Source organism: Gymnoscopelus microlampas, assembly GCF_963454915.1.
Source record: "Gymnoscopelus microlampas genome assembly, chromosome: 14".
Taxonomy (NCBI): Eukaryota; Metazoa; Chordata; class Actinopteri; order Myctophiformes; family Myctophidae; genus Gymnoscopelus; species Gymnoscopelus microlampas.
In genome coordinates, this window is record NC_139951.1 from 46046388 (window position 1) to 46168283 (window position 121896).

General features: G+C 41.3%; 8 protein-coding genes across 9 annotated transcripts in view; all 8 read right to left on the reverse strand.

Annotated features, from left to right (window-relative positions):
* Nucleotides 1-7798, reverse strand: part of LOC311060496 (uncharacterized protein) — a 16931-nt gene extending 9133 nt beyond the window's left edge. Inside the window, exons 1-3 of the mRNA XM_084078691.1 lie at nucleotides 7707-7798; nucleotides 7194-7376; nucleotides 2138-2254 (exon numbers count right to left, since the gene is read on the reverse strand). Coding sequence (XP_083934817.1) covers nucleotides 2138-2252 — 115 coding nt within the window. The 5' untranslated portion in view covers nucleotides 2253-2254; nucleotides 7194-7376; nucleotides 7707-7798. The remainder of the gene's footprint in view (nucleotides 1-2137; nucleotides 2255-7193; nucleotides 7377-7706) is intronic.
* An 8680-nt stretch (nucleotides 7799-16478) lies between these two features.
* Nucleotides 16479-64867, reverse strand: LOC311060497 (GTPase IMAP family member 8-like). 2 transcript variants are annotated; one of them, XM_084078692.1, is made up of 6 exons: nucleotides 64757-64867; nucleotides 63178-63882; nucleotides 62594-62721; nucleotides 60301-60979; nucleotides 59320-59471; nucleotides 16479-16850 (listed from the first exon to the last, which is right to left on the reverse strand). In XM_084078692.1, exons 1-6 carry the CDS (start codon nucleotides 64830-64832, stop codon nucleotides 16677-16679), a joined length of 1914 nt encoding a protein of 637 aa, XP_083934818.1. In that variant the 5' UTR covers nucleotides 64833-64867; the 3' UTR covers nucleotides 16479-16676. The 2 variants fall into 2 exon arrangements, with proteins under 2 accessions (XP_083934818.1, XP_083934819.1); XM_084078693.1 differs by lacking the exon at nucleotides 16479-16850 and adding an exon at nucleotides 37141-37411.
* Nucleotides 17483-36472, reverse strand: LOC311059579 (GTPase IMAP family member 8-like; the record flags this gene model as incomplete). Its single annotated transcript, XM_084077586.1, has 7 exons — nucleotides 17483-17664; nucleotides 18530-19208; nucleotides 20806-20924; nucleotides 21363-22067; nucleotides 23818-24009; nucleotides 31616-31691; nucleotides 36281-36472. The coding sequence occupies 7 exons, from the start codon at nucleotides 36470-36472 to the stop codon at nucleotides 17483-17485; spliced, it is 2145 nt and encodes a 714-aa protein (XP_083933712.1).
* A 54-nt stretch (nucleotides 64868-64921) lies between the features above and the next one.
* Nucleotides 64922-87046, reverse strand: LOC311060259 (GTPase IMAP family member 2-like; the record flags this gene model as incomplete). Its single annotated transcript, XM_084078395.1, has 5 exons — nucleotides 86965-87046; nucleotides 85091-85213; nucleotides 65764-65961; nucleotides 65048-65461; nucleotides 64922-64941 (listed from the first exon to the last, which is right to left on the reverse strand). The coding sequence occupies exons 2-5, from the start codon at nucleotides 85191-85193 to the stop codon at nucleotides 64922-64924; spliced, it is 735 nt and encodes a 244-aa protein (XP_083934521.1). The 5' UTR covers nucleotides 85194-85213; nucleotides 86965-87046.
* Nucleotides 77030-80027, reverse strand: LOC311060500 (GTPase IMAP family member 6-like). The gene is made up of 4 exons (XM_084078696.1): nucleotides 79914-80027; nucleotides 78777-79443; nucleotides 77850-77998; nucleotides 77030-77219 (listed from the first exon to the last, which is right to left on the reverse strand). Exons 1-4 carry the CDS (start codon nucleotides 79998-80000, stop codon nucleotides 77151-77153), a joined length of 972 nt encoding a protein of 323 aa, XP_083934822.1. The 5' UTR covers nucleotides 80001-80027; the 3' UTR covers nucleotides 77030-77150.
* Nucleotides 80562-83770, reverse strand: LOC311059581 (GTPase IMAP family member 8-like; the record flags this gene model as incomplete). The annotated part of the gene is made up of 4 exons (XM_084077587.1): nucleotides 80562-80581; nucleotides 81242-81955; nucleotides 82608-83330; nucleotides 83653-83770. 4 exons carry the CDS (start codon nucleotides 83768-83770, stop codon nucleotides 80562-80564), a joined length of 1575 nt encoding a protein of 524 aa, XP_083933713.1.
* Nucleotides 87047-97101: 10055 nt separating the features above from the next.
* LOC311059647 (N-lysine methyltransferase SMYD2-A-like) lies at nucleotides 97102-108687 on the reverse strand. Its single transcript, XM_084077661.1, has 12 exons — nucleotides 108212-108687; nucleotides 105922-105985; nucleotides 104105-104215; nucleotides 103632-103692; nucleotides 101961-102076; nucleotides 101270-101340; nucleotides 100568-100670; nucleotides 99425-99535; nucleotides 99008-99134; nucleotides 98092-98266; nucleotides 97528-97636; nucleotides 97102-97392 (listed from the first exon to the last, which is right to left on the reverse strand). The coding sequence occupies exons 1-12, from the start codon at nucleotides 108379-108381 to the stop codon at nucleotides 97261-97263; spliced, it is 1350 nt and encodes a 449-aa protein (XP_083933787.1). The 5' UTR covers nucleotides 108382-108687; the 3' UTR covers nucleotides 97102-97260.
* A 4160-nt stretch (nucleotides 108688-112847) lies between these two features.
* Nucleotides 112848-121224, reverse strand: LOC311060260 (OX-2 membrane glycoprotein-like; the record flags this gene model as incomplete). Its single annotated transcript, XM_084078396.1, has 8 exons — nucleotides 112848-113055; nucleotides 113327-113402; nucleotides 113776-113826; nucleotides 114308-114395; nucleotides 115226-115273; nucleotides 117520-117813; nucleotides 118603-118944; nucleotides 121218-121224. The coding sequence occupies 7 exons, from the start codon at nucleotides 121222-121224 to the stop codon at nucleotides 113357-113359; spliced, it is 876 nt and encodes a 291-aa protein (XP_083934522.1). The 3' UTR covers nucleotides 112848-113055; nucleotides 113327-113356.
* Nucleotides 121225-121896: the final 672 nt, after the last annotated feature.

Sequence of the window (121896 nt, forward strand, 5' to 3'; positions counted from 1 at the left end):
CAATTCAACACCTTTTTGTTCACAAAATTAACATTAACCATGATGTCCCTGTTTTGGGCATGTCATTAAAAGAGTCATTTTTTCAAAATGTTCCAAAACTTTTCAAAAATGAAAGTAGCCAATCTAAGCTCACACCACCACAGCGACATGTTGTGAGCTTGTAGATCAGCTATTTTCCCATATGTCTGCCTGTGTCCCTTTTATACACATATGGAGATCTCTGTATCGGTCTGTCCATGTCTCTTTTATGCCCATATATGGAGAAGACATCCCTGATGATGTCATCATCAGTATATGCCCGTGTCCTCAATAGGTGGACTGGGATCCACCTATTGAAGACGTGGGCAAAGTATTATTATTATCACTAATATTTGAAGCCCCAAAAAATATAATGCCTTATATTTTATAGTCCTATAGTGGCGTAGCCTGACACTCAGCCTGAATTTTCATTTCGTTTCACTCCATTATTTAGTCTGAAAGCCCTCTCAATGCAGCCGATTTCTGAGATGGGGGCGTGGCCAAAGTGGGACTCTTTGGCGATTGGTTCATACTGGATTATCCCGATCCCGATTCGTCGTACAGATTTTCAACCGAGAAACACCCGCCTTCGACAGCGTCACCAGGCCCTGAATGCGAGGCAAACGATTCAGGGGGTGGAGCCAGGCTAATAGTGGCGCATTAAGGAGTGAAAATGACAGAGCGGTAATAACTGACACCTATCTGTGAGACTGAGAATGTGCTGTCGCAGCGCTATTTGCCATTTTCGCTGCACTGCCCACTGTCCAAACGAGAACATGCATCAAACCAGTACAGCGAAGTACCACAGCACACAACAGTCATAGACGGATTAAAGTGAACATGCGCACACGCGCGCGGGGCGTGTGCGCATGTGTCCCGGACCCGTTTTGGGGCGTTTTTTGGTTACTTTATTTTGGTGTTAGGGTATATATATATATTATATATATCTTTTTTTTAAAAAGCCTATTAAATCCAAGGCCCCCCATTGGCTCAGGGCCCTGTGCACGTGCACACTGTGCACAAGCCATAATCCGTCCCTGACAACACTGTGTGACTGACTCAGTATGTAAGGGGCGGGTGGTCCCCAGGTGAAAGAATCAATCTTGTGATCAATCAATACTTTACACTTTCAATCACTAGTTTAAAGGGTTTGGACTTAAAGCTCTAATACTTACCATTTATGTAGTGGTTGCTAAGGTATTCATTGTTGATTGCAGGAGTCCCGTGGTCAGAGTTCTGGTCCGGTTCTGATAGTAGTTCTGGTGATTTGGTGGGGCCACTCATTCAAAATAAATTAATTTAAAAAAAACTAGTGTGCCAGATTGCGAGAGAAATAAGCTGCTTAAGTTCATTGGTTAACAAGTCGCTTATAATAAGCAGACAGCAGGCAACACTGGCAGTGGACCTTGTTTTGAGAGTATGCTGCAGCAACACAGTGATTCTGGACACAAAAAATAGTACCATGTGACAGAGAGGTCAAAGTTGAACGAAAGCTGTGCTATATGGTAGAAATAGGTCAACAATACGAATGACGTTAGTTTTTTTGATTAATTTATTTTTAATGAGTCAACCAAATCACCGGAACTACTTAATATTCATCAGAACCGGACCAGAACTCTGACCACGGTTGCAATCAATTAATACCTTTGCAACCACTACATTAATGGTAAGTATTTCCTACAGCTTTATGTTAAAAAATCTGAACTAACCCTTTAAAGTCTTTCAGTTACCATTTTTGTAAATTATGGTCCCATTCATTTTAATAATTGATGATAAAGTGGGGTATACTTCTAGGGCTTCTGGTTCTACTGAGTGAAGACCCTCCCTCACAGCCCTTCCAGCCAATAGCCGTCATTTTCAGTTGCTTTTTGCGACTGGAAATTCCAAGATGGTGGGTTTAAATTAGCTGAAATAGTGGCTCCGAAACGCATCTGTAGAAACCAATGGGTCACGTGACGGGGCTCCCTATGTCCATATTCTTTTTTTTTTTTTTACAGTCTATGAACTGTAGTACTCATACTGTATCTCTAGGAATGCATCTGAGAAAATAAGCATGCTTTGCATTAAAATAGTAATGGAAATAGTTGATTGACATTTCTAGCCCTTCATAATGTGTTACCTGCTGGTGTGCTGGTGGTCTGGATCTCGCTCTGCAAAGTGTCGCTCTCCATGTATGCCTGCGTCAGCCCTCCTTCTCCCAGCCGTGGTCTCTTTCTGCTGGAATCAAACTCCATTTCTGTTCCACAAATAAACGTGGGGAAGCAGCATTTAGTTTTTATGCACCACATATCTGGAACAAACTCCCAGAGATGTTTTGTGTGAAGCACATTGAATTGCCTTGTTGTTGGCATGTGCTTTTACAAAGAAAATTCCCTTGCCTACCTTGCCATGCTGGAAACATCCAAATTATTAAAAAAAAAAACACATGCATTACATTTTGATCAATTTGTGAAGTTATCTCATAATAAGAAAAAAATATGACACTTTGTGTGGATCTAGGAAAAGATCATGATTTTGATATTTTTGCCATAGTTCGCGAATAGTTTGATGCTAAATTGTTAACTGTCCACAACAAACATGAGCTGTCATGACAAACTGTTCAGTGTAAAGTTTAAGTTGCTGCTCCCTTCAACACACTTCAATCTGTTACTGTAATAGAGTGGTCTTTGTTCGCCACCTTGTGGCTTTAATATGCAATTGCAGTTATGCTGTTACATTATGTTTGTCCAGTTAATCACTGAGTTACATGGCTATAGCATCACTGCAACATGTTCCATCTGTATCCTGCAGTCTCCCAGTGGTGGAAAAAGTACTACATTTTTTCACTTAAGTAAAAATATGAATACTACAATACAGGAATACTAAATAAAAGTCTTGCAATCAAAATGTACTTGAGTAAAGGTATTGTAATCAAAATGTACTTAAAGTATCAAACGTAAAAGTACTTGTTATGCAGAATGTCACAAGTTATCATATATCTAAAATATATAATAATCTTGTGAAAATAGAAGATCTACAAGCTCACGTGTCAGATAGCGACGCGTTGTGAGCTTGTAGATCTGCTATTTTCAAATAGCCAAAGTTCAAATGGGGCTGAAGACGTTAATGTATGTTTTGTAATAATCAAAATCTACAAAGTAGTAACTAAGTTTTCAAATAATTGTAGTTCAAACAGTGACAATGACAATTCTTTTATATTCCCAAAAAAATATAAAAATAAATGAAAAGAGTTATTGAAAAAACACGCCCCCCTCACGCATTAGGAAGATATAATTCACCAGAACCAAGTGTAACATGGTTAATCATGCCTCCACTTGCCCAGACATCAAATGTATTTTGTGATCTATAGTGTTCTGTCACTTTAAGAGAATTGGCGGCTGCCTGTAAGGGAATGACGTCACCTATCGTACTTAAGCAATATTACACGAGAGGGTGTGCTTTACCGTCATTATTGGCACGCCAGTGATGCGGTCAGGAACGAGGCGAAGCCGAGTTCCGCCAGCATCACTGAAGTGCCAATAATGTAAGGTAAAGCACACCCTCGAGTGTAATATTGCGATTATACAACAGTTACCAACAAAACACATCCAAATGTATTCATATTGTGGGGCAATTAATAATAAAAATGTTTCGCTATTGTCCGTTTCCCTGTAAAGAGAAGAGTTTTTGACTGAGAGACATTAAATAGTCCCTGTAGCAGTGCTTTGAGTTTGAGGCACCGTCTCATCAACACAGCTGAGCTATCAATGCTTGCGCAGTGGAATGAATTCCAGTAGGCTATATGCTCCGTCGTACGACCGTGTCACGCGGCCAAAATAACTGATCTACAAGCTGACAACGCGTCGCGATGGCGACGCTTGTGAACTTGTAGATCGGCTATTTTGGCCGCGTGACACGGTCGTACGACGAGCATATAGCCTACTGGACTGTTAACGAAATGGGAGTCATTTTACTTTACACAGGAGGATATTTATAACCTTCTAACCATTGATCAACCGTAAATCCACCAAATTAACAACATAGTCCATTTTGCATAGCTGTTTGTTCTCCGGTGGCGGCGGTGGGTCAGGCTACTGTCTGTTTGTTTTCCTACCGTGGGACAGAGTGACTTCACAGCACAGCTGTGCCATATAATGGTCTAATCAGGTGCGGACTGGACTGCACTGCGGAGTGATTTATTAATGTGATTAGGCCCGTGCTATGATGCTGGTTTGAAGCACGGCTAGAAAGCTATTTCAACCAATCAGATTGCTTGGTCGGAACTACCTGTTGTATAATTCCTAGTCTATGTCAAGGAAGATTTTGAAAGGAAAGGACAGAGTCCGTCCGTTCTCCAGATATATGACGTGACACTCACGGGTGGCAAAATCGCACTGGAAGTTCGATGAATAACATTGCAGTGGATGGAGCCAGCTGGAGCAGCTCATGAACAAACATTATTTCTGAATGATTGAGACCATTGTAAAATAATCGCTTCAGGAAAATAAAAGAAAACAGATCACTCATTTTTTTCTGCTCTGTTGTTTTTCCATGTACACTCTACATACATTTATTTAGGTATCCAAAGAGCAGAGAGAGTAAGATTCTCACTGGGCAGCCAGACTGATTGACAGTCACTGATTGACAGCTGTCTGCCAATCAATCAGTCAACACCTGTTGACAGCTCACACACGAAAATACCAAAAGTAAAAGTACTCATTATACAAAATGTCCCAATTCAAGTTTTCAGGGGGGCAGGGGGAGGGGGTTCCAGGGGGGAGGGGGTTGCAGGGGGAGGGGGGACGGGACGTGTGTGAGCTGTCAACAGGTGTTGACTGATTGTTTGGCAGACAGCTGTCAATCAGTGACTGTCAATCAGTCTGGCTGCCCAGTGAGAATCTTACTCTCTCTGCTCTTTGGATACCTAAATAAATGTATGTAGAGTGTACATGGAAAAACATAAGAGCAGAAAAAAATGTGTGATATGTTTTCTTTTATTTTCCTGAAGCTATTATTTTACAATGGTCTCAATCCTTCAGAAATAATGTTTGTTCATGAGCTGCTCCAGCCGGCTCCATCCACTGCAATGTTATTCACCAACTTCCGGTGCGAGTTTTGCCACCCGTCATATATCTAGAGAACGGAATTACTTTCTGTCCTTTCCTTTCAAAATCTTCCTTGGTCTATGTCTGCTATGAGAGCGCATTTGTCACTGTGGAAACACATATCCAGAGCAGATCAGTGATTGCCTTGTTTGTCTGTTTATCAGAATAAATCAACTGAACTGAGAATCCTGGTCTGTGGTGCTTTACAAAAATATCTAAATACTGAATCAAGCAACTTAAAAACTGTCTCAGGTGAAACACAAAAGCTTGAGCATACGGTAAAAACCCCAAACATGTTTGAAAGTGAAATATCTCTTTAAAAGCCATTCATTTTTTACTGAAATTCCTTAAAATGTAAAAGAAGGGAATTGTATAGCAGAAAATGTCAGATTAATAAATGCTATGTTCTCTCATCCTCTAGTATAGACACAAAACCCCCAGAGTTCAATGAGGGGGTCCCCAGCTAAATTACATACTGTTGTGAACCAAATGGACGCTTATGGCTCTGATCATTCCATTTGTACACAACAATCTCAGAGTTAAATTAACACTGAAGATTTTACAGTGTAGATTATGGGGTCCCAGAGATAATACATACATTATCTCTATCAACATTTGCTGGACAAAAACTTTGCAACTCAACTTGAGCTTGGTTAAATGTTATGACACATGCACAGTGGTGGAAAAAGTACTCACATTTCTTACTTAAAAGTATCAATACTGCAATGTAGAAATACTCTGTCACAAGTAAAAGTCCGGAATAAAAAAATGACTTGAGTAAAAGTACAAAAGTATAAAAGTATTGGCATCAAAATGTACTTAAAGTACCAAAAGTAAAAGTACTAATTATGTCCCATTTCACAAATTTTCAAATGTATAAAAATCTTTTGAAAATAGCAGATCTATAAGCTCACAATGCATCGCAAGGCATTGTGAGCTTATAGATCTGCTATTTTCAAATGGCCAAAATAAGGTTGAAGTGGTTAATGTATGTTTTGTAATAATAATCAAAATAAAATAAAATGTAACTAGTAACTTAAGTTTTCATAATAATAGCGGAGTACGAGTATTCCTCTGAGATGTAGTGGAGTATAAGTACATTTGAAAATACCCCAGTACCCCCAACACCTCAAAATTGTACTTAAATGCAGTACTTCAGTAAATGTTCTTAGTTACTTAGTTTACACCACTTCCCATGCAAGTATCTGACCATAATATACAGTAAAAACACACACACACACACACACACACACACACACACACACACACACACACACACACACACACACACACACACACACACACACACACACACACACACGTTTTAATTTCCAGACACGTTCTTTTCCACTAGACAACAAATATGTTTGAATGATAAAATATTACTCTTGGCTTACCTCGGATTGAGTTTTATTATTACTCTTAGCTAGCCATGGTTCACATGACACTCGTCTGTCACAAGCGTCATGGAACCACTTGTTCCTGGTTTGAGAATGTTTTACATTTACAACTCTTACATCTACATAAACGTTCAGATTTCAAATATAAAGTGCTGACCCCCATGCCACGGATGTAATAAGTTAAAGTGCACCGATTTAAGTACCCGTATCTTCCCTATTGTTCAATAAAAAGCTTTTTCAATCCGATCGCCAGCCATTTTCTCCGATGCTTTCAACAACGCAACCCTATCGGTTGGGAGGTGTATTGCACGCTGATACATTACAAAACAATGAAAAATAAAATGGCCACCGATCGGATTAAAATGCTTTTCATTTAACAATGCGGAAGATACAGATGTACTTAGACCAGTGCGCCTCAACTTGTTACATCCGTGGCTCGGGGGTCAGTAGGTACTTTATATTTGAAATGTGAACGTTTAAGTAGATGTGGCAGTTGTAAATGTAAAGAAATCGCAAACCAGGAACAAGTGGTTCCATGACTTCCATGACCATGTCACGTTTCAGGGCTAACTCTTAATAGCTATAACCTCGGATTGAGTTTTACATTACTCTTAGCATACCTTGGATTTAGTTTTATATTACTCTTAGCATAACTTTGCTTGGATTTAGTTTTATATTACTCTTATCTTACCTCGGATTGAGTTTTCCTCGATGGAAAAGTGTTCAATTATAGACTTTCTTCAGTTGCTTGTCAGAGTTGAGTCGCACGTTACGGTTACTTCTTCTCTCTTCCCGGGGAACTGACAGGATGGAACTGACTGGATGTCGTGAAACGTCTGTAGCTACATGATTGGATGGCTGATTTCCCTGCATTCTGGGAAATGTAGTGAAATGCAACATGAAATAAATTGTTAAAGTAGAGTGAAGCCGTGTCTTTAAGGGTCTTAAATACCGGTATCCCATTCCAATCACAATCATACATAAATGTTCCAATGTGATCTGTTGGTGGTTTATTAAGGTGTGTTATTAGACTTCAAGTGAACTTTGTCGTAAATTGTATGTCAATGTCAGATTTCTTATATTATTCTATGGTTCTATTTTGTTATTCAGTATGTTACAGATTATCTCAAAAGTTGTTAAGCATTCTGCCATGAACTCGATGTCGCCCGGCATCGCCCGAGAGTCGCCCGCTGTTAAAACGTACCGTTAGTTTCTACTAAATGTAGCCCGGAGACTATGTTTTCGCTTCTCTCCTGTTGACTTCTAGACTTGTTAATAAACACTCGTGGTTTAATCCAAGTAGCAGGTTTATTGACAACCATGAATCATAGGACGGGAGACATCTGTGTGTGGACAGCATCCGCTAAGCACATACACAATACTGAAATCACGTTCATGTCCAGGTAATCTCGCGGGGGGCACCGCAGCTACGGCAACACTTAATAACCAAAACAGTGTAACAATACAACTGTCTACATCCCCCTTTTTAAGCTCTGCTTATCAACCAACACTTTTACCAAATGTCAAAATAAAACTTCTTCCGGTATTCTATATGAAAATGAAAAACACAATATTATGTGAACACAATTATTACCAGAAACTTATTTCCAATGTGTTGTCCTCTGTTCTTTTTTTTTTTTTTTTTTTTTTTAACATGTACATGTACTGTGAAATCACAACATAGTTGAGGCTGAGCTGATACCAAACAAATGTAAAGTGGCCTCATGAATCAAAAGTCCATTACCATAACACAGTCACACTCTGTAACTAGACTCATAGTCCAACGAATAAATGCACATACAGAATGATTCTCAACTCAAAACAACATACATCTCAAACACAGGTCTATGTACGCATGCACTGTCTAATCAAGGTACTTCCTATTTGGCTTGGGGACCCTACCAAATCTGGTGCGGTACACTGGAGTGGATGGCTGAACCGGGCTTTTGTCCCATGTCTCTGTGCACTCCTGCAACACACTGTTGGGAGTCATTTCAGCATTTGTTTGTGGTTCACATTGTCCTGACAGTGAGTGTTCATCGTTATCAGGCTCTTTATTCATTTGTGTTCTGTTCATTTGTTGTATGGGAGTGCGTAGTGGCACTTCGGTTTCCTTTGCAATGATGGGCTCTGGAGGTTGTGGCTCCATCACTGGCAGAATGTGACGCCTGTTGCGTCTGTATTCCCTTCCTTCAGACTCCACCACGTATGAACGTGGCTCGACACATTGCCTCTTCACGATTCCTATTCTGTCATGTCCCTTCTGTGTTTGGAGTCGTATCACTTGGTTTGGTGACAGGGGAGCGAGGGCCTTGCTGGACTTATCATAGCAGCGTTTCTGAGCCTCGCGCTTTCTTGTGAGCTGGGCTTTAATGTCGGCCGTTGCTTTCGCTGTTGGTTTCAGTAACTGTTTGCAGATTGGCAGGCTTGTTCGAGTCCGTCTGGAAAACAGTCTTTGTGCAGGGGAACCCAGGATCTCGTCTCTGGGCATGTTGCGAATGTGTAACAAGTTCAGGTGAAAGTCTGTTCCATCTCTTTTTGTTGTTTCCAGCAGTTTTTTCGCACTCCTCACAGCCCTTTCACTGAGGCCGTTAGACTGCGGGTACTCAGGACTGCTTGTCACATGTACAAAGTCCCAAGATCTGGCAAAGTCACGAAACATCTGACTCATGTACTGGCTGCCACAGTCCGAGTACAATTTCTGTGGTGAGCCGTGAACTGAAAAGTGGCGTTTTAGCTTGTTAATCACAGTCAAGGACGTTATGTTACTGAGCTTGTCGATTTCAAACCATCCCGAGTACGAGTCCACGAGCACAAGATAGTGGTGGTTATCCCATTCGAGTATGTCTGTACCAACAACAGACCAGGGCAGGTCAGGGACTGCATGCAGTTTCAGTGGTTCTTTCTGTTGGTGTGTTTTCATGCTGTTACAGACACTGCATGCCTTGACGGCAGTCTCTACATCGTCGTTCAATGATGGCCAGAACACACTTTCTCTTGCCCTTCTCTTTGTAGATTCCATGCCTGGGTGGCCCTTGTGCAATAATGTCATATACTCAGAATGCAGGGAGGTGGGAATGATAGCTCTGTTTCCTCTCAAGATGACGTTGTCTTCAACAGTGAGTTCATCTCGGAAGCTGAAAAACGGTTTCACCTCCGCCGGCACACTGCATATGCGCCTTGGCCAGCCGTTCTGAATGAAGCAGGTGAGTGTCTGGAGAGTGGTGTCTGCAGCAGTATGCTCACGTAGTTCTCCAAGCCGCCGTGGAGATATCAGCTGGACTGCCATCACCTCGAACTCATTCTGTTCCTCTTCTTGGGGGCACACGTCACGCCTTGGTGCACGTGAGAGGGTGTCTGCCACATAGAGGTGTTTCCCCTTTTTGTAGGTCAGGGTCAAGTTGAATTTTTGTAGTCTCAACATCATACGCTGCAGGCGAGCTGGTATTGTGTGTAAAGGCTTGTTGTGGATTGTGACCAAAGGCTGGTGGTCAGTCTCGATCACAACGGCTTTGCCATAAATGTAGTCATAAAACCTATAACAGGCAAAAACGACCGCCAGCAATTCTTTTTCTATCTGTGCGTACCTGGTCTCTGTTTGGGTCAGAGTACGCGACGCATACGCCATCGGTTTTCCATCTTGGAGGCAGGCAGCTCCTAGACCATGTTGGGATGCATCACAGGTAAGCGTCACAGGTTTTGAGACATCATAATATTGAAGAACAGGTGGGTTGGTGACACACAATTTGAGTCTGTCAAAGGCATCCTGCTGATGCTGTGTCCAGTTCCAGACCACGTCCTTGTGCAACAGTTGCCGTAGTGGCGTTGACAGTTCACTAAGGTTCGGGACGTATTTGCCTAGATACGTGATCATGCCCAAGAATCGTTGGAGAGCTGTCTTGTCCTCCGGAGGAGGCATTTCGCTAATCGCTGTGGCTTTTTTCGGATCGGCTTTGAGTCCATTTTCTGTGAACACGTGTCCTACATAGCTCACCTCCTTGAGGCCAAACTTGCATTTGTTCTTTTTGAGTCTGAGTTTTACATATCTGGCCCGGTCTAGAATTTGTTTCAGGTTTTTTTCATGTTCCTCAGCATCCTTGCCTCCAATGATGATGTCGTCCACAATTATAGCGCATGGATATCCAGCAAATATTTGCTCCATGGCTCTTTGGAAAACCTCAGAGGCAGTATTGATGCCAAAGGGCATCCTCAGGAATTTAAACCTGCCAAAAGTAGTAGTGAATGTTGTGTAGAGAGATGAGGCGTCATCCAGTTTGATTTGCCAGAATGAGCTTTTTGCATCAAGGACAGAGAAGACAGTGGCACCTGACATCTGCGCTGCCACTTCCTCTACTGTGCGCATGGGATGGTGGGGGCGCATTAATGCCTTGTTTAGGCCTCTTGGATCTATGCAGATGCGAACATCATCAGTCTCTTTCTTGTGTGTGGCGACCATGTTGGAGACCCATTCTGTGGGCTCGTCCACAGGTTCAATGACTCCAAGAGCCTGCATTCGCTTGAGTTCCATCTTGACCTTTTTTTGCATTGCCGCAGGGACACGGCGTGGGGGGTTGACAACTGGTGTCACAGTTGGGTCCACTTTCATGGAATAAGTCACAGGCAAGTTACCTAATTCATCACTGAATAAGTCTGCATATTCCTGAAACATTCTCTGCGATAGAGTTTGATCCTGAATGGTGTCAATGTGGTGCACCTCCTTGCTAAAGGTGACCAGTTTCATCTTCAGGCTGTCACGTAGGCCTAGGATGGATTGTACATCTTCGCCCACAACCTGAAATGTCAGGTCATATGGCTGCTCACTGAGCTTGCAGTGCAGAGTTACTGTGCCAATTGATTCAATCACAGCTCCACCAAAAGCGACAAGTTTGACTAGTTTGTGTGACTTCTGTAATTTTTCAGTTTGCCTACTGGCTTTGTATGTATTTAGGGAAATGACGTTACATTTGGCCCCTGTGTCTACTTTTAACTCTAGGGTTTTGTCATTAACAGTTACAGTGCAACGTCCCTCCCCTTTATGACAGTCATCAGATTGTACAGAGTTCACATCATTGTTCTCCTGTAATGAAAGAGGGTCGATGGTGAAAGTTTCATCACTGTCTGAATCTGTCTCAGCTGTCAGTAGATGCACTTGTCTACCTGATTTGCTCATTTTTGCTGATCTGCATAGCTGCTTGAAGTGGTTATGCTTACCACAATTGTGACATTGTTGTCCGAAAGCTGGGCATTGCTCCCGTTTAGCTGGGTGATTGCCTCCACAGTTCCTGCAGCTTGAAATTGCTGGTGATGGATCTTCAGTTTTCACTCTGTATTTAAATTGACCCTTGGGTTTGCTGCGTTTTATCTGCATGGCATCAACATTGGCAGTTGTCATGTATTTTGGTGCAGAGAGGACTTTGCTATGCTGCTCAGTGAGTTCACTTATTTGACAGATGCGTATAGCTTTAGCCAGAGTGAGGTCAGTCTCCTTGAGTAGGGAACGTCTAACACCATCACTGCTGATTCCACACACAAGTCTGTCTCTAATGAGCTCATCCTTTAACTGACCAAAATTGCAGGTTTTAGCCTGGTTTCTTAATGTACTCACATATGCTTCAATTGTTTCACCAGGTTTTTGGTGTCTGGTATTGAAGTTGTGCCTCTCCATTATCACGTTGGGTTCTGGGTTGCATATTTCTCTGAATTTCCTTATTAGGCAGTCGGGATTTTCCCTTGATTCCGCTGGTGTTGTGACCACTCCATCCTCTGCTGTGACTTCAGGTGCATAGGTGAATGACTGCTCTCTCTCTATAGCCTCGGGTCCCGCAAGATTGAGGAGTATATAGGCTCTAGTTTTAGCAGGTTTATCACTGTGTGCTGCAGCAATGAATATTTCATATTCACGTGCAAACTTGCGCCAGTTCTCGGCCACATTTCCATCGAAGATAAGAGGGTCTGGACGTCTGAATCCATCAGCCATCCTTTTTTTTTTTTTTTTTTCACGTGCAGGCTGGTAGTTCGGTGCGGTAGTTTCTGTTGTTCTTACCGGTTCCAACGAGTTGTCCGAGAAACGTGGTCACATCGGCGGAGATCCCGCTTCTAACACCATGTTGACTTCTAGACTTGTTAATAAACACTCGTGGTTTAATCCAAGTAGCAGGTTTATTGACAACCATGAATCATAGGACGGGAGACATCTGTGTGTGGACAGCATCCGCTAAGCACATACACAATACTGAAATCACGTTCATGTCCAGGTAATCTCGCGGGGGGCACCGCAGCTACGGCAACACTTAATAACCAAAACAGTGTAACAATACAACTGTCTACATCTCCTTGTGTGTCCGTGTTAGCGTGTCCATATGTCTGTGAACAGCTAATCTCTGGCACCAAACAAATTTGGCCGATCGGCGAACAGCATGAAACTTTACACACACATTCCCATTAGGCCAAGGAAGAACCTCTGCCCCATTTTTTTTCAAATTGACCTCATGGTGGCGCTATAACAGTGTCCTTCACATTTTAACCGTAGGTCATACAATTAAACTCCCCCGACCCCCAGGATTCCTTGGATGATAACGCAACTCCCCATATAGGACAAGCCATTTAGAATTGTCTTCAAAACACATGTTTTGATGCTACTCGTATTTTGCCAGAATCCATTCAGATTGACTACGATTGGCTTTCAAAGTTTGTGGGAGGGGCCTGTTTTGCACAAAATACCACAATTCATGGAAGCAGCATTGGATTGCCATGACATTTTGCATGCCCCAATAGACCAAGGAGGAACCTCCACCCCAAAGTTTCTAAATCAACCTCATGGTGGCGCTCTAGCAGTCTATTTCACGTTTTGCCCTCTAACTGTTGACCCAAAGGTTGCACTTTCCCCCCCTGGATTCCTTGGATCATGATGCGACTCCCCATTTAGGCCCGACCATTTGTGCCTAGGCCTACTAGATTTTTCACCATTTTGCGTTTCTTTCTAAACATACTTTTTGCTACAACTCCTGCACAAATCAGTATACATTATCTCTGAAGTCATGTGATCAAGATATATCAAGACAGAAGACAAAGAAATGTAAAAGTTGAACTGAGACCAAGGCAGAACATAATACTGTATGTACAGTGTCTTCATGGTTGATTCCTGGATGTTAACATAATAATATGAGTCTCATTCTCTTCTTCTGTTTGTGTGTGAAAAAAATGAACAAAAGCTTTAGTTGAAGTCATCATGTAGCATACCATCAGTGAATACACATTAATGTCGGCTACTTTTCTAGATTTCAGTCAGACATGTGGATTAATTCATATATTATGTACATAATAGGCACATAAGTTCATGAAATCAAACCCATAATACACTGATACTTATACTTCATGTAATTTGCATAGAATGTTAAATGTGGGACATACACACAATAACTGAGGAGGCTCTTCTGAAGATGATTTGTACTTAAATATTTATGACCCCAGCATGTACATTTTCTTTTAATATCAAAGCATTTCTGTACTAAAATGTATACATTGTCCAAAAACATTCTAAGATTTTCCTGAAAAAATGACTAAAATAGTGAAAATAGCAGATGTAGCCCACAAGCTCACAACATGTTGCATTGTGAGCTTGTAGATCTTCTATTTTCACTATATTTTAAATAGGGCTTAAGTGGTTAATGTATAGCTACTCTTCCTAGAAATGTATTGGAGTGAAAGGGCCAAAAAATACAAACAGTAAAAACAGTAAAGTATATACTCAAACAATTTACTACTCAAGTCAACATTGTTACTGTCCACCACTGCATGACACAATGTGAGGACAAGAGAAAAGCACACATTAACATTCACACTAATTTAAATTAAAACAAAGTCAAACCTCAAACTACAAACATGAGCTGTCATGATGACAAACTGTAAAGTTGCTGCTCCCCTCAACACATTTCAATCTGTTAGGCTACTGTAAAAGAGTGGTCTTTAGTCGCCATCTTGTGGCTTTAATATGCAATTGCAGTTATGCTGTTATTTTATGTTGTCCAGTTAATCACTGAGTTGTGACAACAGACAGTACCTGGTCAGGTGCTCATGAAGTGCATAATGTGTTCATAAACATGACTATAGTGTACAAGTATCTGTAATATATGACAATCTACTTTTTATTAACTGTACAACTTGGTACATTATATTATTGTAATGGCCTATTTTAGTTCCTTCTTTTAACACACTGCTCTATAGACATTAGACAAGACAAGACACAAATAGGCCTAAAAGCAAATATACGGAAACGGTGTGTGTGTGTGTGTGTGTGTGTGTGTGTGTGTGTGTGTGTGTGTGTGTGTGTGTGTGTGTGTGTGTGTGTGTGTGTGTGTGTGTGTGTGTGTGTGTGTGTGTGTGTGTGTGTGTGTGTGTGTGTGTGTGTGTGTGTGTGTGTGTGTGTGTGTGTGCCTGAATGTGATTAATTTGTGCAACAGAGCCAGTAGGCGGCCGTGGGCTCTGGACCGGATCTGAGCACTGAGTACTAAATAGAAACCCTTCTCCCACAAACCACCATACGGTAGACATTTGTATTAGGTAATAGGTGGTATGTCAGCATTCTTGTATCATCTTCAAGGCCAGGCAACTCCAGCATGTATCACACAGCAATACTTTGCCCCAACTTCACTGCATTTGAATGGATGATTTTCAACCTTTTTTATTTATTGTCTAAGTTACATAAACGAACAGTCAAAACTGCTTGTAAACGCATTCTGTTGACCAAAATGATGTATTTGCTAGCGAACAGTGGACTGCTCCATTAGGTGAGGTGGTAAGTAAGATAGAGCTCTGGTATAATAAGTTAATTGTGTTAACTATGTTCTGTCACAGGCATATACTACTGCACCTTGCACCACATATTAACTGTTTTAATAGCTATAAAGGACATGGAAATTAATTTCACTGACAATTTCTGGTGTGACTAGACATTTAACATGTAGGCTGGAACCAGATTTGTCACTATAATCACTTATAATATATAATATTGTATAATATTGTGACTGGTTGGCATTGAAAAGGCTTGGAAACTTCTCTCATTTGAAAACATTATTTTATTGTAGTAACGGCACACATCATTTCTTAATTAAAAGCTCATGCCAACCAATGTCCTATACTACGCCTCTCTTCATTACAGGACTGGCTTTTGAAATGGTTCCAAAAAGAGGCTTTTCCAACCGACAGAAAAGGCTGAGGTTACGTGCTGACCACCCCTAACACCCAGGGTTTCTAACCAATTTTACACATAAATGGTACAACATAAATGGCAAAATGGGACATGAAACAACGATAAACTCATACGTCATTGCCTAACTCAAATAGCAATGCAACAACACAACAATAAACGTAAAGCTATAATATAATATCTGGAGGCAGGACAGAAAATCCCTGCCTACTCGTTTCAATGGAAGTTGCTCACCCAGCGCATACGTCCCTATTGGGACACCCTACCTCTGGGTATTTGTTGAGTCCCTAAGGTCATAACAGCATGCTCAGTATTGTCCTTTATGCGTCCATGTCCACCTCCATGCGCAAGGCCGTGAGTCGAGCCCATTGGTCGAGCCCTTTTCTCTCGTTCATGTATTGGACCCAAGCTGGTCTCCAGCATCTACCGGGTTCTATTCTATGCTGGCGATTTGCCACTCTATCCCAATGGAGGACTACCTTATGGCCATGGTTCAATCATGCCTGCTGCAGCCATCTCTCTGTGGATCAACACATCCAAGCCTTTGTGATTTTGGGGCATTGGTCCCGGGTTGAAACTGCGAGAGAGTCTCCCGTGTTGATGTTGGACAAGAACTACTACTCAAAGTGTCTAAGCAGAAATACAGTAAATACCGTCCAAGAAACATACTTTGAAGGCTGAACAGATCTGTTTACATTCCATGGGCATGAACAATGTGTCATGATTGGACAAAAAAAGACAGCTTCCTGGGTTAATAAATACAACGGCAATTTCAGCTGTAGTTCTTTACCAGGCTCTCCTTGTCATATGACGGAAAAGTCCGGGAATGAGGGAATAATGTGGGCTTGGCACCGAACGCCATTCAGGTCACAGTTCACGTAGCCTATAGCCCTTCAGCTTCAGTATGTGGTCAGTGGGAGGGTTAGGAAGGCTTGGCGGCAGTTGGCTCACCGTGTCGCTACTCGTAGTTTAATGATTGGGGAACCGAGGCTGTGCACGTTCGTGCCAGTTGTCCTGGTGCTGAGGGACAGCGGGAACTGAGGCTCGGCAGTTACGTTCAACATGTCCCCGTCGTCCACATCGAGAGCAGGTGCCCGTCCGGGTCTGCTGTCCCCTCCACTGTCCCATCGGTAGCTCTTGTGTCTGGAAAAGGAACAGATATTAGGCCTACTGTTTTTACAATGGTAGTTAATGTGATTTTATGAGACGTATGTCGGATGTGTTTTGTCTGACATGATTCGTAGTCTTTGTTTTGGGTACATTATTTTGTTGTAATGATAGTTCTTTTCTGTATGTTCTATTTCTTTTATTTTTCTCTAATTGTGTCTCCTCTCTTCTTTTGTCTATGGACAGCTTCTAAGAGACAGTTCTTTCAAGCTCCAACCAACTTAAATAATTACTACCACTGTTTCCCTTAAAGCGGCACTATGTAATCTTTTTTAATATAATTTTGTCCAATCTGTATGGTAATACAAAATAAATTATACACTTGGGGTGGTTGTATTTTGTCTCCCTGCTCTTTTATTGAGACATTTAGATCGTGTCAAAGGTCATGTCTTACCTAGACACAGGATCTGACACGTAATTTTGACCTGATGGTCAAGATTAAATTTATCCCCTGAGCAAGCATATGAAAGCTCTATTAGCTCAATGGTAAAAATGTCAGCATTTGCACAGGAAACCGGGTTCAAATCCGGGTTAGAAAAGGAAAGTTACATAGCGCAGCTTTAATGAAAGAAATGAAAAAATAAAAAAGATGTGTGATTGATGTCAAACTAAAGTGTCATATATGAAACATCTTCATCTCTCACATCAAAACCTCCTAGGCTGGGAGCTTCACTCATGGTGTCATATCCCGAAGAGGACGATATTGATCCACGCTGTCCCTTCAGCCAATCAAAAACCTTGGGTGAACGGAGGTATGAACTTCCTGTTTCAGATGGCGTTCCACCACTCACTGGAACAGAAGACAACAAAACATTTGCAATGATAATAATACAAGAAGAAAAAAACAACCAATTATATTATTATTTTTTCTTCTTTTCTCAGTTCACATACTCTATTACTGAAAGAGGAATCTTAAAGGACCACTTCACCCATTTTCAACATATCTTCATGAAATTGGTCCTCACTAATGCTCATATTGAGGTTAGGGGCAGCGGTGGCCTAAGGGTTAGAGGAGCGCATGTTGCCGAATGGTTCCCAGTTCGGTTCCCGGTTCGATTCCCCGGACCGAAAAATCTGGGTGGGGAAGCGAATGGCCACCACTCACCACTAGCTCAAGTGTCCTTGAGCAAGGCACTGAACCCCATACTGCTCCAGTGGAGCTGCTCAGTGACCAACAGTATAAGACTGTGGTTGTACTGGTCAGCTCCCAGGTTTTAATGTGTTGTCTATACAGTATGTGCAGGGCGTTGCTGGAAAAGAGAGTTTGTGCTCAGCCACTACCCTGGGTAAATAAAGAACAAAACAAAAGACAAAATAGCCGATCTACAAGCTCAGAACGGGTAATAATGCGCTTGTGAGCTTGTAGATCCCCCCCCCCCCCCCCATTGACAAAATCGTCCCGGGGGGGCACCAAACCAGGTCCCAGCACCGGGCACCACGAACGGTTAATCCGCCCCTGGGGGTCCCTGGCTCACAATATTGTCAGATGGTAGTTTGTGGTCAAAAATATGTCCAAGTTGGTTGAATGTAAACAGCACGGAAAACACAGTAAAACACTGTGTAGGCTGAAAGGATAACAAAAAAAAAGTCCTGGGGACTTGTTTCCATTGTGGTCCGAATCACTGTTGTTGCAGATCAATTATATCGATACTCACTACTTGGAGGATTGTGCAGCATGCTGTTCCTTCTCCTCCTGATAGCTGGTAGGGTTGGTTCTTCTGGCTCCTTCACCACAAACTTCAACATCCTGTCTATCAGCTCCTCCTCTCTCTTCTTCCATTCTTCTTCCAGGCTGTTCCGTTCTTCGTCTGTCAATTTGTCTTTCAGACTTTTGAGCGGTGTCATCTCTAAAGGTTCATAGTGTCCTCTGTTCCTCGTCACCATGTCTTCTATTTTCTCCATCAATTCTTTTATCTCTGAAATGTTCAACTTGTCGAAGTCTAGAACATGGTATCTGTAGCCACATTTCTCCAGGAGCCACCTCAGAGGTTCTCCTTCAGACACTATGTACTCCTCAACACGTTTCCCTCCCAGCCAATATCCGCATGTGAACAGAACCAGAGCGTGTCTCCAGACTCTGTCCCCCAGCAGCTCCATGTGTTCCTCCACTGATCTCCTGTCAGCTTCATAGAAACTGGACAGGACAGGAACATTCAACAGGACAGCGTGGGGTCCAGGAGAACACAGAGTCACACCGTGTAGAAGGATGTCTTTCATCTCCTGTGATGGAGGCGTAGTCGACCAGTCTGGACAGTTCACCACACTCACATTTCTTTCAGCAACTTGGCTCTGTTGTCTGACGCATTCTGTCAGTTTAGTCTGGGTTTTAAACTCCTGGAATATGAGTTTTACTAAATGTTAGTCATAATAATCAACACCTTCATTCTATTCTGTCCTCAGTGAAGAGTTCACTCTTAAAGGGATAGTTCACCCGCCCAAAAACATATTTTTTTCTATCGATTGGTCACCCCATGGAGACTTGAATTCATGGATATTTTTTGTTTTTTGTTGCTCAATAATATTTGATATTTATATATATATTTGTGTTGGGGTGAACTACAGTATCCCTTTAACCTTGACTATTCTCCTTGACTTTGTCTAACAGTGTCACAGAAACACTTCAAAATAAAAATAAATTAAAGTTGAACAAAACTATATTTCATTTCATATTGTAAAGAAAGTGTAAACAAAGTGACATTTTTTAAAACATTTTTTAATTGCAAGTGCAAGGGTGTATGACAATTTTTGACTGGCGGACACTCATCTCGCTGGTGCCCATTGTTCAGGAAAGGATAAAAACATGTGCTAGCATTGCTAACAAAATCCTCAGTTTCAATCCAAACATCACGAAATCGCGGTAAAATCCGCTATTTATACCCATCGTTTTGAAAGGTATCACTCAGTTGGCTTGTGTCTAATGAGAATGAGATGTATAAACAATCATATTTTGTTAAAACTGTTGTGAAAAGGTATCTTAGTTAAGTCCTCCTGGTCACTGGAACCAGCCGGTTCCAGCAGGAGGCAGTGGCAAACACTTGGTCTCAGAGAGCATAGGCCTACATAACAAAGAGAGCCTAACCCTAAACCATTAAACAAAGGATATGTAAATCCTGCTATGCATGATGGGAATGATAGCCCTGTTTACTATCTTTATATCTTTATATCAACTGGTCTTTTCTCTAGTGAAGAGTTTTAACTTGACTTCAGTTCTATAAGCTGTAGTTTCAAAACTATTCACTCAATCTTATTAACCAATATATCATTATTTTGCTATGATTCCCTGCTTTCATAACATGAAAAAAAATAAAATTAAAAAATGCAAGATGACTGTCTCCCAGTCAAATTTGGTCACATATGTGTATGAATATGTGTGATAGTGTATACTGTATGTCACAAAAAAATCAACACACATATTTGGAAAAAAAAGAAAAAGTTATGAACAACCTAAATATATCTGAAGATGGTTAATAATCACAACCATTATAGAGATATTTTTTTGTGGAAATAAATTAGACATTTTATTTCAGTTCATGTAAATGTAAATGTAATATACAATAGCGTATTCCATCTTATGTAATGACTCCTTGTTATTTTGAGAGGGAACGTGTGTGTATTGATCACTGACAGTTCAATGGTCACATGATGTCTTAAACACTTAAAACAGTATTTTATACTTCAGCTATTCAAAAATAGAAGGACAAGCTCACAACACGTCGCTATGTGACAGGTTGCGACCTTGTAGATATGCTATTTTAGAACAAGGACAAGGGGGAGGGGGGTGTGAACAATTTTGTGACACCATGGTAAATGAAAGTGGTAAATCATTAATGACAGCAGATACTTTCACATTATTATCAGAAATATTTCTATTTGATATCTTTATGGTTTACGTTGAGGTCATTCATTATAACATTATTCATATTTTAGTCACCTTGAATGGAGTTTCTGTAAACACAGTCTTCTGCAGTATGTGATTTCCAGCTTTGCTCCTCTGAAGCTCCTCTCCACCAGCCAACATCACCCTCACATCTGGAGGACTCTGATGTTCTCCTGACAGACACAAACTCTAAATTAGTTCACTTAACAATTATTTAAATATTTACAGCAGCCTTCATATTGTCACTGTCGGGAGGAAACCTTATATATCCAAAACTGTTACTTTTCAGGAAATAGAAAAAAAATAACCTGTGTTCCAATAGATCCAATGTAGTTATCATTTAGTAACAAGCGCTTGCTAATACTATTTATTGGTTAACCACTTATTTATAGACAAATAAAGAAAATATCTGAACTACAAGCTCGCTTGCAGTTCTCACACCAATTACATAGGTAGGTTGAAAACGGGTGAAGTTGTTCTTTTTCTCCCCAATTTAGTCGTTATGCCAGCTACTTTACCATTGCGTCACCCGAGCGCCCGTGAAGTTTTCCTTTAATAATTTACCAGCCAGTAACATAACAGACAGGCAGATAGATTTATATAAACATTACCTTCAAACAGAGCTTTCAGAGCTGCTCTTCGTCTGTGGGTCCTGGTCATGAATGTCTGGACACGTTCCTTTACGTTCCTCGGCCTCTCTGACACCTTCTCTGAAACATCTCCATCAACTTCATAGTGTCCACCTTTGTTTCCTGCCACCATCTCCTCTATCTTCTCCAGCAGCTCTGTGACCTGTGTGTCATCTATCTTCTTAGTGTTGAAGACATGATATCTGTTCCCACATTTGTCAACAAGCCAGCGGAGGTCTTCCCCTTCGGCCTCAATGTGCTGCTCAATGCTTGTGTCTCCCAGAAAGTCTCCCTTGGTGAACAGTACTACAGTGCGACTCCACACGCTCTGTGACAAAAGTGCCATGTGTTCCTCTACTGCTACTCTCTGTGCTTTGGTGAATGCTTGATTAAGAGGAACCATCAGAAGAACAGATTGTGGTCCAGGAGGGCAGAGACTCACACTGGTCTGGATCTCCAGTTTGTCCATCTCTGAGGTGTCCTTTAGTGGACTCTTGTAGAGCCAGCCTGGTGAGTCCACCACTGTCAGACGTCTCCCTGCTACTGCACTATGTTTTACCTCACACTGCACTGACTTCTGACCTCCGTGATTAACTTTAAAAGGACTGCCTCCCAGAATGAGGTTTCCCGCTGAACTCTTCCCAGACCACTCCCTTCCCAGCAACAGAATCCTGAGGTCAGTCAGTCCTGTCAGGGAAAAAAGTTTACTTTTAATTTGACACCTTATTGTTTAACCACATTTACATTTTCTTCTTCTTAAAAAAAAACATGAAATTACAAGTCATATTATAACAGGTTGCTTTTTTTTGCCCCGATGAAACGCAACCAGCTGCTTCTCTCTGTGACCGTGTGTGTGTGTGTGTGTGTGTGTGTGTGTGTGTGTGTGTGTGTGTGTGTGTGTGTGTGTGTGTGTGTGTGTGTGTGTGTGTGTGTGTGTGTGTGTGTAGCATACATTTGTTGTTAGCACTTATGATCCCATAGCATGGGAGGACAGCCGCCGTTCAGAGTATGGGGAAGTCTCGGGGAGGTCTCCCCATTGGCTTAAAAGAGTATGTTTGTAGTAGTGAAAATATCTTTCTAGACCAGGTCTTCAACCTGGTAAAAAGCCGATCTACAGCTTATAGATCTGCTATTTTCACAGTTTGTCACAAGACAAAGTTTAGGTTTAAAACATTCTAGCTATGTTCCTTAACCACTTCAACCCTAGACTTAGTTGACTGGAGTCCCCCAGGGGATTATACTAGACCTCCTCCTGTTTTCGCTTGGCACTAGATGTCTTTGCCCCAGATAGATGATCTACAAACTCACAACACAAAGGATTGCTTTTGTGAGCTTGCACATCAGCTATGTTTGACTAATGTTTGACCCACGAAAGGGATGCTAGGAATGTGGTTAAGCCCTATATACTCCATCATATGAGCAAAGCCTCATCTACAAGCTCACCAGCGTTGGTGTATTTAAAAAAGGAATCACCAGCAAATACAATCAAAACATATACAACCCTTTTTCATCTCCTCACATCAGAACATTACAATTTAGATTAGCAAAGCATCACTTTAACAAAGTAAAACAAAACATACGCATACGTTTTGGAAGTCCAGTTGTTTGTTTCTGAGCGTCTGCCCTCCTTTGTTCTGCTCTAGTTCCGATAGTTCTCTCCATCTCCTTCAGTTCCTCTGAGATGTGTTTTTCTGTCTCATAGTGAGAACCATTACTAGACACCATCTGCTCTATCTTCTCTAGCAGCTCTGTCACCTGACTTCCATCTTCTCTGTCAGTAATGTTAAGAACATGGAAGCGACCTTTACATTTCTCAGTCAGATATCTTAATTGATTGTCAGATCTAATGACATCAGGTGCCATCTGCAGAAGGTGCTTATTTGGATTAGTCACAGTGAACACCACAATAGTGTGTGTCCACACTCGATCACTGAAGAGAAATCTCAAATGCTCCTCTGCTGACATCCCTGTTCCTTCATATGGGGTGAAATCCAATCTCATCACTAGGACAAAGACATGGGGTCCTGGAGGACACAGATTCATACTCTGTTGGATTTCTAACTGAGTCAGTTTTGGGGTCAGATCTAGAGGTAATCTGGAAAGCGTTGACCACGGTGACCTGTCTCCCTGACACTACCGCTTGTCTCATGATGCTCGTAGATGTTACTAAACCTGTATCAGTTTTCTGGTTTCATTTGTTTAATATATATACACTATATTTGACATATAGGCTATTGTTACAGGTTCACATTATCTCTAGATTTCTCTAGATTTAAATATCATTTTACATTTTTATTCGTTAGGGTTAGGGCTTAACACAAGAGTTAGGGCTTAACGGTAAGAGTACAATTCATGCCACAAAATCCATATTGGAGCAAATGGTGTGTTGTAGCAGCAGGGGCGCAGAAGGGGGGAGGATTGGGGGGTTGTGACATACCAGTTCCATGGGGAGGGGGGGCCAGGGAGGCCCTGTCGTAGGCCTCATCCACGAGAGGGTCCGCCAGGTCCACGTCGTAGAGCGGGTCGACCGTCTCCATCTGACCAGCCCAACTCAAGGCCGGGGATGGTGCACAGAGCGAGAGCGGCCTCGCCGCGGCCTCCGTCCGATCACTGGAGCCTTCCCCCGGATCTGGGAAAAAATTTAAACTTCCAATGATGAGCAGAATCACAGCAGCCTTACACAGCAACACTGCTGTTATTTCCACACCAAAAGTAACTCATCTACAAACTCACATCGCTTTGCACTATTGTGTTGTGGGCTTGCAGATCTGCTACTTTCTTTGCTGCGTAACATAGGGTCTTAAAACATCTGTCTGACTCTGAGCCAAGGAAGGTAAATTAAGGAAAGGACACCGACGTAATTTTCTCTATCCAGCAATTCCAGCTGGCAGATTTGTCGCACTGCGTGGCAAACTGCAGCCGGGAGTTCGGTGGAATGCTTTGTAGTCAACGAGAGCCAGGTGGACCAGCTTATAAATAATCACTATTTCTTAAAGACTGGGACCTTTGTAAAATAGTCGGTCCAAGAAAATAAAAGAAGACATATCACACATTGTTTTCTGCTGTGTTGCTTTTCGATATGTAGCCTACACTGTATAATTCTATAGACGTATCTAAAGAGCACAAAATAAGTTTATGGGGGTCATGCCTATGTTCCCTCAGCCCTATGTTCCCTCAACCCTATGTTCCCTCAATCCCTAACAACAAAAATATCCAAATTAGGCCCTATGTTCCCTCGGCCCTATATTCCCTCAGCCCTATGTTCCCTCAACCCTATATTCCCTCAGCCCTACTGTATGTTCCCTCAGCATCACAGATGGCCCTGCCATAATTTGCTGTTGGTGTCACCTGTTGGGATCCCCTGAAGGAGGGGGGCTGCCCTAGTTCCACTCGGGGTGTCACCCCAAAGATCAGTCTGTATATGTGTCCCGGGCATACCTCGGGCACCGTCCGACCGAACAACCTCAAACTTTACGAGAAACACAAGTCTCTGTACCTTTGGCATAGTTCGGCTTCCCTGATTGGCCAACCCAACCCATCGGTTGTGGATCGTCAAAAACACTCAAAATAAGCTAAAACCGCTGGCAGCGGCGGATGAATTAATGAACTAATACCTGGCAATGAATGTGTTAATACCTTACAGCAAGCCCAAATACTTAAATGTTTAAAACGTGTCCCACTCACATCAACTATTAATGTTTTTAGTCAGAAATCCCGGCCGTCAGTGACACTTATAATCGGGGTTTCTACATATTTTCCATTTCAAATTTCCAGAATTCTCTATTGATTCTTCAGACCATATTTGACATACAAGTATAATGGCTACATGTAGATGCTTATTATGTAACAAAATAGTTTTAAAATCCAACTGTACTGTATGTTACATGCACGTATAGCCTACTATTATGTTGCCAAATAATTGCAAGATTGTAGCTAGGTACAATAGGCTCATACAATTCAATTAAGCACTGTTTTATTAGAACTACATGCAGTAAGTAGTATATTTTTTAATGTTTGCCTATAATGACATGACCAAAATAGGGACGCCAGTGGTTAACACTAAACCCAGGCAATGCTAAACCAGAGCAATGTTATTGATATTTTGTCATTTAAATTTGAGCTAACTATCAACCCCTACAGTAACAGAAGGGATGTTCATGTACAATTCACCAGTGAACTAGAAAGGAGAACTAAAGTCTATTGACTTTGCTTTATTGGCTGTTAGATTAGGTAAATCATATCAACACTGTATAATAAATGACACTCCTACACAGAATGTTTCTGTGTATCTAAGGCTAAAGGATACCTTCATAGCTTCCTTATCGTTTCCTTTATGGCTGTGATCGTTGTCATTTCAAAAGACACTGTGACACATGTGAATAGACTGTGCTGCACAGACACAGAGTTTTTTCCCCAATTAATTTTCGATTCTTTTCGATTCTTATTTATAAAAGAGACAAAAAATATGGAGGGTAAAATAACATATATATATATTTGTATCCAATAGATCATGGGACAATGAGTATACTGTAGGTAGCACTGCGCCGGTTAGTTTGCGTCCTCGTTGGCATAGATGTTTGACAGTGGAAACTCGTCAAACTTTCTGTGTAGGAGTGACTTTATTTATAGTCATTTATTATACAGTGTTGATAAAGCAATAAAGCAAAGTCAATTGACTTTAGTTCTCTGGTGAATTGTACATGAACATCCCTTCTGTTACTGTAGGGGTAATATAATAATAATAATAATAATAATAATAATAATAATAATAATAATAATAATAATAATAATAATAATAATAACTAGAAAAAGTGCTCCTCGGAGCACAACTCTCCGCCAGAAGACTTGTGTTGGGAATGTTGGGAATGTTCTATCTGTATAAGTGTCCTATCCGTCCTGTCTGTATAAGTGTCCTATCCCTCCTGTCTGTATAAGTGTCCTATCCGTCCTGTCTATGTAAGTGTCCTATCCGTCCTGTCTGTGTAAGTGTCCTATCCGTCCTGTCTGTGTAAGTGTCCTATCCAATTGTTACAGTATCCGCCATTTCTCAACCATTTCGTGATTGTTCCTGTCTTACCTCACTCTTACCAGACTTGTGTTGGGAATGTTGGGAATGTTCTAATTCTTATGTTCTAACTGTCCTATCCATCCTGTCTGTATAAGTGTCCGATCCGTCCTGTCTGTATAAGTGTCCTATCCGTCCTGTCTATGTAAGTGTCCTATCCGTCCTGTCTATGTAAGTGTCCTATCCGTCCTGTCTGTGTAAGTGTCCTATCCGTCCTGTCTATGTAAGTGTCCTATCCATCCTGTCTATGTAAGTGCCCTATCCGTCCTGTCTATGTAAGTGTCCTATCCGTCCTGTCTGTGTAAGTGTCCTATCCGTCCTGTCTGTATAAGTGTCCTATCCGTCCTGTCTATGTAAGTGTCCTATCTGTCCTGTCTGTGTAAGTGTTCTATCTGTCCTGTCTGTATAAGTGTCCTATCCGTCCTGTCTGTATAAGTGTCCTATCCGTCCTGTCTGTATACTGTAAGTGTCCTATCCGTCCTGTCTGTGTAAGTGTCATATCCCTCCTGTCTATACCAGTAAGACTCCCTAATCGGGAGATAAGCGACCGTAGGTCACATGTATACAGAAGAGGGCTGTAAAGGCGATTGGTTCCTAGTTGTGTGGGCAATGTATAGTTTTGTTTGGTGGTCTAAGAAATGTGGTGGCAGGCATGTTGATGACATGAGTGTACACATACTGTGTAGTGTGTAGCAATTTGCGTGTTTTTAGGGGCAAAACTGTAGGAGTAGTGGGCAAAAATGTGTTGTGAAAAGCGGCCTGAAGGTGGCGCTAGAAGAGGGCCATGTGAGAAATTAGGGGTGGGGTGTCCGCGTTGCCTTGGCGGACGAATAGGTACCGGCCGCGGCTCTCCCGGACGCTCCTAGCCCGAGTTACGGCATTTTATGTGAGCTGCAGTGGCAGGGGGTCCTCCACTGGGGGCGCCACCACTTTTGCATCCGTTCTGGAGCACCAGGAGTGGGTGGTCCCCGGGAATGCCCCGTGAGCAGCCCCGTTGGGGTGGTCATTTGGTAATTTGTCCACATGTGCTCATTTTTTACACTTGGGGGTCCCCGAGGCAGCTGGGGGTCCCTGGAGCTCCGGGGGTCCTTGGAGGGTGTAGTTTGGCAGGTAAGGAGTGTGTGTGCAAAATCTGGCATGGATCGGGGCAACGGGTGCGGAGATATGAGCAGGGCAAAAGTGTGACGGGACGTGTGTGACGGAGTGACGGGACGTGTGTGACGGAGGGACGGGGTGACGGACGGACACCTGGAGCAGGTTTCTATAGTAAATGCGACCTACGGTCGCAATAAGTGTCCTATCTGTCCTATCTGCCAATTATGTATCAGCCATGCAGCCATTTCGTGATGGTTCCTGTCTTACCTCACTTTGACAGTGGCACAGACACTGTCAAAGTGACGCCATGTATTTATAGGCCGCTATGCGTCACTAGCCAATCAGATCACAGTATTTTACCGTATTGTCACGTGTCACGTGAGGCTTGACCAATCGGTGTGTCATATTTAGAAAGTGAAAACAATACTCTCCTGGCGGAGAGTAAAGAGTAATAATAAGTGTAATAATAATACTAATACGGGTAATAATAATAATAATAAAAATAATAATAATAATATAAAGTGCTTACCGGGTAAGCACTTTATGTTATTTATGGAGATGTACGGGCCTTAAACACGGATCTCCAAACACTATTTGGGGAAGTGTCCAAGGAAGGCTGTCATAGATACTGAATTGTAATAATCAATTTCCAGATTCAAATTTCCAAAATTCTCTATTGATTCTTCAGACCATAATATTTGACATACACGTATAATGGCTACATATAGATGCTTATTATGTAACTAAATAGTTTTAAAATCCAACTGTACTGTATGTTACATGTATGAGCATGTATAGCCTACTATTATGTTGCCAAATAATTGCAAGATTGTAGCTAGGTACAATAGGCTCATACAATTCAATTAAGCACTGTTTTATTAGAACTACAGTAAGTAGTATTTTTTTTAAATGTTTGCCTATAATGACATAACCAAAATAGGGACGCCACACTGAAAGTGGTAAACACTAAACCCAGGCAATGCTAAACCAGAGCAACGTTATTGGGATTTTGTCATTTAAATTTGAACTAACTATATACCTTCAACCCCTACAGTAACAGAAGGGATGTTCATGTACAATTCACCAGTGAACTAGAAAGGAGAACTAAAGTCTATTGACTTTGCTTTATTGGCTGTTAGATTAGGTAAATCATATCAACACTGTATAATAAATGACACTCCTACACAGAATGTTTCTGTGTATCTAAGGCTAAAGGATACCTTCATAGCTTCCTTATCGTTTCCTTTATGGCTGTGATCGTTGTCATTTCAAAAGACACTGTGACACATGTGAATAGACTGTGCTGTACAGACACAGAGCTTTTTTCCCAATTAATTTTCGATTCTTATTTATAAAAGAGACAAAAAATATGGAGGGTAAAATAATATATATATTTATATTTGTATTCAATAGATCATGGGACAATGAGTATACTGTAGGTAGCACTGCGCCGGTTAGTTTGCGTCCTCGTTGGCATAGATGTTTGACAGTGGAAACTCGTCAAACTTTCTGTGTAGGAGTGCATGACTTTATTTATAGTCATTTATTATACAGTGTTGATAAAGCAATAAAGCAAAGTCAATAGACTTTAGTTCTCCTTTCTAGTTCTCTGGTGAATTGTACATGAACATCCCTTCTGTTCTCTTCACTTTATATAGAGCCATATGAAATCCGTGTTAACGGAATCGCGGACGGAATCGCGGAAATGACCAATAAAAATGGAATTGGAATAAAACACGGAATATTGCAGAATTTGAAAAAAAAAAAAAAATCGCGGTAAAATATTTTTTTTTACCGCGAATTTTTACAAATCCACGGGACACCACCATTTTGCATGGCCACATCCTACTTTATAAACAGTAAAATCCACGTAGAAATAGTCTTAGAAAGACGATAGAAACAATAATACATGCGCGACGCCATTTTGCGCATGCTCAGACCGAAGTCACCGAATTATTTTGGGAACATTTTTGCGTATAACACAACAAGGGCCATGTATGGACTGTTATATCTTGAACATTCATTCATTTCCACTTACCAGACACTTTTTTTTATGGTAAAAATGAGCATAAAAAGCAAAATACAGAATTACAAAAATAAAACGGAATTGGGAAAAAAATAAAACGGATTTCATATGGCTCTAACTTTATACCAGGTAGGTGCAAAAAAAAGGTTTCCTGTCATATCCATTTCCTGTTTTGGTAAATTTCCCCATAGCTTAATATGATTGGCTCGACTGCTATCAATCAAATATGAAATCAGTCAATCAAATGAAGCTATGGGAAAATTAACCGGAACAGGAAATAGGTATGCCACCTTCCAGAAACCCGGGACTGCAGTTATGCACAGAGACTATTAAAGGATTTATTAACCTTAATAAGGCATTGTTCACGCTTAAAACCTGGTAGATGCAAAACCTAAAGTTAACCTGTTAATAAGTGCATAGTTAACTGTTAATAAATGCATGATAAACTATGTTATAAAGTAACAACACAGCTTAATAAAGGTTGAACACTGACATGATAGGTAAGTTAAAGAGACTGAATAAATGTGTTTGTAAGGCTATTATAAACAACTTCAAGAGACTAAAGGCTTATATTTAAGTTGCTTGATTCAATATAGATATTTGATATTCATTTTTATCATAACATAAACCAATTGTAACTCCATTTCAACCATGTTAGACTCAATTAAAACATGATATTTCCTGCTAATGCATGAGGAGCCCTGTTTTTTTATTTATTATTATTTTTATCTATAATTTACATTTAGAAAGAGAGATATATATACGGAGAAAACATGTCCCTCTCACGCATCAGGACAATATCAGTCACCAGAACCAAGGACGTGTTTTCAATGAATTTAACAGGGTTAAAATGTATGCACACACTGCATCACACTTAGAGTACAAACTGCTCCTCCTCACCTATAAAGCTCTCCATGGCCTAGCCCCACGGTACCTGTCAGACCTCCTCCAGGATTACACCCCAGCGCAGAACAGAACCTGAGGTCTTCAGACTTACTGTAGGTCTCTCACCATACTGTATCCCTCACACCAATAAGGTACGCTTATTGGTGCTTATCTTCGATAGACCTTTCAGTGTCTCCCCGTCTCTCCAGCTCGTTATAGCAAACAGAAAATACATTTTCATGTTGAGATACCAATGTCATCGAATCATGAAAGAGAACTCATATAGGATACGTACAGGATAAACTTTGAGCAGGAAACTAATTGGAATCGGAAGTTCGGAACACTATAAAATTGAAGCTGATAAATGGGTTCTCTCTCCTGGTAGGGTGAAATTGGTAGTCCACCTGAACATGTATTTTCTTTTTATTTAAGAGCTGGAGAGATGGGGAGACCCCTGTTACTGGACAAACACCCTATAGCAATTATTGTCAGAAAATAGTGTTTTAACCTTTAACAAACAACATTTTGTTTTAGCAAAAAAATATAACTCAGAGCACCTTTGTGTATAAACCTGTCCATACATTTTTGAGATATCAAAAATGTAACCTTTTGTGACATGCCAAGTCTATTGTCACACTCCTTTTGTAGGATTTTAAACGGTTCCATTGCCCATGTAAAAAATAAGTCTATTATACAGTACTTTGTATTTTGCTAAAAATATCTCATGACAGACAGGAGCTAAAATGTTACCCCATTTTACCAATCTGAGGGAACATAGGGCTGAGGGAACATAAGGCTGAGGGAACATAGGGCTGAGGGAACATAGGGCTGAGGGAACATAGGGCTGAGGGAACATAGGGTCTAATTTGGGATGGGGGAACATAAGGCTGAGGGAACATACTGTAGGGCTGAGGGGGCATAGGGATTGAGTATGCTTCCTCTATGTATACCTGGTGTCCAAGTAAGGCGAGCTATAGTAGTAGTTTGGTTCCGTTTAATAATATCCTTTATCTGTTTAACTAGTTTGTTCTTTACTGTTTGTCTTTGTTGTTGTGGTTACGGGTCATGTTCATCAGCATCATCTTATACTATTATAATGTACAGTCATACAGTTCTATTGTGCAATGTAACACTATCAAACATGTGTTTACTGTAATTCCTCACCTGTCATGAATCCTGATGTCTGTCCAAGGTCCTTGTCTGTAGACACTGAGTTGTAATTGATGACTTTGTGGTTGATCTGTATCACACAGTGTTAGATACAAGATAAACCTGATTAATACAATGGTTTATTTTTCCTGGAAAGAGTTAAGCTGGGAGGAGAGACAGAGAGAGGTGTTGCCAAAATCCTTAGCCTACGCACATTCAGAACAACCAATCATGTCTCTATGATACACCAGCATTAGAAAGGACATGAGAACATGAAAACAACACTCACATCGGCATGCAAATTTCATTCCACATGTAATACTTCCTCCTATTTTATGCAGCCTATGTATGTCGTTTTATGTCCAGTCGGTCAGTGGTTCTCAACCTTTTCAGGCCTCGACCCCCCAAAATAATCATATTTGAACTGGGGACCCCCCAAAATATTCATATTTGAACTGGGGACCCCCCACCCTGACAAGCAATTGGAATTGTAGGAGTTGAGGCATTACATTTAGTTTGACTCGATTCCACAGATAAATATTGTGAAAATCAGATCTACAAGCTCACAACGCGTCGCATCGCGACGCGTTGTGAGCTTGTAGATCAGCTATTTTCAAATATGTTAGTGCTTTTACTTTTGGTACTTTAAGTACATTTTGATGCCAATACTTTTGTACTTTTACTCAAGTACATTTTGAATTCTGGACTTTTTCTTGTAACAGAGTATTTTTATATTGCAATATTGGTACTTTTACTTAAGTAAAGAATTTTAGTACTTTTTCCACCACTGCTGCGGACCACCCATCTGAAAATATTTTGAATCCATACAAGATTTGTGTGGCTAAAATGTTTCAAAAATACATTTCTAATTATTATATAAAAAGATGAGTAGCCTACCTTTTCTCTCATTCAGAGTGCATCCTTATCACCTGCCTGCAAGGTGGTTGAAGAAACCAGTCCAGCTTGCTCCTTCAGTGTCAACATGTTAACTGAACTGAGAAGTGATTATGACAATATATCTGTAATCATTAATAACCTGCTGTAAAAGTCCACAGCCATTTATGACATGACTCTGCCTCCTGCAGGCTTGCTCTGTGTGTGTGTGTGTGTGTGTGTGTGTGTGTGTGTGTGTGTGTGTGTGTGTGTGTGTGTGTGTGTGTGTGTGTGTGTGTGTGTGTGTGTGTGCGTGTGGGCTACAGACTGATGAGAGACAGGATACAGCTGACATGCCAGTTACATGCCAAAAACAATAATAAGAGTTCTGAAGTAAACTTCAATAAGAGTTAAAACAACTTCCATAATGTCAGCAGTGTTGATTTGTATTGTTACATTCTAACACACAACGTCAAAATTTGCATTACAAAATTATTCTGAAATCTGAACTGTTACACAAGATTCTAATGACAAACACACCATCATGTGTGGTGTTAATACAGAACACAATCAAGACATCGATGTGAGCTAATACTACTACTAATGTTGATATCCATGGTGGTGAATGGACATTATACAACAGGTAGTTCCGACCAAGCAATCTGATTGGTTGAAATAGCTTTCTAGCCGTGCTTCAAACCAGCATCATAGCACGGGCCTAATCACATTAATAAATCACTCCGCAGTGCAGTCCAGTCCGCACCTGATTAGACCATTATATGGCACAGCTGTGCTGTGAAGTCACTCTGTCCCACGGTAGGAAAACAAACAGACAGTAGCCTGACCCACCGCCGCCACCGGAGAACAAACAGCTATGCAAAATGGACTATGTTGTTAATTTGGTGGATTTACGGTTGATCAATGGTTAGAAGGTTATAAATATCCTCCTGTGTAAAGTAAAATGACTCCCATTTCGTTAACAGTCCAGTAGGCTATATGCTCCGTCGTACGACCGTGTCACGCGGCCAAAATAGCCGATCTACAAGTTCACAACGCGTCGCGTTGTCAGCTTGTAGATCAGTTATTTTGGCCGCGTGACACGGTCGTACGACGGAGCATATAGCCTACTGGAATTCATTCCACTGCGCAAGCATTGATAGCTCAGCTGTGTTGATGAGACGGTGCCTCAAACTCAAAGCACTGCTACAGGGACTATTTAATGTCTCTCAGTCAAAAACTCTTCTCTTTACAGGGAAACGGACAATAGCGAAACCTTTTTATTATTAATTGCCCCACAATATGAATACATTTGGATGTGTTTTGTTGGTAACTGTTGTATAATCGCAATATTACACTCGAGGGTGTGCTTTACCTTACATTATTGGCACTTCAGTGATGCTGGCGGAACTCGGCTTCGCCTCGTTCCTGACCGCATCACTGGCGTGCCAATAATGACGGTAAAGCACACCCTCTCGTGTAATATTGCTTAATTGTTGTGCATACTGTACCTAACCAGCTGTAAAAACATTACATCTCCTTTGGTCCAAATCACTGAGTCTACACACCTGTTTATGTCTCACTTGGTTATAAGATGTGACCCATCACGCCCCCTTGTGGCGTAGCTTACTAATACCCAGAAAACAAAGTTTGAAATCCAAATGCACAATCTGCAACTTGTAGATCTGCTATTTTCAGCAAAGAGGTTTGGTGTAGAGGGGGGAAGAGAGCAGACCAAGTACAGAGCCAAATATCAAGTTTGGTGTGAGTGGTTAAATGACACATGAATCCAACATATTAATAGAAAAGATTATGTGTAATGAAATTAAATCCATGCAAAAGTTGAATCTGTAATTTTATACAATATGTTAGTGGGGGTCTCTGCTTCATCTCTCTCTCAGCTAAGGGGTCATTGGCCTGAAAAACGTTGAAGACCCCTGACATACAGTATATACATCTTGACTATCAACATATGAACTGCTACAAACTGTACCAATTATCTAATTTAGTAAATAGGAGTGTTCCATGAATAAACATGCTGGTTTAGGAAAGTGTCTTTCAGTGGTCTCAAATGTAGGTGAGATGGTAAGTAATATATAGAGCTCTGGTAAGTTAATTGTGTTAACTTTGTTCTGTCACAAGCATACTACTGCTTTAACTAACTAACTGTTTTTAGTAGTTAAGGACACGGAAATACATTTCACTGACCATTTCTGGTGTGACTGACATTTAACATGTAGGCTGGAATCAATCTCTTCTCTTTATATAATGTTGTAATGACTGGCATTGAAAAGGCTTGGTAACTTCTCTCATTCGAAAACATGTTTTTATTGTAGTAACGGCACATATCATTTCTTAATTAAAACCTCATGCCAACCAATGTCCTATACTACACCTCTTCATTACAGGACTGGCTTTTCAAATGAAAGTGGTTCCAAAAAGAGGCTTTTCCAACCGAAAGGCTGAGCGTACCTACTGTCACCACCCCTAACACCCAGGGTTTGTAACCGATATTACACATAAATGGTACAAAATAAATGGCAAAATGGGAAATGAAACAACGATAAACTCATACATTATTGCCTCAACTCAAATAGCAATGCAACAACACAACAATAAACCATAAAGCTATATAATATCTGGAGGAAAGGACAGAAAATCCCCACCTACTCGTTTCAATGTAAGTTGCTCACCCAGCGCATACGTCTTTATAGGGACACCCCACTTCCGGGTATTTGCTGAGACACTGAAGTCATCATAACAGCATGCTCAGTATTGTCCTTTATGCCAGTGGTTCTCAACCCACCTGGGGGTCAGGACCCCCAGGTGGGTCCTCAAATTATGTTGGGGGGTCCCCAGATGATTAGCTTAATGTTCAACATAGTTTTCTCACTTAACAGTAAACAAACCCAACATACAGTATAAGTATCTTCACATTTCTAAAGTGATATGACAATTTAAGGCCTTTTAAGACATTTTTAATACCTCTATTAATCATCAAACTACGCTATAAAAACTAGTCGAACATTGATATGTTGATATGTCAAAACATATAAGAAAGAGGCAAAAACTGTGAAAATAGCCGATCTACAAGCTCACAACGCCTCGCTTTGTGCGTCGTTGTGAGTTTGTAGTTCGGCTATTTTCACAATATTTATCTGTGGAACCGAGTCAAACTAAATGTAATGTCTCAACTCCGCTTTCGATTTTTTGGGGGGTCCCCAGATGACAGTGAAGTGACAATTTAAGGACTTTTAAGACCTTTTTAATACCTATAAAAAAAGAAAGAAAAAAATACCATATACTGCATCAAAGGTAATCAACAAACTATACTATAAAAACTGGTCAAATTGTCCATTAATATGAGACAGAGGCAAAAATTGTGAAAATAGCCGATCTACAAGCTCACAACGCCTTGCAAATGTGAGGAGTTGAGAGCTTGTAGATCGGCTATTTTAACAATATTATATCTGTGGAACCGAGCGAAACTAAATGTAATGCCTCAACTTTTACAATTCCAGGTGCTTGTCAGGGTTGGGTGGTCCCCATTTCAAATTTGATCATTTTGGGGGGTCACGGCCTGAAAATGTAGAGAACCACTGCTTTATGCGTCCACGTCAAGAACTACCTCCATGCGCAAGCCCGTGGGTCGAGCCCATTGGTCGAGCCCTTTTCGTTATAGTTCATGTAGTGGACCCAAGCTGGAGATCTTTGCTTCAAAAAGGCCTCGGGGTCTTGCAGCAATAGACAATAACTGTAGTTTATACACTGAAGCATGCTGGGAAGTCTGTCTTCATCACATTGGCACACCCTGGCACTCAACACAGCCCCCACCTGAGGGGTTTCACTGTCCCCAGTACCCCACACACCTACAAATGTCCTGGAGGTGCTGAGGCACATGTCTCCTTCGCTTATCCAGCCTTGGAGGCCCCGGTGGTCTCGGAAGTTCGGGGGGCCCAGTGTGAAGGTCATTATGATGGGGAGGGGAGGGGTCTCCGGCATTTACCTGGTTCTATTCTATGCTGGCGAGTTGCCAGTCAATATGGAGGACTACCTTATGGCCATGGTTCAATCATGCCTGCTGCAGCCATCTCTCTGTGGATCAACATATCCAAGCCTTTGTGATTTTTGGGCATGGGTCCAGGGTTGGAACTGTCACTGTGAGAGAGCCTCCCGTGTTGATGGGGGCTTACGGTGGACAAGAACTACTACTCAAAGTGTCTAAAATACCGTCCAAGAAACGTACTTTGAAGGCTGTGCAGATCTGTTTACATTCCATGGGCATGAACATTGTGTCATGATTGGACGAAAAAGACTGGGGGAAGGGCTTCCTGGGGAAATACATACAAAGGAAGTCCCGCCCTAGGCAATTTCAGCTGTAGTCCTTTATCAGGCTTTACTCCTTGTCATATCTGGGAACGAGGTTAATGAGGGCGTGGCAACGAACACCATTCAGGTCACAGTTCAACACCATTCAGGTCACAGTTCAACACCATTCAGGTCACAGTTCAACGCCATTTAGGTCACAGTTCAACGCCATTCAGGTCACAGTTCAACACCATTCAGGTCACAGTTCAACGCCATTTAGGTCACAGTTCAACGCCATTCAGGTCACAGTTCAACACCATTCAGGTCACAGTTCAACGCCATTTAGGTCACAGTTCAACGCCATTCAGGTCACAGTTCAAGTATAGCCCTTCAGCTTCAGTAGGTGGTCAGTGGGAGGGTTAGGAAGGCTTGGCGGCAGTTGGCTCACCGTGTCACTACTCTGTATGTAGTTTAATGGTTGTGGAACTGAGGCTGGGCACGTACACGGCACGCCAGTTGTCCTGGTGCTGAGGGGCAGCGGGAACTGAGGCTTGGCAGTTATGTTCAATTGGTCCTGGTTGTCGATAGCAGGTGCCCGTCCGGGTCCGTGGTCCCCTCCGCTGTCTCTTGTATCTGGAAAAGGAACAGATATTAGGCCTACTGTTTTTACAATGGTGGTTAATGTGATGTTATGAGACGTATGTCGGTTGTGATTTGTCTGACATGATAGTCTTTTGTTATAGTTCTTTGCTGTATGTTCTATTTCTCAACATTTTCTCAATTGTGTCTCCTCTCTTCTTTTGTCTATGGACAGCTTCTAAGAGATAGTTCTTTCAAGCTCTAACCTACTTAAATAATTACTACCACTGTTTCCCTTTAAGCGGCACTATAAGTAACTTTGTCCAATCTGTATGGTAGAATATGTTAATATAATATAAAATATAAATTATACAATTGGGGTGGTTGTATTTTGTCTCCCTGCTCTTCTATTGAGACATTGACATCATTTCAAAGGTCATGTCTCACCTAGACACAGGATCTGACACAAATTTTGACCTGATGGTCAAGACTAAATTTATCCCCTGAGCAAGCAGGAAAGCTCTATTAGCTCAATGGTAAAAATGTCAGCATTTGCACAGGAAACCGGGTTCAAATCCGGGGTAGAAGAGGACAGTTACATAGCGCAGCTTTAATGAAATAAATAAAAATGTAAAGGTGTGTGATTGATGTCAAACTAAAGTTTCATCTATGAAACATCTTCATCTCTCACATCAGAGTCTGCCAGACTGGGAGCATATCCCGAAGAGGATCCTTCTCCAGCTTCATGTCCCTTCTCCAGCCAATAATAAACCTTTTCAGATGGCGTACCACCACTCACTGGAACAGAAGACAACAGACAACAAGACATTTACAATGATAATAAAACAAGAAAGAAAAAACTGCAAAAGAGGAATCTTAAAGGACCACTTCACCCATTTTCAACCTATCTTCATGAAATTGGCCCTCACTAATGCTCATAATAAGATTAGGGTGGCCTAAGGGTGTGTCTACTCTACAGTATGTGCAGGGTGTTGCTGGAAATGAGCATTTGTGCTCAGCTACTACCCTGGGTAAATAAAGAACAAAAAAAAAGACAAAATAGCTCACAGCGGGCCATAATGCGCTTGTGAGCTTGTAGATCTGCTATTTTTAAAACATTTAGAAAAATATTGTAAATTGTAATTGTTTTTTATAATTTTGAACATTTTGAACACTAATATTTTCATATGGGGGTCCATCCCTGGTACACAATATTGTCAGTTGGTAGTTTGTGGCCAAAACTATTTCCAAGTTGGTTGAATGTAAACAGCACGGAAAACACACTAAAACACAAGTTCTGGGGACTTGTTTCCATTGTGGTCCGAATCACTGTTGTTGCAGATCAATTATATTGATACTCACTACTTGGAGGAAGGTGCAGCAGGCTGCCCCTACTCCTCCTGAGAGCTGGTTCTTCTGGCTCCTTCACCATAAACTTCAACATCCTCTCTATCATCTCCTCCTCTTTCTTCTTAATTTCTTCTTCCAGGCAGTTCCGTTCTTCGTCTGTCAATTTGTCTTTCAGAGTTTTGAACGGTGTCATCTCTAAAGGTTCATAGTGTCCTCTGTTCCTCGTCACCATGTCTTCTATTTTCTCCATCAACTCTTCTATCTCTGGAACGACCAACTTTTCTTCTAGAACATGGTATCTGTAGCCACATTTGTTCAGGAGCCACCTCAGAGGTTCTCCTTCAGACTCTATGTACTCCTCAACACGTTTCCCTCCCAGCCAGTATGCCCATGTGAACAGAACCAGAGCGTGTCTCCAGACTCTGTCCCCCAGCAGCTCCATGTGTTCCTCCATTGATCTCCTGTCAGCTTCAGAGAAACTGGACAGGACAGGAACATTCAACAGGACAGCGTGGGGTCCAGGAGAACAAAGAGCCACACCGTGTAGAAGGATGTCTTTCATCTCTGGTGGAGGTGTAGTCGACCAGTCTGGACAGTTCACCACAGTCACATTTCTTTCAGCAACTTGACTCTGTTGTCTGACACATTCTGTCACTTTAGTCTGGGTTTTAACCTTCTGGAATATGAGGTTTACTATATGTTAGTCATAAATGATAATCATCACCTTCATTCTATTCTGTCCTCAGTGAAGAGTTCCCTCTTAACCTTGACTATTCTCCTTGACTTTGTCTAACAGTGTCACAGGAACACTTAAAAAAATAAATAATAATACATAAATAATAAAAAAGTAATGAACAACCTTAATATATCTGAAGATGGTTAATAATCACAACCATTATAGAGAAATGTAAAATACAATAAGTATTCCTATCTTATGTAATGACTCCTTTTTAATTTGAGAGGCAACGTGTGTATTGATCACTGACAGTTCAATGGTCATGAAGTCTTAAACACTTAAACGGTATTTTATACTTTGGCAATTAAAAAATAGAAGGACAAGCTCACAACACATCGCTATGTGACAGATATAGACATAGATCTGCTATTTTAGAACAAGGAAAAGGGGGGGGGGTTGTGAAAAATCATGAACAATGTTGTGACACCAGGGTGAATGGAAGTGGTAAATCATTAATGACAGCAGATACGTTCACATTATCACCAGAAATATTTCTATTTGATATCTTTATGGTTTACGTTGAGGTCATTCATTATAACATCACATTCATATATTACTCACATTGGATGGAGTTTCTGAAAACACAGCACTCTGCAGTATGTAATTTCCAGTTTTGCTCCTCTGAAGCTCCTCTCCACCAGCCAACATCACCCTCACATCTGGTAGACTCTGATGTTCTCCTTACAGACACAAACAAAAATATTTAGAACCTGAATTCAGAGATTGAGTTTTATAGCAGCCTTCATATTGTCACTGTCGGGAGGAAACTATAGGTTACTACCGTAACCCCGGTGCTATGAGGTACGAAGCGAGAGGTGGACCGGGTCTTCTGACTGGTCCCGGACGCCATGCTCTTAGCTCGGCCTCTGGGGCTTTGACTGAGGCTTGGGCGGGGAGTGAGATTAGCTCAGGGCCTGACTCACTCCTGACTGGGAAAACTCTGAGGAAGGCCTGCCAACCATCCCGTCGAGCTAGCTTTGATAGCTGGGGGGGCTAGCCGAGCAACAATGGTGAGCTAGCCTAAACAGCTACCCTGTGTTAGTCACTCGCTAAGCTGGAGTCAGCAAGCTAACAGTTAGCGATCAAAGCTAATCCGAATTAAAACGCTAGGAGCAAGCCCTGAGGCTACTAGCACAGGAAATATTACGGAAACCGTGTTTTAACGGTAGGAGAAAGTCAGAAATCACCTGGATTTGTTAGCGTCTCCCGGTCACAGAAGTCGGTCCTGGCCTGTTGAAACGTAGTTAAGCTAACAAACCTTAGGCAAAAACCGAGGAAATAAGCTCTGCGTTCAGACGAGAAGAGGGAATGAAGGAACGAGTGAAGATCCGGCCCCTGACTATATAGGCGGAGGGCGGGACCTTCAGTCAGGGGAGCGAATCAGAATCCAGCCAAATGGATTTTGTCTGGAAGTGTATCAAGAAAATGCTTCTGTGTTCGCGCCAGGGAGCGCTCTCCCATAGCGAGACCTAGAGCGGAGTACTGAAGTAGAACCTTATATCCAAAACTTTTCAGGAAATGGAAAAAAAGAACCATGTGTTCCAATAGCCTGGTTCGAGACCATAGACCCCGCCCACTCTCTGAGTGAGCTCCTCTTGGTCTGGTGTCATAATGCTTTTCACGGTCGAAGAAAAACCTGTCAAATCAGAGTCGGAGGTGGGGGGTGGTCTAACGACAAGCCAATCAGCGAATATCTGCTAAAACAAGTTGTGCGATGACGTCAGATGTAGACGGATCCGTGGATCTCTTGTGATTGGTTTAGGGCAATTTGAATCCCCTCCCCCTGGTATCGCGGACATTGCAGCCAATTTCAGACTGAAGCTCCACGCAGCTTCAGGCTGATAATCAGGCTAGTGTTTAAATGGATCCAATGTAGTTCATTTAGTAAGCTCTTGCTAATACTATTCATTGGTTCAATATAACCACAGACATATATATAGACACATAGAGAAAATATCTGATCAACAAGTTCACAACGCGTCACATAGCGACATGTTGTGAGCTACTACTTCTCACAACAAATACATAGATAGGTTGACATGAAGGTAGGTTGAAATTGGGTTGTCCTTTTTCTCCCCAATTTTGTCGTTATGCCAGCTACTTTACCACTTCGCCACCCGAGCGCCCGTGAAGTTTTCCTTTACTAATTTACCAGCCAGTTTCATAACAGACAGGCAGATAGATTTATATAAACATTACCTTCAAACAGAGCTTTCAGAGCTGTTCTTCGTCTGTGGTTTTCGGTCATGAATGTCTGGGCATGTTCCTCTACGTTCCTCTTCCTCTCTGACACCTTCTCTGAAACATCTCCATCAAATTCATAGTGTCCACCTATGTTTCCTGCCACCATCTCCTCTATCTTCTCGAGCAGCTCTGTGACCTGAGCGTCATCTCTCTTCGTAATGCTGAAGACATGATATCTGTTCCCACATTTATCAACAAGCCAACAGAGGTCTTCTCCTTCGGCCTCAATGTGCTGCTCAATGCTTCTGTCTCCAAGATTGTCTCCCTTGGTGAACAGTACTGTAGTGTGACTCCACACGCTCTTTGACAAAAGTTCCATGTGTTCCTCTACTGCTACTCTCCGTGCTTTGGTGAATGCTTTATCAAGAGGAACCGTCAGAAGGACAGAATGTGGTCCAGGAGGACAGAGACTCACACTCTTCTGGAACTCCAGTTTGTCCATTTCTGAGGTGTCCTGTAGTGGTCTGTCCTGTGGCCAGCCTGGTGATTCCACCACTGTCAGATGTCTCCCTGCTACTTTTACCTCACACTGTACTGATCTCTGACCTACCTGACTAACATTAAAAAGACTGTCTCCCAGAATGAGGTTTCCTGCTGAACTCTTCCCAGACCACTCCCTTCCCAGCAACAGAATCCTGAGGTCAGTCAGTCCTGTCAAAGAAAAGATTGTTTACGTTTACTTTCACTTTGACACCTTTTTGTTTAACCACATTTTTATTTTCTTCAACAATTCCCAAAAAGCCGATCTACAGGCAACACGTGAGCTTATAGATCTGCAATTATCACAGTTTGTTATAAGATAAAGTTTAGGTTTAAAATATTGCACTTAACCACTTCAACCCTATACTTAGTTGACTGGAGTCCCCCAGGGTATTATACTAGACCTCCTCCTGTTTTCGCTCGGCACTAGATATCTTCTATCAGCTATTTATGCCTAATGTTTGCCCCACGATAGGGATGTGGTTAACCCCTTTATACTCCATCATATGACAAATAGCAAAACTATCTACAAGCTCTCAACACGTCGTCATGCAACACATAAATCAGTTATTGTCACTATTTTCGGGAAGGATTTTTTTTTTTTTTTAGGGACACCAGCGTTGGTGTATTTAAAAACAAATTTCCAGCAAATACAATAAAAACCAGTATGATCTCCTCACATCATAACAATGCAATTTAGATAAGCAAAGAGTCCCTTTAACAAAGTAAAACCAAACATACCCATATGTTTTGGACGTCCAGTTGTTTGTTTCTGAGCGTCTGCCCTCCTTTGTTCTGCTCTTCTGCTGATAGTTCTCTCCATCTCCTTCAGTTCCTCTGGGACATGTTTTTCTGTCTCATAGTGACAACCATTACTAGTCACCATCTGCTCTATCTTCTCTAGCAGCTGTGTGACCTGACTTCTATCTCTTCTGTCAGTAATGTTAAGAACATGGAAGCGACCTTCACATTTATCGGTAAGATATCTTAATTGATCGTCAGATCTAATGACATCAGCCATCTGCAGAGGTGACTTATTGTTATTAGTTACAGTGAACACCACAATAGTGTGTGTCCACATTCGATCACCAAAGACAAATCTCACATGCTCCTCTGCTGACTTTGCTGTTCCTTCATATAGGGTGACGTCCAAACTCATCACTAGGACAAATACATGGGGTCCTGGATGACACAGATTCAAACTGTGTTGGATTTCTAACTTAGTCAGATTTGGGGTCAGATCTAGGGGAAATGAAAATCTCCATCCTGGAGTGTTGACCACAGTGACCTGTCTCCCTGACACTACCGCTTGTCTCATGACACCCTTGTTTGTTTGTGTGTTTGTTTGTGTGTTTGTGTCAAAAGCATCTCTTCCCAGGATGATGTTTCCTACTGGACTCTTTCCGCAGTGTGATCCTCTTCTTCCCCCGATCAGAACAATTCTCAGTTCTGTCGGGTCGCTGTTCTTTCCTGGTTGGAAAAATAAGTATAATATTCATAAAGACCACAGATGTGACTAAACCCGTATCAGTTTGCTGGTTTCATTTGTTTAATAGATATACGCTACATTTGATATATATTGTTACATCTTCACATTATCTCTAGATTTCTATAGATTTAAATATAATTTTACATTTTTATCCGTTAGGGTTAGGGCTTAACACAAGAGTTAGGGCTTAACGGTAAGAGTACAACTCATGGCAAAAATCTATACTCGAGCAAATGGTGTGTTGTATCTGTAGAAGCAGCAGGGGCGCAGGAGGGGGGAGGATTGGGGGGGTTGTGACGTACCAGTTCCATGGGGAGGGGGGGGCAGGGAGGCCGTGTCGTAGGAGAGGGGGAGAACATTGTCCTCATCGAAGACGTGATCCGCCAGGTCCACGTCGCGGAGCGGGTCGACCGTCTCCATCTGACCACGCCAACTCAAGGCCGGGGATGGTGCACGGAGCGGCCTCGCCGCGGCCTCCGTCCGATCGCTCGAGCCTTCCCCCGGATCTGGGAAAAAAATGTAACTTCCAATGATGAGCAGAATCACAGATATCTGTCTTGAGCGCAGCATGCCTTACGTAGCAACGCTGCTGTTATTTCCACACCAAAAATAACTCATCTACAAGCTCACATCAAAATTCTTCTATGAAAATAGTCCTACATGATTAATAAAATGATTATTGATTAATAACATGATTAACTAGAAAATATTGTTCCTATAAAGAAACAATGGGGTGTGGGGAGGTGTGAGGTCATGTTGACCAATACACACCATTAGTGTTAAATTGGAGCTTGAAATTTACAAAATTATTGCCATTAAAATTTCACCCATTTACACACCATGCAAGGCACCTGCTCATCGGGAGCAATTAGGGGTTCAGCGTCTTGCTCAAGGACACTTCGACACTAACTCTGGGGGAGCCCAGGATCGAACTGGGAACCTCGCAGTTGCCATCCGGCCGCTGCCACCCCCTGTACTCACACTTTCCAAAAACTGTTAAGGTTTTCCCAAAATAGCAGATCTACAAGCTCATAACGCGTCACATTGTAGATCGGCTGTGTGTGGTTACAGTACTGTAGGTTTTGTATTAATAATCGAAAATGTAATGTAACTAAAGCTGTCATATGCTGTAATGGTAGTGGAGTAGAGGTAACAAAAATGAGTAAAGTAAAAGTACCTCAAAATAGTATTGTGCATTGTAAGCACTTGCATAGTACTTGAGTAAATGTACAGTACTTAGTTACTTTGCTGCACCACTGAGCAGCCAATGAATGACAGGCTAGCTTTCACCAGGTGTAATGATTGAATGAGTGTGAAGAGACATGGGTTGATATTAATGGTCTTAACTCGAAATATATACATCACACTTAGCTTAGATCTTTGGATTACATCAGAGAGCAGACCTGAGCAAACTTGGTGATGTAAAATAAATATTTGTAGTGTAAAAAATGTGGCCACAGTGACACAGTGAGAACACGGGGCATATTCTCCTCTGTCCTTCTGTCTCCCCACTAGCAAACCCCATTGGAAATGCATTGGGTGCTTAAAGTTAATTATTTCAAAAACTACAAAAAAGAAAAGTACAAGCACACGTGTCCAGTTTGAATGGAGTTTCTAAGTGAAAGTATGTTGGAGTAGTTAGGTGCCATACTTTTGGGGGAGAATAAATAAATAGTGAAGATATCTATAGTGTAGATCGGCAATAACATTAATCATGTGCTTGATATTTCTATCATAATGTTTCACCTGCTGGCGTGCTGCTGGTAGTCTGAATCCCGATTTGTAAAGTGCCGCTCTGCGTTGCTGCCTCCATCAGCTCTCGCTCGATCTCTGCTGTCGTTTCCTCCATTTGGAATGCTTTGTAGCCTACTGGAAACGCCCCAAATTAACTTTAATACATTTCTGTCTCCCGTAGCCAGACAACTATACACAACCACTGAATGCTACATAGAGCAATGGTACTCAACCTTTTCAGGCCGTGACCCCCCCCCCCCCCCCAAAATAATCATATTTGAACTGGGGAGGACCCCCCCACCCTGACAAGCACTTGGAATTGTAAGAGTTGAGGCATTCAATTTTGTATCTACAAGCTCAGATCTACAAGCTCACAGCGCAAAGTGGTGTGAGCTTGTAGATCGTCTATTTTCCAAATTTTAGCTTCTTTCTACAATTTGACAATTCGGCCAATGTTTGACCAGTATAGTATAGTTTTGTTGATAACTTTTGATGCAGTAATGGTCTTCTTCATGTCTTTGTTTAGGAATTAAAAAGATCTTAAAAGTCCATAAATTGCCACTTCACTGTCCTCTGGGGACCCCCCCAAAATCATGTGGGGAACCCCCTGTGGGTCCCGAGTCCCGACCCATAGGTTGAGAACCACTGACATAGAGTCTGTAACTATACGTCCTGAAAGCTGATTCCTGAAGCTGTCATGCCTCTGCTCCCCGTTGATGCGTCCTTATGATGACCCTGAGTCAGGGGTCTTCAACGTTTTCAGGCCAAGGACCCCCTAGCTGAGAGAGAGATGAAGCAGGGACCCCCTCTATATTGTATAAAATTGTGTTTCAGATAGACTTTTGCTGCTCTTTTTTCCCTCTACACCTATAACTCTTTGCCAAAAATAGTAGCTCTGAGGACCCCCTAGGGGTCCCGGACCCCATGTTGAAGACCCCTGCCCTAAGGGATGTCAAACTCGCATTTTCGGGACCGTACGCGGGCCCTGAAAGGGATTCACTGCGGCCCCCAAAATGATTTTCCGGCGTAAAAATCATACTACCTATAAAATCATACTTGCTTTTATGCCATAAAAGGTAGTATGATTTCATTTTTCCGAAAATCAGGTTGGGGGCCGCAGTGGACCCCTTTCAGGGCCCGCATGCGGTACCGAAAATGTGTGTTTGACACCCCTTAGGGTCATCATAAGGATGCATCAACGTGGTGGCACGGGTCCCATGCCAGAGAGAGCCCTTGCTGGCCACTTCCATCCTGTCTTCCCTACCCTGCCTGGCCAAGGGTCTCTGCAATGCATCCCACCCCTGTTATTTTGAGGCCTGTCCTGGCCAGCCTGGATGGCCTATAACAGGGTTCTTCAAAAGGGGGTCTGGGACCCCTAGGGGGTCCTCAGAGCTACTACAGGGGGTCCGCCAAATCTTTGTGTGGTATTATTTTTTATTTTTTTTACATTAACCACTTGAACCCTAGCAGCCCTTTTCTGAGGAGAACTTAAGCCAAAAATAGCCGATCTACAAGCTTGTAGATCGGCTATTTTCGGCAAAGAGTTATAGGTGTAGAGGGAAAAAAGAGCAGCAAAAGTTTATCTGAAACACAATTTTATACAATACAGAGGGGGTCCCTGCTTCATCACTCTCGCAGCTAGGTGGTCCTTGGCCTGAAAAACGTTGAAGACCCCTGGCCTATAATATGTATATGTTACAGTGAATTTGAAGGGGTTAAAAAAATATATTCCACATGAGATTTAATCAGCAACGGAACACAAATCTTTCGAGAAAACAATAAATGGATATGTACATTTCCCACAGGCTAAACACAAGTTAAATGTGGCCTTCAGTGTTAAGGATACATTCATCTGCTAAACACTGCAGACTTAAAATATGAACAATTGAAACAGGTGATGATCTATTATTCCATCTACAATAGTCCAGGGGCCAAGGCAGATTTTGGTACCACCTAAGGTGGCCGTACATTTTTGGTATTTTTGTATTCCTACATGTCTCTAGTTTATATTTTGGTATGATACATCTTCCAATTCAGTAGCTTAATGACAGTAATCACTCTAAACCGGCTAATGTATCCGGTAGGAGACACAAAGTAGAATCTTTGTGTCTCCTACCGGAAATACACCCGGGCATCAAATTATTGCGACAAAAAACAAAATATATCCATGTATTCAAGGCTTCATGGGGTGTGCAATTGACAGAAAATAATCATTTTTTGGGTGAACTCCTCCTTTAAGTTTCCCAGGGGGACTCTCTACCTTTTCAGCTATGACGACCCTAGACCGAAGGAGGGTCAACTTTTACAAGCTTATGGAAAGCAGTCTTTTTGCAAACACCAAAAATCTGAGAAGTTATCAATTGCACACCCCATGAAGCCTTGAATACATGGATATATTTTGTTTTTTGTCGCAATAATTTGATGCCTGGGTGTATTTCCGGTAGGAGACACAAAGATTCTACTTTGTGTCTCCTACCGGATACATTAGCTGGTAGGTAGTGATAACTGCCATTAAGCTACTGAATTGGAAGATGTATCATACCAAAATACAAACTAGAGACATGTAGGAATACAAAAATACAAAAACTTTACGGCCACCTCAGGTGGTACCAATTTGTGAAAATATCAGTGTTGGCCCCTGGACTACAAGGGCTTACCTAATCAGACAGCATGCATGCGAGGCCCCTTGGGTTGTTCCACATGGTCTTCAATGCCTCACTGTTGGTGCGTCTGTCCTGTTTTACAGTGATGTAAAAGGTCAGGGATGTAAAACCATTCATTCAAACCCCCCAGCCCCCACATCAGAGCATTTTTGCTCTGCCCACTGCCCACTAGTGGGTGTCAGTGTGCTTGTTTGCTTTTTTTCCAAATTCAATTGGACATAAACATATACTGTAAGAGTTCATACAGTACATTCATACAGTAGAGTAGACCATGGGGTCTTCAACAGGGGGTCCGGGACCCCTAGGGGGTTCTCAGAGTTACTACAGGGGGGCCGCCAATCTTTGTGTGATAAGATTTTTTTTTACATTTTTCATTAACCACTTGAACCCTAGCATCTATATTCTGGGGGGAGCATTAACCAATAATAGCCGATCTACAAGCTGACTATTTTTGGCAAAGAGGTTTGGGGCAGGGGGGGGGGGGGGTATTGAGCAGACCTAGGACAGAGCCAAAGGTCAATTTGACTAAGTATTGAGGGTTGAAGTGGTTAAATATCTTCAAATACACATTAACATGAATCAAACAATAGAAAAGATAATGTCTAAACAAACAAAAAAAAATATGATGATGCAGTCAAACAAGTCTATGAAGCTATCTATGGAATCTATGAAATGTTTTAATCGAAAACACAATTTTATACAATATGTAGTTGGGGTCCCACTCCCTGCTTCATCTCTCGCCCAGCTAAGGGGTCCTTGGCCTGAAAAACGTTGAAGACCCCTGCACTGCAGTAGAATGCAGGCACGAGCACAGATGGTGCAGAAGGGACTATTATGTCCTCACACACATGCATGTCTGTGCAAAGACTAGACAGATAGCGTACAAACTCCCAATAATAAAGCAGTTTCTTCAGAAGAGTACAGTCTTTACACTGTACTACTTTGGGTTGACATCGTAAGACAAAAACATGGGTGTCAGCAAATGAGCTGCTACCGAGTAACAACTACTGAAAACATGCACACATTGATATGATTTCCAACAATACAATAATGTAATCACATAGACACCTGTAGCTCACATGGCACATGGAAATGAGTAGACCAACAAACACTACTAAAAGTTACAACAACAACATTGACTACACATCACAGTAAAACATTTACTTACACACCTTGACACAATAATATTCGAGTTTACTCACAGACATATCTACTCCAAAACACTAAACGTAAAGAGATGTGCAGAATACACTGCAGCATGCTTGCCTCTCAACATGCAATGAAGGAATGACATAGCAGCTTCTCTTAAAAGGCAATCAAGGAACTAACTTTTAGTTTCACTAAAATTAAACAGTACCATCTAAGAGGGAATTAAATACAATAGTAGGTTTCCTACTATTACTTTACAGTGCATATCTAGACCTACAGTGTATTTCAACCAGCTCCTGCAAAGGGAACAGATTCTGACAGGGATACAATGTTTGCAACATTCTGTTGTTGCAACATTCCATCATGTGTCACTAGAGGGCGCACATTAACCACCTCATATCAAGTTATATGAGTTGACTGACAGCTCAGATGTGTCAACACTGACTCTAAATGAGAGCTCCATGCAGGGTTGCCATGTCCGCTTATAAGCCACTTTGGGCTTGTTTTTCTGTAAAGTTGCTTGTAAATTTTGGTAGTTGCGGGTTGTGCTTATTTGGGCTTGTTTCTAAATGTTGTTTAAACCAGTGGTTCTCAAACATTTTCATGTCATGTCAGGTCAATTAATATGTAATCCCCCATCTGAAAATAATTTGTGCGAGGGACCCCTGTACCAGATGTGTGTTATTAAAAAATTCAAAAATATTCCACATTTGTCACTTTTTTTCAAGATTTTTGGGGAAATAGAAGATCTACAAGCTCACAACGTGTCGCATCGCGATGCATTGAGAACTTGTAGATCGGCTATTTTCAAATAGCCGATGTATGTATAGGGCTAAAGTGTTCATGTGGCCTGTAGTCGTCTCTCTTGGGCTTGTTTTCATAGACCTGGTTGCATATTTCTCTCGCAAATCGGGCAACACTGGCTCCATCATGTTGAAAACAATTCTATTTCATGGATATTATTTAGATTCATCCCAATGATCCCATCTGTCTATCAAATGGTTTGGACCAATAGTAATCAAGTTATTAGTCAGGTTAACAGTATCTTGAAGCCTCACAATGTAATTTTGTCCAATATGTATGGTAGATGTTAATACAATATAACTTATACAATTGGGGTGGTTGTATTGTGTCTCCCTGCTCTTCTATTGAGACATTTAGATCGTGTCAAAGGTCATGTCTCACCTAGACACAGGATCACAGAATTTTACCTGATGGTCTAGATTCAATTTATCCCCTGAGCAAGCAGGCAGGCTCTATTAGGTCAACGGTAAAAATGTCAGCACTTGCGCAGGAAACCGGGTTCAACCGGGTAGAAGAGGAAAAAGTTACGTTGTCAGGGACCCGGGTGTTTTTGGCAAACAGCAATACAATCAATGAACAAGCTCAGAGTGCAGTCACCGACAGTTTTAAATAGTCTCTGAGGCTCGTTAGCCAACTAGGCACGGCTGACACCCGCAGGTGAGTCCACTCAAGGGAATCAGAGACCAGAGAGGAGAGGGGAGGGGCTGGGGACAGACCCAGGACATGACAGCAATAGACCCCTTAACAGACGACGTCACGTTGGTTGCAAGCGTCATACTGCGCAAGTGTCAAACCCATTCTGTCAGGTCTCGCTAGGGCGCGCAGCACTAGCCAACACACAAGAGGGGGTTGGGGTGTGCTGAAACTAGCGCACCCCGAAACAACAGGCTGAGAATTGATTGCATGAAACAATCACCTGTGCATCCAGTCTCAATGTTGGTAAACAAATAATTGGTCTATAGTGCTGCTTTTTCACTGTCATATCTACGTCTTCATTTTATTTAATGTTGGATATATCAGTACTTGAACAAAGCCAACCATTTGCCTTAGAGCAGGGTTCCCCAATTAGATTTCCCCAAGGGCCAAATTATGTCTAGGGTACCAAGCTGAGGGCCAGGGGCACAATGCAAAGCGCGCGGGCGCCGAAATCATGTGTCATCATGAAAACATTTAATGTAGGTATACCTGATGCCCAAGTAAGCCGAGCTGTTATTTGCCTATCAACAAATCAGTCACTGGGAATCTGTGATTACAGCCAATCACCCTTTGAATGGTTTTACGGCTTTCCCTCAAACTCACTCCCTCTCCCCTTCCAATGCTGTAATAAGTATTATTAATTGGGGTTTCAAGTACTCCAGCATACAGACTCTTAAATAAGGTAACAGATTTATTGCCTTTTCTGTTTGTCTTTGTTGTTGTGATGCGTACGGTCGGTCATGTTTAGTGTATCATAATCCCCTAATGGCCCATTCTGAACCAAAACAAAAAATTATTACGTCTTCACAAACTGCATCCAATAAGCAACATTTGTATTTAATGTAGATATTTAAAAATATTTCATCAGCATCACCTTATACTATCATAATGTAAAGTCATACAGTTCTATTGTAGACTACACTGTAACACTATCAAACATGTGTTTAATTCCTCACCTGTTATTTATCCTGATGTCTGTCCAAGGTCCTTGTCTGTAGACACTGAGTTGTAATTGTTCACTTCGTAGTTGATCTGTATCACACAGTGTCAGATACAAGATAAACCTGATTAATACAATGGTTTCAATTTCCTGGAAAGAGTTAAGCTGGGCGGAGAGACAGAGAGAGAGGTTGCCAAAATCCTTAGCCTACGCACATTCAGAACAACCAATCATGTCTCTATGATACACCAGCATTTTTTTCTCCATACCTATTCAGCTAAACACTTATTAGTCTACGGCACACATGGGAAACATACTTTGACCATCTCAATCCGGCCTGCCAAGTCCTAAAAAAACAGAAAAATGACACCCCCCACAAAATCGACATTCTAAAAGGCTGCCATATGCTAATGATTTTGAGACAAATGTATTTAACTCGACTCCATTTAATAATAATTAATATTTACCATTTTACCTGCATTCTACCATCCGTATGTACTCAAATGTTTTATGTTTATAATGTAACAGTGAAACAGGGATTGAATCAATCCCTGAAGAACACTTTTCAGATCGAAACATTGGTATTCATTTAATAAATTATCCTGCATCATGGCTATGATGCTGCGTTCACACCGGCAGATGCAAAGATACAAAGATACACAGTATATTTGTCGCTTTGTATCTTTTGTAGCAGCTACAAACGGCGGATGTATCTTTGTATCTTCCTGTCTCTGGCTTCCATTGAATGGTAGCATGTATCTTTGTGTCTGCCCGTGTGAATGCAGCATTAGTCAGCATTAGTCTTTCCTCACTTTTAGACGTATTTACTAAGGTCAGCAGCACCTCATCAATACTGGTGTGCTGCCTTCTCCTGTTGGTTTGACTCCATATTTCTAACATAATGCAATGTGTTTTATCAGTGACCTATGGAGTGGTGCATATCAGATAAGATACTTAATACGTTTATAGGCTCATTTAAAGGTTGATATACGGCATTGACGTGGATTGTTTATTGTCCAGAGTACACCAAAGTGTTACAGTACAGTACAGCTGTAAAAAAAAGAAAAAAAAAAGAGGATCAACATTTTGTAACAGAAAATTCTTGCTGTGAAAGCAAGTACCTTATTGTAAAGATACAATAAGGTTGTAAAGATAGTCTGGCATGTCTACCAAATTCATGCAGTTTTAACATAATTCAGCACTATGTGTTCCAAGTTTCAATTCAATTGTACAATGTGTGGCCCCTCACTCACTTTATCGAAGTCAGTATGGCCCTCTGGAAACAAATGCAGCCCACCCCTGGTCTATACGGTCTATTCTCTACTACAGAGGTCCTTGAGGGGGTTCCAGGGCGTCCCCAGCTAAATGTGTTAATAAAGCAGCAAAATCACCACTTTGAAAATAGCAGATCTACAAGCTCACAACGCGGCGCAATGCGATTAGCGAGGTTTTTATATTTCATTAAAAAAATACATATGTTCAGTCCACTCACATCGGAATGCAAATGTCGTCCTGCACGTAATACTTCCTCCTATTTTATGCAGCCTATGTATGTCGTTTTATGTTCACCTCGGAGCCTGTAGTGGTTCTCAACCTTTTCAGGCCGCGACCCCCCAAAATAATCATATTTGAACAGGGGACCCCCCCAACATAATCATATTTGAACTGGGGACCCCCCACCATGACAAGCACTTGGAATTGTTGGAGTTGATCGGCATTACATTTAGTTTGACTCGGTTCCACAGATAAATATTGTGAAAATAGCATATCTACAAGCTCACAACGCCTCGCAATGCGAGGCGTCGGCTATTTTTTTTACTCTTTCTTATATTATTTGACAATTGTTTGACCAGTTTTTATAGAATAGTTTGTCGTTTACTTTTGATGCAGTAATGGTCTCTTTTTCATTTCATTTCATTCTGTTTTTGTTTTTGTTTTTTTTAAGTCTTAAAAGTCCTCAAATTGTCATTTTACTGTCATCTGGGGACCCCCCCAAAATCATGTGGGGACAGACCCCCCTGGGGGTCCCGACCCACAGATTGAGAACCACTAGCCTACATCTCACACAAAGTAAGCTAAAAATAGATGTTCGGGCATTCCAGCCCTCATAATGACAAATCTGGTTTTGTTCATATTTATGTCTTGAAATGTTTGTTGTATTTTAAAGATCAAGGCAGAGTCAGTCAAACGCCATGTGTCCATGATGCGACCTGTTGTGAGCTTGTAGGCTAGATCTGCTATTTTCAAATATGTTAGTACTTTAAGTGCATTTTGATGCCAATACTTTTGTACTTTTACTCAAGTACATTTTGAATTCTGGACTTTTACTTGTAACAGAGTATTTTTATATTGCAATATTGGTACTTTTACTTAAGTAAAGAATTTGAGTACTTTTCCCACCACTGCTGCGGCCCACCCATCTGAAAATATTTTGAATCCATACAAGATTTGTGCGGCTAAAATGTTTCAAAAATACATTTCTAATTATTATATAAAGAGATTCATACCTTTTCTCTCATTCAGAGTGCATCATTATCACCTGCCTGCAATGTGGTAGAAGAAACCAGTCCAGCTTGCTCCTCCAGTGTCAACATACATGTTACCTGAACTGCAACTGCACTGAGAAGTGATTATGGCAATATAACTGTAACCATTAATAACCTGCTGTAAGGAATGACTCTGGGTAAAAGTCCACAGCCATTTATGACATGACTCTGCAGAAGGATTGCCATGTGTAATTGTGTGCGTGTGTGCGCGAGTGAGCGAGTGAGTGTGGTGTGTGTGCATGCGGCCTACAGATGAGACTGATGAGCGACAGGATACAGCTGACATGCAGTTACATGCCAAAAACAATAATAAGAGTTCTGAAGTAAACTTCGATAAGAGTTAAAACAACTTCCATAATGTCAGCAGAGTTGATTTGTATTGTTACATTCTAACACACAACGTCAAAATCTTCATTACAAAATTATTCTGAAATCTGAACTTTTACTCAAGTAACATTTTGAATGCAGGACTTGTATGTGTAACAGTATTTCCACATTAAGGTATTCATACTTTTACTTAATATTAAGAAAATGTCAGAGTAGGTCTTCATCCAGGACCACTACAGATGAACAGCAATTATTTAACAAGATAGAAACCTTCTGAACCCCTGGAAACGACCTCTGTCAAGATTCTAATGACAAACACACCATCATGTGTGGTTTTAATACAGAACACAATCAACACAGTCGATGTGAGCTACAATACTACTACTAATGTTGATATCCATGGTGGTGAATGGACATTGTTGTGCATACTGTACCTAACCAGCTGCTTGATTCTTCTTGCTGTAGTTATTTGAAGAATGTATTTCTGAGCAGCAGTGTTGGTACTTGTGTTATCTAGAATTTACCCTTTTGTTTTGTGTGGCTTCTTAGTCTATGTTCTACTATTTTATGTGTAAAAACCATTACATCTCCTTTGGTCCAAATCACAGAGTCTACACACCTGTTTATGTCTCACTTGGTTATAAGATGTGACCCATCATGCCCCCTTGTGGCGTAGCTTACTAATACCCAGAAAACAAAGTTTGAAAAAAATACACCAAAAAACTCCAAATGCACAATCTACAACTTGTAGATCTGCTATTTTCAGCAAAGAGGTTTGGTGTTGAGGGGGGAAAAGAGCAGACCAAGTACAGAGCCAAATATCAAGTTTGGTGTAAGTGGTTAAGTGACACATGAATCCAACATATTCATAGAAAAGATTATGCGCAATTAAATGAAATCCATGCAAAAGTTTAATCTGCAACACAATTTTATACAATATGTTAGTGGGGGTCTCTGCTTCATCTCTCTCTCAGCTAAGGGGTCCTTGGCCTGAAAAACGTTAAAGACCCCTTACATACAGTATATACATCTTGACTATCAACATATGAACTGCTACAAACTGTACCAATTATCTAATTTAGTAAATAGGAGTGTTCCATGAATAAACATGCTGGTTTAGGAAAGTGTCTGTCAGTGGTCTCAAATGTAGGTGAGGTGGTAAGATATAGAGCTCTGGGGCCTGTTGCACCACCTCACACTAAGTTCCAACTTAGCCTAGTTATCGCTTAAACACATTCAATCCGGGAAAGTGTCTGTGTCATTTTAGATTTCTTTGGCTATTCAAAAATAGCAGATCATAGCGCGGCACAGAGTGCCGCGCTATGAGCTTGTAGATCTGCTATTTTTTGGAAAAATCGTGAAAATGTGTGCAAAAAGATTTGCACAAATGTAAATAAATAAATAAAAGAAATAGCAGATCTACAAGCTCATAGCGCGGCACTCGGTGCCGCTCTATGAGCTTGTATATCTGCTATTTTTGAATAGCCAAAGAAATCTAAAATGACACAGATACTTTCCCGGCTAAATGGGTTAAATGGCTTTGGTTAAAAGCCGTGATGCAAATGACCCCTGGTAAGTTAATTGTGTTGTGTTTGTTCTGTCTGTCACAAGCATACTACAGTACCTTGCACCACATATTAACTGTTTTTCTGTAGCCATGAAGGACACGGAAATACATTTCACTGACCATTTCTGGTGTGACATTTAACATGTAGGCTGGAACCAGAATTTTCAATCTCTTTATATAATATGGTAATGACTGGCATTAAAAAGGCGTGGCAACTTCTCTCATTTGAAAACATGCTTTTATTGTAGTAACGGCACACATCATTTCTTAATTAAAAGCTCATGCCAACCAATGCCCCATACACCTCTTCATTACAGGACTGGCTTTTGAAATGAAAGTGGTTCCAAAAATAAGCTTTTCCAACTGACAGAAAAGGCTGAGGGTACCTACTGTCACCACCCCTAACATGGTTTGTAACCAATATTACACATAAATGGTACAACATAAATGGCAAAATGGGACATGAAACAACGATAAACTCATACATCATTGCCTAACTCAAATAGCAATGCAACAACACAACAATAAACCATAAAACTATATAATATCTGGAGGAAAGAAAGGACAGAAAATCCCTGCAACTCGTTTCAATGGAAGTTGCTCACCCAGCGCATACGTCTCTATAGGGACACCCTACCTCTGGGTATTTGCTGAGACACTGAAGTCATAACAGCATGCTCAGTAGTGTCCTTTATGCCAGTGGTTCTCAACCTGGGGGTCAGGACCCCCAGGGGGGTCCCCACATTATTTTGGGGGTTCCCCAGATGATTAGCTTAATGTTCAACTTAGTTTTCTCACTTAACAGTAAACAAACCAACATAACAGTATAAGTATATAGGGTATCGTCACATTTCTAAAGTGACAATTTAAAGCCTTTTAAGACCTTTTTAATACCTCTATTAATCATCAAACTATGCTATAAAAACTGATCGAGCTTGTAGATTGGCTATTTTCACAATATTTATCTGTGGAACCGAGTCAAACTAAATGTAATGTCTGAACTCTGCTTTATGCCAATGGTTCTCAACCTGTGGGGGTCCCCACACGATTTGGGTGGGGGGGTTCCCAGATGACAGTGAAGTGACAATTTAAGGACTTTTAAGACCTTTTTAATACCTATAAAAAAAAAAAAAGAAAAAAAGACCATATACTGCATCAAAGGTAATCAATAAACTGCGCTATAAAAAACGGTCAAATTGTCAAATAACATAAGAAAGAGGCAAAAATTGTGAAAATAGCTGATCTACAAGCTCACAACACCTCGCAAACGTGAGGAGTTGAGAGCTTGTAGATCAGCTATTTTCACAATATCTATCGGTGGAACCGAGTCAAACTAAATGTAATGCCTCAACTTATAATTCCAGGTGCTTGTCAGGGTTGGGGGGTCCCCAGTTCAAATTAGATTATTTTGGGGGGTCACGGCCTGAAAATGTAGAGAACCACTGCTTTATGCGTCCACGTCAAGAACTACCTACATGTGCAAGCCCTTGGGTCGAGCCCATTGGTCGAGCCCTTTTCGTTCGTTCATGTAGTGGACCCAAGCTGGAGATCTTTTCTTCAAAAAGGTCTGGGGGTCTTGCAATAGACAATAACTGTAATTTATACCCTGAAGCATGCCGGGAAGTCTGTCTTCATCACATTGGCACACCCTGGGACTCTACAAGGCCCCCACCTGAGGAGTTTCACTGTCCCCATTATCCCACACACCTAAAAATGTCCTGGAGGTGCTGAGGCACATGTCTCCTTCGCTTATCCAGCCCTGGAGGCCCCGGTGGTCTCGGAGGTTTGGGGGTCCCAGTGTGAAGGTCATTATGATGGGGAGGGGGAGGTCCGCGGCATCTACCTGGTTCTATTCTATGTTGGCGAGTTGCCAGTCAATAAGGAGGACTACCTTATGACCATGGTTCAATCATGCCTGATGCAGCCATCTCTCTGTGGATCAACATATCCAAGCCTTTGTGCTTTTGGGACATGGGTCCCGGGTTGGAACTGTGAGAGAGCCTCCCGTGTTGATGAGGTCTTACGTTGGACAAGAACTACTACCGGTACTCAAAGTGTCTAAGCAGAAATACAGTAAATACCGTCCAAGAAACATACTTTGAGGCTGTGGAGATCTGTTTACATTCCATGGGCATGAACACTGTATCATGATTGGACGAAAAACGGAAGTCCTGCCCTACATATAGGCAATTTCAGCTGTAGTTCTTTACCAGGCTTTACTCCTTGTCATTTGAGGAAAAAGTCCAGGAACAAGGTTAGGTTAATGAGGGCTTGGCACCGAACGCCATTCAGGTCACAGTTCAAGTATAGCCCTTCAGCTTCAGTAGGTGGTCAGTGAGAGGGTTAGGAAGGCTTGGTGGCAGTTGGCTCACTGTGTTGCTACTCTGTACGTAGTTTAATGGTTAGGGAACCGAGGCTGGTCACGTACACGCCAGTTGTCCTGGTGCTGAGAGACAGCGGGAATTAAGGCTCGGCAGTTACGTTCAACATGTCCCGGTCGTCCACATAGAGAGCAGGTGCTCGTCCGGGTCCGCGGTCCCCTCCAGTGTCCCTCTTGTGTCTGGAAAAGGAACAGATATTAGGCCTACTGTTTTTACAATGGTGGTTAATGTGATGTTATGAGACATATGTCGGATGTGATTTGTCTGACATGATTCGTATTCTTTGTTTTGGGTAAATTATTTTGTTATAATGATAGTTCTTTGCTGTATTTTCTATTTATTTTTCTCTAATTGTGTCTCCTCTCTTCTTTTGTCTATGGACCGCTTCTAAGAGACAGTTCTTTCAAGCTCCAACCTACTTAAATAATTACTACAACTGTTTCCATTAAATTGGCACTATGTCACTTTTTTTTAATGAATAAAATATAACTTTGTCCAATCTGTATGGTAGAGTATGTTAATACATATAACTTATACAATTTGGGTCGTTGTATTTTGTCTCCCTGCTCTTCTATTGAGACATTTAGATTGTGTCAAAGGTCATGTCTCACCTAGACACAGGATCTGAAACAAATTTTGACCTGATGTTCAAGATTAAATTTATCCCCTGAGCAAGCAGGCAGGCTCTATTAGCTCAATGGTAAAAATGTCAGCATTTGCACAGGAAACCGGGTTCAAGTCCGGGTTAGAAAAGGAAAGTTACATAGCGCAGCTTTAATGAAACAAATAAAAAAATAAAAGATGTGTGATTGATGTCAAACTAAAGTGTCATCTATGAAACATCTTCATCTCTCACATCAGAGCCTGCCAGGCTGGGAGCTTCACTCGTGGTGTCATATCCCGAAGAGGACGGTATTGGTCCATGCTGTTCCTTCAGCCATTCAGAAACCTTGGCAGGTGAATGGTGGTATGAACTGCTTCCTGTTTCAGATGGCGTTCCACCACTCACTGGAACAGAAGACAACAGACAACAAAACATTTACAATGATAATAATACAAGAAGAAAAAACTGCAACTGATTATATTATTATTATTATTATTTTTCTCAGTTCACATACTCTATTGCCTAAAGAGGAATCTTAAAGGACCACTTCACCCATTTTCAACCTATCTTCATGAAATTGGTCCTCACTAATGCTCTTAATACGGTTAGGGGCAGCAGTGGCCTAAGAGTTAGAGGAGCACACTTGTTGCCAAAAGGTTCCCGGTTCGGTTCCCGGTTCAATTCCCCGGACCGACAGGACAGGCCACCACTCACCACTAGCTCAAGTGCCCTTGAGCAAGGCACTGAACCCCCAACTGATCCAGTGGAGCTGCTCAGTGACCAACAGTATAAGACTGTGGTTGTACTGGTCAGCTCCCAGGTTTTAATGTGTTGTCTAAACAGTATGTGCAGGGCGTTACTGGAAATGAGAGTTTGTGCTCAGCTACTACCCTGGGTAAATAAAGAACAAAACAAAAGACTAAATAACCGATCTATAAGCTCACAACGGGTAATAATGTGCGTGTGAGCTTGTAGATCTGCTATTTTTAAAGAATGTAGAAAAATATTGTAAATTGTAAAATATTTTGTTTTTATAATTGATATAACACTAATATTTTCCTATGGGGGTCCCTGGCACAAAATATTGTCAGATGGTATTTTGTGGGCAAATATATTTCCGTCACGGTACAGTAAAACACTTGGGCTAAAAGGATAACTCAAAAAAGTCCTGGGGATTTGTTTCCATTGTGGTCCGAACCACTGTTGTTGCAGATCAATTATATTGATACTCACTACTTGGAGGAAGTAGCTCTAGGCTGTCCCTTCTCCTCCTGGCAGCTGGCAGGGTTGGTTCTTCTGGCTCCTTCACCATAAACTTCAACATCCTCTCTATCAGCTCCTCCTCTCTCTTCTTCCATTCTTCTTCCAGGCTGTTCCGTTCTTCGTCTGTCAATTTTTCTTTCAGACTTTTGAACGGTGTCATCTCTAAAGGTTCATAGTGTCCTCTGTTCCTCGTCACCATGTCTTCTATTTTCTCCATCAACTCTTTTATCTCTGAATTGTTAAACTTGTCGAAGTCTAGAACATGGTATCTGTAGCCACATTTCTCCAGGAGCCACCTCAGAGGTTCTCCTTCAAACTCTATGTACTCCTCAACATGTTTCCCTCCCAGCCAGTATCCGCATGTGAACAGAACCAGAGTGTTTCTCCAGACTCTGTCCCCCAGCAGCTCCATGTGTTCCTCCACTGATCTCCTGTCAGCTTCAGAGAAACTGCACTGGACAGGAACAGACAACAGGACAGCGTGGGGTCCAGGAGAACACAGACTCACACCGTGTAGAAGGACATCTTTCATCTCCTGTGATGGAGGCGTAGTCGACCAGTCTGGACAGTTCACCACACTCACATTTCTTTCAGCAACTCGGCTCTGTTGTCTGACGCATTCTGTCAGTTTAGTCTGGGTTTTAAACTCCTGGAATATGAGTTTTACTAAATGTTAGTCATAATAATCAACACCTTCATTCTATTCTGTCCTCAGTGAAGAGTTCACTCTTATAAAGGGATAGTTCACCCGCCCAAAAACATATTTTTTTCTATCGATTGGTCACCCCATGGAGACTTGAATTCATGGATATTTTTTGTTTTTTGTTGCTCAATAATATTTGATATTTATATATATATTTTTGTTGGGGTGAACTACTGTATCCCTTTAACCTTGACTATTCTCCTTGACTTTGTCTAACAGTGTCACAGAAACACTTCAAAATAAAAATAAATTAAAGTTATGAACAAAACTATATTTCATTTCATATTGTAAAGAAAGTGTAAACAAAGTGACATTTTTTTTATTTTGTTTTTAATTGCATGTGTAAGGGTGTATATGTGACAATTTTTGACTGGAGGACAGTCATCTCGCTGGTGCCCATTGTTCAGGAAAGGAGAAAAACATGTGCTAGCATTGCTAACAAAATCCTCAGTTTCCATCCAAACATCGCGAAATCGCGGTAAAATCCGCTATTTCTACACGATCGTTTTGAAAGGTATCACTAGTCAGTTGGCTTGTGTCTAATGAGAATGAGATGTATAAACAATCATATTTTGTTAAAACTGTTGTGAAAAGGTATCTTAGTTAAGTCCTCCTGGTCACTGGAACCAGCCGGTTCCAGCAGGAAGCAGTGGCAAACACTTGGTCTCAGAGAGCATACCTACATAACAAAGAGAGCCTAACCCTAAACCATTAAACAAAGGATATGTAAATCCTGCTATGTATGATGGGATTGATAGCCCTGTTTACTATCTTTATATGAGATCCGTTCAACTGGTCTTTTCTCTACTGAAGAGTTTTAACTTGACTTCAGTTCTATAAGCTGTAGTTTCAAAACTATTCACTCAATCTTATTAACCAATATATCACTATTTTGCAATGATTCACTGCTTTCATATGACATGAAAAATTTTAAATGAAAAAAATGCAAGATGACTGTCTCACAGTCAAATTTGGTCACATATGTGTATGAATATGTGTGATAGTGTATGTCCTGTATGTCACAAAAAAATCAACACACATATTTGGAAAAAAAAGAAAAAGTTATGAACAACCTAAATATATCTGAAGATGGTTAATAATCACAACCATTATAGAGATATTTTTTGGGGGAAATAAATCAGACATTTTATTTCAGTTCATGTAAATGTAAATGTAATATACAATAGCGTATTCCATCTTATGTAATGACTCCTTGTTATTTTGAGAGGGAACGTGTGTGTATTGATCACTGACAGTTCAATGGTCACATGATGTCTTAAACACTTAAAACAGTATTTTATACTTCAGCTATTCAAAAATAGAAGGACAAGCTCACAACACGTCACTATGTGACAGGTTGCGACCTTGTAGATCTGCTATTTTAGAACAAGGAAAAGGGGGAGGGGGGTGTGAACAATTTTGTGACACCATGGTAAATGAAAGTGGTAAATCATTAATGACAGGAGATACTTTCACATTATTATCAAAAATATTTCTATTTGATATCTTTATGGTTTACGTTGAGGTCATTCATTATAACATTATTCATATTTTAGTCACCTTGAATGGAGTTTCTGTAAACACAGTCTTCACAGTCTTCTGCAGTATGTGATTTCCAGCTTTGCTCCTCTGAAGCTCCTCTCCACCAGCCAACATCACCCTCACATCTGGTAGACTCTGATGTTCTCCTGACAGACACAAACTCTAAATTAGTTCACTTAACAATTATTCAAATATTTACAGCAGCCTTCATATTGTCACTGTCGGGAGGAAACCTTATATATCCAAAACGGTTACTTTTCAGGAAATAGAAAAAAAATAACCTGTGTTCCAATAGATCCAATGTAGTTGTCATTTAGTAACAAGATCTTGCTAATACTATTTATTGGTTAACCACTTATTCATAGACAAATAAAGAAAATATCTGAACTACAAGCTCACAACACGTGTTGTGAGCTTGCAGTTCTCACAACAATGACATGAAGGTAGGTTGAAAACGGGTGAAGTTGTCCTTTTTCTCCCCAATTTAGTCGTTATGCCAGCTACTTTACCACTGCGTCACCCGAGCGCCTGTGAAGTTTTCCTTTAATAATTTACCAGCCAGTAACATAACAGACAGGCAGATAGATGTATATAAAGATTACCTTCAAACAGAGCTTTCAGAGCTGTTCTTCGTCTGTGGGTCCTGGTCATGAATGTCTGGACACGTTCCTCTACGTTCCTCTTCCTCTCTGACACCTTCTCTGAAACAGCTCCATCAACTTCATAGTGTCCACCTTTGTTTCCTGCCACCATCTCCTCTATCTTCTCCAGCAGCTCTGTGACCTGTGTGTCATCTCTCTTCTTAGTGTTGAAGACATGATATCTGTTCCCACATTTGTCAACAAGCCAGCGGAGGTCTTCCCCTTCGGCCTCAATGTGCTGCTCAATGCTTGTGTCTCCCAGAAAGTCTCCCTTGGTGAACAGTACTACAGTGCGACTCCACACGCTCTGTGACAAAAGTGCCATGTGTTCCTCTACTGCTACTCTCTGTGCTTTGGTGAATGCTTTATTAAGAGGAACCATCAGAAGAACAGAATGTGGTCCAGGAGGGCAGAGACTCACACTGGTCTGGATCTCAAGTTTGTCCATCTCTGAGGTGTCCTTTAGTGGACTGTTGTAGAGCCAGCCTGGTGAGTCCACCACTGTCAGACGTCTCCCTGCTACTGCACTATGTTTTACCTCACACTGCACTGACTTCTGACCTCCGTGATTAACTTTAAAAGGACTGCCTCCCAGAATGAGGTTTCCCGCTGAACTCTTCCCAGACCACTCCCTTCCCAGCAACAGAATCCTGAGGTCAGTCAGTCCTGTCAGGGAAAACATTGTTTACTTTTAGTTTGACACCTTATTGTTTAACCACATTTACATTTTCTTCTTCTTAAAAAAAACATGAAATTACAAGTCATATTATAACAGGTTGCTTTTTTTTGCCCAGATGAAACACAACCAGCTGCTTCTCTCTGTGACTGTGTGTGTGTGTGTGTGTGTGTGTGTGTGTGTGTGTGTGTGTGTGTGTGTGTGTGTGTGTGTGTGTGTGTGTTAGCATACATTTGTTGTTAGCACTTATGATCCCATAGCATGGGAGGACAGCCGCCGTTCAGAGTATGGGGAAGTCTCGGGGAGGTCTCCCCATTGGCTTAAAAGAGTATGTTTGTAGTAGTGAAAATATCTTTCTAGACCAGGTCTTCAACCTGGTAAAAAGCCGATCTACAGCTTATAGATCTGCTATTTTCACAGTTTGTCACAAGACAAAGTTTAGGTTTAAAACATTCTAGCTATGTTCCTTCACCACTTCAACCCTAGACTTAGTTGACTGGAGTCCCACAGGGGATTATACTAGACCTCCTCCTGTTTTCGCTCGGCACTATATCTTTGCCCCAGATAGATGATCTACAAACTCACAACACAAAGCATTGCTTTTGTGAGCTTGCAGATCAGCTATGTTTGACTAATGTTTGACCCACGAAAGGGATGCTAGGGATGTGGTTAAGCCCTATATACTCCATCATATGAGCAAAACCTCATCTACAAGCTCACCAGCGTTGGTGTATTTAAAAAACGAATCACCAGCAAATACAATCAAAACATATACAACCCTTTTTTTATCTCCTCACATCAGAACAATGCAATTTAGATTAGCAAAGCATCACTTTAACAAAGTAAAACAAAACATACGCATACGTTTTGGAAGTCCAGTTGTTTGTTTCTGAGCGTCTGCCCTCCTTTGTTCTGCTCTAGTTCCGATAGTTCTCTCCATCTCCTTCAGTTCCTCTGAGATGTGTTTTTCTGTCTCATAGTGAGAACCATTACTAGACACCATCTGCTCTATCTTCTCTAGCAGCTCTGTCACCTGACTTCCATCTTCTCTGTCAGTAATGTTAAGAACATGGAAGCGACCTTTACATTTCTCAGTCAGATATCTTAATTGATTGTCAGATCTAATGACATCAGGTGCCATCTGCTTATTTGGACTAGTTACAGTGAACACCACAATAGTGTGTGTCCACACTCGATCACCGAAGAGAAATCTCAAATGCTCATCTGCTGACATCCCTGTTCCTTCATATGGGGTGAAATCCAATCTCATCACTAGGACAAAGACATGGGGTCCTGGAGGACACAGATTCATACTCTGTTGGATTTCTAACTGAGTCAGTTTTGGGGTCAGATCTAGGGGTAATCTGGAAAGCCATCCTGGAGTGTTGATCACGGTGACCTGTCTCCCTGACACTACCGCTTGTCTCATGATGCTCGTTTTTGTTTGTGTGTATGTGTCAAAAAAAAATCTTCCCAGGATGATGTTTCCTACTGCACTCTTTCCGCAGCGTGCTCCTCCTCTTCCCCCGATCAGAACGATTCTCAGTTCTGTCGGGTCGCTGTTCTTTCCTGGTTGGAAAAATAAGTATAATATTCATTAAGATCACAGATGTTACTAAACCTGTATCAGTTTTATGGTTTCATTTGTTTAATAGATATACGCTATATTTGACATATATTGTTACAGGTTCACATTATCTCTAGATTTCTATAGATTTGAATATCATTTTACATTTTTATAGGGCTTAACACAAGAGTTAGGGCTTAACGGTAAGAGTACAATTCATGCCACAAAATCCATATTCGAGCAAATGGTGTGTTGTAGCAGCAGGGGCGCAGAAGGGGGGAGGATTGGGGGGGTTGTGACATACCAGTTCCATGGGGAGGGGGGGGCAGGGAGGCCCTTTCGTAGGCCTCATCCACGAGAGGGTCGAAGACGTGATCCGCCAGGTCCATGTCGTAGAGCGGGTCGACCGTCTCCATCTGACCAGCCCAACTCAAGGCCGGGGATGGTGCACAGAGCGGCCTCGCCGCGGCCTCCGTCCGATCACTGGAGCCTTCCCCCGGATCTGGGAAAAAATGTAAACTTCCAATGATGAGCAGAATCACAGCAGCCTTACACAGCAACACTGCTGTTATTTCCACACCAAAAGTAACTCATCTAGATCCGTTCTCTCCTGGCTCCACTCATATCTCACCAACAGGCAACAGTTTGTCTCCATAAACGGATCCAATTCCCACCCAGTCCCAGTTAACCATGGTGTGCCACAGGGTTCTGTACTTGGTCCCATCCTTTTCACCATTTACATGCTCCCGCTTGGTCAGATCATCCGCCACCATGGTCTACATTTCCATTGCTACGCTGATGACACCCAGTTGTATCTCAGCACCACACCAACCACTCTGCTACCTCCACAATCCATTGTCAACTGCCTCCATGAAATAAATACCTGGATGACCACCAACCTTCTCAAACTCAACAGCAAGAAAACAGAGCTCATGGTCATAGGTCCCAAGGCGCAGCTTCAGAAGATTGGCGATTTCCTCCTCCATGTGGATGACGGCTCCATCTCTCCATCCGCTGAGGTTCGCAACCTGGGTGTTATCTTGGACTCTACCCTTTCCTATCAATCCCACATCAAATCCGTCACCAAATCCGCCTTCTTCCACCTCAAAAACATTTCCAGACTCCGGCCGTCACTCTCAGACTCTACTGCTGAGACCCTCATCCACTCTTTCATCTCCTACCGCCTGGATTACTGTAATGGTGTCCTGTTCGGGCTCCCCAATAAAACCCTGGACAGATTGCAGTATGTGCAAAATTCAGCTGCCAGAGTGCTCACCCGCACCAAATGCTGGCAGCACATCACTCCTACCCTCAAACACCTCCACTGGCTTCCGGTCAAGTTCCGCATCACTTACAAACTACTCCTCCTCACCTATAAAGCTCGCCATGCCCTAGCCCCAGGGTACCTCTCGGACCTCCTGGACGATTACATCCCAGAGCGGGACCTGAGGTCTTCCGACTTGGGGCTTCTCACCACCCCTCGTAGCAACATGCGGACCCTTGGTGACAGAGCTTTCAGCGTGGCAGCCCCTGACCTCTGGAACTCTCTCCCAATGGAGATCCGCCAGAGGCCAACACTGGACTCCTTCAAGTCTGCACTGAAGAGACACTTATTTACTCAAGCTTTTGGCAATTAATTTGTTTATTGTATGTACTGTAAAGCGCCTTGGGTTTCTGAAAGGCGCTATATAAATCCAAGTTATTATTATTATTATTATCTACAAACTCACATCGCTTTGCACTATTGTGTTGTGGGCTTGCAGATCTGCTACTTTCTTTGCTGCGTAACACAAGGTCTTAAAACATCTGTCTGACTCTGAGCCAAGGAAGGTAAATTAAGGAAAGGACACCGACGTCATTTTCTCTATCCAGCAATTCCAGCTGGCAGATTTGTCGCACTGCGTGGCAAACTGCAGCCGGGAGTTCGGTGGAATGCTTTGTAGTCAACGAGAGCCAGGTGGACCAGCTTATAAATAATCACTATTTCTTAAAGACTGAGACCTTTGTAAAATAGTCAGTCCAAGAAAATAAAAGAAGACATATCACACATTGTTTTCTGCTGTGTTGCTTTTCGATATGTACACTGTATAATTCTATAGACGTATCTAAAGAGCACAAAGTAAGCTTATGGGGGTCATGCCTATGTTCCCTCAGCCCTATGTTCCCTCAACCCTATGTTCCCTCAATCCCTAACAAAAAAAATATCCAAATTAGGCCCTATGTTCCCTCGGCCCTATATTCCCTCAGCCCTATGTTCCCTCAACCCTATATTCCCTCAGCCCTACTGTATGTTCCCTCAGCATCACAGATGGCCCTGCCATAATTTGCTGTTGGTGTCACCTGTTGGGATCCCCTGAAGGAGGGGGGGCTGCCCTAGTTCCACTCGGGGTGTCACCCAAAAGATCAGTCTGTATATGTGTCCCGGGCATACCTCGGGCACCGTCCAACCGAACAACCTCAAACTTTACGAGAAACACAAGTCTCTGTACGTTTGGCATACTGTAGTTCGGCTTCCCTGATTGGCCAACCCAACCATCGGTTGTGGATCGTCAAAAACACTCAAAATAAGCTAAAACCGCTGGCAGCGCGGGTGAATTAATTAATTAATACCTGGCAATGAATGTGTTAATACCTTACAGCAAGCCCAAATACTTAAATGTTTAAAACGTGTCCCACTCACATCAACTATTAATGTTTTTAGTCAGAAATCCCGGCCGTCAGTGACACTTATAATCGGGGTTTCTACACATTTTCCATTTCAAATTTCCAGAATTCTCTATTGATTCTTCAGACCATATTTGACATACAAGTATAATGGCTACATGTAGATGCTTATTATGTAACAAAATAGTTTTAAAATCCAACTGTACTGTATGTTATGCACGTATAGCCTACTATTATGTTGCCAAATAATTGCAAGACTGTAGCTAGGTACAATAGGCTCATACAATTCAATTAAGCACTGTTTCATTAGAACTACAGTAAGTAGTATTTTTTTTAAATGTTTGCCTATAATGACATAACCAAAATAGGGACGCCACACTGAAAGTGGTTAACACTAAACCCAGGCAATGCTAAACCAGAGCAACGTTATTGGGATTTTGTCATTTAAATTTGAACTAACTATCAACCCCTACAGTAACAGAAGGGATATTCATGTACAATTCACCAGTGAACTAGAAAGGAGAACTAAAGTCTATTGACTTTGCTTTATTGGCTGTTAGATTAGGTAAATCATATCAACACTGTATAATAAATGACACTCCTACACAGAAAGTTTCTATGTATCTAAGGCTAAAGGATACCTTCATAGCTTCCTTATCGTTTCCTTTATGGCTGTGATCGTTGTCATTTCAATAGACACTGTGACACATGTGAATAGACTGTGCTGCACAGACACAGAGTTTTTTTCCCAATTAATCTTCGATTCTTATTTATAAAAGAGACAAAAAAGGTAAAATAGAGGGTAAAATAACATATATATATATTTGTATCCAATAGATCATGGGACAATGAGTATACTGTAGGTAGCACTGCGCCGGTTAGTTTGCGTCCTCGTTGGCATAGATGTTTGACAGTGGAAACTCGTCAAACTTTCTGTGTAGGAGTGACTTTATTTATAGTCATTTATTATACAGTGTTGATAAAGCAATAAAGCAAAGTCAATAGACTTTAGTTCTCCTTTCTAGTTCTCTGGTGAATTGTACATGAACATCCCTTCTGTTACTGTAGGGGTAATATAATAATAATAATAATAATAATAATAATAAGGGTAATAATAATAAGTGTAATAATAATACTAATACGTGTAATAATAATAATAATAATAATAATAATAATAATAATAATAATAATAATAATAATAATAATAATAATATAAAGTGCTTACCGGGTAAGCACTTTATGTTATTTATGGAGATGTACGGGCCTTAAACACGGATCTCCAAACACTATTTGGGGAAGTGTCCAAGGATGGCTGTCATAGATACTGAATTGTCATAATCAATTTCCAGATTCAAATTTCCAAAATTCTCTATTGATTCTTCAGACCATATTTGACATACACGTATAATGGCTACATGTAGATGCTTATTATGTAACAAAATAGTTTTAAAATCCAACTGTATTGTATGTTACATGTATGAGCATGTATAGCCTACTATTATGTTGCCAAATAATTGCAAGATTGTAGCTAGGTACAATAGGCTCATACAATTCAATTAAGCAATGTTTTATTAGAACTACAGTAAGTAGTATTTTTTTTTAAATGTTTGCCTATAATGACATAACCAAAATAGGGACGCCACACTGAAAGTGGTTAACACTAAACCCAGGCAATGCTAAACCAGAGCAACGTTATTGGGATTTTGTCATTTAAATTTGAACTAACTATCAACCCCTACAGTAACAGAAGGGATGTTCATGTACAATTCACCAGTGAACTAGAAAGGAGAACTAAAGTCTATTGACTTTGCTTTATTGGCTGTTAGATTAGGTACATCATATCAACACTGTATAATAAATGACACTCCTACACAGAATGTTTCTGTGTATCTAAGGCTAAAGGATACCTTCATAGCTTCCTTATAGTTTCCTTTATGGCTGTGATCGTTGTCATTTCAATAGACACTGCGACACATGTGAATAGACTGTGCTGCACAGACACAGAGCTTTTTTCCCAATTAATTTTCGATTCTTATTTATAAAAGAGACAAAAAATATGGAGGGTACAATAATATATATATTTATATTTGTATTCAATAGATCATGGGACAATGAGTATACTGTAGGTAGCACTGCGCCGGTTAGTTTGCGTCCTCGTTGGCATAGATGTTTGACAGTGGAAACTCGTCAAACTTTCTGTGTAGGAGTGCATGACTTTATTTATAGTCATTTATTATACAGTGTTGATAAAGCAATAAAGCAAAGTCAATAGACTTTAGTTCTCCTTTCTAGTTCTCTGGTGAATTGTACATGAACATCCCTTCTGTTCTCTTCACTTTATACCAGGTAGGTGCAAAAAAAGCTTTCCTGTCATATCCATTTCCTGTTTTGGTCAATTTCCCCATAGCTTAATATGATTGGCTCGACTGCTATCAATCAAATATGAAATCAGTCAATCAAATGAAGCTATGGGAAAATTAACCGGAACAGGAAATAGGTATGCCACCTTCCAGAAACCCGGGACTGCAGTTATGCACAGAGACTATTAAAGGATTTAATAACCTTAATAAGGCATTGTTCCCGCTTAAAACCTGGTGGATGCAAAACCTAAAGTTAACCTGTTAATAAGTGCATAGTTTACTGTTAATAAATGCATGATAAACTATGTTATAAAGTAACAACACAGCTTAATAAAGGTTGAACACTGACATGATAGGTAAGTTAAAGAGACTGAATAAATGTGTTTGTAAGGCTATTATAAACAACTTCAAGAGACTAAAGGCTTATATTTAAGTTGCTTGATTCAATATAGATATTTGATATTCATTTTTATCATAACATAAACCAATTGTAACTCCATTTCAACCATGTTAGACTCAATTAAAACATGATATTTCCTGCTAATGCGTGAGGAGCCCTGTTTTTTTATTTATTATTATTTTTATCTATAATTTACATTTAGAAAGAGAGATATATATACGGAGAAAACATGTCCCTCTCACGCATCAGGATAATATCAGTCACCAGAACCAAGGACGTGTTTTCAATGAATTTAACAGGGTTAAAATGTATGCACACACTGCATCACACTTAGAGTACAAACTGCTCCTCCTCACCTATAAAGCTCTCCATGGCCTAGCCCCACGGTACCTGTCAGACCTCCTCCAGGATTACACCCCAGCGCAGAACAGAACCTGAGGTCTTCAGACTTACTGTAGGTCTCTCACCATACTGTATCCCTCACACCAATAAGGTACGCTTATTGGTGCTTATCTTCGATAGAGCTTTCAGTGTCTCCCCGTCTCTCCAGCTCGTTATAGCAAACAGAAAATACATTTTCATGTTGAGATACCAATGTCATCGAATCATGAAAGAGAACTCCTATAGGATACGTACAGGATAAACTTTGAGCAGGAAACTAATTGGAATCGGAAGTTCGGAACACTATAAAATTGAAGCTGATAAATGGGTTCTCTCTCCTGGTAGGGTGAAATTGGTAGTCCACCTGAACATGTATTTTCTGTTTATTTAAGAGCTGGAGAGATGGGGAGAACCCTGTTACTGAACAAACACTCTATAGCAATTATTGTCAGAAAATAGTGTTTTAACCTTTAACAAACAACATTTTGTTTTAGCAAAAAAATATAACTCAGAGCACCTTTGTGTATAAACCTGTCCATACATTTTTGAGATCAAAAATGTAACTTTTTGTGACATGCCAAGTCTATTGTCACACTCCTTTTGTAGGATTTTAAACGGTTCCATTGCCCATGTAAAAAATAAGTCTATTATACAGTACTTTGTATTTTGCTAAAAATATATCATGACAGACAGGAGCTAAAATGTTACCCCATTTTACCAATCTGAGGGAACATAGGGCTGAGGGAACATAAGGCTGAGGGAACATAGGGCTGAGGGAACATAGGGCTGAGGGAACATAGGGCTGAGGGAACATAGGGTCTAATTTGGGATGGGGGAACATAAGGCTGAGGGAACATACTGTAGGGCTGAGGGGGCATAGGGATTGAGTATGCTTCCTCTATGTATACCTGGTGTCCAAGTAAGGCGAGCTATAGTAGTAGTTTGGTTCCGTTTAATAATATCCTTTATCTGTTTAACTAGTTTGTTCTTTACTGTTTGTCTTTGTTGTTGTGGTTACGGGTCATGTTCATCAGCATCATCTTATACTATTATAATGTACAGTCATACAGTTCTATTGTACAATGTAACACTATCAAACATGTGTTTACTGTAATTCCTCACCTGTCATGAATCCTGATGTCTGTCCAAGGTCCTTGTCTGTAGACACTGAGTTGTAATTGATGACTTTGTGGTTGATCTGTATCACACAGTGTTAGATACAAGATAAACCTGATTAATACAATGGTTTATTTTTCCTGGAAAGAGTTAAGCTGGGAGGAGAGACAGAGAGAGGTGTTGCCAAAATCCTTAGCCTACGCACATTCAGAACAACCAATCATGTCTCTATGATACACCAGCATTAGAAAGGACATGAGAACATGAAAACAACACTCACATCGGCATGCAAATTTCATTCCACATGTAATACTTCCTCCTATTTTATGCAGCCTATGTATGTCGTTTTATGTCCAGTCGGTCAGTGGTTCTCAACCTTTTCAGGCCTCGACCCCCCAAAATAATCATATTTGAACTGGGGACCCCCCAAAATATTCATATTTGAACTGGGGACCCCCCACCCTGACAAGCAATTGGAATTGTAGGAGTTGAGGCATTACATTTAGTTTGACTCGATTCCACAGATAAATATTGTGAAAATCAGATCTACAAGCTCACAACGCGTCGCATCGCGACGCGTTGTGAGCTTGTAGATCAGCTATTTTCAAATATGTTAGTGCTTTTACTTTTGGTACTTTAAGTACATTTTGATGCCAATACTTTTGTACTTTTACTCAAGTACATTTTGAATTCTGGACTTTTTCTTGTAACAGAGTATTTTTATATTGCAATATTGGTACTTTTACTTAAGTAAAGAATTTTAGTACTTTTTCCACCACTGCTGCGGACCACCCATCTGAAAATATTTTGAATCCATACAAGATTTGTGTGGCTAAAATGTTTCAAAAATAAATTTCTAATTATTATATAAAAAGATGAGTAGCCTACCTTTTCTCTCATTCAGAGTGCATCCTTATCACCTGCCTGCAAGGTGGTTGAAGAAACCAGTCCAGCTTGCTCCTCCAGTGTCAACATGTTAACTGAACTGAGAAGTGATTATGACAATATATCTGTAATCATTAATAACCTGCTGTAAAAGTCCACAGCCATTTATGACATGACTCTGCCTCCTGCAGGCTTGCTCTGTGTGTGTGTGTGTGTGTGTGTGTGTGTGTGTGTGTGTGTGTGTGTGTGTGTGTGTGTGTGTGTGTGTGGGTGGGTGCGTGTGGGCTACAGACTGATGAGAGACAGGATACAGCTGACATGCCAGTTACATATGCCAAAAACAATAATAAGAGTTCTGAAGTAAACTTCAATAAGAGTTAAAACAACTTCCATAATGTCAGCAGTGTTGATTTGTATTGTTACATTCTAACACACAACGTCAAAATTTGCATTACAAAATTATTCTGAAATCTGAACTTTTACACAAGATTCTAATGACAAACACACCATCATGTGTGGTGTTAATACAGAACACAATCAAGACATCGATGTGAGCTACAATACTACTACTAATGTTGATATCCATGGTGGTGAATGGACATTGTTGTGCATACTGTACCTACAGTACCTAACCAGCTGTAAAAACCATTACATCTCCTTTGGTCCAAATCACCGAGTCTACACAGCTGTTTATGTCTCACTTGGTTATAAGATGTGACCCATCACGCCCCCTTGTGGCGTAGCTTACTAATACCCAGAAAACAAAGTTTGAAATCCAAATGCACAATCTGCAAATTGTAGATCTGCTATTTTCAGCAAAGAGGTTTGGTGTAGAGGGGGGAAAAGAGCAGACCAAGTACAGAGCCAAATATCAAGTTTGGTGTGAGTGGTTAAATGACACATGAATCCAACATATTCATAGAAAAGATTATGTGTAATGAAATTAAATCCATGCAAAAGTTGAATCTGCAATTTTATACAATATGTTAGTGGGGGTCTCTGCTTCATCTCTCTCTCAGCTAAGGGGTCCTTGGCCTGAAAAACGTTGAAGACCCCTGACATACAGTATATACATCTTGACTATCAACATATGAACTGCTACAAACTGTACCAATTATCTAATTTAGTAAATAGGAGTGTTCCATGAATAAACATGCTGGTTTAGGAAAGTGTCTTTCAGTGGTCTCAAATGTAGGTGAGATGGTAAGTAATATATAGAGCTCTGGTAAGTTAATTGTGTTAACTTTGTTCTGTCACAAGCATACTACTGCTTTAACTAACTAACTGTTTTTAGTAGTTAAGGACACGGAAATACATTTCACTGACCATTTCTGGTGTGACTGACATTTAACATGTAGGCTGGAATAAATCTCTTCTCTTTATATAATGTTGTAATGACTGGCATTGAAAAGGCTTGGTAACTTCTCTCATTCGAAAACATGTTTTTATTGTAGTAACGGCACATATCATTTCTTAATTAAAACCTCATGCCAACCAATGTCCTATACTACACCTCTTCATTACAGGACTGGCTTTTCAAATGAAAGTGGTTCCAAAAAGAGGCTTTTCCAACCGAAAGGCTGAGCGTACCTACTGTCACCACCCCTAACACCCAGGGTTTGTAACCGATATTACACATAAATGGTACAAAATAAATGGCAAAATGGGACATGAAATAACGATAAACTCATACATTATTGCCTCAACTCAAATAGCAATGCAACAACACAACAATAAACCATAAAGCTATATAATATCTGGAGGAAAGGACAGAAAATCCCCACCTACTCGTTTCAATGTAAGTTGCTCACCCAGCGCATACGTCTCTATAGGGACACCCCACTTCCGGGTATTTGCTGAGACACTAAAGTCATAACAGCATGCTCAGTATTGTCCTTTATGCCAGTGGTTCTCAACCTGGGGGTCAGGACCCCCAGGTGGGTCCCCAAATTATGTTGGGGGGTCCCCAGATGATCAGCTTAATGTTCAACATAGTTTTCTCACTTAACAGTAAACAAACCCAACATACAGTATAAGTATCTTCACATTTCTAAAGTGATATGACAATTTAAGGCCTTTTAAGACATTTTTAATACCTCTATTAATCATCAAACTACGCTATAAAAACTAGTCGAACATTGATATGTTGATATGTCAAAACATAAGAAAGAGGCAAAAACTGTGAAAATAGCCGATCTACAAGCTCACAACGCCTCGCTTTGCAGTTCGCGTTGTGAGTTTGCAGTTCGGCTATTTTCACAATATTTATCTGTGGAACTGAGTCAAACTAAATGTAATGTCTCAACTCCGCTTTCGATTTTTTGGGGGGTCCCCAGATGACAGTGAAGTGACAATTTAAGGACTTTTAAGACCTTTTTAATACCTATAAAAAAAGAAAGAAAAAAATACCATATACTGCATCAAAGGTAATCAACAAACTATACTATAAAAACTGGTCAAATTGTCCATTAATATGAGACAGAGGCAAAAATTGTGAAAATAGCCGATCTACAAGCTCACAACGCCTTGCAAATGTGAGGAGTTGAGAGCTTGTAGATCGGTTATTTTAACAATATTATATCTGTGGAACCGAGCGAAACTAAATGTAATGCCTCAACTTTTACAATTCCAGGTGCTTGTCAGGGTTGGGGGGTCCCCATTTCAAATTTGATCATTTTGGGGGGTCACGGCCTGAAAATGTAGAGAACCACTGCTTTATGGGTCCACGTCAAGAACTACCTCCATGCGCAAGCCCGTGGGTCGAGCCCATTGGTCGAGCCCTTTTCGTTCGTTCATGTAGTGGACCCAAGCTGGAGATCTTTGCTTCAAAAAGGCCTCGGGGTCTTGCAATAGACAATAACTGTAGTTTATACGCTGAAGCATGCTGGGAAGTCTGTCTTCATCACATTGGCACACCCTGGCACTCAACACAGCCCCCACCTGAGAGGTTTCACTGTCCCCAGTACCCCACACACCTACAAATCCTGGAGGTGCTGAGGCACATGTCTCCTTCGCTTATCCAGCCTTGGAGGCCCCGGTGGTCTCGGAAGTTCGGGGGGCCCAGTGTGAAAGTCATTATGATGGGGAGGGGAGGGGTCTCCGGCATTTACCTGGTTCTATTCTATGCTGGCGAGTTGCCAGTCAATATGGAGGACTACCTTATGGCCATGGTTCAATCATGCCTGCTGCAGCCATCTCTCTGTGGATCAACATATCCAAGCCTTTGTGATTTTGGGGCATGGGTCCCGGGTTGGAACTGTCACTGTGAGAGAGCCTCCCGTGTTGATGGGGGCTTACGGTGGACACGAACTACTACTCAAAGTGTCTAAAATACCGTCCAAGAAACGTACTTTGAAGGCTGTGCAGATCTGTTTACATTCCATGGGCATGAACATTGTGTCATGATTGGACGGAAAAGACTGGGGGAAGGGCTTCCTGGGGAAATACATACAAAGGAAGTCCCGCCCTAGGCAATTTCAGCTGTAGTTCTTTATCAGGCTTTACTCCTTGTCATATCTGGGAACGAGGTTAATGAGGGCGTGGCAACGAACACCATTCAGGTCACAGTTCAACACCATTCAGGTCACAGTTCAACATTCAGGTCACAGTTCAACGCCATTTAGGTCACAGTTCAACGCCATTCAGGTCACAGTTCAACACCATTCAGGTCACAGTTCAACGACATTCAGGTCACAGTTCAAGTATAGCCCTTCAGCTTCAGTAGGTGGTCAGTGGGAGGGTTAGGAAGGCTTGGCGGCAGTTGGCTCACCGTGTCACTAATCTGTATGTAGTTTAATGGTTGTGGAACTGAGGCTGGGCACGTACACGGCACGCCAGTTGTCCTGGTGCTGAGGGACAGCGGGAACTGAGGCTTGGCAGTTATGTTCAATTTGTCCTGGTTGTCGATAGCAGGTGCCCGTCCGGGTCCGTGGTCCCCTCCGCTGTCTCTTGTGTCTGGAAAAGGAACAGATATTAGGCCTACTGTTTTTACAATGGTGGTTAATGTGATGTTATGAGACGTATGTCGGTTGTGATTTGTCTGACATGATAGTCTTTTGTTATAGTTCTTTGCTGTATGTTCTATTTCTCAAACCTTTCTCAATTGTGTCTCCTCTCTTCTTTTGTCTATGGACAGCTTCTAAGAGATAGTTCTTTCAAGCTCTAACCTACTTAAATAATTACTACCACTGTTTCCCTGTAAGCGGCACTATATGTAACTTTGTCCAATCTGTATGGTAGAATATGTTAATATAATATAAATTATACAATTGGGGTGGTTGTATTTTGTCTCCCTGCTCTTCTATTGAGACATTGACATCATTTCAAAGGTCATGTCTCACCTAGACACAGGATCTGACACAAATTTTGACCTGATGGTCAAGACTAAATTTATCCCCTGAGCAAGCAGGAAGGCTCTATTAGCTCAATGGTAAAAATGTCAGCATTTGCACAGGAAACCGGGTTCAAATCCGGGGTAGAAGAGGACAGTTACATAGCGCAGCTTTAATGAAAGAAATTAAAACTAAAAGGTGTGTGATTGATGTCAAACTAAAGTTTCATCTATGAAACATCTTCATCTCTCACATCAGAGTCTGCCAGACTGGGAGCATATCCCGAAGAGCACGGTATTGATCCTTCTCCAGCTTCATGTCCCTTCTCCAGCCAATCATAAACCTTGGCAGGTGAACGGTGGTATGAACTGCTTCCTGTTTCAGATGGCGTACCACCACTCACTGGAACAGAAGACAACAGACAACAAGACATTTACAATGATAATAAAACAAGAAAGAAAAAAACTGCAAAAGAGGAATCTTAAAGGACCACTTCACCCATTTTCAACCTATCTTCATGAAATTGGCCTTCACTAATGCTCAAAATAAGATTAGGGTGGCCTAAGGGTTAGAGGGGCACACTTGTTGCCGAAAGGTTCCCGGTTCGGTTTCCGGTTCGATTCCGCGGACCGCCAGGAAAAATCTGGGTGGGGAAGTGAATGGCCACCACTCACCACTAGCTCAAGTGCCCTTGAGCAAGGCACTGAACCCCCAACTGCTCCAGTGGAGCTGCTCAGTGACCAACAGTATAAGTTGTACTGGTCAGCTCCCAAGTTTTAATGTGTGTGTCTACTCTACAGTATGTGCAGGGTGTTGCTGGAAATGAGCATTTGTGCTCAGCTACTACCCTGGGTAAATAAAGAACAAAAGAAAAGACAAAATAGCTCACAGCGGGCCATAATGCGCTTGTGAGCTTGTAGCTATTTTTAAAACATTTAGAAAAATATTGTAAATTGTAATTGTTTTTTATAATTTTGAACATTTTGAACACTAATATTTTCATATGGGGTCCATCCCTGGTACACAATATTGTCAGTTGGTAGTTTGTGGCCAAAACTATTTCCAAGTTGGTTGAATGTAAACAGCACAGAAAACACACTAAAACACTTCAAGTTCTGGGGACTTGTTTCCATTGTGGTCCGAATCACTGTTGTTGCAGATCAATTATATTGATACTCACTACTTGGAGGAAGGTGCAGCAGGCTGCCCCTACTCCTCCTGAGAGCTGGTTCTTCTGGCTCCTTCACCATAACCTTCAACATCCTCTCTCTCATCTCCTCCTCTCTCTTCTTCCATTCTTCTTCCAGGCAGTTCTGTTCTTCGTCTGTCAATTTGTCTTTCAGACTTTTGAACGGTGTCATCTCTAAAGGTTCATAGTGTCCTCTGTTCATCGTCACCATGTCTTCTATTTTCTCCATCAACTCTTTTATCTCTGGATTGACCAACTTGAAGTCTAGAACATGGTATCTGTAGCCACATTTCTCCAGGAGCCACCTCAGAGGTTCTCCTTCAGACTCTATGTACTCCTCAACATGTTTCCCTCCCAGCCAGTATCCCCATGTGAACAGAACCAGAGCGTGTCTCCAGACTCTGTGCCCCAGCAGCTCCATGTGTTCCTCCACTGATCTCCTGTCATCTTCAGAGAAACTGGACAGGACAGGAACATTCAACAGGACAGCGTGGGGTCCAGGAGAACAAAGAGCCACACCGTGTAGAAGGACGTCTTTGATCTTCTGTGATGGAGGTGTAGTCGACCAGTCTGGACAGTTCACCACAGTCACATTTATTTCAGCAAATCGTCCCTGCTGTCTGACACATTCTGTCAGTTTAGTCTGGGTTTTAACCTCCTGGAATATGAGGTTTACTATATGTTAGTCACAATAATCAAAACCTTCATTATATTCTGTCCTCTGTGAAGAGTTCCCTCTTAACCTTGACTATCTTATGTAATGACTCCTTGTTAATTTGAGAGGGAACGTGTGTATTGATCACTGACAGTTCAATGGTCATGAAGTCTTAAACACTTAAACGGTATTTTATACTTTGGCAATTAAAAAATAGAAGGACAAGCTCACAACACATCGCTATGTGACAGGTTGTTGTGACCTTGTAGATCTGCTATTTTAGAACAAGGAAAAAAAGGGGGGGGGGGGGGTTGTGAAAAATCGTGAACAATGTCGTGACACCAGGGTGAATGGAAGTGGTAAATCATTAATGACAGCAGATACTTTCACATTATCATCAGATTTTTTTCTATTTGATATCTTTATGGTTTACGTTGAGGTCATTCATTATAACATTACATTCATATAATCACCTTGAAAGGAGTTTCTGGAAACACAGTCTTCTGCAGTATGTAATTTCCAGCTCTGCTCCTCTGAAGCTCCTCTCCACCAGCCAACATCACCCTCACATCTGGTAGACTCTGATATTCTCCTGACAGACACAAACACAAATATTTAGGACCTGGAGATTGAGTTTTACAGCAGCCATCTATTGTCACTGTCGGAGGAAACTATAGGTTACTACCGTAACCCCGGTGCCATGAAGTACGAAGCGAGAGGTGGACCGGGTCTTCTGCCTGGTCCCGGACGCCATGCTCTTAGCTCGGCCTCTGGGGCTTTGACTGAGGCTTGGGCGGGGAGTGAGATTAGCTCAGGGCCTGACTCACTCCTGACTGGGAAAACTCTGAGGAAGGCCTGCCAACCACAAGTTTCCCATTGAGCTAGCTTTGATAGCCGGGGGGGCTAGCCGAGCAACAGTGGTGAGCTAGCCTAAAGAGCTACCGCACGTTAGTCACTCGCTAAGCTGGAGTTAGCAAGCTAACAGTTAGCGATTGAAGCTAACCTGTATTAAAACGCTAGGAGCCAGCCCTGAGGCTACTAGCTCAGGAAATATCACGGAAAACCGTGTTTTAACGGTAGGAAAAAGTCAGAAATCACCTGGATTTGTTAGCGCCTCCCGGTCACAGAAGTCGGTCCTGGCCTGTTGAAACGTAGTTAAGCTAACAAACCTTAGGCAAAAACGGAGGCAATAAGCTCTGCTTTCAGACAAGAAGAGGGAATGAAGGAACGAGTGAAGATCCGGCCCCTGACTATATAGGCGGAGGGCGGGACCTTCAGTCAGGGGAGCGAATCAGAAGCCAGCCAAATGGATTTTGTCTGGAAGTGAATCAAGAAAATGCTTCTGTGTTCGCGCCAGGGAGCGCTCTCCCATAGCGAGACCTAGAGTGGAGTACTGAAGTAGAACCTTATATCCAAAACTTTTCAGGAAATGGAAAAAAAGAACCTGTGTTCCAATGGATCCAATGTTCATTTAGTAACAAGCTTTTGCTAATACTATTCATTGGTTCAATATAACCACAGACAGACTTATATATAGACACATAGAGAAAATATCTGATCTACAAGCTCACAACGCGTCACATAGCGACGTGTTGTGAGCTACTACTTCTCACAACAATTACATAGATAGGTTGACATGAAGGTAGGTTGAAACTGGGTGAAGTTGTCCTTTTTCTCCCCAATTTAGTCATTATGCCAGCTACTTTACCACTGCGCCACCCGAGCGCCCCTGAAGTTTTCCTTTACTAATTTACCAGCCAGTTTCATAACAGACAGGCAGATAGATTTATATAAACATTACCTTCAGGGTTAGGGTAGAGAGCTTTCAGAGCTGTTCTTCGTCTGTGGATCCTGGTCATGAATGTCTGGACATGTTCCTCTACGTTCCTCTCCCTCTCTGACACCTTCTCTGAAACATCTCCATCAACTTTATAGTGTCCACCTTTGTTTCCTGCCACCATCTCCTCTATCTTCTCCAGCAGCTCTGTCACCTGAGCGTCATCTCTCTTCGTAGTGTTGAAGACATGATATCTGTTCCCACATTTGTCAACAAGCCAACGGAGGTCTTCCCCTTCGGCCTCAATGTGCTGCTCAATGCTTCTGTCTCCAAGATTGTCTCCCTTGGTGAACAGTACTGTAGTGTGACTCCACACGCTCTGTGACAAAAGTTCCATGTGTTCCTCTACTGCTACTCTCCGTGCTTTGGTGAATGCTTTATCAAGAGGAACCGTCAGAAGGACAGAATGTGGTCCAGGAGGACAGAGACTCACACTCTTCTGGATCTCCAGTTTGTCCATCTCTGAGGTGTCCTGTAGTGGTCTATCCTGTGGCCAGCCTGGTGATTCCACCACTGTCAGATGTCTCCCTGCTACTACACAATCTCTTACCTCACACTGCACTGATCTCTGACCTCCCTGACTAACTGCAAAAGGACTGCCTCCCAGAATGAGGTTTCCTGCTGAACTCTTCCCAGACCACTCCCTTCCCAGCAACAGAATCCTGAGGTCAGTCAGTCCTGTCAAAGAAAAGATTGTTTACTTTCACTTTGATACCTTTTTGTTTAACCACATTTTTATTTTCTTCAAAAAATCCCAAAAAGCCGATCTACAGGCAACACGTGAGCGTATAGATCTGCAAGGGTGCAATACCGCACCCTAACCCTAACCGCACGCGGATGCCACATAGTCGGAGAAAAGGTCTGTCGGATTAACGCATGCCTCCCGATCTGCAATTACCACAGTTTGTTTTAAGATAAAGTTTAGGTTTAAAATATTGCACTTAACCACTTCAACCCTATACTTAGTTGACTGGAGTCCCCTAGGGGATTATAGACCTCCTCCTGTTTTCGCTCGGCACTAGATATCTTCTATCAGCTATTTATGCCTAATGTTTGCCCCACGATAGGGATGTGGTTAACCCCTTTATACTCCATCATATGACAAATAGCAAAACTATCTACAAGCTCTCAACACGTCGTCATGCAACACATAAATCAGTTAGGTCACTATTTTCGGGAAGGATTTTCTTTTTTTTTAGGGACACCAGCGTTGGTGTATTTAAAAACAAATTTCCAGCAAATACAATAAAAACAGTATGATCTCCTCACATCATAACAATGCAATTTAGATAAGCAAAGAGTCACTTTAACAAAGTAAAACCAAACATACCCATAAGTTTTGGACGTCCAGTTGTTTGTTTCTGAGCGTCTGCCCTCCTTTGTTCTGCTCTTCTGCTGATAGTTCTCTCCATCTCCTTCAGTTCCTCTGGAACATGTTTTTCTGTCTCATAGTGACAACCATTACTAGTCACCATCTGATCTATCTTCTCTAGCAACTGTGTGACCTGACTTCTATCTCTTCTGTCAGCAATGTTAAGAACATGGAAGCGACCTTCACATTTCTCGGTAAGATATCTTAATTGATGGTCAGATCTAATGACATCAGCCATCTGCAGAAGTGACAGAAGTGCAGAAGTGAACACCACAATAGTGTGTGTCCACACTCGATCACCGAAGACAAATCTCACATGCTCCTCTGCTGACTTTGCTGTTCCTTCATATAGGGTGACGTCCAAACTCATCACTAGAACAAATACATGGGGTCCTGGATGACACAGATTCAAACTCTGTTGGATTTCTAACTTAGTCAGATTTGGGGTCAGATCTAAGGGAAATGAAAATCTCCATCCTGGAGTGTTGACCACGGTGACCTGTCTCCCTGACACTACCGCTTGTCTCTTGACACCCTTGTTTGTTTGTGTGTTTGTTTGTGTGTTTGTGTCAAAAGCATCTCTTCCCAGGATGATGTTTCCTACTGGACTCTTTCCGCAGTGTGATCCTCTTCTTCCCCCGATCAGAACAATTCTTAGTTCTGTCGGGTCGCTGTTCTTTCCTGGTTGGAAAAATAAGTGTAATATTCATAAAGACCACAGATGTGACTAAACCCGTATCAGTTTGCTGGTTTCATTTGTTTAATAGATATACGCTATATTTGATATATATTGTTACAGGTTCACATTATCTCTAGATTTCTATAGATTTAAATATAATTTTACATTTTTATTCGTTAGGGTTAGGGCTTAACACAAGAGTTAGGGCTTAACGGTAAGAGTACAACTCATGGCAAAAATCTATACTCGAGCAAATGGTGTGTTGTATCTGTAGAAGCAGCAGGGGCGCAGCAGGGGGGAGGATTGGGGGGGGTTGTGACATACCAGTTCCATGGGGAGGGGGGGGCAGGGAGGCCGTGTCGTAGGAGAGGGGGAGAACATTGTCCTCATCGAAGACGTGATCCGCCAGGTCCACGTCGCGGAGCGGGTCAACCGTCTCCATCTGACCACGCCAACTCAAGGCCGGGGATGGTGCACGGAGTGGCCTCGCCGCGGCCTCCGTCCGATCGCTCGAGCCTTCCCCCGGATCTGGGAAAAAAATTTAACTTCCAATGATGAGCAGAATCACAGATATCTGTCTTGAGCGCAGCAGCCTTACGTAGCAACGCTGCTGTTATTTCCACACCAAAAATAACTCATCTACAAGCTCACATCAAAATGCTTCTATGAAAATAGTCCTACATGATTAATAAAATGATTATTGATTAATAACATGATTAACTAGAAAATATTGTTCCTATAAAGAAACAATGGGGTGTGGGGAGGTGTGAGGTCATGTTGACCAATACACACCATTAGTGTTAAATTGGAGCTTGAAATTTACAAAATTATTGCCATTAAAATTTCACCCATTTACACACCATGCAAGGCACCTACTCATCGGGAGCAATTTGGGGTTCAGCGTCTTGCTCAAGGACACTTCGACACTAACTCTGGGGGAGCCCAGGATCGAACTGGGAACCTCGCAGTTGCCATCCGGCCGCTGCCACCCCCTGTACTCACACATTCCAAAAACTGTTAAGGTTTTCCCGAAATAGCAGATCTACAAGCTCATAACGCGTCACATTGTAGATCGGCTGTGTGTGGTTACAGTAGGTTTTGTATTAATAATCAAAAATGTAATGTAACTAAAGCTGTCATATGCTGTAATGGTAGTGGAGTAGAGGTAACAAAAATGAGTAAAGTAAAAGTACCTCAAAATAGTATTGTGCATTGTAAGCACTTGCATAGTACTTGAGTAAATGTACAGTACTTAGTTACTTTGCTGCACCACTGAGCAGCCAATGAATGACAGGCTAGCTTTCACCAGGTGTAATGATTGAATGAGTGTGAAGAGACATGGGTTGATATTAATGGTCTTAACTCGAAATATATACATCACACTTAGCTTAGATCTTTGGATTACATCAGAGAGCAGACCTGAGCAAACTTGGTGATGTAAAATAAATAGTTGTAGTGTAAAAAATGTGGCCACAGTGACACAGTGAGAACACGGGGCATATTCTCCTCTGTCCTTCTCTCTCCCCACTAGCAAAACCCATTGGAAATGCATTGGGTGCTTAAAGTTAATTATTTCAAAAACTACAAAAAAGAAAAGTACAAGCACACGTGTCCAGTTTGAATGGAGTTTCTAAGTGAAAGTATGTTGGAGTAGTTAGGTGCCATACTTTTGGGGGAGAATAAATAAATAGTGAAGATATCTATAGTGTAGATCGGCAATAACATTAATCATGTGCTTGATATTTCTATCATAATGTTTCACCTGCTGGCGTGCTGCTGGTAGTCTGAATCCCGATTTGCAAAGTGCCGCTCTGCGTTGCTGCCTCCATCAGCTCTCGCTCGACCTCTGCTGTCGTTTCCTCCATTTGGAATGCTTTGTAGCCTACTGGAAACGCCCCAAATTAACTTCAATACATTTCTGTCTCCTGTAGCCAGACAACTATACACAACCACTGAATGCTACATAGAGCAATGGTACTCAACCTTTTCAGGCCGTGACCCCCCCAAAATAATCATATTTGAACTGGGGAGGACCCCCCCACCCTGACAAGCACTTGGAATTGTAAGAGTTGAGGCATTCAATTTTGTATCTACAAGCTCAGATCTACAAGCTCACAGCGCCTCACAACGCAAAGTGGTGTGAGCTTGTAGATCGTCTATTTTCCAAATTTTAGCTTCTTTCTACAATTTGACAATTCGGCCAATGTTTGACCAGTATAGTATAGTTTTGTTGATAACTTTTGATGCAGTAATGGTCTTCTTCATTTTTTTGTTTAGGAATTAAAAAGATCTTAAAAGTCCATAAATTGCCACTTCACTGTCCTCTGGGGACCCCCCCAAAATCATGTGGGGAACCCCCTGTGGGTCCCGACCCATAGGTTGAGAACCACTGACATAGAGTCTGGAACTATACGTCCTGAAAGCTGATTCCTGAAGCTGTCATGCCTCTGCTCCCCGTTGATGCGTCCTTATGATGACCCTGAGTCAGGGGTCTTCAACGTTTTCAGGCCAAGGACCCCCTAGCTGAGAGAGATGAAGCAGGGACCCCCTGTATATTGTATAAAATTGTGTTTCAGATAGACTTTTGCTGCTCTTTTTCCCCTCTACACCTATAACTCTTTGCCAAAAATAGTAGCTCTGAGGACCCCCTAGGGGTCCCGGACCCCATGTTGAAGACCCCTGCCCTAAGGGGTGTCAAACTCGCATTTTCGGGACCGTATGCGGGCCCTGAAAGGGATCCACTGCGGCCCCCAACATGATTTTCCGGCGTAAAAATCATACTACCTATAAAATCATACTTGCTTTTATGCCATAAAAGGTAGTATGATTTTATTTTTCGGAAAATCAGGTTGGGGGCCGCAGTGGACCCTTTCAGGGCCCGCATGCGGTACCGAAAATGCGAGTTTGACACCCCTTAGGGTCATCATAAGGATGCATCAACGTGGTGGCACGGGTCCCATGCCAGAGAGAGCCCTTGCTGGCCACTTCCATCCTGTCTTCCCTACCCTGCCTGGCCAAGGGTCTCTGCAATGCATCCCACCCCTGTTATTTTGAGGCCTGTCCTGGCCAGCCTGGATGGCCTATAACAGGGGTCTTCAAAAGGGGGTCTGGGACCCCTAGGGGGTCCTCAGAGCTACTACAGGGGGTCCGCCAAATCTTTGTGTGGTATTCATTTCTTTTTTTTTTACATTAACAACTTGAACCCTAGCAGCCCTTTTCTGAGGAGAACTTAAGCCAAAAATAGCAGATCTACAAGCCAAAAACACAATTTTATACAATACAGAGGGGGTCCCTGCTTCATCTCTTTCTCAGCTAGGGGGTCCTTGGCCTGAAAACGTTGAAGACCCCAGGCCTATAATACGTATATGTTACAGTGAATTTGAAGGGGGTAAAAAAACGGTAGTTTGCAAACGGAATTTGTGAGATAATTGTTTTTCTCCCCACATGACATTTAATCAGGAACAGAACACAGATCTTTCGACAAAACAATAAATGGATATGTACATTTCCCACAGGCTAAACACAAGTTAAATGTGGTCTTCAGTGTTAATACATTTATCAGCCAAACACTGCAGACTTAAAATATGAACAATTGAAACAGGTGATGATCTATTATTCCATCTACAAAGGGCTTACCTAATCAGACAGCATGCATGTGAGGCCCCTTGGGTTGTTCCACGTGGTCTTCAATGCCTCACTGTTGGTGCGTCTGTCCTGTTTTACAGTGATGTAAAAGGTTAGGGCTGTAAAACCATTTATTCAAACCCCGCAGCCCCCACATCAGTGCATTTCTGCTCTGCCCACTGCCCACTAGTGGGTGTCAGTGTGCTTGTTTTCTTTTTTCCCAATTGAATTGGACATAAACATATACTGTAAGAGTTCATACAGTACATTCATAAAGTAGACCATGGGGTCTTCAACAGGGGGTCCGGGACCCCTAGGGCAGTGGTTCTCAAACTTTTTCATGTCAAGGACCCCCAAATTGACAGTTATTAGCCCGCGCACCCCCATTTCAAAAGATATGCCAGGGACCCCCACAAGAGAATATTTTTTACGGCTCTAGCAGTGATTCTCAACCATTCTAATTTCAAGGACCCCCAGTTTTACATGCATTAGGGCTACAGACCCCCATTTAATGGCATTTCTATCACTTCGACCGCAATTTATATTGTAGAATCTATGTCAATTTAACTCTGAGAGTGTACAAATGGAACCAAATGGACCCGTTAGGGTCCTAGCATCTCTATTCTGGGGGGAGCATTCACCAAAAATAGCCGATCTACAAGCTGACTATTTTCATCAAAGAGGTTTGGGGCAGAGGGGGGGGGGGGGGGGGGGGGGGGATTGGTCAATTTTACTAAGTATTGAGGGTATTGATTTGAAGTGGTTAAATATCTTCAAATACACATTAACATGAATCAAACAATAGAGAGGATAATGTCTCTAAACAAACAAGAAATGATGATACATGCAGTCAAACAAGTCTATGAAGCTATTTATGGAATCTATGAAAACGTTTAATCGGAAACACAATTTTATACAATATGTATTGGGGGTCCCACTCCCTGCTTCATCTCTCTCCCAGCTAAGGGGTCCTTGGCCTGACAAACGTTGAAGACCCCTGCAGTAGAATGCAGGCACGTGCACAGATGGTGCAGAAGGGACTATTATGTCCTCACACACATGCATGCCTGTGCAAAGACTAGACCAGGGGTCTTCAACGTTTTCAGCTCAAGGACCCCCTAGCTGAGAGAGAGATAAAGCAGGGACCCCCTCTATATTGTATAAAATTGTGTTTTGGATTCAACTTTTTTTGTTTACGTTTACTGTTCTTTTTCCCCTCTACACCTATACCTCTTTGCCAAAAATAGCCGATCTACAAGCTCAGGCGTTGTGAGCTTGTAGATCTGCTATTTTTGGCCAGAGTTCTCCTCAGAAAAGGGATGCTAGGGTTCAAGTGGTTAATGTAAAACAAAAAAATCATATCACCCAAGGATTTGGCGGATTTTGTAGTAACTGTGAGGACCCCCTAGGGGTCCCGGACCCCCTGTTGAAGACCCCTGGACTAGACAGATAGCGTACAAACTCCCAATAATAAAGCAGTTTCTTCAGAAGAGTACGGTCTTTATACTCATACTGTACTACTTTGGGTAGACATCGTAAGACAAAGATATGAGTGTCAGCAAATAAGCTGCTACCGAGTGACTACTACTGAAAACATGCACACATTGATATGATTTCCAACAATACAATAATGTAATCACATACAGTAGACACCTGTAGCTCACATGGCACATGGAAATGAGTAGACCAACAAACACTACTAAAAAGTTAACAACAACATTGACTACACATCACAGTAAAACATTTTCTTACACACCTTGACACAATAATATTTGAGTTTACTCACAGACATATCTACTCCAAGACATTAAAACGTAAAGAGCTGTGCAGAACACACTGCAGCATGCTTGCCTCTCAACATGCAATGAAGGAATGACATAGTAGCATCTTCTTAAAAGGCAATAAAGGAACTAACTTTCAGTTTCACTAAAATTAAACTGAAATATACAGGTACCATCTAAGAGCGAATTAAATACAATAGTAGGTTTCCTACTATTATGGTTGTACTTTACAGTGCACATCTAGACCTACAGTGTATTTCAACCAGCTCCTGCAAAGGGAACAGATTCTGACAGGGACACAAAGTTTGCAACATTCTGTTGTTGCAACATTCCATCATGTGTCACTAGAGGGCGCACATTAACCACCTCATATCAAGTCATAAGAGTGAGTTGACTGGCAGCTCAGATGTGTCAACACTGACTCTAAATGAGAGCTCAATGCAGGGTTGCCATGTCCGCTTATAAGCCACTTTGGGCTTGTTTTTCTGTAAAGTTGCTTGTAAATATTGGTAGTTGCGGGTTGTGCTTATTTGGGCTTGTTTCTAAATGTTGTTTAAACCAGTGGTTCTCAGACATTTTCATGTCAAGGACCCCCAAATTAATAGGTAATCCCCCATCTGAAAATAATTTGTGCGAGGGACCCCTGTACCAGATTTGTGTTATTAACAAATTCAAAAATATTCCACATTTGTCACTTTTTTTCAAGATTTTTTGGGGAAATAGAAGATCTACAAGCTCACAACGACTCGCATCGCGATGCATTGGGAGCTTGTAGATCGGCTATTTTCAAATAGCTGATGTATGTATAGGGCTAAAGTGTCATGTGGCCTGTAGTCGTGCCTTTTGGGCTTGTTTTCATAGACCTGGTTAGGTATTTCTCTCACAAATCTGGCAACACTGGCTCCAAGTAGTGTTTTCACTAGACACATGTTGAAGGTTCCTTTTTTTTCATAAATACAATGCAATCTTGTCCAATATGTATGGTAGAGTATGTTAATACAATATAACTTATACAATCTGTATGATAGAGTATGTTAATACAATATAACATATAATTGGGGTGGTTATATTTTGTCTCCCTGCTCTTCTATTGAGACATTTAGATTGTGTCAAAGGTCATGTCTCACCTAGACACAGGATCTGACACAAATCTTGACCTGATTGTCACGATTCAATTTATCCCCTGAACAAGCAGGCAGGCTCTATTAGCTCAATGGTAAAAATGTCAGCACTTGCGCAGGAAACCGGGTTCAAATCCAGGGTAGAAGAGGAAAAAGAGGTGTTTTTGGCAAACAACAATAAAATCAATGAACAAGCTCAGAGTACAGTCAGACAGTCTTAAATAGTCTCTGAGGCTCATTAGGCAACTAGGCACGGCTGACACCCGCAGGTGAGTCCACTCAAAGGAATCAGAGAGGAGAGGGGAGGGGAGGGGAGGGGAGGGGAGGGGCTGGGGACAGACCCAGGACATGACAATAGTGCTGCTTTCAACATTTTACTGTCATATCTACGTGTTCATTTTATGAAATGTTGGATATTTCAGTACTTGAACAAAGCCAACCATTTGCCTTAGAGTGTTGGTTGCACAATGACACCATCCCCATCAGTATTGGTTACTCTACTCCCCAGAAAGTGCTCCCAATTCAGAAAGCCAATGGCCTGTCTGTCTATGTCATAGACTGTAAAAAAGAATGGACAAAGCCACTCCCCTGCTTTCTACAGAACGAAAATGAAGCCGATAGTTCAGGAACATGCATTCCTCCATCGTTAATATATACAGTTGGCCACGCCGGAACTCAAACGCTATTGGTTGAGACCAGACACGTGACCAGCGAACCGGAAAACACCCCCAAAAATGCTATTGGTTGGGTAGCTTGTCAATCAAGAGCGGGGGCGGGGAATGAATGCTATTGGTTGTGTAGGTTGTCAATCAAATCATCCCGCCCCTCCTGGAGCATAGCCTACTTTATCGTCAATTTTAGAATAAATGGGACCATAATTTAGCAAAACGCATATCATGATGATTGAAAGGAGACTTTAAACTAGCGACTGGAAGCATATAGAATTTATGACAATTTTTATTACGGTAAGAAAATCTAGTCTAAAGTTTGTCAAAAACCCATTCACTTGCGCTAAAATAAATTCTTTCTGACACTTCAGGTCGGCGCAGGGTAAAACAGCGCCACTCTGGCCATTCATAAGCTTCCGTGTTGGCCTCATCGTAAATATCCAAGCCTTGCCCCTTGGTCTATGTAGGTATACCGACGCTGCCGGCGGGAATCGAATCCAGGACCTTCTAGCTGTGAGCCGACCAGCGCTACCGATTGCGTCACCGTGCCCCCGTTATGTTGGCACATAATACCTGATGCCCAAGTGAGCCGAGCTGTTATTTTCCTATCAACAAATCAGTCACTGGGAATCTGGGATTACAGCCAATCACCCTTTGAATGGTTTTACGGCTTTCCCTCAAACTCACTCCCTCTCCCCTTCCAATGCTGTAATAAGTATTTTTAAGCCGTTTTGTTTATTGGGGTTTCAAGTACTCCAGCATACAGACTCTTAAATACAAGTAAAATAAGGTAACAGACATATTGTCTTTTCTGTTGGTCTTTGTTGTTGTATGCGTACGGGTCATGTTTAGCCTACTACATGTATGCGTATCGTCATCCCCTAATGGCCCGTTCTGAACCAAAACAAACACTGATATTAATTGACTTCACAAACTGCTTCCAATATTAAAGCAACATTTGTATTTAAGATATTTACAAATATTTAATCAGCATCATCTTATACTATTATAATGTACAGTCATACAGTTCTATTGTACATTGTAACACTATCAAACATGTGTTTACTGTAATTCCTCACCTGTCATTAATCCTGATGTCTGTCCAAGGTCCTTGTCTGTAGACACTGAGTTGTAATTGATGACTTCGTAGTTGATCTGTATCACACAGTGTTAGATACAAGATAAACCTGATTAATACAATGGTTTATTTTTCCTGGAAAGAGTTGAGCTGGGCGGAGAGACAGAGAGAGAGGTTCAACCAATCATGTCGAGACATGATACACCAGCATTAGAAAGGACATGAGAACATGAAAACAAGCCAAATGAGAGCGTTCCACAGAATTGAGCTTTTTTTTCATATCTATTTATCTAAACACATATTAGTCAACGGCACACATGCACAAACATGCAAACATAAGGCCCGGGGGCCGGGGCCGGCCCTTGAAAATGAATGGTAGCATGTATCTTTGCGTCTGCCTGTGTGAACGCAGCATCAGAGTGCGGCCTTTTCTTCACTTTTAGACGTTTTTACCAAGGTCAGCAGCACCTCATCAATACTGGTGTGCGGCCTTCTCCTGTTTGTTTGAGTCCATATTTATTACATAATGCAATGTGTTTAATCAGTGACCTATGAGTGGTGCATATCAGATAAGATACTTAATACATTTATAGGCTCATTTAGAGGTTGATACGGCATTGACGTGGATTGTTTTATGTAGAGTCCAGAGTACATCAGAGTGGTACAGTACAGTACAGCTGTAAAAAAAAAAAAAAAAAAAAAAGAGATCAACATTTTGCGACAGAAAATTATTTTCTGTTGCAAAATGTTGATCTCTTTTTTTTATTTTTTATGTAATAATAAAAATGTATCGAAGTCAGTATGGCCCCCTGGAAATAAATGCTGCCCACCCCTGGTCCATACGGCCTATTCTCTACTACAGAGGTTCTTAAAGTGGGGTCCAGGGACCCCCAGGGGTCCTTGAGGACGTTCCAGGGCGTCCCCAGCAACATGTGTTATAGCAGCAAAATCACCACTTTGAAAATAGCAGATCTACAAGCTCACAACACGGCACAATACGATGAGCGAGGTTTTTATTTTTCATTAAAAAAAAAATGTTCAATTCATTGTAAGTCCACTCACATTGGCATGCAAATGTTGTCCTGCACGTAATACTTCCTCCTATTTTATGCAGCCTATGTATGTCGTTTTATCACCTCAGAGCCTGTAGCCTACGTCAATGGTTCTCAGCCTTTTCAGACCACGACCCCCCAAAATAATCATATTTGAACTGGGGATCCGCCACCATGACAAGCACTTGGAATTATAGAAGTTGAGGCATTACATTTAGTTTGACTCGGTTACACAGATAAATATTGTGAAAATAGCAGATCTACAAGCTCACAACGCCTCGCAATGCGAGGCGTTGTGAGCTTGTAGATCTGCTATTTTCACAATTTGTGTCTCTTTCTTATATTATTTGAGAGTTCAAAGGGAGAGTCCTTAAACTCTCCTCTCCTCATGTCTATGATAAATTAAACCGCTGGTTCTCAAACTTTTTCATGTCAGGGGACCCCCAAATTAATTATGTATTTGGCTGCGGTCCGCCATCTGAAAATATTTTGAATCCATACAAGATTTGTGTGGTTAAAATGTTTCAAAAATACATTCTAATTATTATATAAAAAGATTAGTACCTTTTCTCTCATTCAGAGTGCTTCCTTATCACCTGCCTGCAAGGTGGTTGAAGAAACCAGTCCAGCTTGCTCCTCCAGTGTCAACATGTTACCTGAACTGAGAAGTGATTATGGCGATATATATAACTGTATGTAACCTGCTGTAAGGAATGACTCTGGGTAAAAGTCCACAGCCATTTATGACGTGGCTCTGCAGGAGGCTTGCCGTGTGTGTGTGTGTGTGTGTGTGTGTGTGTGTGTGTGTGTGTGTGTGTGTGTGTGTGTGTGTGTGTGTGTGTGTGTGTGTGTGTGTGTGTGTGTGTGTGTGCGCTACAGATAGACTGATGAAAGACAGGATACAGCTGACATGCCAGTTACATGCCAAACACAGTAATAGAGTTCTGAAGTAAACTTCAATAAGAGTTATAACGACTTTCATAATAACAGCAGTGTTGCAGTTTTTATTTTCACATTCGAACACACAACGTTAAAATTTGCATTACAAAATTATTCTGAAATCTGAACATTTTGAATGCTGGACTTGTATGTGTAACAGTATTCCACATTAAGGTATTCATGCTTTTACTTAATATTAAGAAAATGTCAGAGTAGAGTTCATCCAGGACCACTACCGATGAACAGCAATTAGCATGATAGCAACCCTTCTGAACCCTTGGAAACGACCTCTGTCAAGATGAGATGACAGACATACATATTTCTGAAAAGCGGTCTACAAGCTCACAACAAAACACATTTTGTGACGTGAGTGCTAATTCAAGAAGGTTAGAACAGAAGGGCCCCATCTGTGCCCCAACAGTTTCATTGTGGGCATGAGATCTATCTAGCCTTTTCATCTTATTCTTACAGGACAGTCCCCTGGGACCGAATGCCTGTATCCCAGCTTGGCAAGAGGCCTGCAGGACCACTGTTTGACATCAAATGCCCTCAGAGGTCTGTGTGTCGGTTACACTTTCCACATTGTGAGATCCTCTCCATGGGTGGCGGCAAATCCTTATCTGTTTTCCGTGTGATGGATGATGATGGCATTGAAATGATCTGCCCTGATGTGATCACAGAAACTCATGTTATCATAAATGTAACTGGATTTTCAAAATTTGGTCTTAGCCTTGGTGACAACAGCTGCAATCATTCAACTTCAACCTCAGGTTTATTCACACGTTTGGTGAAATGGGTGAAATCATTTTTCGTACAAATCAACCCTGAATGCATTGCTGCTGCCTAAGAATGTTGTGCTGAGGGAAGTGCTGAATGAAAGGAGGAGCAGACATGGAGAATAGATTTTCATTGAAATCCCTGCCTGTGAACTAATCCCAAAGAAAGAATACACCCTCTCCACTTCACCTCAAGATGGTTCCATCATAATTCAACCAAGTAGGGCAAGATTTGTCGTGTCATACTATCACAACTACATGCCAACATTTGACATGACTTTAGAGCGAAGGTTTACAGATTTTAAGCTGCTTCTAAAAGACAGTAGCACCTCCGACTGTGCATGGGAACGCTATGTAGACCTTTCAGTTCCGGATCTAAAAAAACAACAAGTTCAGCGCACACTGAGTCATGAAGCGAAAGAGAGACTGTTTTTGGTGCGGAGCAGCTTCATCAACCGTGTTTCAGTTAGCACTCTCAAAAATCTCCTGGACAAACTTTTAGAGAAGAGGGTGATAAATGATGCTGATCAGGGTGAGGCCAACGCGATGCAGGTGACAAATGACAAGGCTTGTTTTGTCATCGATACAGTGAGGAACAAAGGAAGTGCTCAAGTTCAATCATGATATTCTTTCTCTGTGATATTGACCCATTTCTCTCTGAAGATCTTGGGTTGATGTAAAACTGTACGATCCAGAGCAGGCTCCCATGCCACCTGCTGTGGTACCGCAGGTTTCACCTACAGAACTATCATTCTCAGAACCAGGTCTGGGAGAGCCACGTATAGACTTGTCCTATGAACTGAGAGAAACTACAAAAATCAATACAAAAAAGACAAAAAATGCAAATGTGAGGGAAAAAAAACACAACTGCAAATGTAAAAACAGAACAAATATTATTGATCTGTGAAAATAAAAGCTGTTTATTGTTATGCACTGTTATATTGAAACCTGAAGTGACCTACAGTGACTATAGTCAAATTGTTGACCACTAAGTACTGCTAAGGATAAGTATTTAAAGGTTTAACTAAATAATTACTCAAGTGCTGGTGTTAATATTACAGGGTTTAGACAGGGACAGGCAGAATAATCCTCTGAGGTCTGCTGAGACAAAGGCAGGCTACCCTTTGGTCTCGAGAAAGGGGAGATATGTGATGATATCGTATTTTGTGGTAACTATTGCAACCAGGATGTGTTATAGGAGCAGGCAGGATGTGACGTCACTAACTATGTGTTCCCGTTTGTGCGAGTAAATAAAGCTAACAGAACAGTACTTTAGGAAACACGACATTATTGACATTATCATTATATGGTGAATATGCTAGCAGTGTTTTACCAAATTGGGCGTAAATCAAGTTAAACAGTCTCATTAGTCATTACAGAAATGAATGATTTATTGTTTTAGTGTTAGAGAAAATGCTTGGGTTTTGGCTCCTCTTCATTGGATTGAAACCTTTTTATATATTAACCCTAACCCTATAGCTAATAATTTGGGGAAGCCCCTGACTGTTGAGGCCCCAGGCTGTCACCATACCTTGCCTAATAGGTAAGTTCACCTCTGCACTGTTCTATTCTGTATTCAGTAGTGAGTGGATGGAGTCGATTTTCATATTGGTGTTATAAGGGAGTATCTCTATGCCAAAAGTCAAGGCATTATGTTTTCAAGGTTGTCTGACTGTCCATCCGTCCGTCCCAACTTCGTGAGCACCATATCTTAGGAATGCCTTGAGGGAATTTCATGACATTTTTTAAAGTTCAATAAGAAGGTCCCTGGTTCAATACTCAGCTCAAGTGCCTCTGAGCAAGACACTTGACCCCTAACTACCCCTCCCCCCCATCCATCTTGAATCGATACAAGAGTTGTGAGGCTAAAATGTTTCAAAATCAAATCTATTTATATATATATAAACATGAGTACATTTTCTCTCATTCAGAGTGCTTCCTTATCACCTGCCTACAAGGTGTGTGGTTGAAGAAACCAGTCCAGCTTGCTCCTCCAGTGTCAACACGTTACCTGAACTAAGAAGTGATTCCTCTAAATGAATATACTGTATACTGTAATCATTAATAACCTGCTGTAAGGAATGACTCTGGGTGTGTGTGTGTGTGTGTGTGTGTGTGTGTGTGTGTGTGTGTGTGTGTGTGTGTGTGTGTGTGTGTGTGTACACACGTGCGCTACAGACTGATGAAAGACAGGATACAGCTGACATGCCAAACACAACAATAGAGTTCTGAAGTAAACTTCAATAAGAGTTCAAACCACTTCCATAATGTCAGCAGTGTTGATTTTTATTTTCACATTCAAACACACAATGTTAAAATCTGCATTACAAAATGATTCTGAAATCTGAACGCAGCATAATACTGTCATAATACGTACAAAAAGGTGAAACTGTCATTCATTTGTAAACATTACTTCAGTACCTAAGAAGTAAGACATAGCCCATACTGTTCTGTAACTCTCCAATACAGGAGTCTATGCAGTTCATATGGGTATAGCTATGTTACTTTAAACAAGTGAATAGGCTAAAGCAGCGGTTCTCAACCTTTTCAGGCCGTGACCCCCAAAAATAATCATATTTGAACTGGGGACCCCCCACCCTGACAAGCACTTGGAATTGTAGTTTGAGTCATTACATTTTATTTGACTCAGATAAATAATGAGAAAATAGCCGATCTACAAGCTCACAACGGCGTTGTGAGCTTGTAGATCGGCTATTTTCTTTCTTACGTTATTTGACAAATTGGTGAATGTTTGACCAGTTTTTATAGTATAGTTTGTTCATTACAAATGAAGGTCTTAAATTGTCACTTAAATGTCATCTGGGGACCACCCCACGAACCTGTGCTCCCAAAAGGTATTGATTTTAGCTTGAAGCCCTCCGTAGTTTATGACTTATCTTATAAGTGAATAGATTGGGTGTAAACTGGATGTTTTTAGCAGTGCCCCAGGCTTTGCCATCTCTTTCTGTAGCTCTGCCAGGTACGGATGATCCTTCCCATACGCCACCTCCATGATGGATATTGCCTGTAAATACACAGATACACACACACACAATTTGTGGCTTGTAAGTTGATATGTAGCAACTGTATTGTATATAGGCTAGTAACTGAAGCACTGTATTTTTAAATGCTCAGCAACCCACTGTGTGCTAAACATTACCTTCTTGAGATAACTCATGCCCATGAGTGGTTTTTCCATGCCCACGTAGAGTCTAGCCAACCTCATGCAGATGGAGGACACGTTCAGAGAGTATGGTGGATACAGCTCACTGCACAGGACAAGGAGGATTTGCACAGCCATTATATATTTATGTAACGGTATGACACACTCGGCGATATGGCTATGAAATCAATATCCTGATTATTTCTCGATTACGATTAATGAACAATTATAAAAAAGATGAAAATACTGAAAATAGCAGATCTACAAGCATGTGATCTTGTAGATCGGCTATTTTCTCTCTTCTATACGCCACCATTGTACACTGAAGTATACTACATGGTCAAGTGGTTAATCACGCAATCGCTTTCTGTCGATAATAAAAAATTGAATCAAATCATTGATATAATAAAACATATATGTTTTTTTTTTAAAGGTTCTAGATTATTCAGTTAACCTGTATATCGATTTTGATATATTTTTGGTTAAATTCTGGCCCTATGACTCGCTCCCTCCAGTTTTGGAGATTTGAGGCCATTCCTGACAGTCGTAGTAGTAGGCTACCTTAAAGGTTGTGCGATCTTCTCGCCGTAGTGGATCGCACCGTTCCAATCGTCCGTGTAGAGACACACCCCCATGGCCTGGTTCATCACGAGGAGCATGTACACGTTGGAGTCGTCGAACACGGTTCCCATCTTGTCCAGGGACAGCTCACACATATCCATTAACTCGCTAGGGGGTGCAAGAGAGTCAAGGATGCAATGGCACAGGCTGAACCTGAAAAGCTATTGTTAAAGGTGGATGCCAACCTCCTGGACTTCCCCAAAGCAAATTAATAAACGCACCTGGGGTGACAACAGGGCCTTTTCAGTTGTAGCCCCCCCCCCCCCCCCCCCCCCCCCCTTTGGAACCCACTCCCACCTCACATCAAAGCCGCCCCCACTCTTGCCGTGTTCAAAGCCTCCCTCAAAACCCACCTTTTCAGACTTGCTCTCCCCACCTAACTCAAACCAAATCTCCCTTTCTGCTTCTTAGTCTTAGCTTAATGTTTTTAGCCTTTTAACCTTTCTGCTCCTAATGAAGTTTTTTTTTAAAATTCGTTTTGTAATGCGACTTTGGGTACTAAGAAAAGCCTATATAAGTCGGATGTATTATAAATATTATATTCATATTTATGTTGGTTTTGAGCACATTTTCAGAGCAAAGAGGCTATTGCAGAACAAGTATAGGTTGTCTCAGTGCATGTGCATACAGTTTGTTCAGTACACAGTATATTGTTTGTTCAAGTCCTCTTACTCTTAACTTAAAACTAGGTTTTGAAAGTCAATGCGAAAGAGGAACACTATAGGCTTTTGAAGAACAGGTACAGCATGTCTCCGCTCTCCAAGCACTATTTATCCAATCAATAACAGAAGGAGGCGCATGGTCTAAAACGCAGGCCGTTGTGGGTGTGAAAACCCTCATCTTTACGTAAGGATATTTTTCTCGTTGCTCTCGTTGGCTGTTCGGAACCGTCCAATGGCCTTCCTAGCGAAGCTGACCATGTTACTGACGACGTCTGGCTTAATGGGATCACTCCGCTCACGCACTTTGAGCTTGGCCTCGTCCTGAGACCAAGGAGAGAAGATGACATGTTAGAGTCAATTTTCTGATAAATAGGGCTTAAGTACGGAGCCCCTAAAGTGACATAGTGATTAATAATAATAATGTATTTTTGCACATTTGGGTCCCGTGCAGAAATTTCTCTTTTGGGTCTCGAGTTGAAAAGGTTAGGGAATCCCAGGTTTGCTCTAATGTTTTTAACTCTGTGTTTGCACTTCCAAATTCCGTCACTGGACACTAAAACTTCTGAACTGAACTGTATGTCACTCATATGTCTTGCTTTTTCATGACTTACTTTGGACTTAGTTTGACATTCCTGGCAGTCACAGGTGAAGTTGTAACAGTCTCTTAACCGGTCGTTTCTGTCTTCTGTCGTGTATATGAGGTCTATGTAGCTGATCAGCATCTTTGGAAGGCACAGGAACACACACAGACATGTGAATAGTACTTCAGGTTTCTCTTCCTAATCTAATTCTGGGGCCAAGGAGTTGTTTTTTTATCTGGAGTGTCTAAAAAGACTGACGCTCAGCCCGCACGGGCTTACAAGACACTCACAAAAGATATGCAATTCTTTTGCCATTTTAGAAAATGTTGTACAGTACATCTTTGGAAACTTTCACCTATATGCCCAAAATAGGGATGCCAGGTTTAAAGTGGTTAAGACCAGCTGGTTCAAATGGTGCATGGGTCTAAAAATAACCCTGGCAGCCTCTTTAATCAGCTGTTATGTTGCGTCTAACTTTTACAATTCTGGGGGAACACCCTTCTGGTCTTGTTTGGGACAGGGAGTTGTGGGGGGTGGGGGTTCATTTTATCAAATCTACAACGCTTGCTTACTTATTTACTTTACTTATTTAAATCTACAAGGAAATCTGGTTCAACACATATTCATGGCAAATGTGTCCCATCATCCTCTACCCCAGTGGTTCTAAGCCAGTGGTCCGGGGACCACCAGTGGTCCTTGAGGGGGTTCCAGGTGGTCCCCAGCGAAATGATGGAGGGTTGGTGACCAAATGGACCCTTATAGGTCTTTAACTCTTGAGAGCGTAAAATGAAACCAAATGGACCCTTACGGGTCCATTTGGTTTCATTTTACGCTCTCAAGAGTTCAATTATTGTTAAACATCTTCATTACTTAATTTGCAAGAAGTCTAACAATTAAGAGAATGTAGAAAAGAAAACGTTTGCCTCCTATGGTACCAACATCAATACAGCATGGAATTGAGGACAAAATTGTATCCAACGATAACAAAATATTGAAAGTTTTGGGTCTGAGTTTAAATCTCATCAAATGGTGGGTCCGTGGCTCAAATGCCGAATAAATAATGGACCTTGATATGAAAAAGGTTGAAAACCACTGCCCTACCCCAGCTTGTAACACATGCATTGTCCCCCATCCACACAAATACATCCCTGTGCAGCTGTCTCCTCTCCTCACCTCATCACCAGGCTTCATATCCTGTGTCGCCCGTATTTCTGCTGCCGTTCCCTTGTACGTGACAACCACGCTGGGTAGACAGCTGTGGTTCATGAGGGAAACACTGAGGGGAGAGAGGGTAAACAGGAAGAGAGAAAGAGAAGAGCGATAGAGAGAGAAAGAGAGAGAGAGAGAGAGTGTTACTGTATGTTACTGACTTCATTCATGCCTCTCTCTTCCATGTTTGAAAAACAACAACAACATTGTATTTGCAACTCTTATTTGTTTGCATGTGTTTTTATGTGGACCCCAGGTAGACTAGCTGGTTGCTATGGCACTATAGCTAATGGGGATCCGTAATAAAATAAAATCTTTACTGTATAAACAACCTATTCTAGGGCAGAGGTTCTCACATGGGTGTGGAGAGGCACACTGGTGTGCCATGAGACAAGTCCAGGTGTAGCTTAATGGCATTTTGTGACAACCACACATTATCACAATACTGTAGTGTAGCGTGGCATTTTTTAATGTTTCTTACATTGGACGACATAGTGTAGCATGGCATTGTTTTTATGTTTTTTACATTGAAAGACATAGTGTAGCATGGCTTTTTTGAATGGTTTACTGACATGCTAAGTATATAGGGTTTGGTTACATTGATGAGGGTTTAACTGTGCGTGTGCGTGTGTGTGTGCGTGTGTGTGTGCGTGTGCGTGTTCTTACTCTGGGTAAACTACAGGACCCTTATTATGGTTCAGTTCCTCATCCTCCACATTGAAGCAATTACAGCCAACCTGTAGCACAGAGAGAGAAATCATTACTAATCCTACTAATGTATTCACACCTGTGGGATAACAATTTGGTCGTTATTTTCGTCTTCTTCTTATTTGTAATGATCTGCAGTGAGTTAGTTGTGAAACTGTTGGCAGATGGTTAGCGTTTCAGAATCAATGAGTGCTAGACAGTGGTGGAAGAAGTACTCAGATATTTTACTTAAGTAAAAGTAACGATACCACAATATAAAAATACTCTGTCACAAGTAAAAGGCCTGTGTTCAAAATGTTACTTGAGTAAAAGTACAAAAGAATTGGCTTCAAAATATACTTAAAGTACCAAAACTAAATGTACTAAAATGTTTGAAAATAGCCGATCTACAAGCTCACAGCGCGTCGCGATACGACGCGTTGTGAGCTTGTAGATCGGCTATTTTCAAATAGCCTAGGTATAAAATAGGGCTGAAGAGGTTAATGTGTGTTTTATAATGTAATAATTTATATCTGCAAAGCAACTTGTAAATAAAGTTTTCAAATAATTGTAGTGGAGTAAAAGTACAATATTTGCCTCTCTGAGATGTAGTGGAGTAGAAGTAAAAGTATTGAACATTGGAAATACTCCAGTAAAGTAAAAGTACTACCTGGGAGAAGATTGAAAGCAGGTCATGGTGATCAGGGAAGTCCAAGTGTTTGGAATAAAAGTGATGCAGACTGGCGATGTCAGCCTCGTAAATAGATTTCCTGTCGTTTTCCACGTCTGGTTTGTAAAATACACAGTAAAATACACAGTGTTAATTAACTGAAGGTGTAAAAATTGTGTGCAAAGAATATAAATACAGAATAGGCCGGTTACACTAATACACTGCTCCACTGTATTAACCACTTTAACACCGGAGTGCCCCATGTGTCTATACTACAGGGGTCTTTTGACATTCAGGGCCGCATGTAGCCCTGTTCTCGGAGGTGGGAAGCCTCTCAGCACCCCCACCTTCTCTGTAAAATACACTTTTTGGCCAGAAAAGAAAATATTTCACTGGAAGAAAAAAATCTGGTCAATAGAAAAAATCCATTGACCAGATCTGTACATGGCACTGTGGAGCAACCAAAAAGTGTTTTTCCATACGGTGAAATATTTTATTTTCTGGCCAAAATGTGTATTTTACAGAGGAGGTGGGGTGCTGAGAGGCTTCCCACCTCCGAGAACAGACTTTCAACATCACAAAACAGCCTTTGTTTAGGTGTGTAGCGAAATGGTTTTGTTTATTTTCACTATACTGTTGGAGCCCTCACAGGGCAGTGGAATTCCTTGTACAAACGCAGAGCCCAGCGCCTGGCAGGGCATTAGAGAGAACTCACTAACGCTCTGGACCAGGGCTAGGCCGCATGCAGCCCTGAAAGGGTTCCACTGTGGCCCCCAACATGATTTTCAGAAAAATAACTACAGTACCTCTTACGCCGCCACCCCCCTCCCCCAACTCCCTCTCGCTGCTTGTTGCAGGCCACTCGGCACCACTTTCTCCCTCTCTCTCACCGCTGAGCTGACTGTAGCCTACCTGTGTAAAGTCTGTGGCTGCGAGAGAACAATATAGCCAGCCGTCGCCTTGCTACTCGCAGTTAACATACTAGTTCAGCATGAATGAATGACACTTGCGTCGTCATTCACAGCATGGATACAGTGCTCGGGTAGGCAAAGTATCACTTCACCTGTAAACTGAAGTCGAAGAAGAGACGCTGCTAATTCTGGGGCCCTTGCCATGAAAACATTACCACTGTGCTGCTCCTCATAGTGCACACCAGGGGTGGGAAACAACCACTTCTGTTTATCTTGTGATTAGACTGGGCTAAAGGAGATCAATTGATCCAAAACAACTATTATGTTTGGATGTGCATAAAACGTTTTGCCCAGATAGTCAGAATTTATTCACCTTATTATTCATATTATATTATTGACTCGTTCTTTGTTAGGTTTAATTATTAAATGATTGACTTATTCTATTCTTGTATTATTCTAATTGGCAGCTTAGCAAGACGTAAAAACAATGGTGGTTTTCACTGTCTGACACTGAATGATCACAGCAGCCTTGGAAAACAGCTTTCACGTGCCCGAAAATGTTGCCCACCCCTCCTGTACGCGGTAAAATCCAGGGTGTGTCTGTTAATTCAACTCTGAGAGTGTAAATGGAACTGAATGGACTAGTAAGGGTCCATTTGGATACATTTTTCCTCTCTCTTAGTTACAAATGGATTACATTAACACAGATTGTACGCCGAATGTGCGTGTGTTTGTGTGTTTCTGTTGAGTGATCCCTTACGTGATTGCATCTCTCCCATCAGTATAAGCTTCTCAGATGCAGATCTTTCTTTCTGTGCCTTCTGTAGATAGAAGCATTTGCAAAAAATTAAACATTGGCAAAAATTCTACACTTCTTAATATCTTTATTAAAAAAAAGAATGCACAAAGGTTACTTCTATATACATCAGTTAGTACAAATCAATTAAATGATGGCATATATATAGTTCATCAGTTTTAAGTTACCTGTACTTATACCCATCACATATCAAGAAGAAGAATTGTCAAATAACTGATTTCAAAATGCTACTGGTTTATAGAGCACCGAATGGTTTAAGGCCAAAATACTTCTCTGACCTTGTGCTTCATATTATTACAAATTCAGATTTGCGCGACTGTAAAGACAAAACGGAAGCGGGGGAGCTTCTGTGCTCCAGACTGTATGACGGAAGCATTCGAAAATTCAAAAGAAAGACCCCCCCCCCCCCCACTCACCTTTGTGGCAAGGATCCTGGCCACCAGGCGGACTGGCTCTGCTGGACACCATTTCGGACCGTACGCAATCATTGCTGAGCACTCCAGCTTGTGCATATTCCAGTCCCCTTTCTAACACACACACACACACACACACACACACACACCACACACACACACACACACACACACACACACACACACACACACACACACACACACACACACACACACACACACACACACACACACACACACACACACACACACACACACACACACACACACACACACACACACACACACACACACAATTATTTTTCAAGTCACATGATGCTTGAGACATACACTGACCCTTTTCACAGCAGCCATTTTGAGGTACTGTAAACCACATAGTAGATCGGGTGTGTAAACACAGCTGAAGTCGGTTATAACATTAATTGTGGATGTCTTTCTTTCATTTATGTACAGTATTTTTGTGTACAAGCATGAAAGTAACCGTACAAGCATGTTGCTTGGCACTCACCCATGATTGCTTAAGAGCGGTAACGCATCCGTGTCGTTTTAAGATTAATTTGGCTATTTAAAAAACAAAATTGTTAAAAAACTAAATAAATCGCTTTAAAAAAATATGTATGCCGCGCTATGAGCTTGTAGATCTGCTATTTTTGAATATAGCCAAAGAAATCTAAAATGACAGATGCGTTCTGGGATTGAATGCGTTAACAGTTGGTCTATAGGGCGTCTAAGCTATGCTATGTACAGTACAGTGCTATGCCAGTAATGCCACTCAACACAATGCTAAGCTTTCAACACTGGCCCTGTCCTTGACTGTCCCGTGTCCCTCCTTACCCTCTTCTCATACTGCATCTTCATGTCTGTTATGACCTAGGGTCATGTATGTATTTTCATGTGTGTTGTTGCCCTGTGTATGTCTCCCCCCCCCCCCCTGTGTGTTTGTGAATGAGTGGTGAGGAGTGACTGATTGAGTACCAGCTGGTGTGAATGGTGGCTGAGTGTTATTGGCTAAATACTAGGTGGAACTAGCTGGTGATTGGCCCCTGTCGACTATAAAGATGTCCACAGCTGTCTCTCTACCTCCTAGCCAGCCTCAAAACAACACCAGTCCTCTGTGTTTGCCACTTTGCCAATTGTTTAAAAATGTGTAGTGTTTTTATAGTTTGTTTTAACAACTAGTTTTAACATGGGTTAGTTAACATTACAGCCTTTGGTATTGTAAGGGTGGGTGGCCTTTCTTTTGTTTTGTTATCCATTTGTTTGTGTTTTTTTTTACCTACAATATGTCTTTCTGTTTGGCACACACAAAGCTATTTTTAATTAACCCACTGAATCTCTTCTCCACCTGAATCAGATCTTTGCATGTCTACTGTGGGCATAGCCACGTAGAGTGGTTAAATAAAATGACATTCAGTTCATGTGTGTAGATTGACTTGTTTCCTTGTTAGTTGTATAATTCAAATTAATTGTTCCATTAATTTTACTCAATCTTATCAAAAAGTTATTTTTCTTTATTTACATCTATTTGTTGACTTATAAGTAAAATGTTCTCAAATATGAACTTTTATCAAATAAGTTTTTCAAATTGATTAGAAAAATAAAATCGTTGGTCTAGGACGCTCGGAAATTAAGATCAGGACCCAAGAAATCTGGGTTTTGTTTCTCATTGATCCACAGTGAAACCAAAGGTGAACTTCAATGTGTGATCAATCACATTCCATTCTATGTTTCTGTTTTACACTCAATCAGAAGTGTTCTGTATCAGACATGAAACAAAGCCAAACCCCCTTCTTCCACCTCCTCATCCACTCGTTTCCTACCTGGCAGTTGACATTGCAATAGAAGGCTTTCTTGCACTTTCCACATTTTGCCAAGCGCTTTTTCCTATGAATAAACAAACATAAGGTTTTAATGAGCAGCATGTTACAACATATGTGTTTATTGTACATATATATGCTCTTGGATGGTTACATTGAACACACACACACACACACACACACACACACACACACACACACACACACACACACACACACACACACACACACACACACACACACACACACACACACACACACACACACACACACACACACACACACACACACACACACACACTACTTAGAGCTGTCCTTATGGTAGACCAGCTGTCTGCTCCACCAAACACAACAGCCCTACATCATTTCAATCATCCCAAACAGTGCATAGCAGCAGCAATGTATAGGCAGTGGTGTGAAGTAACTAAGTACATGTACTCAAGTACTGTACTTAAGTATAATGTCGAGGTACTCTTACTTTTCTGGAGTATTTCCAATTTTCAATACTTTTACTTCTACTCCACTACATCTCAGAGGCAAATATTGTACTTTTACTCCACTGCAATTATTTGAAAACTTTAGTTACTTTGTAGATTTAGATTATTATTACAAAACATACAGTAACCACTTCAGCCCTATAGGCCTATACATTTCGGCCATTTGAAAATAGCCGATGTACAAGCTCACAATGATGTGAGCTTGTGCGATGTGACGCATTGGGAAGGTGCATAAAAGAAGGTGAATGTTTTTGTCCCCATACATCCAAACACAGTGACATTGTTATACTTTGTGAAAGCTTTTTTACAGGATTCAATTTTATAAACACAATCACCAAATAATGTATGCAGTCATTTGTCAAGTCTTTGTTGCATTAATGACTATCACATTATCACACTAGTTATCTTACAAAGCCATTTGTTTAAATTACATTTATATTAAACAGACCCTTAAGGGTAAATATGTATACTTTCAGAGTTAAATTATAGCACTCAGAATGTTACTGTATGGCCTATAGGTGTGATCTGTGTGGATATACAGTGTGAGGAAGGCTTGACGCCGTAATGCGCCCGTGTATGCTGTCTGTGCATCCATGAATTAAAATGCCCAGAAGGACTTTTATTTTGTTATTGTGCATCTCTGTGAGCCTGTGCACCCGGCAAACTGCATTATACAGACTAGTGTGTGCTCGTTTTGGTTTTCTACTGTGATCAATATAACGTGTTCTCAGGAGAAATCATGCACCTGCACTTACGAAGCAGGACCTTAACAAAAGATTACTCCAGAAACACAATATGCACTTACTGTACAGTAAATGGTGTGTGTGTTTGCAACAAAGCCTGTTCAATCATGCTGGAGTCAGATAGCCTATTCCAAAAGTTGAGGCCTATTGTGATCACGTTTTGAATGCACAATTCTTTTCTGAAAGTATCATACTAGCCCTGACAAAATCATTTCATTTTGTATTAAAAAAAAAAGAAAATGGACACCAGAGAGCAATAAGATATTTACTATTCAGATGAATATTGTTTGTTCAATAACAGGGGCCCCTCGTCTTTCCAGTTCTTTAATAAAAATAATATTTTCAGGTGGGTTGAAAATTTCAAAAGAAAAGGGTACTCAGAGTTACAGTTTCATTTTTTTCTGCTCATCACTTCCAAGTTTACTTGTTCATCCTGCCCTATGTGTTCTCTCTCCTGATTGGATACAATTGGGTGGTATACCAACCTGAAAATGCATTTTCTGTTTACTAAAGTATATAGAGCTATTTAACACTGTGTTTGACAAAATAAATAAATTGTACTTTATAGACAAAACATGTAAGGGCCTTTTTATGTAGACCTATATACCATTCATGTCATTGCTAGACTGAGTGTTGGAGTCAACCACCTACTGTATGCACTGCACATCAGTGACACAGCGAAGGATGAGCCACATCTCCTAAATATAGATTACGCATGACATTTTAGTTTGTGGAATGCAGTATGGGGTTTCTACTAGTCTATATTAAGAATCTCTCACTCTCACAAATGAACTGGCTTGACAGGGAAGCAGTGAGTGTGGTCTGTGTTGAATGCTATTCATGTTTGTTGAACATGTGCTATCTGGACTGTCAGGAACTACAGTACAATAAACTGTAGGGTAGTAGTGGTCTAATTATTGATGTTCCAATTACGCATGTGTACGAACTGCACAAATCATTCGGATGTGTAGCCTACAACATACAAGGCCTGTTAATGCACATAGAAAGGAAATAGCAAGTTAGAATATGCATGCATGCCACATAAATACATACTTAGCAAAGCAGCAATCGCAGTAGTTTCCCCTCTCTTCGACGGCAAGGACACAAGAGTACGCCGGGGAGGTGAAGATAAGTTCTCCAACTTTGAATGGCTTGGTCACCCGAAGACCTCGTCCTTTAGTAGGACTGTCGAACATCTCGATTCCCTCGATTTGTTCCTTCATCGTTGCTTCCAAGGTCTTCCCCGAGTGCCTTGTCGAAGCGGCTTTATTCCACAAGGTATAAGCGAAGATAGATTGTTGGTGGTGTCCCCTCCGTCACGTCACCAAGGGTCCAAGTTACAGTTCACAGCATCTGCATGTGTGACAAACGACGTGCCCCGTCGCTACGATCACCAAGGATGTCAGTAAGGGGGTGCCAGGGTCCGCCCTGTCAGTAGATCATATTATCCAATGTGCTTTTGACAGGGAGGTTTGCAACTCCTTACGTAACCATGTGCAATAGCAGAGCAATGTAAGGGGTGGCCTACTGGCCTAGTGCTGGCCCTGGGCTTAAATTAGGTCATCTCTCTAGCCTGTTCCCCCGCCCCATTTGCTTTTTTTTTTACACAATGGGTGTGTCACAGGGCAACAGGTGCCCTATAGACACTAAGGACTCCACAGTGTAAAACTGGACATTTACAAGCACACACTGCACAGCTGCTGCTGATAATTGACTGTCATCAAGCTGTCTTGGAGGTGTGTATGTTCAGCACCCAGTGTTGCAGGCTATATATTACATATATTTTCTGTATCATCTAATTTTATGGTCATTGTTTTGTTTTTTTTATGGTCAAGAATTGCACGCACAACATCCAAACATTTCGACGGATGCTGGATCAAAATAGATAAACTGTGAACAAAAGGAGTCTTGATGCTCCCAAAATAATTTAATAATAGAGCGGTCAGAAAAAATAACAACAATGTTTCGGCCTCTGTGGCCTTTGTCAGGTATACTTTTTGAGTACATTGATTCAGCAGGACAGAAGTGAACACGAACAGGACTCCACTTGTGCTGCTGTGCAAATTGTAGAAAAAGTGTGTTTTCCTGCACAAGTTAAAAAACTACATTGCAGAGTGGTTCTCTACCTCAGCTACCTGTAGACCAAAAGCATACCTACCCAGCAAATGGGTAAGCAATACCTACCCAGGTCAAAGGGGGAAATTCCCTCTTGGGCTAGTGGTAAAAAAGATGTTTGACTTCAGTATCCCTTCCCTGGCAGGAGACCTGGGTTCAAATCCCAGGGTCTGACATTAGTGCAACAACTACCACCAGCTGCCAGTACTTAATGCATGACTGGCTACGCCCAAGCAGTGCTATTCATAGTTACACTGAGTTGGCGGTGCCAGGGATCAAACCCTAGCTCCCTTCTGGAACCCTGTATACCTTTTTTTTGTATTTCCCCCAAAAAAGGTATCTGACTAACTAGATCAAACCTGTCACTGTGGCCTAAAGGCGAGTGCTCTATCACTTGAGCTACTCGGAGACAACCTGTGTTATCCTGTGTTATACCTGTACACGTACAGGTCAACTAACGTAATATATCGGCCCAGGATTTTATCTGCCTTTAGACCTGGAACGCATCTGTGTCACTTTAGATTTCTTTGGCTATTCAAAAATAACAGATCTACAAGCTCAAGCTCAGATCTACAAGCTCAGATCTACGAGCTTGTAGATCTGCTATTTTTGAAAAATTGTGAAAATACATTTTTAATATTTTTTTCCGAAATAAAAGTTAGGATTTAAAAAATGTTTAGAAGCGGCCTCAGGTCTTAATGGGTTAAAATGTCATGTCATACTGTACATGTCATCAAAGTCAGGATTTAGGTTGGTAAATATTCATACTACTCCAGAATATCAACTGGACAAAATCTAAATCAGCTGATCTTCCACAGTTAACTTTTCACTTGAGACACTAAATGACAGAGGGGCAGGTTGGTTCACCATCTCTGCTGCCAACATCATCTGTGGGAATATGTTCATTTCCACCCAGAACGCCAGGTTAAAAGTTGTTACAGTTGTCAGTTTCCCTCAGCAGAACAGTTATGCAATTGCATTTTCATTGTAGATTTATTCTACATTCCTACACAATATGTGTAGGAATTAATGCTTATTAATTATCTTTTAATTGTAATTTTCAATCAACCTTAGTCGAGCCTATCTGGTACATTAGTCTGCCATAAAGATATTTTACATTACACCACAATTGCATGTGCTCACACAGTCATACAGTACATGCACTAATTTTGTGTCTATACTGTACGAACGCTTGAGGTTAACAAAAGTGTTCATGCTGTGCAGCTACAGTATGTGTTGCTATCTGGTGGGGAAGGCCCATAATGCACAAGAGGAAACTATCCAGCCATCTGAGTAGAGCAGTATGTATTAACAGAAGGACATAGTTTATGCGCAATTCTTTTATACATAAAGTATCTTTATTATTAATGCAGAAAATTGGTCATTGATCATCACAGAAAATACATATATCATATTTTGTAGTTTCAGTGAACTGTGTGAAAAAACACCCAAATCACCCAAAATCGTATCTATTCCAATATAAGTCTTGTCAAAATGAATAATGCTTCCTTCCCAGATATTCTCCTAAATTAATTAATTGACTCAATTTTGGGACATTTCCATGATTGGGAATTAAGGCCTCATTTCAAATGTTCACCACCATAAATTAAAAAAAATCTGTATTGAGAGATCAATTGTACTCCAGATGTGCCCTCTAGTGACTATTGCAGGGAGCAGTCTTGCCAACGGGTGTCGGCTTATATTTCAAGAACGGTATCCACAAGTTTCCTAGGCTGTGTGGGCATCACTTCCTGTCGATTTCATTGGATATCATTGGATTTCATTGGATCAAATCGACAGGAAGTGATGCCCACACAGCCTAGGAAACTTGTGGATAGGTCACACAAACACGCACGCACGCACACACGCACACACACACACACACACTGAACAGTACTATACTATTTTTACTATTTCACAGTTTCCACTCTCCCCTTTCCTCCTTCTCAGGGAGCCAGGCCAACTTGTAGAGGCGGGCAGACCTCAGAGTGCATGCTGAGGACACTGTGCGGGAAATGTAAGGGCAATTTCAGTTTTATTTTGCAAACACAAGAGCCCACGCAACACTTTTATCATTACAAAAACACGGGTCATTCCCCCTGTGGCCTTCTCTCTCCTCTCTACCGAACGCCATTTGTGTGTATTGGAAAAGCTGAAAAGACTGTGAGATCCACATGTGCTTGTACTTCAAAAGTATAAAAGTGATCAAAAAGTTAAACACAACAAAATGGAAGTCATAATGTACCTCAACCTTTTAAAGTTCAAATGGAGTCTGTAAGTTACAGCATGCTGAAGTAACATGATTGCAAACAAGTGAAAGAAAAAGGAGTTTTCAGTTGAAATAACATTGACTTTCCCCTAGACTTGTTTGGGTGTTTAACCCATTAAAACCGGGAAAGCATTGATTGATTGATTGATTGAATACTTTATTAGAAGTTTGCAAAAAAAAAAGAACAGGAAAGTACAGTTCAATACAAGGTCAGCTAAGAGGATTTTAAACCCAAGAAAGCCTATGGCTTGTTTCCATTGGCGTCATTGTCTCCGCCAGGAGACTATGTTTTCACTTTCCGCCCCCCCCCCCCCCCCCTTCGGCCAAGCTAACATTGGTCAAGCCTCACGTGACACGTGACAATACGTTGAAAGAGTATGCTCTGATTGGCTAGTGAGACGCATGACGTATAGCGGCCTATAAATAGATGTAAGTGAGGTAAGACAGGAATAATCACGAAATGGCTGAGAAATGGCGGAGCAATACATTACGTAGACACACTGGTGTCATCACAATACGTAATATAAATAGCTTAGACAGGATTAATCAAGAACAGTACTTTCCAGTCACAGTTGATGACACAGTGCAACTAACTCTTATTATGCAAACTGAAGAAGCTAATCATTGTCTGCAAACTGATGAAGAAACAAAGGCGCAACGCCTATCATCAAAGTTCCAATCTTGGAATAAATTCCAATATCTGCTGGCGGAGACTTGTGCTCCGAGGAGCACATTTTCTAGTTTGTACTCAATTCATCGAAACATTTAATGACAGACAAATATAAAATACTATGCAAAACATCATCCAAACAGTTCGAAATCAAAAACAAAAATATATACAGTAAACAGCATTGGTGGAAAAGATACCAGTACTCAAATGTTTTAAGTAAAAGTATCAATACTGCAATGTAGAAGTACTCGGAAGTAAAAGTCTGGTGCTCAAAATGTACTTGAGTAAAAGTACAAAAGTATAGGTATCAAAATGTACTTAAAGTACCAAAAGTAAAAGTACTCAAATGTTTGAAAATATCAGATCGGCTGTTTTCAAATAGCCTATGTATAAAATAGGACTAAAGTGGTTAATGTATGTTTCACAATGTAATAATTAATATCTGTAAAGTAACTAGTAACTAAAGTTCTCAAATAATTGTAGTGGAGTAAAAGTACAATATTTGCCTCTGAGATGTAAATGGAGTAGAAGTAAAAGTGTTGGAAATTGGAAATACTCAAGTACAAATACCTCAAAATTGTACTTAAGTACAGTACTTGAGTACATGTACTAAGTTACTTTCCACCACTGGTAAACAGTTTTGGGGAAAAGGGGGGGGGGGGCAGGCCACTTGCAGCCAGCTGTAAGCCACCTGTAGAGCACTGACATGGGGTGGAAGCTCGTTCCACAGTTTGGGCGCTACGGCGGAAAATGTTCCTCGTCCTTGGCGGTGTGGAGAGATGAGCAACAGTTTCCTTCCATGGACGTGTCTCTCGGGTCCAGAATAACACATAGAAAAAGTCCCTTGGAAGAAAGAGAGAACAAGTCGATAACAGTAATTTAATGTCAAACACAGACGCAGAGAGAAAGAGAGAAGACAGATGAACTGACAGAGACAGTAGACAGAACAAACTGCCTTCATCTGAATGAGGTATTACTTTCATATTGAATTTAGAAATCATACATAACATAACCACAAACAATAGGAAACCATTTGATCATAATATGTTTCAATTCAGTCTCAATCTACTTCCAATTCAAAGTCTGACATATAACTACATTCATATTCCCCTACCTGTTAAATATCATGGGGTTGGGGGTGTGGTCATCTGTCAATGTTGTGAGAGACTAAAGGCTTATTTGTCCTAGAACTAGGAGAAAGAAAAAAGAAACAGCCTGAGCACATCATTATGCTAAATGGAGTATGGAGTATTACAACGAGTATTTTGACGTGTTGTAAACGTGTAGATCTTGTAGCTTGTAGATCAGCTATTTCCGCTATTTTTATTTTTTGGGGGGAAATTATAAAAAGATTAAATGTGTCAGTAATGTCTTTGTATATTTAAGTTATTTGTCATATCTGCCCTGTGCAATTTTGTAATTATGAAGCCTAAAATGTAAACAGAAATTTAAATTGTAAGTTCCAATGGTCAATGCCAAAAACACAATTAAATCGTTAATAGCAATTATCTGTGTGAAACTCAATCATCAACTCAAATGTGTGATTGTGACAGCCCTGCTTACTCTTGGATCATTGTTTGGGCCGTCTGTGTCATTTCACCATCATTGTTTCGTCTACAGGAGAGGTTAAAACACAACAGTCAGTATACTGTCACCCATCTATGTTCTTAAGTAAAAGTATCATATTGCAATTTAGAAATACTCTGATACAAGTAAAAATCCGGAATTTAAAATTCACTTGAGTAAAAGTACACAAGTATTGGCATCAAAATATACTTAAAGTACCAAAAGTAAATGTACTCGTTAGGCAGAATGTCCCATTTCACAATTTTTCAAATGTATACAATTTCATAAAAATCCTTTGAAAACAGCCGATCTACAAGTTCACAATGCGTCGCGATGCGACGCATTGTGAGCTTGTAGATCTGCTGTTTTCAAATGGCTGAAATGTATATAGGGCTGAAGTGGTTATATGTTTTGTAATAATAATCTAAATCTATAAAGTAACTACTAACTGGAGTTGTCAAATAGTACTGAACATTGGAAATACTCCAGTAAAGTAAAGATTCCTCAAAACCTATTAAAGGATGTTTACCTTGTTTCTGTTTTTCTACGTCTGAAGACTGCGATGACTAAAACAACACCGATGATTAAACCAACACCAATGACAGCAGCAGTGATAACTGTGAGGAAAGAAATAGTCATGTATACAGTATGTATGTTCTACAATGATACACTCAGGATCAAACAGGCCCATTGATAAACTAGAAAAAGTGCTCCTCGGAGCACAGGTCTCCGCCAGGTCAGGTACGTTATTCTGGCCTCCTGGTGGCGCTATAATAGGCCAATGTGAAAAGGGTGCCATTTATTCTTAGGTCTTTCACGGCAATCAGACACTGCATTCATGATTTGAGGCATTTTGTTCCAAAAATGTGTTTTGCTAAATTAGACCTGCTGGTGGCGCTATAACAGGCCAATGTGAAAAGGGTGGCATTTCTTCCTTGGCCTAGTGGGAATGTGCGTGTGAAATTTCACGGAAATCGCAAGCTGCGTGCATAGTTTGAGGCTTTTTGTTCAAAACGGACCAATCCTGCAAACTTTGGAAGCCAACCATAGGCAATGAGGATGGAATATGGGAAATCGGACAGATCCATGTTGATCACATGACTATAGAGATACTGTGTACCGATTTGCATGACGTTTGGATAAAATCTGTAGGAGTAATGTAAAAAACATTGTTTTGCACAAATCGGCCTCCTGGTGGCGCTATAACAGGCCCATGTGAAAAAATTGGGGCAGAGGTTCTGAATTGGCATCCAGGGAGTGTGTGTGCAAAGTTTCGGAGCGAACGGGCCAACGGTGCCGGAGATTAGCTGGTAACACACAGACAGGACGGACACACGGACACACAGACACACACACGGACACACACACGGACGGACGGACGGAGGGTAAAACATACTCTCTCGCCATGCCTTCGGCCTGGCGGAGACAATAAATACAAATAACTTACTGCAACCACTCAGACATGAGACAGGTGCTTCATATGTTTCACACACATCTGGGAAACAAAAGAATCATACTGTATATTAGTTAATTAGTAACATCATCTAAGCTATCTATCATTCAAATACATATCAATGAAGGTCAATGAATTAAATAGACTAATTGAAATAGACTAATTGGAAAACAACAGTTGAGTACAGCAGTGGTTCACAAACCTTTTCATGTCCCATCTCAAACATATTTTGTGCCAGGGATTTTTCAAAAATAGCAGATCTACAAGCTCAGATCTACCCTGGCACAAAACATTTTCAGATGGGGGGGAGGGTAATTTTGCACAATCTGTATGGTAGTATGGTAGGTGGTATTTGGTCTCCCTGCTCTTCTATTGAGACATTTAGATTGTGTCAAACGTCGTGTCTCACCTCGACACAGGATCTGACACGTATTTTGACCAGATGGTGTCATGGTCCCCTCCTCGGGCCTTGGACTTAGCCCTTGGACTTTGACTGTATAACTCAGCCCTTGGACTTTGACTGTATAACTCAGCCCTTGGACCTTGACTGCCCTTATAAGGTCTTGGACTTATTAGGACTATTCTGTTGTATCGTTCCAATTGTATTTATGTTATTCTGTTGCTGCCTTTTGCCTTGGTGTTAGAACTGTATCTTATTCTGTAGTATGTTCTCTGCCTTCCTGTCCACCCCTGTAGTTCTGTACCTGCCTTGTCTTACCAGTCTTGTGATTTGTCAGTGTTTCCACCTGTGTCCTCTTAGTCCCCCAGCCTATCCCAGTGTTGATTGTCAGTTGAGTTCACCTGTGTCCTGTTATCCCTGTGTCTATTTGATCCCTGTGTTTGTTGAGATTCTCGCCGGTTCGTAGTTCCTTGTAGAGTGAGTGAGTCTGTCCTGTGAGTGCATTTGAGAGTAAGGCCTTTGTTTTGCCCATATTTGGAATATCCTCTGTTTTAGTTAATAAACACTTTTTTGGGTCATCCTCCGTACTCGTTCCTGACAGATGGTCAAGGTTAAATGTATCCCCTGAGCCAGCAGGCAGGCAATGGTAAAACATTTCTAGCCTGGTAAACCACCCCGATCTGTGTGAATTCACATCATCATGTAATTTGAATTCACGCGACCGGGACGGTTTTACCAGGAACATTTCAGCACTTGTGCAGGAAACCGGGTTGAAATGCGTGGTAGAAGAGGAAAGTTACAGAGTGCATGCAGCTTTAAGTGCTGTGCTGTCTTTGGTGTAATTTTAAATCCATCTCTCACCCTTAGTAGGTCTTTATCCAGCTGGCCACAAGATGAGGCGTAGCAAACAAATATTTATAGTTCTATGTTTACAACAAGCTAAAAGGACTATTGCTTGATCGTGGAAAAAGATAAGACAAACCAAGCATCGCTCAGTGGTTTAAGGAGTTAGCTGTGAGCCTTCCTTTGGAAAAAAAAATATTTAGACTCTAAAAGTTAAGCAAGAGTTGGAGTTGTTTAGAGAAATATGGGGAGGATCTATTCAGTATGTCAAGGACACTGATCTATCTCATCTAACGGATGAGTCTGGAGCTGGATAATTGTACTCTCTGCCAGTGGTGTAAAGTAACTAAGGTCATTTACTCAAGTACTGTACTTAAGCAACATTTTGAGGTACTTTTACTTTACTGGAGTACTTCCAATTCTCACTACTTTTACTTCTACTCCACTACATCTCAGAGGCAAATATTGTACTCCACTACAATTATTTGAAAACTTTAGTTACTAGGTACTTTGCAGATTACATTTTTTTTTTTCATTACGAAACATACATTAACAACTTCAGCCCTATATGCATTAGGCTATTTGAAAATAGCCGATCTACAAGCTCACAACGCGTCGCATCGCATAGCGAGCTTGTAGATCAGCTATTTTCAAAGCATTTTCATACATTTGGAAACTTGTGAAATGGGACATTCTGCAAAATGAGTACTTACTGTATACTTTCAGTACTTAAGTATATTTTAATGCGAATACTGTTGTACTTTTGTACTTTTACTCAAGTACATTTTGAATACCGGACCTTTACTTGTAACAGAGTATTTCTACATTGCAGTGTTGATACTTTACATAAGTACAAAATGTGAGTACTTTTTCCACCACTGCTTTCTGCAGATGTTTGGTCTTGTGGCCATGATCGAGGTGATACCAGATTAAGTGCCCTTCTTTTATGTATGTGTATTGTATTGTATGTCTTTTGTTTTGTTTGTTTGTTTTTTTTGTCATATTTGAGTGATTGTATTGGATCTTGATAAAATCCATTTCTCACCTTGTTTGTCAGAATAAATGACACTGGACACGTCCTTCACAAGCCCAGAGGAGAGAGTCACCACACAGTGGATCTGTGTGCCGTTGTTACAGAACCTCTGCAGTGTGACAGTGCTGGTCACTGTGATGGTACCGTCAGTGTTGACTGAATGGACGGTGCTGTAGTTTGAAGAGCCTAAATGTGTGGGAACCTCCAGAGTTACTGTCAGAGCAGGACGGGACACAGCTGAGCAGGACACAACCATCAACTCTGTGCCAGTGGGTTGTGTGACGTGTAATATGGGCTCTGGTTGATCTGAGAAAAAAAAACAATAATTTAATCAATAATGTAATCAATCGCGGATAAGCGGCCGAAATGAGTGTCGCCCTCAGGTGGGTGGCTGGTATCTTCCCTATAGGGACAGGGTAAGAAGCTCCGTCACCCGGGAGAGAGACTTGGAGTAGAGTCGCTGCTCCTTTAGGTGGAAAGGAGCCAGCTAAGGTGGTCCGGGCAATTAATACGGATGCTTCCTGGGCGTCCCTGTTTTTCCTCGTACAGTTCAAGTTCCAGTTCCTGCCCCCTGTCACAGTAGCAGCACTAACCATCCCTAACGCATGAACAAGAAACAGAAAGTGTTTGCACACCCTGTGGAAATGAATTACTTGCATGGGTGGATGGACGGACGGATGCCCCCCTGCCCTCTCAACTTGTTGCTGGTAATCTTCGATTGGAAAGCACTCTGACATGACTTGACTCGACCAACTTGATCATTTTGACAGCTTGTCTTATACTTGTGACGACATTGCATGACTAGGCCTAAATTCCTTCACCAACCTCCAACCATAACATCTTAAAGCAATAAAGCCTTACAGCGTGGCAAATATACAGTGTTTTGTATTCAGGGCATTAATATAGAATCTATTGTCAGAGAGGTTGAAAAACTAAGCCACACACGTGCAAACACACACCACACACACACACACACACACACACACACACACACACACACACACACACACACACACACACACACACACACACACACACACACACACACACACACACTCACACTCACACTCACTCACACACAGGACAACTTCTTACCATCCACTATGAGGCAGGTTTTCGTATAGATGGCTCCTTCAGGATAAGCATTAAATAAACATCTAAGACAGCCCTGGTCTGCTTTGGTCACATTCCTGACCACTATGGTGCTGTTCTGCAGTCCTGTGTCTTCAAACTCCACTTTCCCCTCAAAGGGAGGGTTGATCTTGGTGCCAAAGCGTTTGTTGTAGCTGGCAACGTCCTCTGTTCCTCCTTTTCCTAATACCTTCTGCCAAGTAACTTGAAGGACGTTCTTGGGTTGTGTGAGCTGGCAGGTGAAACGGGCGTCCTCTCCCACCGTGGTCCTCACAGGATCCTGTGTTTGGATCAACTCTGATAGACCTGTAGGTGGAGGAGATGACAGTTATTAGTACATAACATTGACTGTATGAAATATGAACACGCGCAAATTGTATACAAATAACGTATTCTCTATGTTGGTAGCCAGTGTAGTAATGCAGTTTCTAGGAGAAAGCGTGAAGGAGGAGATTGGGCGCAGGCATTGGGGGAGAATAAGCTACAGTATATTATTGTGCAACATTGATTATTTATACAAATGTTTTTTTGAGCTGAAAAAGCATACAAATCCTGTCTGTCTGTCTGTCTGTCTGTCTGTCTGTCTGTGTCAATTTTTATTTTCTGTTTCTGTTTCTATTTTTCCCTGATCAAATGACTCACTGGTGGTCACTCACTAGTTTCGGTCACTTCCCTATGTATTGTATCACCCTAGTGTTAAGTAGAGATTAGCTGTCCATAGACGGAAGGACACGCACACACACACACACACACACACACACACACACACACACACACACACACACACACACACACACTCTGACGGACGGACAGGGTGCAAAACATAGTCTCGGCCATGCCTTTCGGCCTGGCGGAGACAATAAGGATCTGAAAAGATAACAATGGATCTATCCTTTTCTTTGTTGTGGATGAAGGAGTCTACACCTGCATCTTCACTCTCTCTGTTGCTGGCTTGTACTACTACAAGCATAATGGAGCTTTAGCCTGGAGATAATAAATTATGTTTTAGAGGCCAATTTCTGGGTTGATGAGGACATGCAGTGCCTTACTAAAGTGTTCAACCTCATAAATCACCAATTTCATTGGATAACAACTAATAAACTTCAACTTTTCTATAATGATAAATTAAAACAATAATACTTTAAACAAATTAACAAGTTTTACACCACAAACTGTATTGTTTAAGAAAACAGAACATGCTTATTACGAAAGTATCGATTCGAACCCCTTGAACTTTGATTTGCTTGTTTCAACTTGTCCTTTTAATCTGTGCCATGGCATGACATTATAATTACATTTTACTGGCAGACAAACGTTAAAGGTGCATGTCACCACCTACTTTACTGGAGTGTATAAAATCATGACTTTATAAAGAATACTGGATATTAAACCTGTTTAAATAAAGCCCCTTGAACCTGAAATTGTGTCCCCCTCCTGTCCATACAAACATCAAAACAAAACAAAACATCTGTTCTATTTCTGCCCCCAAATAGTAGGCTGCCCATGTTCTTTAAAAAAACAAAAAAAAACATGACCAGTTCATCCATCCCCAAAACAAGCTTAACTGATTACTATAGAAGCAATTTAATTAACCTACCTTCTGAAAAGTCCACCAGTATGAAAACCAAAAGTGTGTGAGTGAGATAAACCATTTCTGTTTAACGAAGAAGAATAAGCAAAAACTAATTCATATGTCTACCAGGGACAGCAGAAAACTTCAGTGATCACCTCACCGCAGTGTGTGTGTAAGACCTCAATGTTACACACACACTGCCCCCCACACACTCACTCTCTCTCTCTCTCTCTCTCTCTCTCTCTCTCTGAAATATCCCTTTAATATAAAGCTGGTTGACGTCACTAATGGTAGCAAAAACACAAGCGTGTGAGGAAAATGAGCCATTTCTGTTCTGTACAACACAGCAGTACAGAGGAGGGAATTTACCAGACCCTGCTTTATGGCCCCATTCCTTGTGGAAGTTTAACTATTTCCTTGGTCAGTGGTCAGTATACTCAGGACATTTACGTGGTGTAAATGTCCTGATTCACTCTGGCGTAAGCATTCTGATGCACTTGGTGCCATGGCCATGTAAGTACTAAGTAGCCTTGGGAACCGACAACGATTCCTGAACAATGTGGCCACAATACGTCTCCTGTTTTTGTAGCATACAGCTTGAAGTACAAGTACATGTATATCAGTGCGACGCGTTTTGAGCTTGTAGATCTGCTATTTATTTTTTTAATTCATTGGAATCCTGAATTATTTTTAGCTATATTTTAATTGGAATCCTGAAAAGTAACATTTTTATTTCATTTCCATCTCCACTTATTTCATAAGTTATACTTATGTTAACTTTATGAACTTAAATACAAATACATTGGACATAAAAAAGACAATAGAATTTGAATACAGACTGAAGTAATTAAAGCGGGTCATGTTTGCATGTTTGTAATTGTAAACAGCTGAAATCATCAATTACATATCAGTATTCCGTTATTAACCTGCGGGCCGCATTAAGTGTAGGTGGGGGCAGCATGTGGCCCCCGGGCCGTCAGTTGCCCATGTATGATGTACATCCTACCGGACATAATGCTAGTACAGTAATGTCACAGGGACTTACCCCCCAATCCAACCCTTGATGCTGAGTGCCAAGACATTGGGTCTCATTGTTTTATAGTCTTTGGTATGACCCGGCCAGGGAATTGAACCCCCGCCTCTCAATCTCCCGGGGCGGACACTCTAACCCAGTGGCTCCCAAGACCCAATAGAGAAATTGGATGTTTGCCCCGGGACCCAAACTACTGAAAAAAGCAGATCTACAAGCTCACAATGCGGCCAGTGGTGTAAAGTAGCTAAGTATATTTACTCAAGTACTGTACTTAAGTACAATTTTGAGGTACTTTTACTTTACTGGAGTATTTTCAATTGTCTATACTTCAGATATAGATTATGATATAAGGAAACATACACTAACCACTTTAGTCCTATTTTATACCTAGGCTATTTGAAAATAGCCGATCTACAAGCTCACAACGCGACACATCGCGACACGTTGTGAGCTTGTAGATCTGCTATTTTCAAATATTTAATACTTTTACTTTTGGTACTTTAAGTATATTTTGATGCCAATACTTTTGTACTTTTATTTTTTTTAATAGTAATTGCTCATGCATCAAAGAATTTAAGTACTTTTTCCACCACTGTCTGTGACCAGTGCTCTAACCACAAGGCCACTGAGTTGGTCGCTATGGCTATATGGC

What these genes read in the sequence shown, in the direction of transcription:
- LOC311060497 (XM_084078692.1), bottom strand. Translation starts at nt 64,832, where the DNA reads ATGGAGAGAACTATCGGAACTAGAGCAGAACAAAGGAGGGCAGACGCT. An exon ending in AACAACTGGACTTCCAAAAC is followed by an intron (nt 63,883 to 64,756) that starts GTATGCGTATGT and finishes TTTCCCTGACAG; the next exon opens with GACTGACTGACCTCAGGATT. An exon ending in TCTGAAAGCTCTGTTTGAAG is followed by an intron (nt 62,722 to 63,177) that starts GTAATCTTTATA and finishes TGTGTCTGTCAG; the next exon opens with GAGAACATCAGAGTCTACCA.
- LOC311060500 (XM_084078696.1), bottom strand. Translation starts at nt 80,000, where the DNA reads ATGTTGGCTGGTGGAGAGGAGCTTCAGAGGAGCAGAGCTGGAAATTAC. An exon ending in TTCCAGAAACTCCTTTCAAG is followed by an intron (nt 79,444 to 79,913) that starts GTGATTATATGA and finishes CTCATATTCCAG; the next exon opens with GAGGTTAAAACCCAGACTAA. An exon ending in CCAGTCTGGCAGACTCTGAT is followed by an intron (nt 77,220 to 77,849) that starts GTGAGAGATGAA and finishes TTCCTTTTCCAG; the next exon opens with ACACAAGAGACAGCGGAGGG.
- LOC311059647 (XM_084077661.1), bottom strand. Translation starts at nt 108,381, where the DNA reads ATGAAGGAACAAATCGAGGGAATCGAGATGTTCGACAGTCCTACTAAA. An exon ending in TGCTTTCAATCTTCTCCCAG is followed by an intron (nt 101,341 to 101,960) that starts GTAGTACTTTTA and finishes TCTGTGCTACAG; the next exon opens with GTTGGCTGTAATTGCTTCAA. An exon ending in GCATGAGTTATCTCAAGAAG is followed by an intron (nt 97,393 to 97,527) that starts GTAATGTTTAGC and finishes GTGTATTTACAG; the next exon opens with GCAATATCCATCATGGAGGT.